The sequence below is a fragment of the Oncorhynchus mykiss genome, chromosome 11 (assembly GCF_013265735.2).
Source record: "Oncorhynchus mykiss isolate Arlee chromosome 11, USDA_OmykA_1.1, whole genome shotgun sequence".
Classification (NCBI taxonomy): domain Eukaryota; kingdom Metazoa; phylum Chordata; class Actinopteri; order Salmoniformes; family Salmonidae; genus Oncorhynchus; species Oncorhynchus mykiss.
In genome coordinates, this window is record NC_048575.1 from 41,411,888 (window position 1) to 41,556,066 (window position 144,179).

Consider the following 144,179-nt stretch of genomic DNA (forward strand, 5'->3'; position numbering starts at 1 on the left):
GTGGAGAGCCAAACTCTCTGACCGCGACAATATCTAGGACTCTTAGTTCTACGCTTATTAGCAGCCCTCACAGTCTGCGTCCTATAACGGCAAAGTGCAGACCTGACCCTCTTCCAGGTGCGCTCGCAACGTTGGACAAAAGCCTGAGCGGAGGGGACGCTGGACTCGGCGAACTGAGATGAGAACAGCGGAGGCTGGTACCCGAGGCTACTCTGAAAAGGAGATAGCCCGGTCGCAGACGAAGGAAGCGAGTTGTGGGCGTATTCTGCCCAGGGGAGCTGTTCTGACCAAGACGCAGGGTTACGAAAAGAAAGACTGCGTAAGATGCGACCAATAGTCTGATTGGCCCGTTCTGCTTGACCGTTAGACTGGGGGTGAAAGCCGGAAGAGAGACTGACGGAAGCCCCAATCAAACGGCAAAACTCCCTCCAAAATTGAGACGTGAATTGCGGACCTCTGTCCGAAACGACGTCTGACGGAAGGCCATGAATTCTGAAAACATTCTCGATGATGATTTGTGCCGTCTCTTTAGCAGAAGGAAGCTTAGCAAGGGGAATGAAATGAGCCGCCTTAGAGAACCTATCGACAACCGTAAGAATAACAGTCTTCCCCGCTGACGAAGGCAGTCCGGTGACAAAATCTAAGGCGTTGTGAGACCACGGTCGAGAGGGAATAGGAAGCGGCCTGAGACGGCCGGCAGGAGGAGAGTTACCGGACTTAGTCTGCGCGCAGACCGAACAAGCAGCCACGAAACGACGCGTGTCATGCTCCCGGGTGGGCCACCAAAAACGCTGGCGAATGGAAGCAAGCGTACCCCGAACGCCAGGGTGGCCGGCTAACTTGGCAGAGTGAGCCCACTGAAGAACGGCCAGACGAGTAGGAACGGGAACGAAAAGAAGGTTCCTAGGACAAGCGCGCGGCGACGGAGTGTGAGTGAGCGCTTGTTTTACCTGCCTCTCAATTCCCCAGACAGTCAACCCGACAACACGCCCCTCAGGGAGAATCCCCTCGGGGTCAGTGGAGGCTACTGAAGAACTGAAGAGACGAGACAAAGCATCAGGCTTGGTGTTCTTAGAGCCCGGACGATAAGAAATCACGAACTCGAAACGAGCGAAAAACAGCGCCCAACGCGCCTGACGCGCATTAAGTCGTTTGGCAGAACGGATGTACTCAAGGTTCCTATGGTCAGTCCAAACGACAAAAGGAACGGTCGCCCCCTCCAACCACTGTCGCCATTCGCCTAGGGCTAACCGGATGGCGAGCAGTTCGCGGTTACCCACATCATAGTTACGTTCCGACGGCGACAGGCGATGAGACAAATACGCGCATGGGTGGACCTTGTCGTCAGAAAGGGAGCGCTGAGAAAGGATGGCTCCCACGCCCACCTCTGACGCGTCAACCTCGACAACGAACTGTCTAGAGACGTCAGGTGTAACAAGGATAGGAGCGGATGTAAAACGATTCTTGAGGAGATCAAAAGCTCCCTGGGCGGAAACGGACCACTTAAAGCACGTCTTGACAGAAGTAAGGGCTGTGAGAGGAGCTGCCACCTGACCGAAATTACGGATGAAACGACGATAGAAGTTCGCGAAGCCGAGAAAGCGCTGCAGCTCGACGCGTGACTTAGGGACGGGCCAATCAATGACAGCTTGGACCTTAGCGGGATCCATCTTAATGCCTTCAGCGGAAATAACAGAACCGAGAAATGTGACGGAGGAGGCATGAAAGGTGCACTTCTCAGCCTTCACAAAAAGACAATTCTCTAAAAGGCGCTGGAGGACACGTCGAACGTGCTGAACATGAATCTGGAGTGACGGTGAAAAAATCAGGATATCGTCAAGGTAAACGAAAACAAAGATGTTCAGCATGTCTCTCAGGACATCATTGACTAATGCCTGAAAGACAGCTGGAGCGTTAGCGAGGCCGAAAGGAAGAACCCGGTATTCAAAGTGCCCTAACGGAGTGTTAAACGCCGTCTTCCACTCGTCCCCCTCCCTGATGCGCACGAGATGGTAAGCGTTACGAAGGTCCAACTTAGTGAAAAACCTGGCTCCCTGCAGGATCTCGAAGGCTGAAGACATAAGAGGAAGCGGATAACGATTCTTCACTGTTATGTCATTCAGCCCTCGATAATCTATGCAGGGGTGCAGAGACCCGTCCTTCTTCTTGACAAAAAAAAACCCCGCTCCGGCGGGAGAGGAGGAGGGGACTATGGTACCGGCGTCAAGAGCTACAGACAAATAATCTTCGAGAGCCTTACGTTCGGGAGCCGACAGAGAGTATAGTCTACCCCGGGGGGGGGTGGTTCCCGGAAGGAGATCAATACTACAATCATACGACCGGTGTGGAGGAAGAGAGGTGGCCCTGGACCGACTGAACACCGTGCGCAGATCGTGATATTCCTCCGGCACCCCTGTCAAATCACCAGGCTCCTCCTGTGAAGAAGAGACAGAGGAAACAGGAGGGATAGCAGACATTAAACATTTCACATGACAAGAGACGTTCCAGGAGAGGATAGAATTACTAGACCAATTAATGGAAGGATTATGACAAACTAGCCAGGGATGGCCCAAAACAACAGGTGTAAAAGGTGAACGAAAAATTAAAAAAGAAATGGTTTCACTATGATTACCAGAAACAGTGAGGGTTAAAGGTAGCGTCTCACGCTGAATCCTGGGGAGAGGACTACCATCCAGGGCGAACAAGGCCGTGGGCTCCTTTAACTGTCTGAGAGGAATGTCATGTTCCCGAGCCCAGGTCTCGTCCATAAAACAGCCCTCCGCCCCAGAGTCTATTAAGGCACTGCAGGAAGCTGACGAACCGGTCCAGCGTAGATGGACCGACAAGGTAGTGCAGGATCTTGAAGGAGAGACAGGAGTAGTAGCGCTCACCAGTAGCCCTCCGCTTACTGACGAGCTCTGGCCTTTTACTGGACATGAAGTGACAAAATGACCAGCGGAACCGCAATAGAGACAGAGGCGGTTGGTGATTCTCCGTTCCCTCTCCTTAGTCGAGATGCGGATACCTCCCAGCTGCATGGGCTCAGCACCCGAGCCGGCAGAGGAAGATGGTAGTGATGCGGAGAGGGAGGCGACGGAGAGCGCGAGCTCCTTTCCACGAGCTCGGTGACGAAGATCAACCCGTCGCTCAATGCGAATAGCGAGTTCAATCAAGGAATCCACGCTGGAAGGAACCTCCCGGGAGAGAATCTCATCCTTTACCTCTGCGCGGAAACCCTCCAGAAGACGAGCGAGCAAGGCCGGCTCGTTCCAGCCACTGGAGACAGCAAGAGTGCGAAACTCAATAGAGTAGTCTGTTATGGATCGATTGCCTTGACATAGGGAAGACAGGGCCCTGGAAGCCTCCTCCCCAAAAACAGATCGATCAAAAACCCGTATCATCTCCTCCTTAAAGTCCTGATACTGGTTAGTACACTCAGCCCTTGCCTCCCAGATTGCCGTGCCCCACTCACGAGCCCGTCCAATAAGGAGAGATATGACGTAGGCGACACGAGCAGTGCTCCTGGAGTAAGTGTTGGGCTGGAGAGAAAACACAATATCACACTGGGTGAGGAACGAGCGGCATTCAGTGGGCTCCCCAGAGTAACACGGCGGGTTATTGATTCTGGGCTCCGGAGATTCGAAAGCCCTGGAAGTGGCCGGTGGATCGAGGCGGAGATGGTGAACCTGTTCTGTGAGGTTGGAGACTTGGGTGGCCAGGGTCTCAACGGCATGTCGAGCAGCAGACACTTCCTGCTCGTGTCTGCCTAGCATCGCTCCCTGGATCCCGACGGCTGAGTGGAGAGGATCCGAAGTCGCTGGGTCCATTCTTGGTCGGATTCTTCTGTTATGGTGAGTGAATGAGGACCCAAAAGCGAACTAACTTAAACAGAGCTTCTTTAATAACCAAACATAGGTAGGCTCAGATAGACCGGCAGATTCCGACAGGACAGGACAAGGTTACAGCAAACATGACGATAGTCTGGCTCAGGCATGAAACACAACAAACAAGAATCCGACAAGGACAGGAACAGAAACAGAGAGAGATATAGGGACCTAATCAGAGGGAAAAAGGGAACAGGTGGGAAACGGGGTGAATGGGTAGTCAGAGGAGACAAGGAACAGCTGGGGGAAAGCGGGGGAGAAAAGGTAACCTAACAACGACCAGCAGAGGGAGACAGGGTGAAGGGAAAGGACAGAGACAAGACACAACATGACAGTACATGACAGATATGTACATTTAGTTAGGGGGAAAGTGACTAAGCAACAGGATAGATAATAAACAGTAGCAGCAGAATGTGTTGGAGTGTCAGTGTAAGTACTGTATGTGTGAGTGTGTGTGCAGAGTCCAGTGCGTGTGCATACTGTCTGAGTTATTGCAAAAAGGGTAAACTATTTAGCAGTTTTATGACTTGGGCGAAGAAGCTGTTCAGGAGCCTTTTTGTCCTAGACTTAGCGATCTGGTACCGCTTGCTGTGCGGTAGCAGAGAGAACAGTCTGTGACTTGGGTGACTGCAGTCTGACAATTTTTAGGGCCTTACTATGACACTGCCTGGTATAGAGGTCCTGGATGGCAGGGAGTTCGGTCCCCGTGATGTACAGGACTGTACGCACTACCCTGTGCAGTGCCTTGCCGAGCAGTTGCCATACCAAGCAGTGATGCAGCCAGTTAAGATGTCAATGGTGCAGCTGTAGAACTTTCTGAGGATCTGAGGGCCCATCTTTTCAGCCTCCTGAGGGGGAAGTGGCATTGTTGTGCCCTCGTCATGACTGTGTTGGTGTGTATGGACCATGATAGGACAATGATCTGCAAACTTGATGATGGTGTTGGAGTCGTGCGCAGTCACTCAGTCGTGTGTGAACAGGGAGTACAGGAGGGGACTAAGCACACACCCATGAAAGGCCCCCGTGTTGAGGGTCAGTGTGGCGGATGTGTTGTTGCCTACCCTCACCACTTGGGGTCATCCCTTCAGGAAATCCAGGATCCAGTTGCAGGGAGGTGTTCAGTCCCAGGAACCTTAGTTTGGTGATGGGCTTGGAGGGCATTATGGTGTTGTAAGCTGAGCTGTAGTTTACGAACAGCATTCTCACGCAGGTGTTCCTTTTGTCCAGGTGGGAAATAGAGATTGCGTTATCTGTGGATCTGTTTGGGCGGTATGTGAATTGGACTGGGTCCAGGGTTTCTGGGATGATGGTGTTGATATGAACCATGACCAGCCTTTCAAAGCATTTCATGGCTACAGATGTGAGTGCCAGGGGCAATATTCATTTAAACAGGTTACCTTGGTGTTCTTCAACACAGGGACTATGGTGGTCTGTTTAAAACGTGTAGGTATTACAGACTGCGTCAGGGAAAGTTTGAAAATGTCAGTGAAGAAAGACACTTGCCAGCTGGTCAGGGCATGATCTGAGTACGCATCATTTTAATCAGTCTGGCGCTGCGGTCTTGTGGATGTTAAAACCTGTTAAGGATATGGCAGACATACGCCCCCTTTGGAGAGATTGGGTACCCCTAGTAAACTGGAAAAAAAATCTGTCAAAAATTGCTTATTGGATAGAAAACACTCTAAAGATTCTAAAACCGTTGGAATTATGTCTGTAAGTATAGCAGAACTCACAGGGCAGGCATTCTTCCAAACTAGTTTTTGTGGCCATGAAAGTTGGAGCAACTTTGACGTCATGGCCCCCACCCTTCCCAACGAGCTATGATTCTGGGGACACTTTCTTTCTCTTCCGCTAGATGTCCTCTTTCATTAGAGCTTCAAATCGTTCAAATCCCGCGAGAATTGACCCTATGGGAAAATTAGTGTGAAATTAGTGCGTGCCACGAGAGAATAGGCTGTGCGTATGGGCGCGAATTGGTCCCAGCCATTTCTTTGTTTCCAGCACTCAAGAGAAGGGCAGACGATGGCCGATTGAATTGAAGTTTGTTTTGCACGTCTAAAACATCATAAAGCTTGCTTCTGCACTTAGTTTGACCTGTTTAGTCGACATATAATGTGTAATTTTGAAGTTTTGATGCGCAACTTATCCGGACCAGAGGACGTTTTGGGTGCATTTCAGCTGATGTTATTAGCAGTAGCTAATACAAAGACGCAAGACTTGAAACCAAACGATGTATTGGGTAAGTATGAAGCCTTCCAGAACATTCTGAACGAAGACCATCGAAGGTAAGGGAATATTTATGCTTAAATCTGTGTTTCTGTTGACTCCAACATTACGTGGAAATGTAGCTTGGAACTGAGCGCTGTCTCAGCATATGGAATAGTGTGCGATTTCTGTAACGTTAAAAATAAATCTAACACAGCGGTTGCATAAAGAAGCAGTGTATCTTTCTAACTATATGTAGAACATGTATATTTAGTCAAAGTTTATGATGTCTATTTACGTTATCTTGCCGCGCTACATAGATTTCCTGCGGGCATTTTTGAGTAATTTCTGAAGGTGAACTCACTGTAAATGGACATTTATGGATATAAATGGCATATTATTGAAAAAAAAATATATGTACTGTGTAATATGTCATATTACTGTCATCTGATGAAGATTTTCAAAAGGTTAGTGAGCGATTTATTTTTTAATCCTGCGTTTGTTGATTGCATGTTTTGGCTATTGAAATGAGCTGTGTCTGGTGGTGGTTTTACATATATATGTGCTATGTTTTCGCCGTAAAACATTTTAGAAATCTGACTTGCTGGCTAGATGAACAAGGTGTTTATCTTTCATTTGAGCTATTGGACTTGTTAATGTGTGGAGGTTAAATATTTTTAAGAATATTTTTGCGTTCCATGCGCCACCGTTTCAGCTGAACGTGGGAGGGTTGATCCCCAATTGGGAACCAGTATCGTAGACAGGTTAACCTGTTTAAAGATCTTACTCACATCGGCTACAGAGAGCGTGATCAGACAGTCGTCCAGAACAGCTGGTGCTCTCACATATGGTTCAGTGTTGCTTCCCTCGACGAGAGTATAGAAAGCATTTCCCTCGTCTGCTAAGCTCGCCTCACTGAGCATCTTTCAGCTTGTTTTCTCTTTGTAATCTGTGATGGTTTGCAAGTTCTGCCACATCCGACGAGCATCAGAGACGGTATAATAGGATTCAATCTTATTCTTGTAGTGACACTTTGCCTGTTTGATCATTAGTCGGAGGGCGTAGCAGGATTTAATGTTAATTGTTTACTCCATGTGTAACTCTGTGTTGTCTGTTCACACTGCTATGCCTTATCTTGGCCAGGTCGCAGTTGCAAATGAGAACTTGTTCTCAACTAGCCTACCTGGTTAAATAAAGGTGAAATAAAAAAATAAAAAAAATAAAAAAATGTTTTTACAAGTGCCTGAAATCCATGACTTCTGGTTGGGATGTGTACATACTGTCACTGTAGGGACCATGTCGTCAATGCACTTATTAATGAAGCTGGTGACTGATGTGGTAAACTCCTCAATGCCATTGGATGAATCCCAGAACATATTCCAGTCTGTGCTAGCGAAACAATCCTGTACCTTAGCATCAGCTTCATCGGACCACTTCCGAATTGGGGCGTCACTTGTACTTCCTGTTTGAGTTTTTACTTGCAAGCAGGAATCTGGATGATAAGAGTTATAGTCAGATTTGCCAAATGTGGGGTGAGTGAGAGCTTTGTATGCATCTCTGTGTGTGTAGTAAAGATGATCTACAGCCCCCGCCCCCTCTAGTTGCACAGGTGACATGCTGGTAGAAATGAGGTAAAACACTTTTTTTTCCTGCATTAAAATCACTGGCCACTGGAAGCGCCGCCTGTGGAAAAGCATTTTCTTGTTCACTTATGGCCCCATACAGCTCGTTGAGTGCGGTCTTAGTACCAGCATCGGTTTGTGGTGGTAAATAGACATCTACGAAAAATATAGATAGACTCTCTTGGTAAACAGCATGGTCTAACCCAGGTGAGCAAAACCTTGAGACTTCCTTAATATTAGAGATTGTGCACCAGTCTTTGTTGACAATGAGACACACCCCACCCCACCCCCACGGATCTTCCCGGACGCTACTGTTCTGTCCTGCCAATGCATGACAAACCCTGTGTATTATCCATGTCCTTGTTCAGCCATGACTATGAAAAGCACAGTTTATTATAGTTCTTAATGTCTCGTTGATAGGATAGTCGTGCAGCTTGTTCTCCAGTGATTGCACATTCGCCAATAGAACAAAATGGTAGGGGCAGTTTATTCACTCACCACCGTAGTCTTGTCAATGTGCCTGTCCGGAGACCTCGATAACAACGTGTTTTCCTCTTCCGAGTGTCGGGATTAGGGTCTGCTCTGAGGTGAGCGCAGTATGTCCTGTGCCGAAGACTTGAAGACTCATTTATTTAACCTTTATTCAACTAGGCAAATCAGTTAAGAACAAATTCTTATTTACAATGACAGCCTACCCCGGCCATACCAGGACGACGCTGGGCCAACTGTGCGCCACCCTATGGGACTCCCAATCACGGCCGGATGTGATTCAGCCTGGATTCAAACCAGGGACTGCCTCTTGCACTTAAATGCAGTGCCTTAGACCGCTGCGCCACTCATTGAAGTAGAAGTCTTCGTCCAGATTGAGGTGAGTGATTGCTGTTGTGATGTCCAGAATCTTTTTTCAGTCATAGGAAATGGCAGAAACCTTATGAACAAAAAATGTTAAGATCAGCGCAAACTAAATAACAAAATTGGTTAGGAGCCCGATAATTGTGGCTATGGATCCAAGCGCCATCTTTATACAGAAAGCACATTTTCGTTTTCATGAAGTTTTACAATATAGCCCTTTTTTGACTTTGGTCCGTCGAGCAGAAACCGCTCATTTCTGCCTCCAGGGCAAGACTCATGACAATAAATGACAAACTGAACTAAATGATTCCTTCTTCGTGTGATTTTAAAATAATAAATTCAAGGACATACATTTGTTGTATTAGAAGCAACTTTTGGTAACATGATTGTCTTTCAAACATTTATTTTATTTACACAAAGATTGACCACAAAGATCACCTTTTTTTATTCACTATAATAGGGGATCTTGTTTTGTTCTAAAGATGCCTGCAGTACCTACGGTTGGCCTTGAACCTCCGTGGTTTCAATGAGAGGGCAGTCGCTCTCCCCTGACACAGACACGACACACATTTTACTATCCTAGTGAGGACCAAACAACTGATTCACATTCCAAATCCTATTTTCCCTAATCCCTAACCATAATCCTAATCCTAGCTCCTAAACCTAATTCTAACCCTAACTCCTAAGCCTAAAATAGCCTGTTTCCTGGTGGGTACCGGTGAAATGTTCCCACTTGTCACACACACACACACACACACACACACACACACACACACACACACACACACACACACACACACACACACACACACACACACACACACACACACACACACACACACAGAGTTTCTAAAACATTTCTGTGCACAAGAAGCATCATGGAGAATTGATATAGAACAATAGGCTCAAAAGACAAAAGGACAAATAGATAATATTTATTAGGGTTTAATTAAAAGCTAGGTGAAACATTAAAATACTGAAACGGCAAAAAAAGTATATTTTGTTTCCTTTTTTTTTTTTTTTACAAATCAGTGGTTAAAAAATATTACAAAGGATTATTCAAAACATTTTTGCAAAAGCAGCAAAACATTCTGATTGTTGTCTTTTAAAAAAGCCCTTAATATGGTGTGTACGTGGTGTGTCGTGTGTGTCTGTGTGCTTTTTCTGTTTCAGAAACATATTAACACAAGCAGTTAATACCAATATTCATTTGAAATGAGAAGAGGGAAACAGAAGTGCATATCAATACTATGTATAGTACTATGTAGAGTGCTCTGTGACACTGAAAATGTCACAGAGCAGAGATACACCTACAACCTACCAAGGCTTCTGTCCCTCCCAGCTCTCTCCGTCCTGGGCGAATGACGCATTCATGTGCTAATTGGAACTATTAAAACTCAAAAAAATGTGTGACTTGCTAACTGCTGGTGGTTATACACGTGCCCTGTTCAGCAAGTTAGCAAGTCGGAAATTTCGGAGTATCCGAGTTCCTGACTAGCGAGTGAACACGGCGTAACACACAGTTTTGGGTCAAACAAGTGGAGATGAGGTTTACAAAATTAACTGGAGAGTATCGTTAAAGCAGACGAGCAGTTGTGCCATTTTGTGTAAAAAAAAAAATGGTAGACACTGTAGTGGCTCAACTTCACATTTTGTGGTTCTGTCTCCCTTCTTTATTGGTGGGACTCCCCGCCCATACACCGTGGGACGGTTCACTACATCTCTAATGAATAGCCCAGTTCTACACTAGTGCCATCTCTACCACAAGGAGAGAGAGAGAGAGAGAGAGAGAGAGAGAGAGCGAGAGAGCAGGAGCCCGAGTTGGGTTGAAGCCATTTGTGACTGCCGAGGCAAGCTGGTAAAACTGGGTTTAATAATCCATTACTACACACATGGTGTAAACTTAAGGCTACATAATAGACAGAAAGGGCATGCCTTGACAGACTGCCAAGTGCAAAAGATCAGTTTGTTCATGAATCTGAAATCTGTTTGTTCTCAATGTCTTCTCAACAATTTAGTATCTACAGCCTAGCTTGGTTTGGACGATGTGACGACAAGGTTTGAGTGACATATTTGTAAAGCTCCAAGTCAGGGGCCTTATGCACTGTGTACCCCACAGTTACTGTAGACTACTGTAGGCCTCAACAACATAGCCCCTTTGGTACACAGCATAGGATGGCGGAATCATTGGTCAATCCACAGGCACTAAGAGACAAGGAGGAAACTTGCCTGGTCAAATGTGTGTGCACATGTGTTTTTAGCCTGCATGGTGGGTGCCAACCTGAACCCAGAAGGCATTGGTTTAGAGGCCCCTCCTCATATGTACAGTAAGCCTATAGAGTACCATGGTACGAGTCATAATCGTTTTTCCACCATTCATTTTTACCATAGGAGATTTTAGAAACACCTCAAATAAGGGCTGTGTTTCGTGTAAATCTCTCTAGGACAAGGTGACTTTTATCAAAATATTTGCCTGTATTTACCCCCCCCCCCAAAAAAAAAAGAAATGCTAATTAGAGGCTAATGTGGCTATCATAAAGAACTACAAATGCTTTGATGATCTCGGCGAGACTGCCGAATCGAGGCAAAGGTAAGAATCTCTGAATTAACTATCTAATGTTAGCTAAATGTAGTTATGAAAAGCGTCAACATTTATATAAATTGACAATTATGTAAACTGTCTTGTGCATGTTTTAAATTGACACAAAACCAGTTAGCAAAGGTGTTACAGATGACGTGCAGGAGCTTGCAGGGATTTGTAGTCTTTCATGATGTCTACTTTGATGCTAATTGGAATGTTCAAATCTGAAAGTAAATAGAGCTAAATATAGAGATACAATTTATTTTAAGTGTTTCTAAAGTTCCCTAACAGAAAAATTAATGGTGGAAAAAACGATCGGAACCATTTCCCTGTTTGACCGCTAGAGGCTCGACAAGAGGGCGCCAGCATGAGGTCATCTCAAAAGGCACAGGAGACGCCAGACCAGGGGCAAACTACAACAACAAGGGGTTCTCTGTCAATAAGCGGCATGATCGAAAATATTCTTCGAATTCTCAGTAATACTCATGTTTTCTTTGGACAATACTACACTCTTGAGCTGATGCAAATTAAGGTGATGTGAAAGTGACATCAAAAGAGTATGGACTTAATGTGACGTTTCAAATGACAGGTACAAAAATGGGCCAATAGGGGGCAATGTGGGTCAACTATTGACGGGGGTTCAAAGCCAAAGATCCACTTCGTAATTTGTTTCCCTGTGTATACATGCATTTCAGCCCAATCAAAGCATTCCTCTCACTGTAGCTCCCAAGGCTGCCCGATGTATAAATAGGACATTCCCAAGGCTGCCCGATGTATAAATAGGACATTCCCAAGGCTGCCCGATGTATAAATAGGACATTCCCAAGGCTGCCCGATGTATAAATAGGACATTCCCAAGGCTGCCCGATGTATAAATAGGACATTCCCAAGGTGTATGAATTCATAAATCTTTAGAACGTGAACACAACCTACGTACTGTACCAGCACCCGAGATGTCAAATCCTGGGGAAACCATGGTCCCACACCTGGTAAAATACTGCTTTTAACACTGTACAAGAAGCAACACATCTTGCTAACGTCAATAACCATTGTCATTAGTTACTGACATGTACACACATTCCTGTGTACCCTCAATGTCACGATGAGATCCCCAATGACGTTACATTTAGGCTGTACTCAAGCCAACTGAACGTATGAGGATAATATTATATACAATTACAATAGTATGACTGACTTGAGAGGCTTCACACATAATGGACAGAGGCTTTCATTTCAGTCACTAATACTACGATACTACAGCTGAGCCCGGGTTGCCTTTGTATGTGAGCATGACGAGATAGATACACACTCAGTCAAAGCCCTAGAAAGCCACATGGACAGTTGAAGGGAGAAAGGAAGATCCCATGCTACAAAAGATCACATTTTTAAAACAACCTTGTTAAAGAATTGTCCATGCCAAGCACAAAAAAGTCAGAGCTAAAAAGACCACAAAAGGAAGGAAAGTGCAACCCGATACTGAAAGACGGAGAAAAGTGCATTTACAAAACCAAAATTAGGCCATGATGCAAAAATAATAACCACATCCCACAAGTGTTGAACAGCATTCACACAAGGCAACCAGTATTCTCATAGTAAGCGTTCGCATCCCCTAGATCACAGGTGTCTAAACCTTGGTCTCTAGGGCATTACAGAGGGTAATCGGCTAGTTTGTAGTGGCAGACTAAATCAGTTTCCCAAACCGAAACAGACTAAGAGAACTTACAATACTAACAGCCCCTTCGCCTACTAACTTAAGGCCTGTGTTTCCACTGACCACCCGAAGACCCAGAAACTCTCCGGGAGTAGCGCTGGGGTCTGCAGCCCCAGAGGGAGACTCAGACGTGGGAGGAAGGCGAGGGAGAGGCCTGCCTCTCTGGCCTGGTTGAGTGGGTGAGACTGGGTGTGAGTCATTAACCAGAGACTGAATCAATCAGCTCTACTATTATCCTTTGTAGAACCTGTCTGCAACTGTATACCACTACCTTACACTGTACATTTTGAGTATACTCCGATTCCTAATAGTGGATGTGCACTTCCATGAGGGAAGGCTTTGTAGGGCATGTCTACCATTAGTAAGACAACTTTAATAGCTCATCCTTGGGGCACTGAAAGGGGACATGGAAGTCAAATAGCTCTATGTTCCTATGTCAACCCCAGATTAATGTTCCAATATCCTAGTCCGAAATAGGGGCGCAAGGACTATTTCAGTGTTCCAATTCCAAATATGTAGGTTTGCAGTTTTTTGGGGGGTAAAAATCAGCCCAATTCTCACTTGGGTCTCATGAGATCCTATCGCATAGCTATTTCAGTAGCTGTTGATGACTAGAACACGCATCCGGTGAAGAAAAGCTAAAAAAAACACACAAAAAAAAACACATTTCACGCCATCCATCTATCTCCCACAGTCACCTGGGTAAAGGCGGGGGTGGAAATCTCAAACCCACAAATAGAACGAAGGTGGTAAAGAGAAACATGTTACAAAGTCTTCTTTTTTCCCACATAACTACCCCTTTTGAGCAAAAAGAAGGCAATTAAAATACAGTAATAATGCTTTGTTAGTTATTGTTTTCCTTCTTCTTCCAACTTGCCTGTTGTAACACAATGTCTTGGATACATTAAGATCTTGACGGTGCCGTGGGTTATTAACATGTTCTCAGCAGCCCATAATCCAACTCCATAGCACTCAACTAAAAGACAGTAATACACATTCCCTTTGTTCACAAATTGATTGACGCAGCACACTCCCTCACAACGAAAACAGAACTGCACTCTGCAGCGCAATACATTTTTAAAAAAGCAAGTTAAATATTTGGTCTAGCGCGGCATTGAAAACGACAGAATGTCGTTAAATAAATGGACAGATTCAACTTCAAAGCATAGCTCTGCTCATACTGAAAAGACCAACATTGAAATTCATAATACTATGAATATATTCACTAACTTTAATGTCTATCAGACACCTTTTAATAAGAAAAAAATAACCCTAGTGCAGCACATCTGAATGTAACACTATATGGGTAGATTGAAAGGTTTTCGTATATTAACACTGATGAAGGGCTGAGCAGACATAAACCCCTCAAAATCGTGGACCGAAAAGACAGGTACAAGTGTAAATGTGAGTGTGTATGTGTGTCATAAACGTACTGTCTTTTTAGTGGACATCCTGAGCGCCATTTTCAATTCCAGCTAAAGGAGTGGAAGTCCTGCAGTGGCACCTGGGTTTTACCTGACATTGCAGCTTTATAAAAACATACTGAGGGGGGGGGGGGGGGGTCAAAAAGTTTATCTTCCTCTATTCCCTTCCTCCCCACATTTGCCATGTTATGTAGGAGGCAAGGAGAGGAAGGCAAGGAGACAGGAGGGAGGGAACATGTCACAGCCTCATTTTTTGGTATAATACATGTGCTTTCAACACTCAGTGAGGACAAAAGACTACAGGTGACTTTCAAATACAGCTGTAATAAAATAAAGTTAAAAGACACTAGAATTAAGGATATATGCAGGCAGGGGAGAAAACTCCTGTTTGCTCCCGGTGAGGGTTGATGATGGAACCCTGAGCAGTGCTGCCCCCTGTGGTACGGGGGAGTTAAGGCAGGCTGGCTGAGGGGCACCCTAGTGGTCAATTAAGACAGAGCAAGAAGAAATCTGTTCAGTTCGGCTTCTTACTCCCTCCCATGGCAGTGGTATAAAATAGCCCTCTGATCCAGAAATGCTATCAAGTGTTCACTTTGAATGTCATTGAGGGGGATTTGTTCAGCACTGTTGGCCTCTCCTCTTGGTGTTATGTGGGGGATCACGATGGGTGCTTGAATCACAAACCACCACCTTTGCTTGAGCAGGTACCTCAACCCAGACTAACCACCTCTACTGCCCCTCCCTTGCACAGCTGATTCTAGAAAAGAACCCCCAACACGGAGGTACACTGGGATGAAACCCGGGAGAAACAAAATGGTGTCAAACCTGTCCAAAGTGGATGACAAAGTCTGTGGAAGAGAAGTCAGACAGGCATAGGTGGTGGCCAGAGACTCTGAGGCAAAACACCCAACTCTGGGATGGGCTCTACTCTAATTTCAAATCCCTAAGCGAAATAAAAACCAAACAAAGCATCTTTCCATGAGTGTTGAAGCAGAGCTGGCGCCCCCTGGCTTCTGGTCTTGTCCAGTGTGCTAACAGTCTAATAGACGTGAAGGCAGAGGTAACCTCCCCATAGGGGAGTCTTAGCAGTGGTCTGTGGAATGGTCTTTAGCTTCTGTGTGACTGAGGGGCAGAGAGAGAGAGCCCTTTTGTTCCCAGTCTCGTCACCCCCAGGCTGGTGGGTGGATCTCAGGGGGAGGAGGCAGGACTGGACTGGTCACTGAGGCCCAGCTAGGTGAGACCATCTTGGGCACAGAGAACTGGACTGGTCACTGAGCCCCCCCCCCCCCCCATACACCCACACACAATCGTACAGAAGAGAGACTTGGCTCTCCCGTCATGGAGAGGTCAGAAGCAGGAGGGGTCATGGAGGGGTGACAGCCTCAGGAGACGTGGGGCGAGGAGGACGGGTGTCTCGAGAAGCACCAGCCTCTCTTGGTGCGCAGCTTGCGTAGGATCTCCTCCTCGCGCTCGCGCTCCTTCTGAGAGCGCAGGTAGCGGTCCTCCTCCTTCAGGAACCACACCGGAGGCCACCGCTGCTTCTCAAAGTGCCTCTGGTTCTCTACAAGCAGAGAGAGAGATGGGGGAGAGAACACAAGAGATGCATAAACAGACATAGAAAGAGAAAGAAAGCGTGAATACAAGGGACCAAAAAGTAATGTGAGAAACAAGTGAGAGATGGGGAGCGAAGTTGGGGATCGGAGGTACAAAAGAGATGAAAAATGTAGAACAGAGCAGACGAGGAGACACACACACAGACGTAGAGAAGAGAGAGGGAATGCGGTCTGTACCTGGAGACATGACCTTCATGTCTTTAGGGAACTTGCGACAGACGCTGTTGTAGTTGGTGCAGATGTGATGGAGACACCAGGCAGACAGCTGCTTGGCATTGTGGAACTGCAAGGGATGAATGAATAGGTGATCAGTCCATCAAAAAGGTCCAATGGAAAAAAAAGACCTCAAACTTTCTTACTTTACAAATAAGAAAGATGAACTTGAATGGGAAGTGGACAAATGACTTTTAAATATGAATGTCACCAGCCATTGTAGAACAAAGTTTTCTATAGTTGGGTATCTGATATAGGCCTGAGCTATAGGGTGGTCCGATCCTTCTTGGATATCAATTAGAATGTTCTCTCCAGTGAAATAGTATTTTCCTAACAACAGAATGTAGTATGTGTATTATGTGTATTGCAGTAACAGTGTCATCAGTACAACTGTCATTCAGAGTATACGGTACATGTAAAGACTCACCTGAGCCAACTCCAGGTAAGCCAGCACCTGTCCGTCGATGTCCACTCCCTTCATCGCCCACTGGAGCAGCTCATTCACAGCATGCTGCTCTGTGAGGGCAACAAGGCGTGGCAGACACAGCCGGTTGGATAGGACGATAAGCTCAATAGGCTCCAGGTCAGGACAGGGCGAAAGCAGCCCACAGTACATGAACTCCAACACTGCACGCATACAGGAGCTACTGGTGTCAGGGATGGACACCTGGAAGGAGGGGGAGAGGGGGAGGGAGGGGAGAGAAAGTTGGATAGAGAGATTCAAATTTTGTGAATTAGAAAATAATAATACAATGTCTTCTAAACTCAGCAAAAAAAGAAACGTCCTCTCACCGTCAACTGCGTTTACTTTCAGCAAACTTAACATGTGTAAATATTTGTATGAACATAACAAGATTCAACAATTGAGACATAAACTGAACAAGTTCCACAGACATGTGACTAACAGAAATGTAATAATGTGTCCCTGAACAAAGGGGGGGGGGGGGTAAAAATCAAAAGTAACAGTCAGTATCTGGTGTGGCCACCAGCTGCATTAAGTACTGTAGTGCATCTCCTCCTCATGGACTGCACCATATTTGCTAGTTCTTGCTGCGAGATGTTACCACACTCTTCCACCAAGGCACCTGCAAGTTCCCTGACATTTCTGGGGGGAATGGCCCTAGTCCTCACCCTCCGATCCAAATGGTCCCAGACGTGCTTAATGGGATTGAGATCGGGGCTCTTCGCTGGCCATGGCAGATCACTGACATTCCTGACCAGCAGTATGGCTGGTGGCATTGTCATGCTGGAGGGTCATGTCAGGATGAGTCTGCAGGAAGGGTACCACATGAGGGAGGTTGCCTGCAATGACAACAAGCTCAGTCCGGTGATGCTGACACACACCGCCCTAGACCATGAAGAACCCTCCACCTCCAATTCACCCCTGGTGAGACAAAACCGCGACTCGTCAGTGAAGAGCACTTTTTGCCAGTTCTGTCTGGTCCAGCGACGGTGGGTTTGTGCGGATGAGATAGCAAAAGCTCAGGTTGCCCAGCCCGGCGGTGATACAATCTTCGGCAAAATCATTCGCAAGGAGATTCCTGCAAAAATATTATTTATTATTGACAACGCCCAAAGGCGACGTTGTTGCTGGTGATGTCTGGTGAGGACCTGCCTTACAACAGGCCTACAAGCCAAGCCCTCAGTCCAGCCTCTCTCCGTCTACTGTGGATAGTCTTGAGCACTGATGGAGGGATTGTACGTTCCTGGTGTAACTCGGGCAGTTGTTGTTGCCATCCTGTAGCTGTACCGCAGGTGTGCTGTTCGGATGCACCGATCCTATGCAGGAGGTGTTACACGTGGTCTGCCACTGCGAGGACGATCAGCTGTCCTTCCTGTCTCCCTGTAGCGCTATCTTAGGCATCTCACAGTACGGACATTGAAATGTATTGACCTGGCCACATCTGCAGTCCTCATACCTCCTTGCAGCATGCCTAAGGCATGTTCATGCAGATGAGCAGGGACCCTGGGCATCTTTCATTTGGTGTTTTTCAGTGTCAGTAGAAAGGCCTCTTTAGTGTCCTAAGATTTCATAACTGTGACCTTAATTGCCTACTGTCTGTAAGCTGTTAGTGTCTTAATGAGCGTTCCACTGGTGCATGTTCATTAATTGTTTATGGTTCATTGAACAAGCATGGGAAACAGTATTTACAAATTATCTTTGAAAGAAAGGATCCTGAAAAAGGGCAGTTTATTGCTGAGTTGAGTAGTTATTTAAGTGATAATGCCAGAGAAGCCGGTGTTTGTCGGATATATTGGCACGGGTGTTGTTAGGCCCGAGACTAAGTTTTGAGTACAAATTTGTTTACATCCCTTTTATTGTGCATTTCTCCTTCGCCAAGATAATCCATCCAGTTGACAGGTGTGACATATCAAGAAGCTGATTAAACAGCATGATCATTACAAAGGTGCACCTTGTGCTGGGGACAATAAAAGGTCACTCTAAAATGTGCAGTTTTGTCACACAACAATACCACAGATGCCTCAAGTTCTGGTGGACATTCCTGCTCACTGAAGGAATGTCCACCAGAACTGTTGCCAGAGAATTGAATGTTAATTTCTCTACCATAATGTTTTTTAAAAATAGAATTTGGCAGTATGTCCAATTGGCTTCACAACCGCAGACCACATGTAATTACACCAGCCCAGGACCTCCACATCTAGCTTCTTTACCTGCGGGATCATCTGAGACCAGCCACCCGGACAGTTGATGAAACTGAAGAGTATTTCTGTCTGGAATAAAGCCCTTTTGTAAGGAAAAACTCCTTCTGATTGGCTCATGTGAAATCCATAGATTAGGGCCTATTAAATGTATTTTGTTGTATTTTCAATGCAGTATTAGCCTTATATTTAGCTAATTCATGATTGGTTATGAATAATAAGCTTCTAACGTATAACCTCTGTCTCTTGCACAATACACAAGCACCTGTGCTCTGCTGACCTCTTCCTTAAAAAAACGCTCCTTAGCTCTTGGAGTCCCCTGCAGGGAAAGCTAGACTAGAATAGCTTGTGGGACATCATTTTTTTGGCATTTCTCATACCAAGACTAATCCAAGGGACGCAAGCGCTTTTTTTGCTGAATGTTAAATAGAGTAGCCCAATAGAACTCATGGATAGTTTGAAAGAAGAACAAACGCACGATGGCAGTAGGCTATAGCAGTTATTTATTCAGACCCATAACCATTCAATCTTCGTGAAGACTTCTGCATCTAATTCAAGTACTATATTATAAGAATGTCATTAGAATGGTGAAAACAAAGGACACCAAAACATATTCCATTTAACTGTTGAAAGCGAGGAAGGAAAGAAGCAACAAGAGGGAGAAAGAGGAGGTAGGCTAATAGCATTAGGGGAAACATAAAGGTACATATGCGTCAACCTGCTAATTAAACAAATAGGCCCTATTATGTTTCAAAATTAAAATCAAATTCAATAGCCTATACTTGTGACTTGTGACTTTGTAGGCTGCATGTGCTGAACCAGAATCGCATGTTTTCTTCTGCCTTATCATGGTTTGAACAACGTGCGAAATTTCAGTCCATACAATACAGTATAATACAGTTCACACAAGTTATGTATTTACCCAGGAGAGATAGCCTCATCTATGGGATTTTATGTTTTTCTGTTGTGCGTAATATGCAGTAGCCTACATCATCTACAGTGCATTCGGAAAGTATTCAGTCCCCTTCACTTTTTCCACATTTTGTTACTGTTACAGCCTTATTCTAGAAGGGATTACATTTTTGTCCCACCTCAAATCTACACATATTACCCCATAATGACAAAACAAAGTTATTTTTTTTGCAGATGTAATAAACTGAAAAAATGATAATTACAGATGTCCATCACTGGGATGGTGCCAGATTTCCTCCAGACGTCACACTTGGCATTCAGGCCAAAGAGTTCAACCTTGCTTTCACCAGACCAGAGAATCTTGTTTCTTATGATCTGAGAGTCTTTAGGTGCCTTTTGACAAACTCCAAGCAGGCTGTAATGTGCCTTTTACTGAAGAGTGGATTCCATCTGGCCACTCTACCATAAAGGCCTGATTGGTGGAGTGCTGCAGAGATGGGGTTGTCCTTCTGGAAGGTTCTCCCTTCTCCGCAGAGAAATCTGCGGCTCTGTCAGAGTGACCATCGGGTTATTGGCCACCACTCTCACCAAGGCCCTTCTCCCCCGATTGCTCATGGTGGTTCCAAACTTCTTCCATAAGAATGAGGGAGGCCACGGTGTTCTTGGGAACCTTCAATGCTGCAGAAATGTTTTGATACCTTTCTCCAGATCTCTGCCGTGACACAATCTATGGACAATTCCTTCGACCTCATGGCTTGGTTTTTGCTCTGACATGCACTGTCAACTGTGGGTCCGTATATAGACAGGTGTGTGCCTTTCCTAATCATGTCCAGTCAATTGAATTTACCACAGGTGGACTCCAATCAAGTCGTAGAAACATCTCATGGATGATCAACGGAAACAGGATGCACCTGAACTCAATTTTAAGTCTCATAGCAAAGGGTCTGATTACTTATGTAAATAAGATATGTTTAAACATTTTAATACATTTGCAAAAATGTCTACAAACCTGTTTTTGGTTATGGGGAATTATGTGTAGGCTCTGTACTGCATTTGGAATTTTTTGGGCTTGGGCTCATTAAAGGTCATTAATGTAGGGCTCATAAAATGTATTTAATATATGTCTCATCAGGCACAGGTAGCATCAGGTTAGATTTGTTTTATGCTCTAATCAAATCCAGACATATTTACATGCTTTAATGCTTTTGAATGACACTTCCTGTTTTGGCGGGAAATACCGGGTTCCCTGGGAGAAAAGTGATTTATTCTCCGGATGGAACATTTGTAAAATACCGGGAAAATATTAAACTCTAACACCAACCTTCAATGTAAGGTGGGTGGATCACGTAAGTAAAGTGATGTCAGAGTGATGTCACAGGAAGTAGCGTGGGGGAATGGGGTTGTGCAAGGTGAAGGGCAGTCCGTCTCCAGTCGAGTAGAACCTTTTGATCCTGCCAGAGATGAAAGCTCCGGGCCCGCCAGGGAGGCGTTGACGCTAGCTAGCACTGTGGCTAAGGGTAACAGCCTCAAAGCACCCCAGAATAACCCCACTCGGCCAGTCGCTGCACGTGTCATAGAAGGCTTGGATGTCATTGTGGGACAGAGCTTGAAGCAGAGCTGTGGGATGGACCGAGGAGAAAACACCTCTGACTGGACCATTTACGTAAGCACATCCAAAACGGAGCAGTACACACAAAAAGAAAAGCTAATGCGTCCCCATATACGGATTAAACAAGTACAAAAGTACAGCTACAGAAAATAAGGTAATATTCGCTCACTGTTTTCTTCTCACTGTGTCCTGCTCCAATAAGATTGTCTGTTGTTGGAGCAGTAGCACACAGGCTGACCAGAGCTACCCATACAGGCAGAATGGGCGTGCAATAGACATGTGGCTGTGTGGTTCTTTGAAGAGTTCGGTTCAGGAAAACAGTTAACCTCTCAGGAACACTGGATCAGTGTTAATTTTGTCAACAATAACCATGGTGAAAAATACTTGTCAACAACCTATTTTTCCTGACTAAAACTATGGCGATAATCAGTCGAAGTGCCCTGCAAAAAAACGATTACAAATCCCTTCTCATTTTAGTTGACGAACATCTAACGAGACGAGAATTCCATGTGAGATCAATGGACCTATAATTTGCCATGAAGCTGCTTTTCAACAGTTATGTCCAATCCTAAACATGCATGCAGAATATCATCTCATTGGCAGAATTGACATCTTTCAGTTGCACGGTCAGATTGAGCTGATCTGCCCAGCCCTCCTACACACAGCCCCCAGGTGGTCACTTCAGTCACTCGTCAATCTTTTGAACTGATGCAAAGCCAGGTGATTTGACTTGTAACTAACCCCAACTATACTTAAAAATATAAACGCAACATGTAAAGTGTTGGTCCCATGTTTCATGAGCTGAAAATTTTGTGGACAAATTTATTTACATCCCTGTTAGTGAGCATTTCTGGTTTGCCAAGATAATCAATCAGTCATTGACATTGATGCATGTTGCGTTTATATTTTTGTTCAGTATAGAAGCGATGTTAAACCTCTCTCTTACTTTCACGTAGGCTATTTTTGCTTTTATCACATCTGAAGTTCTACTTTTCCATGTGCGTTTCTATTCACTAATCTGTGTTTCCTGCTCTCGTGCCGCGGTCCTCGAATGCGAGTTGCGTTTGCCTTATTCTACTGGGGAAATGAATGCTATTTGTTGAATATTAGGAGGACAGTAATAGTTTTTGGGATTTTTGGAAAGCTCAAATTGTACCCTTTAGGAAACCAACTTATTTACCCCCTTGTTGGTTATGACGGGGAGAAAATCAGAGCTGTTAATTGTACAACCTGTAGCCAAGGCTTTAAGCCTATATGGTTAATTATGGCTGGCATTAGTTACAATCAGCTACAATATCAATGTTGCCAGCCAATCTATACGAGGGGAAAGTAGGCCTAATTGGACAAGGCCATTTGCCTAAATATTCATTATTTAATAGAAAAAAAATACACAGACTATTATGTGACTAAAATGGTTGTGACTAAAACTAGCCAAACATTGCCAAGAGTTTTAGTCGACTGATAATGACTAAAACTAACAAAGGATGAAATGACTAAAATGTGACTAAGACTAAAAAGGTATTTTAAGACTAAAACTAAATCTAAAATAGCTGCCAAAATGATTACTGCCCCACTGAAGAAAATTGACGGAGGAGAAGTTCTGTTAAGAAAAAGAAAATACCAGATTCATGAAGACTACTCTATCCTTAGTGCAGTGTATGAGTTGACGGTAGGCCAAGAACCCCCCCCATCTTGAAACTTGTTCAGAACATGGAGAGAATCCAAGTGTGTTTCTCTCCTGAGAGGAGAGCAAACAAAGGCACACTTATTCCCACAGCCACAGTGACGGCCAAGGAGTTTTACAGGGGGCGATTTTGGGAGGGATAGAAACAAAACTGCTGAGACTGCAGATTGCACCATCGGACCATGGTAACCCCCTTCTCTTCATCTTCTCCCACCCGCCCTCACACACATGCGCACACACAGAGTATACATTTCTAAAAACAGGGAAAATGTATGGAGTAAAAAGTACATTATTTTCTTTAGGAATGTAGTGGAGTAAAAGTAAAAGTTGTCAAAAATATAAATAGTAAAGTACAGATATAAAAAAAAAAACGACATGAGTATTTTTAATGTTTTATTTAATTTAACTAGGCAAGTCAGTTAAGAACAAATTCTTATTTACAATGACGGCCTACCCCGGCCAAACCTGGAAGACGCTGGGCCAAATGTGCGCCGCCCTATGGGACTCCCAATCACAGCTGGATGTGATGCAGCCTGGATTCGAACCAGGGAAACAGTGACGCCTCATGCGCGGAGATACAGTGCCTTAGACCGCTGCGTCACTCATGAGTTTACTTTAAAGTACTTACAACCTCTGATACCAACAACCCCTCGAAGTGCCTTATTGCTATTAAAAACTGGTTATCAACGAATTAGAGCAGCAAAAATAAATGTTTATATTACATTATAACTGTGCTTAGCGTCAGGTAAGTTCTGACCAAGGTAGTGATTCAATTACATTTTTTGTTTTACATGTCATCCTTTCAGCCCAATATGTTGGTCAAACAGTTGTATTAAAAGAACATGACATTTAAAAAAAGTCTCAGAGCAGTCTCAACACCACTATTGAGCAATGCCATGTGGTCTAGCCAGGAGAGGGTTAGAGGTGGGTAGAGCTATGGGAACCACAGGGGTCCTTCCTCAGTCCCAGGGGTGCCCCTCACTTGCCTGTCTCTGTGCCAATTAGGAGAATGTCAGCATGGCAGTGACCCTTTATTATGGAGGAAAGATCAAGGTAGAGACACAGGTAGACGCTCCTGTTCAAAGTTCTCTCGCCCAGACAGAGGAGCGGGGGAATGTATGGACACAGCGCTAGGTCACCAGAGACAGGGAGACATAGGGAACATTATGGGGGCCCAGGGCAATTTAGGGATTTTCCTGTCATTCAGCATCTTTTCCCAACTCACCCTCGTTGGTTTAGGAAGTGATTGGTTGACAGAAAAAAAGGAAATGGAGACAAGTAACTTTAGAGAACACGACAGAGAAAAGGGTGTCAAAAAAGCGGTGTCAAAATGTCAAACGGCATGTCGTCAGAAACCAAACCGCCGTTACCACCATGAGAAAGATTTTGAAAGAAAGAGAGCAAGAGGAGCTGGAGAGTGGTGGCAGTAACACCTCCTACCATTATACTTCTGTTGCAAACGTACACTGTCCCTCCCTTCACCCCTTCCATCGTGTCTCCTGTCACTGTTAGTCTTGTGTGAGAGGAATGTGACAGGCTTTCACACTCAACTAGTCAGAGATAAGCCACTGGGGCACACACACTCACATGGAAAACCACAGCGGTTATTATAGTTTTGGGATTTTTCTATTAGCTTTCATTTCTATTCGTTTTTTTGATTTTTTATATTAAATTCTGTTGAGTTTCAGTTAGTTTTCAAACTTGATTCACTCATTTTTATTTAGTTTGAGTTTAATAAAATAATTTATATTTTGTTTTGATATTTTTAGTGTTATGGACAGAAAGTAGCCTTACGTGTGGGAGGCTAGGAGTCATTTATGTGTCGTAGACTTATAGTTTGTGTTTTTTGGGATGTCACTTCTTGCCACTGGGTGATGGGTCAAGTCATACGTTTGGTTAGTAAAATATACTAAGAGCTGATCCGGGAGGACCATGAACAATGAGCAGTAGGTACCAGTGTATATGGTTCCACTGCCACAGGTCTGTCCAGCAAGAACAAGTCCAGATGTCGTTAGAAAAGGTTTATTACAGATAATGGTTCTTTAATGGATGACTCATCCTTATTCTGACTGGACATTCTGTAGTGGTTGCTACCAGTCTTAAGCCAGCAACTAAGGTTTCTTATTCCATTTATGGCCCTTCGACTCTCTACAACCTACCCCTATTTTCCAGTTAGGTTTAAATTATAAATCAATCTTAACGTGACTTGGATTTAAAAGGATAATCGTCATTGTCCAACTCAGATTCAGACATTTCTTCCGCGCCGTTCAAAGCTATGGCCAGCTCTGGAGGTTGAGCAACGCATGCTGTGCCTTGTTGGAGAAGGGGTGATAGAAGCAGACTGATATGCCCATAAGCGAAACAGTCAGTCCTTTCTTGATCCATCGGTCTACACACAGGATTATTTTTCATGGCTCTTTCAAGAATCTCATTAACTTCCTGAGTTGCTGTATCCATTTGCAAAACAATCAACTCGTTTACTCTAGCAGTGACAGGACTTTTACATTTGGGATCAAGTGTTTGGTAGAATCTTCTGAAGGCTGGCTAGTCTTGTGGACTTGCCAGACTGGAAGAATAAATTAACCAGTGCTTCTTCTCTTTTTTAAACTCATTTGAATTAGGTTGTCATGTTTCTGCTCTTTTAATGCAAACTGCTAACGTTGGTTGTCCTGACATGCAGCTACTAATAGCTGTTGGCTGTCTTACCAAGTCTTTATCCTGAAATTGTTTGTATGATTCTTTGTGAGTGCTGTTCAGATGAACTTTGATGAACTCCTTACTCATCATCAGAAGGGCATTCAAACCAAACTATCCAATCAGGGAGGGGCTTATTGAGTTTATTGTTGGCAGGACCAGAATAGCAGTGTTTTCACAGCACCGCATGAACACGAAGAGTGAGTCTAAAAATATGTGTGAAGGAAGTGAGAATGGAGTGTGGCGAGTCAACTCAAAGGGAAAGGTGTTAAAGAAGGCACTGTGCTGGCTGATGGCAGACAGATAGAAATCCAGTCTCGCTCAAACGGAGGACAATTTTTTTGTTGTTGCTTTGCTTAGCAGCAAGGCCGTGGAACGACCGTTTTTTCAGGCTCCGCTCTATTCAGGAGGAAAATAACTCGGAGAGGTGGTCAGGGTTGAAAAGAAGAAAGAAGAAGTGAAACTCGACACACTTTGAAACAGAGGCGCAAGATGAGTCACGGTACAGTACACGGTTTGGTCAGAGACTCCAAAGACGCACGCTTCTTCACGCGCACCCATCGCTCTGACAAGTGCTCTCGCCTCCCACGCCCTTTTTCAGAAGTCTCTTTTCAACCTTTCTCTCGTTTTGTTTTCCTTTCACTAGTCGAGTTTCACTTTTTCTTTCTTCTTTTCAACCCTGACCACCTCTCCGAGTTATTTTCCTCCTGAATAGAGAGGAGCCTGAAAAACGGTCATTCCAGGGCCTTGCTGCTAAGCAAAGCAACAACAAAGAATTGAACTCCGTTTAAGCGTCTGTGTTAAGTGCTACATCAAGTGTCTTGCCTCTGCTCCATTGAGGCTGGCTCAGAAAATAGCCAGACATTCACCAGGCAGATTTTTATTTTTTATTTCACCTTTATTTAACCAGGTAGGCTAGTTGAGAACAAGTTCTCATTTACAACTGTGACCTGGCCAAGATAAAGCAAAGCAGTGTGACACAAACAACAACACAGAGTTACACATGGAATAAACAAACATACAGTAGAAAAATAATATCTATACAGTGTGTGCAAATGAGGTAAGATTAGAGAGGTAAGACAATAAATAGGCCATGGTGGCGAAGTAATTACAATTTAGCAATTCAACACTGGAGTGAAAGACGTGCAGGAGATGAAGTAGAGATACTGGGGTGCAAAGGAGCAAAAAAAACAAAAACAATATGGGAATGAGGTAGTTGGATGAGCTATTTAGAGGTGCAATGATCTGAGCTACTCTGACAGCTGATGCTGAAAGTTAGTGAGGGAGATATGAGTCTCCAGCTTCAGTGATTTTTGCAATTCGTTCCAGTAATTGGCAGCCGAGAACTGGAAGGAAATGAGGCCAAAGGACAAATTGGCTTTGGGGGTAACCAGTGAAATATACCTGTTTGAGCGCGTGCTATGGGTGCGTGCTGCTATGGTGACCAGTGAGCTGAGATATGGAGCCAGTGGAGCCAGTGGGTTTGGCAACGAATTTGAAGCGAGGGCAAGCCAACGAGAGCATACATGTCGCAGTGGTGGGTAGTATATGGGGCTTTGGTGACAAAACGGATGGCACTGTGATAGACTAAATCCAATTTGCTGAGTAGAGTGTTGAGGGTATTTTGTAAATGACATCGCCGACGTCAAGAATCGGTAGGATAGTCAGTTTTACGAGGGTGTTTGGCAGCATGAGTGCACGATGCTTTGTTGCGAAATAGGAGCCAATTCTAGATTTCATTTTGGTTTGGATTGGAGATGCTTAATGTGAGTCTGGAAGGAGAGATTACAGTCTAACCAGACACCTAGGTATTTGTAGTTGTCAACATATTCTAAGTCAGAACCGTACAGAGTAGTAATGCTGGACGAGCAGACAGGTACGGGCAGAGATCGGTTGAAGAGCATGCATTTAGTTTTACTTGCATTTAAGAGCAGTTGGAGGCCACAGAAGGAGAGTTTTAAGGCATTGAAGCTTGTCTGGAGGTTAGTTAACACAGTGTCCAAAGAAGGGCCAGAAGTATACCGAATGGTGTCGTCTGCGTAGAGATGGATCAGCAGCAAGGACAACATTATTGATGTATACAGAGAAAAGAGTCGGCCCGAGAATTGAACCCTGTGGCACCCCCATAGAGACTGCCAGAGGTCCGGACAACAGGCCCTCCGATTTGACACACTGGACTCTATCAGAGAAGTAGTTGGTGAACTAGGCGAGGCAGTCTTGGTTTGAGAAACCAAGGCTGTTGAGTCTGCCGATAAGAATGTGGTGATTGACAGAGTCGAAAGCTTTGGCCAGGTCGATGAATACGGCTGCACAGTATTGTCTCTTATCAATGGCGGTTATGATATCGTTTAGGACCTTGAGAGTGGCTGAGGTGCACCTATGACCAGCTCGGAAACCAGATTGCATAGCGGCGAAGGTACGGTGAAATTCAAAATGGTTGGTGATCTGTTTGTTAACTAGGCTTTCAAAAGACCTTAGAAAGGCAGGGTAGGATATAATTAGGTCTGTAACAGTTTGGGTCTAGAGTGTCTCCATCTTTGAAGAGGGGGATGACCACGGCAGCTTTCCAATCTTTGGGGATCTCAGACGATACGAAAGAGAGGTTGAACAGGCTAGTAATAGGGGTTGCAACAATTATAGCGGATAATTTTAGAAAGAGGGTCCAGATTGTCTAGCCCAGCTGATTTCACAACTTTCAGAACATCAGCTATCTGGATTTGGGTGAAGGAGAAATGGGGAGGCTTGGGCAAGTTGCTGTGGGGCGCGCAGGGCTGTTGACCGGGGTAGGGGTAGCCAGGTGGAAAGCATGGCCAGCCGTAGAAAAATGCTTATTGAAATTATCAATTATCATTGATTTATCAGTGGTGACAGTGTTTCCTAGCCTCAGTGCAGTGGGCAGCTGGGAGGAGGTGCTCTTATTCTCCATGGACTTTACAGTGTCCCAGAACTTTTTGGAGTTAGTGCTACAGGATGCAAATTTCTGTTTGAAAAATCTAGCCTTTGCTTTCCTAACTGCCTGTGTATATTGGTTCCTAACTTCCCTGAAAAGTTGCATATTGCGGGGGCTATTCGATGCTAATGCAGTACGCCACAGGGTGTTTTTGTGCTGTTCAAGGACAGTCTTATCTGGAGTGAACCAAGAGCTATATCTGTGCCTGGTTCTACATTTTTTGAATGGGGCACCCTTACTTAAGATGGTGAGGAAAGCACTTTTAATGAATAACCATGCATCCTCTACTGACGGAATGAGGTCAATACTAGAGGTCGACCAATTAATCGGAATGGCCGATTAATTGAATGCTGTTGTCGATGTGTTCCTGGTTCGAGCCCAGGTAGGGGCAAGGAGAGGGACGGAAGCTATACTGTTACACTGGCAATACTAAATTGCCTATAAGAACATCCAATAGTCAAAAGGTATATGAAATACAAATGGTATAGAGAGAAATAGTCATATAAATACTATATTAACTACAACCTAAAACCTCTTACCTTGGAATATTGAAGTCTCATGTTAAAAGGAACCACCAACTTCCATATGTTCTCATGTTCTGAGCAAGGAACATAAACGTTAGCTTTCTTACATGGCACATATTGCAATTTTACTCTCTTCTCCAACACTTTGTTTTTGCATTATTTAAACCAAATTTAACATGTTTCATGATTTATTTGAGGCTAAATTGATTTTTATTGATGTATTATATTAAGTTAAAATAAGTGTTAATTCAATATTGTTGTAATTGTCATTATTTCAAATAAATAAATAAAAATCGTCAGATTAATCGGTATCGGCTTTTTTTGGGGTCCTCCAATAATCGGTATCGTGTTGAAAAATCATAATCGGTCGACCTCTAGTCAACACCCTTCCAGGATACCGGGCCAGGTCGATAAGAAAGGCCTGTTCGCTGAAGTGTTTTAGGGAGTGTTTGACAGTGATGAGGGGCGGTTGTTTGACCGCTGACCCATTACGGACGCAGGCAATGAGGCAGAGGTGTATTTAGAGGGTTATTTCGAGGGTTCTACCTGGTAGGTTCATTGATCATTTGTGTGAGATTGAGGGCATCTAGCTTAGATTGTAGGACGGCCGGGGTGTTATGCATGTCCCAGTTTAGGTCACCAAACAGTACGAGCTCTGAAGATAGATGGGGGGCAATCAATTCCCATATGGTGTTCAGTGCACAGCTGGGGCAGAAGGTGGTCGAGAACAAGCGGCAATGGTGAGAGACTTGTTTCTGGAAAGGTGGATTTTTAGAAGTAGAAGCTCAAATTGTTTGGGCACAGACCTGGATAGTATGACAGAACTCTGCCGGCTATCTCTGCGGTAGATTGCAACTCCACCCCCTTTGGCAGGTCTACCTTGTCGGAAAAGGTTATAGTTAGGGATGGACATTTCTGGATTTTTTTGTGGCCTTCCGAAGCCAGGATTCAGACACGGCTAGGACACCCGGGTTGGCAGAGTGTGCTAAAACACTGAATAAAACAAACTTAGGGAGGAGGCTTCTAATTTTAACATGCATGAAACCAAGGCTTTTACGGTTACAGAAGTCAGCAAATGAGAGCGCCTGGGGAATGGGAGTGGAGCTAGGCGCTGCAGGGCCTGGATTAACCTCTACATCACCAGAGAAGGAGTAGGGCTAAAGGCTATAAGAACGGGTCGTCTAGTGCGTTCGGAAGAGAGAGTAAAAGGAGCAGGTTTCTGGGTGCGGAAGAATAGATTCAAGGCATAATGTACAGACAAGACTATGATAGGATGTGAATACAGTGGAGGTAAACCTAGGCATTGAGTGACGATCAGAGAGGTTTTGTCTCTAGGGACACCCTTTAAACCAGATGAGGTCACCGCATGTGTGGGAGGTGGAACAAAAGGGCTAGCTAAGGCATATTGAGCAGGGCTGAAGGCTCTATAGTGAAATAAGACAATAATCACAAACCAAAACAGCAATGGACAAGGCATACTGACATTAGGGAGAGGCATGCGTAACCGAGTGATCATAGGGACCAGTGAGTAGCTAGGCGAGCTGGAGACACGGCGATTCAGACAGCTAGCATGCCGGGGCTAGCAGAAGGGCCTTAGGGGGACGTCGCGTCGGAAGAGTCTGTTGTAGCCCCCTCGGACGGTTACGTCGGCAGACCAGTCGTGATGGATCGGCAGGGCTCCGTGTAGGCAGTAAAAGGGTCCAGGCCAATTGACAAAATAGGTATTTTAGCCCAAGAAATTAACTGATGGACCTCTTCAGCTAACAGTCCGATATACTCTAGACAGCTAGCGGGCCGTGGCTAGCAGGCTAGCGGATGGGCCTTCAGGGGATGTTGCGACGGAGGAGCCTGTTGAAACCCCCTCGGGCGGATTACGTAGGTAGACCAGTCATGATGGATCGACGAGGCTCATGGTCAGCAGTAAAAGGGATACAGGCCAATTGTCAAAATAGGCATTGTAGCCTAAGGAGTATCAGATGGACCTCTTCAGATAGCCGGGAGATGGGCCTAGCACGAGGCTAGTTCCAGGCTAACTGGTGCTTGCTTCGGGAGATGTGTCTCAGACAGCACGTGGAAATGCATTAGTGACAAGGGGACCCATCTGCCTGCATCAGGCAAAATGGCACTGCTCACAACCACAGCCACATTGGTGCCACTCCAACAGAGGCTTTGTCCATGCACCGCAGGGCCTGCCAGCTAAGCAGTGAAAAAGAGGGATGTGTGAGGGTTTTTGTGCCCGAGATTTCAAACTGAGGTGAGTGTGCAACCGTAAGCATCTAGGACTCTATCCCACTATCCTGGCTGCTTCACTATATAAATCTCATATGCACACACAATGACGGCTTCACATTGTCCAGTTTCTCAGTCTTTGTTAGATGTGCACCTGGCCACTGCACTGTGCCAGCGAAACGCCATAAAGAGTGCCACAATTGGACAAACATGAAGCTTTCAGGGTTACCATGGATACTGGCAAGCATCCCGGTAGCCTCCACTGTCGACCCCCTTCCTCACTGCTTTTAGTGTTTTACAAATGTCCTTATAGACAAAATGACCCCCACCCTGCACCATGACCCTGTCCACTCCACCTTAACCCCCAACCCTCCCTCCCTGTAGATGCTGGCTGTAAGAGCATCTATCGGACCATGCCAGCGTCCTGGGGCTGCCGGCTTCCTGGAAGGGCTGTAACCCAAAGCCTGTAACCATACCTGGGGGATCTAGTTCATCAGAAGGACACAGGCAGCAGACACCCACAGCCCCCAGAGACAGGCGTTCCTCTCCCGGGGTGGGTTGGCCCGGTCCGTAGCCCTGTCCTGGAGGAGTAGTGTTTCTAGAAACCAAGCCGTCAGAGAGAAACTGGGGGTAACCGGACACCCCGTACAGGGAATACTGACCTGGATATGGGGCTCGGAGAATCCGGAACCATCCGGGCCACAGTTCCTGATAAGAGAATTCTGTTCTCCTGTTCATTACCCAATTCAATTATATTACTCTCAGTCTGTTATATCAGGATTTGTAAGATACGGATGGAAATGAAAACAGACAGAGGTCCAGCTAAATGGTCAAAAAGGTTTATTCACGGAACGTTCTAAAGTCAAGAATACAAAACAATTCATTTTATACTGACTTCTCACACCCACACATACACACAAACATGCACACCCACATACACACAAACATACGCACACACATGTCCTGCTACGCACACACTGTCTGTCTCACTACCCAGCCGACAGAGTTAGTGACCTTGTCCTTGAGACGTACTCCCAGTTCTCTCCCAAATCTCTAGTCAGGTCGGCACCAAGCTCAGACAGTCTGTGTGTAAAATACCATAAAGACGTATTGTTTTACCCTAATTCTGACTAGGACTACACATTTATTGATTATGATTTTATACATTCTAATCAATTCCATACAATTATATGTTTCAGGGCGGAATATTCAAATCATTCAATTAACAGACAATTCTCACCTATCAGTTCCACAATATCCTGTGTCATGACGTTGGCCTGGGGGTAGGTTTATGACAGTCATAAATACCTCTTCCCCCCTTTTTTCCTCTCTCTACCCTACTGATGTTACATTTGCAAACACCTTGGTTAACATAGAGATTCTGGGAACATCAGAAGGTGGGGGGAAATGAACTATATTCTGGTAATCCGACCAATTGAACATATGCGGTGGTACTTAATGAATATAATGTCAGTTCGGTTGTCATCTGAGACATTCTCATCAATGATAAGATGACATAAACTCTACAGTGGAAAGTCTACACATCAGAGTTATCGGATTCACATGGAATTGTTGTTCAATTTAAATGTTTGAATATGAAATTATTCGTGATGGGATGAAATGTGATTTTTGCTTCTAAAATGTGAGATTTGGGTTTTCATAAGGTCTGCTCAATCAGTGGCCCGCCCCTGTGAAGGGACATGGGCTATAAAACTTGTCAAACACGCCCTCCTCTCCCTTCCTATATTGTTATAGGCGAGGATGTGAGGACGACGGTCCGATGTCAGAATGGTTCAGATAAGAACTACAGAATGAAGCCAACATCAGCGTGAGCTTTGGTTGCGAATGGTATGAACGTTGAACTCTTATTCACTACAGAAGTGATACCTCCTAGTTAGCAACAGCAGCTGCAAACGCAGGTTAGGAAGGAACAGACAGAGTATTCCGTCTACCACACAACGACGTTACTACAACGTATATAATTTACCAGCAGAGACATTCTTTAAAGGACTCAGTTGGGAAACACGGCCTTCCATCTACCACCAACCTACCGAAGCGCAGCTCAGAGTAAATATTTATTGCATTTTCCTTTTCCAAATGGGCGGTAATTTAGAATGCATAAGATTCTGTATTTACGATAGCACAGCTTCACCCTTTCAGATGAGACTGAATTAAGATGACGATTAATATTGACTGCTATTGATGTAAAATATTACTAGGTCTTTAAGAGTTTATTCGGAAGATAACAGCTCTATAAATATTATTTTGTGGTGCCCCGACTCTCTAGTTAATTACATTTACATTATTAGCTCAATCAGGTAATATTAATTACGGAGAAATTACTTTATAGAATAGCATGTCATATCACTTAATCCGGCATAGCCAAAGACACGACACCTGTGTTCTAGCTGTTTTAGTGTTCTACTATATATAGCCTGTTGTGTGTTCCTGGATTGTTTCTCATGTACTGCTCATGGGTAGCTCTATAAAGTGAATGCATGTCATGTTACATCGTTGTCTTGGGGGCAAATGTCAAAGGAAAAAGAGCTCCCTTTGCGATACATACTGTCTGCTACTCTACCATCTCTCTCAGCCTCCCTCAATAGCCTCTTCTTGATCAGATGAGGCTGTAAAATGACAGTATGTTGATACCAGGCAGGAATGCAGGCGGTATGTGTGGTTAGTGCTGTGATATGATATTCTCACGATTCCTCTTGTCCAGCAAGTATGTGTAGACAGGAAATGAAACAGGAAGTCCCGAGGTGAGTCTGCTCAGACGCGGAACCCTGTCTGCCTGCTGCTTTAAGCCACTCATCTGGCTGTACTCCAGGCCAGTACTCAATGTATTGTCAGTTAGCGTGGCAGCTAACTCTGTGAGCCCTTAGAGGTGAAATAGGTTAATAGATCGGAGTGCAGAATAAGGCTGTTACGGTGACCGTATTACCGCCATAACGTTTAGTTACGGTAATTAGGCTTCTCCAAGCTCTGATGCTGCTGATGGTCATTAGTAGCCTACCAAACTGCCTGGAACTCCGCACTCTATTGTCCCTCTAATCACTGTGACATCAATGCAAATTTAATCAAACACTTCTATAGGCTATGTAATTGTGTGAGAAAACAGAGTTTTGATGGCCTCTATTAAAAAGGGGGGGTTCCCATCAGCTTTCTATAGGCTAGGTTTACAAAATATTATTCATCAACTTTTCTAATATTAAGCACATTGATTCGCTATAACACAGGAACACAGCGTACCTGGCTGGCATGAAAACGAACCATGGGAAAAGTGTCCTCTATTCGCTATTTAAGTGCATAGATGACATGTATTTTTTTCTCATGCCCCTGTTCCGAGACAGATGCATGATAATGGTTCATTCTAAATCAAAACAAATTTCACACATATTATTGTGAATTAAATTTAATTAAGAACAGTTTGATGGGTGACAATATTAGCCTATCACTTGTGAATGATGCCCAGCTTGCGCATTATTAAGGCACGAAACAGTGCAACAATTTTTTTTGCAACTTTTTCAAATCATACTCGCCCATAGGCCTATATGTTTTATATCACAACTAAATGGCCAAAAAACGTCTTAAAATTAAGCACATTAATCCGCTTTATAACCAGTGTAAAGCTTAACTGGCTGTGCATAAGTTTCAAATTTGGAGAAGATAATTTTCACCATAAAAATGCACCTTTATAATAAAGCATTACATGCATAATGGCATTTGCAATCACTTTCAGAACAGTGTTTTCCTGGTAAAATTGGGTGCAAAATTATTCAGCCCCCTTAAGTTAATACTTTGTAGCGCCACCTTTTGCTGCGATTACAGCTGTAAGTCGCTTGGGGTATGTCTCTATCAGTTTTGCACATCGAGAGACTGACATTTTTTCCCATTCCTCCTTGCAAAACAGCTCGAGCTCAGTGAGGTTGGATGGAGAGCATTTGTGAACAGCAGTTTTCAGTTCTTTCCACAGATTCTCGATTGGATTCAGGTCTGGACTTTGACTTAGCCATTCTAACACCTGGATATGTTTATTTTTACATGCGCACACACAGAGTATACAGTGCCTTGCGAAAGTATTCGGCCCCCTTGAACTTTGCGACCTTTTGCCATATTTCAGGCTTCAAACATAAAGATATAAAACTGTATTTTTTTGTGAAGAATCAACAACAAGTGGGACACAATCATGAAGTGGAACGACATTTATTGGATATTTCAAACTTTTTTAACAAATCAAAAACTGAAAAATTGGGGGTGCAAAATTATTCAGCCCCCTTAAGTTAATACTTTGTAGCACCACCTTTTGCTGCGATTACAGCTGTAAGTCGCTTGGGGTATGTCTCTATCAGTTTTGCACATCGAGAGACTGAAATTTTTTCCCATTCCTCCTTGCAAAACAGCTCGAGCTCAGTGAGGTTGGATGGAGAGCATTTGTGAACAGCAGTTTTCAGTTCTTTCCACAGATTCTCGATTGGATTCAGGTCTGGACTTTGACTTGGCCATTCTAACACCTGGATATGTTTATTTTTGGACCATTCAATTGTAGATTTTGCTTTATGTTTTGCATCATTGTCTTGTTGGAAGACAAATCTCCGTCCCAGTCTCAGGTCTTTTGCAGACTCCATCAGGTTTTCTTCCAGAATGGTCCTGTATTTGGCTCCATCCATCTTCCCATCAATTTTAACCATCTTCCCTGTCCCTGCTGAAGAAAAGCAGGCCCAAACCATGATGCTGCCACCACCATGTTTGACAGTGGGGATGGTGTGTTGCTTTTAGGCCAAACATAACGTTTTGCATATTTGCCAAAAAGTTCAATTTTGGTTTCATCTGACCAGAGCACCTTCTTCCACATGTTTGGTGTGTCTCCCAGGTGGCATGTGGCAAACTTTAAACGACACTTTTTATGGATATCTTTAAGAAATGGCTTTCTTCTTGCCACTCTTCCATAAAGGCCAGATTTGTGCAATATACGACTGATTGTTGTCCTATGGACAGAGTCTCCCACCTCAGCTGTAGATCTCTGCAGTTCATCCAGAGTGACCATGGGCCTCTTGGCTGCATCTCTGATCAGTCTTCTCCTTGTATGAGCTGAAAGTTTAGAGGGACGGCCAGGTCTTGGTAGATTTGCAGTGGTCTGATACTCCTTCCATTTCAATATTATCGCTTGCACAGTGCTCCTTGGGATGTTTAAAGCTTGGGAAATATTTTTGTATCCAAATCCGGCTTTAAACTTCTTCACAACAGTATCTCGGACCTGCCTGGTGTGTTCCTTGTTCTTCATGATGCTCTCTGCGCTTTTAACGGACCTCTGAGACTATCACAGTGCAGGTGCATTTATACGGAGACTTGATTACACACAGGTGGATTGTATTTATCATCATTAGTCATTTAGGTCAACATTGGATCATTCAGAGATCCTCACTGAACTTCTGGAGAGAGTTTGCTGCACTGAAAGTAAAGGGGCTGAATAATTTTGCACGCCCAATTTTTCAGTTTTTGATTTGTTAAAAAAGTTTGAAATATCCAATAAATGTCGTTCCACTTCATGATTGTGTCCCACTTGTTGTTGATTCTTCACAAAAAAATACAGTTTTATATCTTTATGTTTGAAGCCTGAAATGTGGCAAAAGGTCGCAAAGTTCAAGGGGGCCGAATACTTTCGCAAGGCACTGTATTTCTTGCACAGAAGTTGACCAGTAGAAAAATAAGCAAATAATGGCACGGAATTCTAAGCAAATCTTGTCTGCTAAATGAAACAGTGTAGCCCACAGCCAGATGGCATCACCAGATGAGGACCTAACATAAGGACAACTCATAGTATGCGATTCTGTTCTTCTGAAATAGACTACATTTTCTTCATGCCATGTTTCTTTAGACCTGCCTAAAATAAATAAGGGATTTATTGTGATGGTGTAGGCTATATCAAATGGATTTATTCTACGTTTTAAAATGTAGATGTTCCAAAGGTCTGGATCAGTAGCTTGTAGGCTATGTGTGGAAGCCAGGAGATGCTAAACATGTTTAAGCTAATTAACAGGTCAATTACCGTGAGACCGGCAGTTATTTGCTTGACAATCACCAGCTCATGTGTCCAACACAATAATAAGTTCCCCACACATTTAGCTTTAGCTAACACTTTGATATTTCTCCTACTGCTAGGTTCAACTGGGAAATGTGTGTCTGGTTTGACATTGTAACCCCAGCATATCTCTCTCTTAAGGGCAAAAAATCTAATTGTGATTTCATTTAACCAAATATTGCGATTGGACTTGAACTGTGTTGCTCGAGTGACAGGGGGCGAGGCTTGGTGTGTGTGGGAAGCAGCCGCAAGAGGAGAGAGGGAGACGTCGAAAAGAGCAAACCATAAAAATGGACGTTACACATGGCTGAGTGGCGTTTGAAAATATTGCCTGCAATATGGATCTCTTGCGATATGGATATTGCGTATATCAAGATTGCAATTTCGATGTGCATTTCCATTATTTGTGCAGTCTGACTCCTGACTCACCTCCTCGATGTAGCTCTCCATGAAGGATCCCCGGAACATGGCCGCCATCCAGTCGCAGCTGGAGATGAGCAGGGGCTTGTGGGCCGGCAGGTATCCATCGTCCAGGTGGAACACCACATCTAAAACCAGGGGGAGGGAAAAGACTGAGCACTCATCTCGGAGTGAGCCACAGAGTCGAGGCTACAGAAAGACGGGAAGACAGATGGACAGACACAAACACAGACAAACGCAGACAGACAGATGCACACAGAGACATAGAGAGAGGTAGACAGAGCATGACAGAAATCGACAAATGGGAGGGATAGGGTGGCACACAGTGACAAGCAGAGTTTAGATACTAAGTTTGAAACCTATATATACACACACTTGAAGGGCTTGAACTGTCCCTTTATTCTGTTGGAGGCCGAAAGATGTCCTTCTAAAGAAGAAGCATTCTATAAAAAAATCTAGACCAATCCCTAGGGCAGACCTATAGGCCTCACCAATCTTCATAGGGCATAGAAACCACTAGAGCGTGTAAATAATTTATATTCAGGAGGTACACTACATGACCAAATGTATGTGGACACCTGCTCGTCGAACTCATCTCATCCAAAATCATGGGTATTAAATATGGAGTTGGTCCCCCATTTCCTTCTATAAACAGCCTCCACTCTTCTGGGAAGGTTTTCTACTAGATGTTGGAACATTGCTTTGGGATTTGCTTCCATTCAGCCACAAGAGCATTAGTGAGGTCGGACACTGATGTTGGTCGATTAGGCCTGGCTCGCGGTCAGTGTTCCAATTAATCCCAAAAGTGTTTTATGGGATTTTTATGAATAATGACTAAATGATGTATACATTTAACATAGAACTATAACTAAACAGAATACTACTCTGTCACTGTATGAATGTATGAATCTTATTATAATCATAACACTGAATATAATGTGTGTAGTTTTAGTCAAGAATTAGAACAAGGACTTTCTGTTCCTTGTTAGAAACGAATGGAGCTATCGTCAGACCGGCTGGAATACTGTGTTCCTTACAGGACATTCTGTCCCCACCCAGGGAGGGGAGAGACCTTGGGCTTGTAGTAGATTGTTTAACAGGTGGCAGACAATGTGAGAAGGCTTGTGAACTATATTGCAATTGTATCTGAGAGTAGGAGGGACATTTATGATGAAATGTGAGGTATATAAACCAATGTACATGCTATTATGAGCAGAGCTCTCGAGAATAAACGCTATTGGCTAATTTTGGTGGCTGGTATGTCCATTTTATGCAAATAAGAACCTTACAAATTCTTAGAAACGGACAGAGTGTTTAAATTGAATTGGTTAATGAACGCATAAGAACTAAATTCATCTAACAGTGTTCGATGGGGTTGAGGTTAGGGATCTGTGCAGGCCTGTCAAGTTCTTCCACACCGATCTTTACAAACCATTTCTGTATGGATCTCGCTTTGTGCACGGGGGCATTGTCATGCTGAAACAGGAAAGGGCCTTCCCCAAACTGTTGCCACAAAGTTGTAAACACAGAATCGTCTAGAATGTCATTGTATGCTGTAGTATTAACATTTCCCTTCACTGGAACTAAGCGGCCTAGCCAGGACCATGAAAAACAGCCACAGACCATTATCCCTCCTCAACCAAACTTTACAGTTCCAGATCCAACAATAATATCAAGTGCCTAGAAATCCTGGGCTTAAAAACAAAAAGTGTCATTGCACACTGATAATTCATGTTCTTTTAAATCTACCATTTGGATCCCTCTGTAGCCTCATAGAGCATCTAGACAATTTTTCAAACCTCTCTGGATTACAATAAAATTATGATAAGTGTACTATATTTAAGCAATAAGCCCCGAGGGGGTGTGGCATATGGCCAATATACCACGGCTAAGGGCTGTTCTTATGCAAGACACAACGCGAAGTGTTTGGATACAGACCGTAGCAGCAGTATATTGGCCATATACCACACCTCCTCGTGCCTTATTGCATAAATATACGACAGCTGTCAGCCAATCAGCATTCTGGGCTTGAACCACCCAGTTTATAATATGCATTGGATCACAAAACAATACAACTTTCACATTAGCTTGTAGTTTACCAATAAAATGGTCTGATGGTGAAGTGGAAATACTCATTCAATCATATCCCGAAAGAAAAAAATGATCTCAATACAATACATTTGAATAGAAAGTTAGCAAAAATAGTTAAGGTCTTGCTACAGTCGAAAGGAAAATACATTTTTTTGGAAAACTCACCCTGATTAACTCTTAGTCATATCCCAGTTTACCCATTTGCTTATGGCCTTGCATGCACCTAGAAACTTGTTTTTGAAATTATATGAGCAAAAAAGTTTCAATTTGACTTGGAACGGCATGCCAGACACCTTGGCAACGATTACAGCATCGAGCCTTGGGAAGGACGCTACAAGCTTGGCACACCTGTATTTGGGGAGTTTCTCCCATTCTTCTCTGCAGATGCTCACAAGCTCTGTCAGGCTTGATAGGGAGCTTTGTTGCACAGCTATTTCCAGGTCTCTCCAGAGATGTTAGATTGGGTTCAAGTCAGGGGTCTGGCTGGGCCAATCAAGGACATTGAGACTTGTCCCGAAGCCACTCCTGCGTTGTATTGGCTGTGTGCTTAGGGTCGTGGTCCTGTTGGAAGGTGAACCTTCGCATCAGTCTGAAGTCCTGAGCACTCTGGATCAGGTTCTCATCAATGATCTCTCTGTACTTTGCTCCATTCATCTTTCCCTTGATCCTGACCAGTTTCCCAGTCCCTGCCTCTGAAAATCATCCCCACAGAATGATGCTGCGACCACCATGCTTCACCGTAGGGGTGGTGCCAGGTTTCCTCCAGACGTGACACTTGGCATTCAGAACAAAGAGTTCAATCTTGGTTTCATCAGACCAGAGAATCTTGCTTCTCATGGTCTGAGAGTCCTTCAGGTGCCTTTTGGTAAACTCCAAGTGGGATGTCATGTGCCTTTTACTGAAGAGTGGCTTCCGTCTCGCAACTCTACCATAAAGGACTGATTGCTGGAGTGTTGCAGAGAGGGTTGTCCTTCTGGAAGGTTCTCCCATCTCCACAAAGGAATTCTAGAGCTCTGTCAGAATGACCATCGGGTTCTTGGTCACCTCCCTGACCAAGGCCCTTCTCCCCCGACTGCTCAGTTTGGCCGGGCAGCCAGTTCTAGGAAGAGTCTTGATGGTTCCAAACTTCTTCCATTTAAAAATGATAGAGGCCACTGTGTTCTTGGTGACCTTGAATTCTGCAGAAATGTTTTCGTACCCTTCCCCAGATCTGTGTCTCGACACAATCCTGTCTCGGAGCTATAGAGACAATTTCTTCGACATCATGGCTTGGTTTTGGCTCTGACATGGACTGTCAACTGTGGGACCTTATATAGACAGGTGTGTGCCTTTCCAAATCATGTCCAATCAAATTAATTTATCACAGGTGGAGTGGACTCCAATCAAGTTGTAGAAACATCTCAAGAATGATCAATGGAAACAGGACGCACTTGAGCTCAATGTTGAGTCTCATAGCAAAGGGTCTGAATACTTATGTAAATAAGGTATGTTTTTATTTTATACATTTGCAAACAATTTCTAATAAGCTGTTTTCGCTTTGTTATTATGGTGTATTGTGTGTGGATTGCTGAGGATATTTTAATTATTTAATCCATTTTAGAATAAGGTTGTAACGTAACAACATGTGGAAAAGGTCAAGGGGTCTGAATACTTACCGAAGGCACTGTATATTTTGAATATGAACTCAGAGGGTAGAAACAATGAAATAGTAAAGCATTATCCCTTTCATTAAAGGCTTCAGTCATCCAAAAGTTATAATTAAATCCGACCTGGTTCTTTAGCAGACTACAAAGAATGTCTCACCCCATGTTCAAGAATGCCCTTTATTCAGATTACAACCTCTCACTTTTGGTTATTTGAAAATGTAATTAGCTCCAAAATATTGCTATTTTTAAAACAAGCCATAGAAAGTTGGTTGCAATTTCAGTTTAATCCACCAGAAATGACAGAACATTTATTACAACAAATATTATGGTTAAACTAAAATATACTAAATGAAGCTGGTTGAGAGAATGCCAAAGTGTGCAAAGATGTCATCAAGGTGGCGACTTATTATATATATATATATATTTTGATTTATTTAACAATGTTTTGGATACTACATGATTCTATGTGTGTTATTTCATAGTTTCAATGTCTTCACTATTTTTCTACAATGTAGAAAATAGTAAAATAAAGAAAAACCCTGGAATGAGAAGGTGTGTCCACACTGGTACTGTATGTACAGTTGAAGTCTGGGGTTTACATACACCTGAGCCAAATACATTTAAACTCAGTTTTTCACAATTCCTGACATTAATCCTAGTAAAAATTCCCTGTATTAGGTCAGTTAGGATCAGCACTTTATTTTAAGAATGTGAAATGTCAGAATAATAGTAGAGAGAATGATTTCTTTTAGATTTTATTTCTTTCATCACATTCCCAGTGGGGCAGAAATGTACATACACCCAATTAGTATTTGGTAGCATTACCTTTAAATTGTTAAACTTGGGTCAAACGTTTCGGGTAGCCTTCCACAAGCTTCCCACAATACGTTGGGTGAATTTTGGCCCATTCCTCCTGACAGAGCTGGTGTAACTGAGTCAGGTTTGTAGGCCTTCTTGATCGCACACGCCTTTTCAGTTCTGCCCACAAATTTTCTATAGGATTGAGGTCAGGGCTTTGTGATGGTCACCTCAATACCTTGACTTTGTTGTTCTTAAGCCATTTTGCCACAACGTTGGAAGTATGCGTAGGGTCATTGTCCATTTGGAAGACCCATTTGCAACCAAGCTTTAACTTCCTGACTGATGTCTTGAGATGTTGCTTCAATATATCCACATAATTTTCATGCCTCATGATGCCATCCATTTAGTGAAGTGCACCAGTCCCTCATGCAGCAAAGCACCCCCACAACATGTTGCTGCCACCCCCGTGCTTCACGGTTGGGATGGTGTTCTCCGGCTTGCAAGCCTCCCCCCTTTTCCTCCAAACATAATGATGGTCATTATGGCCAAACAGTTCTATTTTTGTTTCATCAGACCAGAGGACGTTTTCCCAAAAAGTACGATCTTTGTCCCCATGTGCAGTTGCAAACCGTAGTCTGTCTTTTTTATGACGGCTTTGGAGCAGTGGCTTCTTCCTTGCTGAGCGGCCTTTCAGGTTATGTTGATATAGGACTCGTTTTACTGTGGATATTGATACCTTTGTACCTGTTTCCTCAGGCACCTTCACAAGGTCCTTTGCTGCTGTTCTGGGATTGATTTGCACTTTTCACACCAAAGTACGTGCATCTCTAGGAGACAGAACGTGTCTCCTTCCTGAGTGGTATGACAGCTGTATGATCCCATGGTGTTTATACTTGCGTACTATTGTTTGTACAGATGAACATGGTACCTTCAGGAGTTTGGAAATTGCTCCCAAGGATGAACCAGACTTGTGGAGGTCTACAATTTTTTTGGGGGGGCTGATTTCTTTTCATTGTCCCATGATGTCAAGCAAAGAGGCACTGAGTTTGAAGGTAGGCCTTGAAATACATCCACATGTACACCTCCAATTGACTCAAATGAGGTCAATTAGCCTATCAAAAGCTTCGAAAGCCATGATATCATTTTCTGGAATTTTCCAAACTGTTTAAAGGCACAGTCAACTTAGTGTATGTAAACTTCTGACCCACTGGAATTGTGATACAGGGAATTACAAGTGAAATAATATGTCTGTAAACAATTGTTGGAAAAATGACTTGTGTCATGCACAAAGTAGATGTCCTAACTGACTTGCCAAAACAAAAGTTTGTTAACAAGAAATTTGTGGAGATATATATATAAAAAAAAAAGAGTTTTAATGACTCTAACCTAAGTGTATGTAAACTTCCGACTTCAACTGGATTTGATATAAACTCAACGAAAAAAGAAAAGTCCTCTCACTGTCAACTGCGTTTATTTTCAGCAAACTTAACGTGTAAATAGTTGTATGATCATAACAAGATTCAACAACTGAGACATGAAATTAACAAGTTCCACAAACATGTGACTAACATAAATTGAATAATGTGTCTTTGAACAAGGGGGGGTTAAAATCAAAGTAACAGTCAGTATCTGGTGTGGCCACCAGCTGCATTAAGTACTGTAGTGCATCGCCTCCTCATGGACTGCACCAGATTTGCCAGTTCTTGCTGTGAGACGTAACCCCACTCATCCACCATGGCACCTGCAAGTTCCTGGACATTTCTGGGGGGAATGGCCCTAGCCCTTACTCTCTGATCCAACAGGTCCCAGACGTGCTAAATGGGATTGAGATCCAGGCTCTTCACTGGCCATGGCAGAACACTGACATTCCTGTCTTGCAGGAAATCACACACAGAACGAGCTGTATGGCTGGTGGCATTGTCATGCTGGAGGGTCATGTCAGAATGAGCCTGCAGGAAGGGTACCACATGAAGGAAGAGGATGTCTTCCCTGTAACGCATACCGTTGAGATTGCCTGCAATGACAACAAGCTCAGTCCGATGATGCTGTGACACACCGCCCCAGACCATGAAGGATCCTCCACCTCCAAATCGATCCCGCTCCAGGGTACAGGCCTCGGTGTAACGCTTATTCCTTAAGCAATAAACGAGAATCCCACCATCACCCCTGGTGACACAAAACCGCGACTAGTCAGTGAAGAGCACTTTTTGCCAGTCCTGTCTGGTCCAGCGATGGTGGGTTTGTGTCCATAGGCAACGCTGTTGCCGGTGAGGTCTGGTGAGGACCTGCCTTACAACAGGCCTACAAGCCCTCAGTCCAGCCTCTCTCAGCCTATTGTGGACAGTCTGAGCACTGATGGAGGGATTGTCCATTCCTGGTGTAACTCGTGCAGTTGTTGTTGCCATCCTGTACCTGTCCCGCAGGTGTGATGTTCGGATCTACCGATCCTGTGCATGTGTTGTTACACGTGGTCTGCCACTGCGAGGACGATCAGCTGTCCGTCCTGTCTCCCTGTTGCGCGGTCTTAGGCGTCTCACAGTACAAACATTGCAATTTATTGCCCTGACCACATCTGCAGTCCTCATTCCTCATTGAAGCATGCCTAAGGCACGTTCACACAGATGAGCAGGGACCCTGGGCATCTTTCTTTTTGTGTTTTTCAGAGTTAGTAGAAAGGGCTCTTTAGTGTCCTAAGTTTCCATAACTGTGACCTTAATTGCTTAAGCTGTTAGTGTCTTAACGACCGTTCCACAGGTGCAAGTTCATTAATTGTTTATGGTTCGTTGAACAAGCATGGGAAACCGTGTTTAAACCTTTTACAACGAAGATCTGTTTAGTTATTTGGATTGTTACGAATTATCTTTGAAAGACAGGATCCTAAAAAGGGACGTTTCTTTTTTTGCTGAGTTTATATATTTACAAAGCAAACATATGGGGGATTGAAAATGAAGCAGACAATTACATTGATGAAAGCCACAATCTATTTGCTACAATGATCTGCTCCCTAAAAATACAAAAATCAACTTTACAATTGGCACTATGAATTGGGGCAGGTAGCATTCTCCTGGCATCCGCCAAACCCAGGTTTGTCTGCCAAACTGCCAGATGGCGAAGTGGGATTCAGCACTCCAGAGAACAGTTTCCACTGCTCCAGAGTCCAATGGCAGTGAGCTTTACATCACTCCAGCTGACGCTTGGCATTGCGCATGCTGATCTTAGGCGTGTGTGTGGCTGCTCGGCCATGTAAACCCATTTCATGAAGCTCCCGGTGCACAGTGCTAACGTTTGGAACTGAGGACAAACGATTTTTACTCGCTATGCGCTTCAGCACTCAGAGGTCCCGTTCTGTGAGCTTGTGCGTCCTACCACCTCGCGGCTGAGCCGTTGAAGCTCCTAGATGTTTCCACTTCATAATAACAGCATTTACAGTTGACCGGTGCAGCTCTAGCAGGGCAGAAATTTGACTTACTGACTTGTTGGAAAGGAGGCATACTATGACGGTGCCACGTTGAAAGTCACTGAGCTCTTTGGTAAGGCCATTCTGCTGCCAATGTTTGTCTATGGAGATTGCATGGCTGCGTGCATTTTTTTTACACCTGTCAGCAACAGGTGTGGCTGAAATAGCCGAATCCACTAAATTCAAGGGGTGTCCACAGACTTCTGTGCATATTGAAAAAGAAAAACCCACGGAAACAGACACAATGACTATAAAATAAGGATTGTGATATGCCAGCTGATGGTAGAAAAGTCAACAGTTACTTTAGAGATGGTATAGGACTCTCACCTTGAGGTAAACGCTATAGCCAACATGCACACACACGAACCAGAAATAAGTGGCGTAAAGAAACATGGGCATGGCACACATACGGAGAAAGCAGCGAAGCTCAGCGACACATATTTAGATCGATGACACCAAATGAAGGACAGGACACAAACAAAAGATTGAAGATAGGAAAAGCAATATCTTGGCCACAGATCCAGATGTCTGAATTCATGGGAAAATATTGGAATAAAGTGGGAATGCTAAACGTGCTGTTCACACACACACACACAAACGCACGCAAACGCATGCACACTAGCTCTGAGAACGCAGTATGTCAAGGCAAGTGGGGGCAGTGTGTTTACCGGCGAAGGTACCCTTGCTGAGGCACTCTTTGATGCGGTTGGCTCGGCGGACATGGAAGGCCTTGGTGATCTCCTGGTTCATGAAGCTTTCACGGTTCAGCACGTTGGCCACCATCATCCTCAGGTCAAACACCTCCAGCAGCTCGGCGATGGTGGCCACCTGCATCAGGCCCCCTTGGCTCTCGTCCAGACTGCCTGTGTACAGGTACTGCAGCACCGCCTGGAACCACAGCAAAGTTGAAAAAATAATCAACACCCTCTCGGAATTGAGTATTAAGCCAAGCAGTGGTATAAATTAAGTTAATAAACACCATTTGATGTGTTTGGATTAACTTCACTTTAATGACCTTTAATTCTCCTTTAAAATGTCTTTGTTGCCCTAAAATGTGTTATGGTTGGAATGACCAGTGGGGGACATTCTTCACAGTGAACTAAAATGATTATACAACCCTGGAACAGTGATGGGAATGGGAACCTCACGGTGTAGCTGGTTTTGCATGATTTAATATAGTGATTTAGCAGACGCTATTATCCAAAGCATCTTGCAAGAATTGTTTTGTTGGTATCTGATCTTACCTGGAAGGGTTCTTCCTGTATGAGGCCGTCCATGGAGACCACAGTCATGAGGCGAAGTCGCCCCGTCTCAGGATCAGCTATGTGCTCCAGGTACACACTCAGGAAGCCCCTCCCCCATCCCGAGAGGCCACGGCCGGCTCCCAGGGGCCCCAGAGGGCACTGGCTCCTGGCGGGGAGGGCGTTATCACTTTTGGAAGTCCTCAGGGAGCCCTGCTGGAGCATGGGTGGCCGTTTGAGTCCCCTGGCGCCCCCCTCCCCCTCCTTATCGATGTCCAAGCTCTTCGTGCGCCCCGCCTGCTCTTTGGCCCCTCTCCTGCTCTGCTCGTCCTCCTCCCCGCTCTCAGCTCGCTCCTCTCCCTCCCAATCTGACTCAGTAGCCAGCAGGTCCAGGGTGAAGAGGTCATAGAACTTGGAGCAGGATGTGGCCAGGTAGACTTTGTGTGCGAAGACGCGCGTGGCACCGCCCTGGAGAAGGAAGAGGACGTCGGCGCACAGCGACTGGCAGAAGAGGGAATCAGGGGCCTCTCCATCGATGGGAGGGGGGTCGGGGATGCCAACCACAGGGCGAGGGGGACGGGGAGGCAGGAACGGTGCCTGGAGGAGGGGCCGCTGGACTCTCTTCAGGTGGGACTTCCAGAACTGGAGGTGGCGGCGGGAGATAAGGGCAGAACGGATAGCATTGTCGAACACATCCTTTACCCCAAACTGGGCCACGATGCTGGTCTCAAAGTAGGGAATGCCCAGCTCCTTTGCCACCTCGTGGCCTCTCTCTGGAGGTAGGATATCTGTTGGCTTGATGGGTCTGAGGACAAAGGGAGAGGGTTAGAGAATTAGCAGAGAGATAGATATCTAATGAAATGATTGTGCTATAACTGTGCTATCGTGGGCTGTAACTGAGTCAAGAATGTATTAGACAATAACAAGGAAAGAAACTATGGACAGACAGAAGGCTGGACAGGTATGTTTGCGATTCAATCAAATGCCAAACATCCAGCCAATGGATGTGATGGGACTGCTGCGGTCAAGGTGGTCCAGACCTGGGTTCAAAAACTATTTTAAGTATTTCAATTACTTTCAAAGAGTCAAATATTGCCATGTATTTGAAAATACTGAAATACACAGACAAGTGTATTTTCAAACACAAATATTTAAATACTGCATTTGTTCCCTGGTCTGTTTTGTCCTAGGGGATACTTGAGATATATTTGGAAACAAATATTGTTGGCTATTTGAAAATAGTTTCAAATAGTAGGTCTATTTCTAGGAAATGATTTGAAAATACTTTCAAATACTTCAAATAAAAGTAGTTGGATTCGGGCACATTACTTGAAAATCAAAACATAAAATAAGAAAGTAAATATGCTTATAATGGCGCCGGAGGGGATGGGTGACGATTTACCAACTGTGCTATTGTGTGTGTTTTTTCGTACATAATGTCGCTGCTACCATCGCTTATGACCAAAAACAGCTTCTGGATATCAGATCAGCGATCACTCACCTTGAACTTCACCAACAAGCTATCATGTTCAAACACACCAAGACAGTCGTGAAGAGGGCATGACAAAACCTTTTACCCCCCCCCTAGGAGACTGAAAAGATTTGACATGGGTCCCCAGATCCTCTAGAAGTTCTACAGCTGCACCATCGAGAGGATCCTGACCAGTTGAATCACCGTCTGGCATCCGACCGTAAGGCGCTAGAGGGTAGTGCATACTGCCCCCCCGTGATTTTACACTGCTGCTACTCGTTGTTTATTATCTATGCAGGCACTTCACCCCTACCTACATGTACAAATGACCTCGACTAACCTGTACCCCCGCACATAGCCTCGGTACTGTTATTTTCTTGTGTTACTTTTTATTTTTTACTTTAGTTTATTTAGTAAATATTTTCTTAACTCTATTTCTTGAACTGCATTGTTGGTTAAGAGCTTGTAAGTAAGCATTTCACGATAAGGTAACCTGTTGTATTCAGCGCATGTGACAAATACGATTTGATTTTAAACCCAGGTCTGACATGGACCCGTCTCAGGAAGACCAGGGTGATTGTGGTCTTACTTGGCTAGGGGTCTGCGGGCGCGGTTGACAGCCTCCAGGTCGGCATAGCGCAGGTCCAGCTGGCAGCCCACCAGGATGATAGGGGTGCGGGGGCAGAAGTGCTTAATCTCAGGGTACCACATGGTGCGGACGTGGCGCAGGGAGTTGGGGTTGGCCAGGGAGAAACACAGCACCACCACGTCAGACCTGTGCCACACACAAATAAGAGAGGAGGGCGAGATAGTTGGGGAAAGGAGGGAGGGGGTAAGAGAGAGAGAGAGAGAGATGGAAGTGCATTCCTGGAGGTCAAAAACATGTCTGAAAAGAGTCTGCACTAGTGCTGCTAGGCACAGTGAATATGGATGGCGACACTGAGCGGGCTGGGGTGTGAGGTCATAGGGTTGTGTGTGTGTGTGTGTCATGTCTACAGGCCTCTGAGGCTGGTGGGCTATGAAGCCCCTTTCTATCTCTTATGTAAGCCCACTAAGGCTGTAAGGCTGCCAATGCCACAGAAAGTGGCTAATAATAGAGCAACACACACACACACACACACACAAACAATAGCTACAGTGCAGCATCAGCTACTTACTTCCTCAGCCAGTCAGTGCGATGGGCCAGGCGGACAACAGGACTTAAGGCTGTTCTCAACCACTAGTGTCTCTGAGGCACGGCTCTGACGGGCATGTGAGTGTAGCTTCCCATATGTGAATGAATATGCCAGCTACCACATAACCAGCACAGCACAGCACTAAGGGAGCCTCTCCACTCTTCCCTGATTTCAGACTAAACAGAGCACTCCGTTATAGTGCCAATGGAAATGGACTTCAGTAAAGATAAATAGGCTAATTGTTATATTTTATTGGGATTTATCCGGGGTCAAAACATGGAATTCACTAAATATATTATTATAATTTGAATCAATAAGTAGGGCTGTGACGGTCATAGAATTTTGGATGACAGTAATTGGTATAATGGCATAATTGGGTGGACCATTGCGAGTGTATCTATAGGAGCGAAGAGGGAATTAAAAGCAGGAAGTCAAAGAAGGAAGTGTATCCATCAATATGTACTGATAATATTGTTGATTCAACTCAGACATTACAAAAAATACATTCCATTGCATGAGCCTCATAAGTCAACATAATTAGAATTAACATTCTACATTTCAGCACGGAGCAACAAAGTGTTAGTACGTTGTTAAGATTCCATGTTACCGCAGAAATGGACTCAACTGCAGGAATGTCCCGCTGACCCGTCTTCAGTCAGCTGTTCGTTCCATAATCATTGGTTACACAGTTATACAGTAATTATGCCAGCCCTAAGGCCAACAACCATGGTCAGATTAATGTTTTTCAAAAGGGTTATTAACCCATAAGTGTCAAAATCCTGTCTAAGCTGGCAGGGGAGTGTGTGTATGTGTGTGTGTGTGTGTGTGTAGGGGGGGGGGGGGGTTCTACTAAGCTATATGGCAGCCTTTCTTAAAGTATGGGTTGCGACATGTCAGAGTAAATGTATAATTATTTCATGAAATGATATGGCCAAGTGCAACTGCACTCTCTGTTCAGTGCGCTCTGATTAGCAGCGTTTTCTCTACTCAGTTTGGCAGCTGCGTCAGTGGACGGGAGATCCCAATGTGCTTCGAGGTTTACCTGATGTTTTTTTCTGCAGTTTTTTTGAAGATCACTCCGCAGTACTGTCATACAGCAGCAGATGATGGTGCGCCATCAGCCACTTGCCGTGTTCAAGACAACTGGGTACTCGGAAAAATACGAGGTCAAATCATGATTTCAGTGATCTTCAGGTTGGAAAGTTGTAGCTATAGAAAGAGGCCGAGTTGGATGACCGTTCAAATTGATTTGACCCAGTTGGAACTTGTTTTTTTCCCCTCAGAGTTCCCAGTTATATTTGAACACACTGAAGCTGAATGTGGGAGATTTCCGAGTTCCTGGTTGTTTTGAAGCGGCAACTGAATTGTCATTCCCACTCGCCTTCCCTCACCGCTGTCATCAAATGGACTCAAGCTAGCAACAAGTTCTGACTGAGCCCAACTGTCATGAAACGCAAATACAGCGATGAGTTTCTCTCTCTTGGTTTAATACACACATTGAGAAATAACGAGGAGCGCCCAATGTGTTTTGTGCGGGTTAGTGCTGAATGAGTCTCTCAAAATGGAACAAATTAAAACGACACGTCCCGACCAAACATCCACAGCATGACGGTCAACCCAGGGAGTTCTTTCAGGACAGGGCAGAATGCTTCAGGAAACAGTGCTTCGACAGTGGATGACTAAATCAGGTGATGGTAAGCAGAAATAAGGGAGTACTATCTCTCATAGTAGTCGATGTGAGTTTCTCTTTCAAACAATCTCCTTGTACACAGCTAATAGCTAGCTGGCTAACGTTAGCCAAAGCAAGCTAGCTAGCTATTGATAGTGAAATCATAAGTAACAGTACATATGAAGATGAAACATGATCAGGCCTACTGTATAAATTATTGTTGAAAACAAGTCTAGGTTGGAACTGTTGCTGTTTAAATACAAGTCATATTTTTGATTCTGAACTGCTATAAACTGCAAGGTGGTTTTTGAGGCTAACACACACACAGTTCTGGGTTGCTGATCTACAGCAGGAAGCGGTCTCCTGCCTGGCTGAGAAAGCAGTAGATGTTCTGACCTAGTTTGGCACCACATACTTATGTGAGACAGGGTTCTGGATTCTGGCATACTTAAAAAAAACAGCACAGAAACAGATCCAATGCTGAGCATTACCTCAGGGTTGCACTGTCAAAAACTAAGCCCAGAATAGACACGCTTGTTGAAAACTTCAACCAGTCGCACACCTCTCATTAGGACTGTGTGCGCGTGTGTGTTTTCCAGTTTCTGAAAGAAAATGATTTCTTTGTTTTTAATAGCAACAGTTCCAACCTAGACAGATATGTAAGAGTGTTTTTTAATGGGGAAAAACAAACATGAATAGTTAATTAAATGGGTATTTCATTTCATTGTTATTTGTCTATATTGCATTTGTTTTAGGCAATGAAATATACCAATATTTGCATATAGTTGCATGTTTTCATAAGCTTGCGTCCCAGGAAAAACACAGACTTTCTCATTTGGTTCTCAGGCTGAACAAGTTTAAGAACCCCTGGTATATGTAATTGTTTAAGTATGTCATACCAAGGATCATTTAGCTATTTTATTTTGAATTTGAAAACCCCTTGAAGTATCAAACAAAAAAAAGAAAGTTTTTGTGAGAACACCGATTTTCTGGATGTCTCATGGTCTGACAAACACAGCTCTAGCTCTGTCACTTTTCACCGCAGATGCGGTGACATAGGCGTATCCAATGCAAAAAAAAAAAAGAGGTATCTCTAGCTTAAACTGACATATTTATGGGGATTTTTGTATTATGCTAATTCGATTTCGGTGGGGCGCGGACATCAACCTTAGGGGTTAAGACGATAATGGAAGATGAAACATTCGGGGATGAGCTCAAGTTCTACTGAAACGTAACCGGTCAACAGAGTCAACTAGGTTTAAACAACTAGGTAATGCACAGCCAACATGATAAAAGCTAGAAGCTAGATAGAGTCGTCGGCAAAATAGGCAAAAGAATAACACCTGTTCCATAGACCACATCTTAACTTCCACCAATATGTAACCTATGGAAAATTACACCTTCTCTAAATGTTCGACGTAATCCTGTGCTAAACCATGACATCATAGGGCTAGTATTGACACAGTACGCACAAGTACACACACAAACAGGAATTCCCATTAGCATCCTGTCAATGTGTCATTTCCATGGCTCAGACTGCTTTAATCTATGTTAGTGTGTTTGTGCTTTTGCCCTTGTGGTAAGGGTTGTGACTCTCCCTGCATCTGTCTGATGAATCTGTCCATGTGAATGTTCATACGTCCATGTATGAGTCAGAGAGGAGAAGACAAAACACGCTGACACACATTGGGAGTCTATATAGCTCACTGAAACCGTTGGCCAATCATTTACCAACTACACGTGAATAAGAACTATTAGGAGGATTTTTGTTGAAGTTTCGTCTGGGTACAGATCTAGGATCAGCTTCCCCTCCCCCAAACCTAACCTTAACTATTAGTGGGGGGAAATCCAAAACTGACCCAAGTTCAGCATCTAGGGGCAACTTCACCCTACTCTGTCATTGTCAAGTCAATCTACAAAGGTCAGCAGGGCTGCTAGCTAACATTATGTAACCAAAGCTTGGTGTTAAATGTTTTAACAGGATATAGAGTGAGGCTGAGCTCAAACTCCTGACTGACTGGCTGACTGCTTGGTGTATACACAACCCAGCAGAGATCCCTAGATACAGACACACACTTCCCACTGTTATTAGAGATTTTGCAAGCACTATGTCACTCCATAATGGTGACAGAAGTGTTAATAACTCACCTATTTAGTCATTGGAGTGACATACTGTGGGCATTAAATCAATAATAGGCTAACTTCTTGATAACGTCTTGATACAAATAAATAAGTAATAAATAAATTAGTAATTGAGACTATAATATATACATACATACACATATTACCACTCCAAAGTTTGGGGTCACTTAGAAATGTCCTTATTTTTGAAAGAAAAGCACATTTTTTGTCCATTAAAATATCATATTGATCAGAAATACAGTGCAGACATGGTTAATGTTGTAAATGACTATTGTAGCTGGAAAGGGCAGATTTTTGTATGGAATATCTACATAGGCATACAGAGGCCCATTATCGGCAACCATCACTCCTGTGTTCCAATTGCACATTGTGTTAGCGAATCCAAGTTTATCATTTTACATGGCTAATTGATCATTAGAAAAACCTTTTGCAATTATGTTAGCATGGCTTAAAACTGTCTCACTGTCAACAGTGAAGAGGAGACTCGGGGATGCTGGCCTTCTAGGCAGAGTTCCTCTGTCCAGTGTATGTGTCCTTTTGCCCATCTTAATCTTTTATTTTTATTAGCCAGTTTGAGATATGGCTTTTTCTTTTCAACTCTGCATTGAAGGCCTGCATCACAGAGGTGCCTCTTCACTGTTGACGTTGAGACTGGTGTTTTGCGGGTACTATTTAATGAAGCTGCCAGTTGAGGATTTGTGAGGCATCTGTTTTTCAAACTAATGTATTGTCCTCTTGTGCACCGGGGCCTCCAACTCCTCTTTCTATTCTGGTTAGGCTATTTAAAAAATATATATAATTATTATTATTTTTAAAATTTTACCCCGTTTTCTCCCCAATTTCATGGTATCCAATTGTTTTAGTAGCTACTATCTTGTCTCATCGCTACAACTCCCGTACGGGCTCGGGAGAGACGAAGGTTGAAAGTCATGCGTCCTCTGATACACAACCGCACTGCTTCTTAACACAGCGCGCATCCAACCCGGAAGCCAGCCGCACCAATGTGTCGGAGGAAACACCGTGCACCTGGCAACCTTGGTTAGCGCGCACTGCGCCCGGCCCACCACAGGGCCCGCCACAGGAGTCGCTGGTGTGCGATGAGACAAGGACATCCCTACCGGCCAACCCCTCCCTAACCCGGGCCGTCGCCCGGGCCAATTGTGCGTTGTCCCACGGACCTCCCGGTCGCGGGCGGTTACGACAGAGCCTGGGCGCGAACCCAGAGTCTCTGATGGCACAGCTGGCGTACAGCACCCTTAACCACTGCGCCACCCGGGAGGCCTGGTTTGCGTTGTTCTGTGAAGGGAGTAGTACACAGCGTTGTACAAGATCTTCAGTTTCTTGGCAATTTCTCGAAAGGAATAAACTTAATTTCTCAGAACAAGAATAGACTGACGAGTTTCAGAAGAAAGGTATTTGTTTCTGACCATTTTGAGCCTGTAATCGAGCCCACAAACGCTGATGCTCCTGATTCTCAACTGGTCTGAAGAAGGCCAGTTTTATTGCTTCTTTAACCAGTTAGAGCTCTAGGGGCGCTATTTCATTTTTGGATAAAAAACGTTCCCGTTTTAAGCGCGATATTTTGTCACGAAAAGATGCTCGACTATGCATATTCTTGACAGTTTTGGAAAGAAAACACTCTGAAGTTTCAGAATCTGCAAAGATTTTGTCTGTAAGTGCCCCAGAACTCATTCTACAGGCGAAACCAAGATGATGCATCACCCAGGAATTAGCAGAATTTCTGAAGCTCTGTTTTCCATTCTCTCCTTATATGGCTGTGATTGCGCAATGAATGAGCCTACACTTTCTGTCGTTCGCCCAAGGTCTTAGCAGCATTGTGACGTATTTGTAGGCATATCATTGGAAGATTGACCATAAGAGACTACATTTTCCAAGTGTCCGCCTGGTGTCCTGCGTCGAATTCGGTGCGCAATTGCCAGCTGCTTCTACTTTACCATTTGATTCAGGGGAGAAAGCATGTGTCCAAGAACGATGTATCAATGAAGAGATATGTGAAAAACACCTTGATGATTGATTCTAAACAACGTTTGCCATGTTTTCAGTCGATATTATGGAGTTAATTTGGAAAAAAGTTCGCGTTTTGAGGACTGAATTTTCAGATTTTTTTTGGTAGCCAAATGTGATGTATAAAACGGAGCTATTTCTAATACACAAGGAATCTTTTTGGAAAAACTGAGCATCTGCTATCTAACTGAGAGTATCCTCATTGAAAACATCAGAAGTTCTTCAAAGGTAAATTATTTTATTTGAAGGCTTTTATGTTTTTGTTAATGTTGCATGCTGGATGCTAACGCTAATGCTAACGCTAGCTAGCTACTTTTACACAAATTATTGTTTTCCTATGGTTGAGAAGCATATTTTGAAAATCTGAGATGACAGTGTTGTTTACAAAAGGCTAAGCTTGAGAGATGGCATATTTATTTCATTTCATTTGCGATTTTCATAAATAGTTAACGTTGTGTTATGCTAATGAGCTTGCTGATAGATTTACACAATCCTGGATACAGGGGTTTTTTCATAGCTAAACGTGACGCAGAAAACGGAGCGATTTGTCCTAAACAAATAATCTTTCAGGAAAAACTGAACATTTGCTATCTGAGAGTCTCCTCATTGAAAACATCTGAAGTTCTTCAAAGGTAAATTATTTTATTTGAATGCTTTTCTGTTTTTTTGTGTAAATGTTGCCAGCTGAATGCTAATGCTAAATGCTACGTTAGCCATCAATACTGTTACACAAATGCTTGTTTTGCAATGGTTGAGAAGCATATTTTGAAAATCTGAGATGACAGTGTTGTTAACAAAAGGCTAAGCTTGAGAGCTAGCATATTTATTTCATTTCATTTGCGATTTTCATGAATAGTTAACGTTGCGTTATGGTAATGAGCTTGAGTCTGTATTCACGATCCCGGATCCGGGATGGGGAGATCAGAAAGGTTAAGGACAACAGTTTTCATCTGTTCTAACATAATTGCAAAAGCGTTTGCTATTGATCAATTAGCCTTTTAAAACGATAAACTTGGATTAGCGAACACAAAGTGCCATTGGAATATAGGACTGATGGATGCTGATAATGGGCCTCTGAACACCTATGTAGATATCCCCCCCCCCCCCCAAAAAAAAAAATCTGCCGTTTCCAGCTCCAATAGTCATTTACAACATTAACAATGTCTACACTGTATTTCGGGTCTATTTGATGTTATTTTAAATAGACAAAAAATGTACCTTTCTTTCAAAAACAAGGTCATTTCTAAGTGACCACAAACTTTTGAACGGTGTGTAAATATATATACACCCTATGATCAAATAACAAACCCTATGAAATACTCTTGTACAGAGAGAGGACAGTGTGAGCATACTTATAAGTAGTTGATTGGGGGAAGTTAGGAACCAATATACACAGGCAGTTAGGAAAGCAAAGGCTAGCTTTTTCAAACATAAATTTGCATCCTGTAGCACTAACTCCAAAAAGTTCTGGGACACTAAAGTCCATGGAGTAAGAGCACCTCCTCCCAGCTGCCCACTGCACTGAGGCTAGGAAACACTGTCACCACCGATAAATCCACGATAACTGAGAATTTCAATAGGCATTTTTCTACAGGTGGCCATGCTTTCCACCTGGCTACCCATACCCCGGTCAACAGCCCTGCACCCCCCACAGCAACTTGCCCAAGCCTCCCCATTTCTCCTTCACCCAAATCCAGATAGCTGATGTTCTGAAAGAGCTGCAAAATCTGGACCCCTACAAATCAGCCGGGCTAGACAATCTGGACCCTCTCTTTCTCTACAAGCACATTCATCTTCTGCACATCTATCACTCCTGTGTTTGATTGCTAAATTGTAATTATTTTGCCACTATGTCCTATTTATTGCCTTACCACCCGTATCCTACCTCATTTGAACACACTGTATATAGACTTTTCTATTGTGTTATTGACTGTATGTTTGTTTATTGCATTTGTAACTCTGTGTTGATGTTTGTGTCGCACTGCTTTGCTTTATCTTGGCCAGGTTGCAGTTGTAAATGAGAACGTTTTCTCAACTAGCCTACCTGGTTAAAAAAGGTGAAATAAATAATACTAAAATAAAATAAGGGTGCTTGCATGGGGTGGCATGGCGATCTGAGGGTGGGTTTAGGGCAAGATGTTGAGCCCCACAGCGCCCAAACAGACGGGCAGAGAACAGCTGAGCTGGCACTGTGCTATCAGCTGACTGCAGGCTGGCTGAGCACACACAGACAATGAGTCACTGACAATTTGAAAAGGAGCAGAGCCACACACACACACAGCCGCGCACGCATGCACACTCTCTGTCACTCAAAACATCCTGCTCTCATTGTGTGCGTGCGTGTGTGTGTGTTTGCGTGCGTGCGTGTGTTTGCGTGCGTGCGTGCGTGTGTTTGCGTGCGTGCGTGTGTGTGGATTAAGTCCTGCTAGCTGGCTGGGTGAGGATCAGTGCTATGTCTGAAAGGTCTGGGTGAGAGGGATAGAGATGATCCCGTTATGTCTGTCTGATGGAGGAGAGTAAATATACATGTACGTCTTCCTTGGAATATAAAAATACCCAGCACTGGAATGAGTAGGTGTGTCCAAACTTGTGACTGGTGACTTGTGACTGGTACTGTATGTATGTATGTATGTATGTATGTACAGTTGATGTCGGAAGTTTACATACACTTAAGTTGGAGTCATTAAAACTCGTTTTTCAACCACTCCACAAATTTCTTGTTGACAAACTATAGTTTTGGCAAGTTGGTTAGGACATCTACTTTATGCATGACAATACTTTTTTCCAACAATTGTTTACAGACAGATAATTTCACTTATAATTTACTGTATCACATTTTCAGTGGGTCAGAAGTTTACATGCACAAAGTTGACTGTGCCTTTAAACAGCTTGGAAAATTCCAGAAAATGATGTCATGGATTTAGAAGCTTCTGATAGGCTAATTGACATCATTTGAGTCAATTGGAGGTGTACCTGTGGATGTATTTCAATTACTACCTTCTAACTCAGTGCCTCTTTACTTGACATCATGGGAAAATCAAAAGAAATCAGCGAAGACCTCAGAAAAAAAATGTAGACCTCCACACGTCTGATTCATCCTTAGGAGCAATTTCATCCTTAGGAGCAATGTAAACTTCTGACCCACTGGTAATGTGATGAAAGAAACAAAATCTGAAATATTCGCATTCTTAAAATAAAGTGGTGATCCTAATTGACCTAAGACAGGGAATTTTTACTAGGATTATATGTCAGGAATTGTGAAACTGAGTTTAAATGTATTTGGCTAAGGTGCATGTAAACTTCCGACTTCAACTATATGACATTTAATCCTTGTTAAAATTCCCTGTATTAGGTCAGTTAGGATCACAATTTTATTTTAAGAATGTGAAATGTCAGAATAATAGTAGAGAAAATTATTTATTTCAGCTTTTATTTCTTTCATCACATTCCCAGTGGGTCAGAAGTTTACATACACTCAATTAGAATTTGTAAGCAATGCCTTTAAATTGTTAAACTTGGGTCAAACGTTTCGGGTAGCCTTCCACAAGCTTCCCACAATACATTTGGTGAATTTTGGCCCATTCCTCCTGACAGAGCTGGTGTAACTGAGTCAGGTTTGTAGGCCTCCTTGCTTGCACACGCCTTCTCAGTTCTGCCCATAGATTTTCTATAGGATTGAGGTCAGGGCTTTGTGATGGTCACTCCAATACCTTGACTTTGTTGTCCTTAAGGCATTTTTACACAAGTTTGGAAGTATGCTTGGGGTCATTGTCCATTTGGAAGACCCATTTGCGACCAAGCTTCAACTTACTGACTGATGTCTTGAGATGTTGCTTCAATATATCCACATAATTTTCATGCCTCATGATGCCATCCATTTAGTGAAGTGCACCAGTCCCTCCTACAGCAAAGCACCCCCACAACATGATGCTGCCACCACTGTGCTTCACAGTTGGGATGGTGTTCTTCAGCTTGCAAGCCTCCCCCTTTTTCCTCCAAACATAACAATGGTCATTATGGTCAAACAGTTCTATTTTTGTTTCATCAGACCAGAGGACATTTCTCCAAAAAGTACAATCTTGTCCCCATATGCAGTTGCAAACCATAGTATGTCTTTTTTATAGCGGTTTTGGAGCAGTGGCTTCTTCCTTGCTTAGCGGCCTTTCAGGTTATGTCGATATAGGACTCGTTTCATTGTGGATATAGATACTTTGTACCTGTTTCCTCCAGCATCTTCACAAGGTCCTTTAATGTTGTTCTGGGATTGATTTGCACTTTTCGCACCAAAGCAAGTTAATCTCTAGGAGACAGAACGCGTCTCCTTCCTGAGCGGGATAATGGCTGCATGGTCTCATGGTGTTTATACTTGCATACTACTGTTTGTACAAATGAACGTGGTACCTTCATGCATTTGGAAATTGCTCCCAAGGATGAACCAGACTTGTGGATGTCCACAATTTGTTTTCTGTCTTGGCTGATTTCTTTTGATTTTCCCATGATGTCAAGCAAAGAGGCACTGAGTTTGAAGGTAGGCCTTAAAATACATCCACAGGTACACCTCCAATTGACTCAAATGATGTCAATTAGCCTATCAGAAGCTTCTAAAGCCATGGCATCATTTTCTGGAATTTTCCAAGCTGTTTAAAGGCACAGTCAACACAGTTAACTTCTGACCCACTGGAATTGTGATACAGTGAATTATAAGTGAAATAATCTGGCTGTAAACAATTGTTTGAAAAAGTACTTGTGTCATGCACAAAGTAGATGTCTTAACCAACTTGCCAAAACTATAGTTTGTTAATTAACAAGAAATTTGTGGAGTGGTTGAAAAAGCGAGTTTTAATAACTCCAACCTAAGTGTATGTAAAAATCCGACTTCAACTGTATATATATCAAGAAATAAAGTTATACATGTTTTAATGAATATCGCTAGCAACAACAGAGTAAACTCATTTTGAATTACCTACCTACAGTAGAAAATAGTAGAATATCTCCTTTCTAATGATCTCAACTTTATTTATCAACCCCTAGTATTGAGCAAATTACAGTCATTGGAGCCAATAGGCTTTGAAAAGCACCCAGAAATAGGCGGCCAGTGCGGAAAGCTTTCTTAACTTGGGCATACATTTTCCCCTTCACATGGCTAACCTTTGTTTAACCAGCTAAACAGCTGCCCTTAGCTAAAATGTATTTGTAGTTACCTTCCTAGTAGCCTTAACGCGAACCAGTCTTCCCTAATGTGACAACGACGTGGTTTTGGAGGTATGGCAACGTGAGACTTTTGTAGCTATTAGGCTATACTCATACTTATGGTATGAGGTTGGCCAGCCTCCCCAAACCACAGCCCTAACCTTAACCATTTTGAATTAATGCCTAAACTGCTAACCTTTGAGTTGCTTCTGTTTTAACCCTGTAGCCACACGGAAATAACTCTGTAACCACACAGAATTACTGCGTCACAAATAGAAGTTCCTCCATAATACGTTGCATTTCAAAGGGAAATTATGAGATCTTGTTGATACTGTATCTAGCTTTCAGTACGCACATATCAGCCACAATGACCACGTGTGACAGTGCGTGTGTATATGTAATAGTGTGTGTGTGCTTAAGCCCAAAAGCCACATCAGTCTCCTGAGGTGAACGGTGGGGAATTTGGGTAGATTTTAGCCAAATTAAATATTGTCAATCCTTTACAATGCCATGGCCTTAGACACTGGAGCGGGGGTGTTGCATTGTAGGGGGTTGCATTATAGCCAGGCAGGTTGAGTTATTATGTCAGTTACCAGAATCTGTCTGGACAACAAGTACCCTGACCCGAAAGTAGCCACGGCCTCTCAGTGAGTGTGTGTGTGCATGTTTGTGTGCCTCCTCACCTGCCGTACGCGAAGCGTCTGTCTTTGTGATGGTCACCGAAGGTGTCCCATAGTCTCAGGGACACACTGACCTCATCCACAACATCCCGTGATCTCTCCAACACCTAGACGGTCAGGCACACACCACACCACAGCATGAGCCAATTATTTTCAGGCTGTGCATGTTTGTGTGCGTGTGTGTGTGCGTGTGTGTGTGTGTGTGTGTGTGTGTGTGTGTGTGTGTGTGTGTGTGTGTGTCGCGTGGGTCCATGCCCACCTCCTGGCACACGCGGTACTGGTCAATGGCCCAGACAGTTGGCACGTGGGTGGCGAGCAGCTGGTACTGTGTGAGGGTTGCATTGCAGGCGCGGGCACAGATGAGCCTAGTCTTGCCCACCGCGTTGTCCCCTACCACAACACATTTAATGGTTTCCACGTTGGGCCGCTCATAGTCTGTGTCTATATCCATGGAGAGGGCCCTGGGAGAGAGAGGGAGAAGGAGAGAGCGGGGGTTAGAAAGTAACTCTGTTCATAGAATATAGAACGGCACATTGACACATCCATACCAAAGCGGAATGTTTAAAAAAAAGACTTACTAGTCACCAAAGTTCCAGAGCATGTCTTTGAGTAAAGTATTCAGGTACAAACGGAACAATACTGAACGGCTTTTGGCCAAGACAACAGCCAGGGTAGCTCCTAAATCAATCACCAACAGAAAAGCTTGGCCAAGGCTAGAAGCCCGAGTCCGCACTGACCAGTAACGAGCAGCTCCAGCCAAACTCCTCCAGAGTGAACACATGGTACGGGGGCAGAGAAATAAAAAACTGAGTGGCTATTTATGTCATAACAGAAGGAGAGAGCGAGAGAGAGAGAACAAGAGGCAACTATATAAACCAGAGCACAGCCCCAGTGGCAGATTTTTATTTTTGGAGGAGTGAATGATGATCCCATCTGCTGAGGGGCACTCATGAAAGACACCACTCCCCCTCCCCCTCTGCCAGGTGATATATTGATACAGCTGATATGGGCAGACCAAACCTGCAATCCTGTCCTATCACTCTGAACAAACCGTGGTCCCATAAATGGGCCGTTTTGAAAGATTCATAGGCTTATTATTATTCCATTGACATAGATGCGGCGGTGTGGCACTTCGTCCCTGCAGTGACACACAGTAGTGGCCCAAAAAAATGGCACCCATTCATCGGACACAAGAGACAATGGACAGCGGCAATCCCGCTTGCCCCCCCCCCCCCCGCCCACACCTCCACTCATTCCCACCAACACCTGCTCCTCTCATACATTTTATGTCCCATTTGCTACAGATCGAGACAATATTGTTTACAGGCCTAAAAAAAACAATGTCAGGTCTTGCTTAATAAAAGCTACAAAAAAACATCATGTTCCCTTTTGGAATATTCCACGTCCATTGAAGTCCTAGAGCTTCCAAAGCCACTGAGCAGCAGGTGTTCAGGTGCGGGGCCAAAACAAATGGTACTGTACAGCCTACCTTAGCCTATGTGAGTAGGGAAGAGAGTGAGCAAACCCTGAGAGATTCCGAGGGAACAGAGGGAGTTCCTGTCTACTCTAGGATTAATCTGTGCTCCATCCCTAGTTCTCGTCTCCTCTGTCTAAGACACATAGTGAGGCATGTGGGTTTACATCAGTATCGCAATAGAGGAAGTCGTAAAAGTTCCTACATCTTATCCTTATGTAACAGTTCTTCACGTAATGGCCAAAGAAGGTGCAAGAGGAGTGGACCAATAACAGCTCTCTCTGAGAGTTGTACGTGGACAAATAGGAGGGAAAGGAGGAGCGGGAGAGAGATCGCAATATTAAATCAAATGGTATCACAGTGAAATGCTTACTTACAAGCCCTGACCCAACAATGCAGTTAAGAAAAAATAAGTATTAAGTAAAAAATACAAAATAAAAGTAACAAATAATTAAAGAGCAGCAGTAAAATAACAATAGCGATATATACAGGGGGGGGGGGGGGGGGGGTGACGGTACAGAGTCAATTTGCGGGGGCACCGGTTAGTCGAGGTAATTGAGGTAACATGTAAGTTAAAGTGACTATGCATAGACAATAAACAGAGTAGCAGCAGCGTAAAAGAGGGGACAACGCAAATAGTCTGGGTTGCCATTTGATTATCTGTTCAGGAGTCTTATGGCTTGGGGTAGAAGCTGTTAAGAAGCCTTTTGGACCTAGACTTGGCAATCCAGTACCGCTTGCCATGCGGTAGCAGAGAGAACAGTCTATGACTAGGTTGGCTGGAGTCTTTGACCATTTTTAAGGCCTTCCTCTGACACCACCTGGTATAGAGGTCCTGGTTGGCAGGAAGCTTGGCCCCAGTGATGTACTGGGCCGTACGCACTACCCTCTGTAATAGAGGTTGACCGATTAATCGGAATGGCCGATTAATTGGGGACGATTTCAAGTTTTCATAACAATCGAAAAACTGTATTTTCGGGCGCCAATTTGCCGATTTAATTTTTTACATTTTTATTCCTTTATTTAACTAGGCAAGTCAGTTAAGAACACATTCTTATTTCAATGACGCCCTAGGAATGGTGGGTTAACTGCCTCGTTCAGGGGCAGAACGACAGATTTTCACCGTGTCAGCTCGGGGAATACAATCTTGCAACCTTATACAGTTAACTAGTCCAACGCAATAACGACCTGCCTCTCTCTCGTTGCACTCCACAAGGAGACTGCCTGGTACGCGAATGCAGTTAGCCAAGGTAAGTTGCTAGCTAGCATTAGACTTATCTTATAAAAAAACAATCAATCATAATCACTAGTTAACTACACATAGTTGATGATATTACTATATATTATCTAGCGTGTCCTGCGTTGCATATAATCTGACTGAGCGGTGGTAGGCAGAAGCAGGCGGGTAAACATTCATTCAAACAGCACTTTCGTGCGTTTTGCCAGCAGCCCTTCGTTGTGCATCAAGCATTGCGCTGTTTATGACTTCAAGCCCATCAACTCCCGAGATGAGGCTGGTGTAACCGAAGTGAAATGGCTAGCTAGTTAGCGCACGCTAATAGCGTTTCAAACATCACTCGCTCTGAGCCTTCTAGTAGTTGTTCCCCTTGCTCTGCATGGGTAACGCTGCTTCGATGGTGGCTGTTGTCGTTGTGTTCCTGGTTCGAGCGAGGAGAGGGACGGAAGCAATACTGTTACACTGGCAATACTAAAGTGCCATAAGAACATCTAATAGTCAAAGGTTAAGGAAATACAAATGGCATAGAGGGAAATAGTCCTATAATTCCTATAATAACTACAACCTAAAACTTCTTACCTGGGAATATTGAAGACTCATGTTAAAAGGAACCACCAGCTTTCATATGTTCTCATGTTCTGAGCAAGGAACTGAAACGTTAGCTTTCTTACATAGCACATATTGCACTTTTACTTTCTTCTCCAACACTTTGTTTTTGCATTATTTAAACCAAATTGATAATTTTTCATTATTTACTTGAAGCAAAATTGATTTTATTGATGTATTATATTAAGTTAAAATAAGTGTTCATTCAGTATTGTTGTAATTGTCATTATTACAAATACATTTGTAAAAAATTGGCCGATTAATCGGTGTCAGCTTTTTTGGTCCTCCAATAATCGGTATCGGCGTTGAAAAATCATAAATCGGTCGACCTCTACTCTGTAGTGCTTTGCGGTCGGAGGCCGAGCAGTTGCCATACCAGGCAGTGATGCAACCAGACAGGATGCTCTCGATGGTGCAGCTGTAGAACCTTTTGAGGATCTGGGGACCCATGCCAGATCTTTTCAGTCTCCTGAGGGGAAATAGGCTTTGTTGTTCCCTCTTCACGACTGTCTTGGTGTGCTTGGACCATGTTAGTTTGTTGGTGATGTGGACACCAAGGAACGTGAAGCTCTCAACCTGCTCCACTACAGCCCCGTCGATGAGAATGGGGGTGTGCTCGGTCCTTCTTTTCCTGCAGTCCACAGTCATCTCCTTTGTCTTGATCACGTTCAGGGAGAGGTTGTTGTGCTGGCACCACACGTCCAGGTCTCTGACCTCCTCCCTATAGGCTGTCTCATCATTGTCGTTGATCAAGCCTACCACTATTGTGATCAAGCCTACCACTATTGTCATCGGCAAACTCGATGATGGTGTTGGAGTCGTGCCTGGCCATGCAGTCATGGGTGAACAGGGAGTGTAGGAGGGGACTGAGCACGCACCACTGAGGGGCCCCCGTGTTGACGATCAGTGTGGCGGATGTGTTGTTACCTACCCTTACCACCTGGGGGAGACCCGTCAGGAAGTCCAGGATCCAGTTGCAGAGGGAGGTGTTTAGTCCCAGGGTCCTTAGCTTAGTGATGAGATTTGAGGGCACTATGGTGTTGAACGCTGAACTCTAGTCAATGAACAGCATTCTCACAAAGATGTTCCTTTTGTCAAGGTGGGTAGAGCAATAAAGATACGTGTCGGACAGTCATTCCTATGGGATCAACACCACCACAGAGTTTTTAGTATGAGGTTAACGGTTAATTGTTATTGGACCGGTCATGCTTATCGGTCTGTAGGTTCATTTGTAGAATTTTGTGGAATTAAATTGCTGCGTGTTAAGTCACAATGCATTTTATTTATCATATGCACACTGCATAGAGAGGTTGAGGAGTGGAATAGCCTATCACCTGTTAGACAGTGTGCGAGTAGCTCTTCAAAAAGCCTGTAGGCTACTGGAGTGAAGCCTGCTTTTGTAAGCGCAACAAATAACAATTCGAAATGCAATCGTGTGTTAAAACTTGGAGGCCTCCTCCAGATTGGCACAGTCACTACAGACCCGGGTGCGATCCCAGGCTGTCACCAGGAGACCCATGAGGCAGCGCACAATTGGCCCTGCGTCGTCCGGGTTAGGAGAGGGTTTGGCCAGCCGGGAATTCCTTGTCCCATCGTGCTCTAGCGACACCTTGTGGCAGGACGGGCGTCTGCAAGTGGACTTCGGTCGCCAGCTGGACGGTGTTCCCTCCGACACATTGGTGCGGCTGGCTTCCAGGTTAAGCAAGCAGTGCGGCAAGAAGCTGTGCGGCTTGGCACGGTTGTGTTTCGGAGGATGCATGGCTCTCGACCTTTGCCTCTCCCGAGTCCATAGGGGAGTGGCAGCGATGGGACAAGACTAACTGCCAATTGGATATCACAAAATTGGGGAGAAAAAGGGATAAAAATATATAAACAAAAAAAACATTTCCAAAAATAAATAAAAATGGTGGCCACGATTAAAAAAAATAAGCTATTTTTATCTCAATCTCAACTCATAATTCGCCATCCAGATGTATAGGGTATAGCCTGCTTACACTTTGCAACACACCACTTTGCAATGTGAGACTGAGGAAGTATAATTGTTTGAAACCTGAATGTTTTACTTTACAAACAATGAAGCATGCCTTACCTTGGTTCAAAGTATCCACGTGAAAGTCTATCCATAGAAACGTGGAGGCAATTGTCTCTCCTGTTCTATTGGATTTTATATAAACTTTCTTTCGTTGTCCAGAAGCCGTAGGCACAATCCTAGTCACAACAGCAACCCCATACTTGTTGCCATTTAGATTCCCCCTCTTTATAAGTTTCTAACAGAGATTTTCACCTCTTTCGCATATGTAACTGCTCGCAATAGGTTCACTGTGTTTTTTTTTGCAAATTGCATTTGGGCAAATGTTTAAAAATGACGTTATATTATTTGCTTCATTACAGGAGTTGCATATTCAATAATAGGCTATAGCATTTGACTATAAGATTGTTGTATGTTTCCATTAATATAAATCATTCAATTTCTATAATTCCAACAGTTCACCCAAGTGTTCTGGTATATATCGCAAGTCAAATCGCAACTACAATATTTGAAAAAAAATATGACACTATTCGCCCATGTCCTGCAGACCTTGTGTGTGTGTGTGTGTGGGGGGGGGGGGGGGGGGGGGGGGGTCGTGGGTCTGGCATTTTAATAGGCTTAGGTAGGCTGTGAGGCATGGGGAGATGTGAGCTGTGATGTAACTGGGAGCAGTGGAAAGTTTCTCAGGGGGATCAGACAGAAGTCCTGGAGCACTACACCATCACCCTGACTATGCAGAGGTCTCTCACACGCACGCACCTGCCTCTCACAGCCAAGCCGTAACTAGACACTGTGAGAGCAGTGTAGAGTTTCATTCACAGCCAGTGACCACTACTATACATATCACGTGTAAAGCAGCAGTCTAGACATCATCTGTTAGGCTGTCACCTGTATTACAAGGATTGAAAATTAAATAGTGGAAAGCAGACACACTGAGGAAGGTGCAGGCGAATACTTTGGGTGTGCTACTGGGACATGTTGCTGTGGAAAAGAGCATACACAAATCCAAATATATAATATATCTCTATATCAGTGCTGGCCTTATTTCAACCTTTATATTAACAGATTGTTCAAACTTCGTCTGATAATGGAAAAAGCGAGTAATGAAAGGTGGTATTAGATGGGTATGGCTCCATGTGAATGAGAATCCAGTTGTTTCTCTGGTTTGATCAGCTTCCCTTCCCCCAATCCTTACCTTCACTATTAGCGGGGAAAATTCTAAATTGACCCAAGAGCAATTTCTAGGGGAAACTTCACCTTTACACACCCTAGATGCCTGTGACTGGGGTGTGGCGCAGCGGTCTAAGGCACTGCATCTCAGCGCTAAAGGCGTCACTACAGACCCTGGTTCGATTCCAGGCTGTATCACAACTGGCCGTGATTGGGAGTCCCATAGGGCGGCACACAATTGGCCCAGCGTCGTCCGGGTCAGAGTTTGGCCGGGGTAGGCCGCCTAGTTAAATAAAGGTTCAATAATTATTGACAGACGTCAGACTGCAGTGAGAGGATCACTGTGACACTGCCTGCTGCCCCCTTCATCCACATATTTAAACAAACCTTCTGCTACACTCCGTCTGGCCAAGGAGCAAACACACACACACACACCACACACTAGGCTTGGGTGATATACCGTTTATACCGTATACCAGAGTATTTAGAAATACCGACTATATTTCAATAACGATTATCAATAATGTGGGATGCGTGCTACGCCACTGCTTATAAGTTAAGTATAACTAAAATAAATCTATGATGTGTTGAATAAATTATATTCAGCTCAGGGCTCCAGCTATGCATTTGATTTGCTGACTTGCTAGCTAAGTGGCTAGATGTCAAGAGCAAGCTTCTTGGTTACAGCAGAGACATTCAATCCCCTCCTGGATCAAGATCCATGTTGCCCCAATAATGTGTGCGTAAAAAAAAATCTGTTGAGGTGCACTTTGAAGATGCTAGAACGATCCATATTTACTTTTCCTCTGCAAACGAGGAATGAAGAGAAATCTGACAACCCCATATTAAAATGGTTTATGTATGTACCTAGTCGGCTTGTTGTTGTGTGTTCTATGCGAGATAAATGTTCCTCTCTCGAGGCGCAATCAAGTTACGATAGGGAGGGAAACCTGCATTCTGACAAGCAGTTAATGCACAACAATTCTTGCAATCGCGGGGAAAACTGTAGTTTTAATGGCTTTGTTAAAAAGGGGGTGATCTCAGCTTTCCATTCCTACTTTATTTATTTATCAACTCATAAATATGCGGGAACTGCACCATTTTAAACCCCAAGTTTAAAATGGTGACGCACTTTACAATTCACCTTGAGTGCATAGGGGAGAGTGGGGCTAAATCTAACATGTGCCAATTGTAGGGTCACTTGGGGTAAAATGCCACCCTACCTCAATCTTTTTTGGTGGAGGAGTGACTTAAATTGTGATGAGAAAGATTTGATTTATAGTTGAGCAAGAGTAGCGGCAACCAGGGAAGGTGTTTAAGGAAAAAAATGTGATGTGGTTTCCGTGAGAAGTACAGGCAGAGGTGCCACACCACAAGTTACCCTAACATGTAGGCTTAAATTATATTCATTGCGTTTACGCATGTTTTTGGGGAGATACTAATTAAAATATCTGAGGGGACCCCCAAAACAAAGGGGGGAGGGAACTCCCCTTCAATGCAATCCCCCCCCCCCCCCCATCATCCCCTAACCACTGGTCTGTAGTGCTACTGTCACTGTGCAGGTGGTCTGTGCAGATAAATAACAGACAAAGACAGCCTCATGCATATTTGAGAGGAGTGTCTCAGTACAGGTTTGGGTCAGTGCAGTGCAGTGGGGGCTTTCATAGAGAAAGACTGAACAACTCAGCTCCCCACCTCCTCAACTCTCCCTTTCTCCATCCACTACTCTTTTCTCTTTTACTGTTTCCATTGCTCACCATCCTTATTGCCTTTTTCTCTCACTAGGCTCTAATTTTACTCTCTGTCCTTTCGACACCCACCATCTCAGATTGTTCTGAAACTGTTCTGTAGTTAGAAACAGATAAGATTAGCATTCCTGAAACACAGTGAATATAATTTAGGCATACCTGTTATGGTAACTTGAGGTAAACCGCCACCTGGGGTAATGCCCCCTGCCTGTACTTCCAACAGAAACCACTTCATGTCATAATTTCCCCCCCAAACAAGTTCCCTGGTTGACACTACTCTTTAACAACTAAAAATCTAATCTGTCTCATCAAAAAATGTTCAGTCACTCCCCCCAAAAAAGATTGAGGTAGGGTGGCATTTTACCCCAAGTTACCCTACAAATGACCAGTGTTAGCCTTTGCCCCACTCTCCCCTATGCACTCATGGTGAATTGTGACCCGATTCAGGAGACTAGGCGTATGTCGCAAGTCACAACTTTACAGGAGAGCCTTTGAAAAAACATTTTGTGTTTTTTAATCAAAATGTGTTTTTTGGCAGAAATGCCTTCTCGAACATGTGAACTTTCATGTGCCTTAATAACAAACTTGAATGCCATCTGTAAATACGAATACAATTGTTAAAATTACGAGCCTTGTTGGTTAAGCCACAGAAAGAGTTAGCAACCTTCCCACTCTAGCCATGATTGGCTGAGATAATGAGTGGGCTGGACATGCCAAGAGAGGATTTCAGATTGGTCTGCCACATTGAAGGTGTCTGTCTATTTGAGCTCATCAGTCTGTGTTGGTAATCCTGTCAAACGTGGCTTTAAAAAAAAAGTATTGTGTAGTGGAGCTGCATAAGTGTTGCTCTCCATTTTCTGGAGGATCAAGTTTTTGAAATGAGTGGAATTGGAATATGATAGCTAAAGAGATGGAGAAAACACTTGTCTCCGGATTACATTTTCAAACTAAGGGCAACCGTGGTATGGCATTCCCGACAGAGAGACACGTCCATGAGGCATGTTGATGTATGCAGGGAAGATAGCTAGATACATTTTCATATTTTACACGTTTCAAATTTGGACAGAAAGTGGTTTAATTTCAATCTAGTGTTCTGTTAGCTAGCTAGGTTCATTGTTTACCTACAGTAGAAGTCGTAAGTTTACATACACTTAGGTTGGAGTCATTAAAACTTGTTTTTCAACCACTCCACACATTTCTTGTTAACAAACTACAGTTTTGTCAAGTCGGTTAGGACATCCCCTTTGTGCATGACACAAGTCATTTTTACAACAATTGTTTACAGACAGATTATTTCACTTATAATTCACTGTATCACAATTCCAGTGGATCAGAAGTTTACATACACTAAGTTGACTGTGCCTTTAAACAGCTTGGAAAATTCCAGAAAATGTCATGGCTTTAGAAGCTTCTGATAGGCTAATTGACATAATTTGAGTCAATTGGAGGTGTACCTGTGAATGTATTTCAAGGCATACCTTCAAACTCAATGCCTCTTTGCTTGACATCATGGGAAAATCAAAAGAAATCAGCCAAGAACTCATTAAAAAACTATTGTAGACGGGTTCATCCTTGGGAGTAATTTCCAAATGCCTGAAGGTACCACGTTCATCTGTACAAACAATAGTACGCATGTATAAACACCATGGGACCACGTAGCTGTCATACAGCTCAGGAAGGAGACGCGTTCTCTCTCCTAGAGAGGAACGTACTTTGGTGTGAAAAGTGCAAATTAATCCCAGAAAAACAGCAAGGGACCTTGTGAAGATGCTGGAGGAAACAGGTACAAAAGTATCTATATCCACAGTAAAACAAGTATTTTATTGAGATAACCTGAAAGGCCACTCAGCAAGAAAGAAGCCACTGCTCCAAAACCCCCATAAAAAAGCCAGACTACGGTTTGCAACTGCACAAAGAGCGTACTTTTTGGAGAAACGTCCTCTGGTCTGATGAAACAAAAATAGAACTGTTTGGCCATAAGGACCATCGTTATGTTTGGAGGTTTTCTCTAAAGTGAGTTTTTCAAGTTGATCAACTTTCAAAGCAGAATTGCTTACCCATTGTTCCACAAATGCAGTGTATGATATGCCATTTTGTAGCTCTGTCTCTACTTTTATCCAATGTAAAAAAACACCATTTCACATTTTGCTACATAAGACCGAATCCAGGTGGTGAGTCATAATTGTAAAGTGCTTCACCACGATGCTGCTAAAAAAAAGTGCAGTTCACATATTTAGGAGTTGATACCATCACTAGATTCACAGGGAATACATTACAAAGGTTGAAGAAGCAATACTCCAAGCAGCAGCTCCATATTGTCAGACATAGAAAACTGATACTGTATACTGGTTGTTGGGGTGGGATTGGCTTTGGGGGTCTGTGGGTGGCTATTGATAATTTTATTGGATTCTTCAGGTATTACTAATTGTCAAGAAGAATTATGGTCCTAATCGGATGTTGGGTACAATATTTATTTTATATTATATGAATACTGTACATTAAAAATGGCCAATTTGGGTGCAAACAATTAGCTTAATTTCTCAGAGATCAAATGATATATTAAAAAATGTCACAGGAATGCTAATCTTATCTTTTTCTAGATACAGAAACCATTTCAGAGCAATCATGCAAAGGTGGGTGACATGACTTGCTGAAATTACATGGAATGACCCATTTCTCTTTCCCCTCTGTTTCTCTCTCTCTGTCTCTCTCTCTCTGTTAGGGCCATGCGATGAGCAGCAGGCAGACGCGTCTCTCTCCACTCCCTCATCTCTCTCCCTTTGAGTTATGTAACCGTTCCAGTGGTAGCAGCCGTTCGACCCCAGCGCTCCATAAACCCGATCTCTCATCCTGCTCTTCCTCCCCCACCACCTCCTCTTCCTCAGGGCTAGAGTTCACCCTAACACCATGACACAGCTGGCTGCCTGTAACACCCCTCTGAGGATGACCACACACACACACACCACACACACACAACAATCCCAAGTATGAAAAGACAGATGTGTTATTATAAATGTATGACATTTGCAGAAACTTGGGACGTTTTAAACTGACTGTTAAGTCGCCTCCCTTCATGGAAAATTACTAATCGCTGATAGGTAGGGCGCTCACACCTTCGCAAAATGTGAACCATAGGCTATGTATTGATGCAGTTCTGCATACAGAAGAGCAGGTATGTGTGTGTGCTGTGTCTGTGGATCTGTGCATCTCTGTGTGTGTGTGTGTGTGTGTGTGTCTGAGAGAACACAGAGAGGGATCTGTGGCGACAGCGGCTGCCACAGGCGAGGGGGGCACAGACTGGTTATATAAGGCAGTCTGGTCTAGTCTGCTGTTTTTGCCTGGCTGTATACAGGTCCAGGGGAGAGGCAGGGGCACCCAGCTACATCGTCCTGTACTATTAAACTGTCCTGGGTTTTTGGCACACACACACAAATGCATGTACACAATACACACATCAATACACACATTCACACTTCAATATGCATGCAGCGCTTCATAAGCGCCATGTACACGTCACCAAAACATCACCTGGGAATACCACTAACTGCTTAGGCACATGTAGGCACAACACCAAATGCACTTAAAAACACACAAACTGTAACTGTCATTGCCATCTCAAAAGAGGCGACTTATCATTAGAAAGAACCTCCCTCGCAACATTCATACTGTTGTCCGCGTTTTACGTGAAAGCATTGCACTCACAAATGTACCAGGAAACCAGCTGCCCACACGAACACCGTGTTACCTTGGACTGCAGGATATTTGTCACTCCTGTGTCACTCCACTCAGCTCAGGCCTTCAGCTTGGGTGCCTCTGCTCTGTCATGGTTGGCAGTCTCAGCCTCTGGCATTGGGCATGACTCTGCCTGTCTGCCCCAGTCACCCTCAACAGCCTCTCTCTCCCTCGCTCTCTGTCACTGCGGTAGCCACTCAAGACATACACTGCTGGCTGCCTCTTCCATGTGGGTCAATGCAGCATGTTATCTCCTAACTGTTGACACAGACAGAACAGGCCCTGGTCACTATAGTGCCTTGCTTTGTCCTGTATCCTCTAGAATGAATACATATGATAAGGTATAGAATATGAACTAAAGGCAGGCATTCAATGACAGGAGCAGCAGACCATTTTTTTTAGCACAATGTTAAATTCTACTTCCTGAGCACAGGGCCTAAGCGGATGGAATGCTATGTGTTTATAACAACATGTTTGGGGAGTACACTACCTCTCATGTCCTCCCTAAGAAAATGTCACCTTTCCGCACATCACATTGGGTTTGGCCAACATATAACCAAAGCACGTTTCTAACATGGGATTTGGAGTACTGACTGGCAGTCTCCTTAGCTGTGACACTGCTACAGCCACATAGTGTAATCTAACCCTCTGAATGACCTGGATCACTATTAAGAGCAGATTGTGTGTTATGTTGATCATAAAGCAACAATCCATTTGAACTGCTATTTAGATTTTCTATGAAATAGTGCATGGTAAAACATTGAGGGAAACAAGAAACATCAATGGAGGGTGTTTTGACTGATTGTCTGTGCAGCCATTCATAACCAAGCATCTGGCTCATTTGTATTTTTTCTACTGTATGAGACCCAGTCTTGTAGGAAACTGATAGACTACTTCATTGCATTTCCAGTGCTGACAAGAATTATCCCCAAAATATACAGGAAACTACTGGAAGTCCAACGTCAATCGAGTTAGAATTGATAGACCAAAGCATGTTAACGTAGCGGGTAAATGGGATACAACCCAAAATAGATGCATTGACACTCTTGCGTAACGGACCCAGCCTATTGCTGCACCACAACGAAATGCAAGCAGCTTTCAAGCAGCAGGACACCTGCGCACAACAACAACAAAAACTACCGTCATTATTCGTGTTACATTGGAGCCTACAAGTCTCCCGGAGCGAAGAGGCTAATTGTAGCCTATTGTTGACAGTTCCAATTTTTCGGAACCAGTGAGATTATTTCATAATAGAGAGATTATTTCATAATCTCCTAAAGCAAACCGAAACACAAAGTGAACACGTGACCATGTGGATGCAAAACTGTTGTACTGACGTTTCCCCCCTACCTTCCGACTGTTCCGGTATTGACCCACATGCCACTCCGCGCCAAGTTCGACCGAGCACAGGAGACGAGCGGAGGCAAGAAGAGTTGTCAACTAACTCAAAAGCCTTGAGAGAACCAACGTTACTGTGAATGTTGCCCAAAAACTGTCACAAAGATAGCATCTTCCTTCTTCTCGCTGTTCTCTTACAGTGATTCCAGGCTGCTCACTAACTCCTTTGCATCTAGCTAAAGCACTAACTCTGAACTTTTACCTAAAACTGGGGTTATTTGGTGAAATATTAACCATCGCTAGTTCTAACTATGTCACCTATGAGGCACCCGTCGGTGTTTTTGTTTCTCCAGCTGATTTGTTCTAAAGCACACCCCCATGGGTCTGCGTCATGAGATCGGGATGGATGGGAGCCAATGGTAAGGAGCTGTGCTCTTCCTGTTACCGCCCCGAAGCAGGTTTCCCCGCCCCGTTTAACTCAAAACACGCCACTTCTGTCTTTGGTCTTTCTGCTTTATTTATTAACAGCAATGCCACAAATTCAACTCGTGTCTTTTGACGCACACTGTAGATGTAAACATTCAGGTTGAATATCTATAATTTTTAAATACTTGACACAGCCTATTACACAGTTATTGATGTCGCATTACTTGATCTAATATTGCAAGCTAACCAAATGACTATAGGGTACTTCACTCACCAAAAACAACACACAAACATTTTCAAATTCAGCTAAATGTTTGCCAAACATCACTGTGAGGCTCTCTGGCTAGTTAAGTAAGTTCAATGGTATGGCAACTACATACCACACACAGTGACACCAACAGTCATGTGCTCAGCCACTGCTGTAAATATAGGAGCACATACTGTAGATGGCACTGTAGATGAGAAAGGTAAGCCTCCCCACCTGTATAATGAATTAGCCATTCTTTGTCATGGACGGAATGTCTGGGAATTCAATGCCTGGAATGTTAAGCTTACCCACAGGGGAATAAAAGCCCCAAATAAAAAATTATCTAATGGAATGCATTACTTTGTATTTTCATTATAAGGGCATAGATTTAACACTTAATACCCATACACTGTGACCAGACAATGTGTCCTGTAGGATGTTAATTTTGGCATCACAGGTCATAAGGTCATTACTATGGTTACAATAATAAAAGTGACCTTTAGCCTTCGGCCTATTCATGACAGTGCTGAGGTTGGCCCACTATTGACAATGTGCACATCCGATTCATAGTAAATCAAGGAAGAACAGGTGCCATTATATCTGAGTAGTCTCGAACCTACATGTCCAATGTTTGATCAAACACTATAACCTTGTTCAACATTCAAATTAAAATACCTATGGTCATACACACTTATATAGGCATAGTCCAAAATGTAGGTGCCTGACTAATGATACATACATGATGCTAATGATACATACAAGAACAGAAAGGCCCTCACACTGTATGCTATTAATTACCTTCTTTAATGAAATCAAACAGGACCTGAGGAAGATGACCTCTGACCTCTTGATGAAAATGTTGTCATTAAAGGTGGGAATTAGGACCAACATTTAAATGAGTTACCCAAAAAGCCTTCTCTACTGCAGTGTTTCCCAACCCTGGTCCTCAAGTACCCCCCGGCAGGACACCGTTTTGTTGGCTTGATGATTAGTTGACAAGTTGAATCAGGTCTGCTTGTCCAGGGTTACAATAAAAATGTGTACTGTTGGGGGTACTCGAGGACCAGGGTTGGGATACACTGCTCTACTATGTATAAGGAAAAGGCTGACATCCCCTGGTGGATCTAGGTACTGCATTTTCCAAAAGAAAGGCTTGAGGAGTGTAGCCTGTTATTGCTAGGGAACAGCTTAGTTTACGCCCCCTGTTCCCACAGTCTTGTCAATGCATTCACTCAGCCCTGTCCGTCAGCCGACACACACACACACACACACACACACACACACACACACAAAGCCCTCACCATACAGGGGTGGGAGCAGTAGAGGTGCAGGGGTAAAATCACAGTGGAAGCCATGCCAAGCCAGTAAAGAAAAGCCATATTACAACCTATGTTGTGATAATTGCGTTGTTTTTTCTATAACCCGTTCGTTCATACGCCACCGTGATATATAATAAGGCTGTGACAACAGAAAGACAACAGTCACACAGTGGCAGAATAAACTACACATACGTCACAAAACTGGAGAGCAACATCTGTTCGGTGAAGTCCACAAAGCAAATATTGCATGTATGACCTGCAGCATGGTCAAGCAAGTTAATGTTTTCGACAGTTTTACTAAATAACTACTGATTTAGAACCCCCAACTAAGCACAAAGACAACAGGAGCACTGCCTGGCAAAACGGTCTATGGCTCTGTCATACAATACGCTTTCAGTTTTTATTATCATAGTCTACCGAGCTAAAATACTTGCCAGCCTAACTTCCTCACTTGGGCATCAAGGAAGCAGCTAAGTTAGCTAACTAGTTAACTTGTGCCTACTAGGCTACATCTAGGCTACATATTGAACTTCAATCGTCTCAGGCCAGCGGCCTAACATATTAAATGATCCGAATCGGAAGAGACAGAGGGGCGCTGTTTCCCTCGCTGGGATGATTTCTCCGGTGAGATTCAGCCACTTGCTAATTGACTGAAAATTATGAAAACGCAGAGCTACATAAAAAAAAAAAAATTTTTATTGGTCAAATATTTGGAGAAGCCTGGCTTCCCTTGGCATCCATGAATACATGCCACTGACTGGGAGTGTCTATAGCAGTGCCCACAGCAGCCAGTCCTGAGAAAGTGATGCCCCCTGGCCCCTCTGGCATGGCTCAAATGGAACGCCATGAATGATGGGGTTGGAATGTTGTATAAAACGGGGGGTCTTGGTTTTGCAATCGGGGTCATAGAATTTGGAAAGGCAGCGCTTGTTAAGGAGAGACCTTGTGAGCGAACTTTCAAATGCATGCTGTGGTTGTGGCTGCCCTATTTCAGTTGCAAGAAGCACAAGGCTTGTATCAGTGTTTTATGACTATGTTATTAAAATTGCAGGCCTCCGTAACATTATCGTTAAATGTGTGTGGAAATGTCTCCTTGCTGGTGTACTGTAATGAACGGTGGGTTGAGAATGAGATGAGGCCATAGATCAAGGAAGGGAGTTATATTATCGAAACAAAGTCAATTCTTAAAAAAAAAACACGCAAGTGTTCTTAAGGAGACTCTGCCATATTTGTTGATTTAGCTCTCTTCAGTGCGCGCGCACACACACACACACACACACACACACACACACACACACTACATCAAGGTTGGAAAACTGAGCCGGTCTCTGTATGTTCTAGTAATGTCTGTCCGCCTGTCTGTATCTCTTTCTCTCTGTGCCCCGAGAGCCCCTGACCCTGAGACATACGCCCCAGAGCTCACCAAAAGGAGGCACATTCTTTCACACACAGACACTACTCTCAAAAGCCCGGCAGCTCACCCCAATGCCCTATGCCCAATGCCCATACTGGAGCTTACATCTAGCTGTCAAAACACCAAGCATCTTCCACCACACCCACAGAGAGCTTCACTCAGTCAGACACTATGCGATAGCCAGCGGCATCGGCCTCCACACTCTGACACAAGTAGGTCCGTGCCAAAGTGGGCCATCCAACAGTCTCCCAACGCTTGAGGATATTTCAAAGTCAGTAGGGAGGGAGCTTGTTTTTTTCTTGCACAGGGAAGTGGAGTTTGCTGCTTGCTTGTCCTCAGGGAAACTTAGAGGTCAAGGGTGAAGGGTGACGATGGTGTTATTGGAGGGGCAGGCAACCTTGTGGAAAAGAGTGAAGTTGGCATTCCTAAACATGCACGCATGCACGCACGCTCGCACACACACGTCGCACTGGGTCTGAACCCCCCCCCGTGCAACTGGGTCTTGGACTTACTGATAGGCCAACCCAAATGGTGAAGGTAGGCAACAACACCTCCACCATGCTGATCCTCAACACAGGGGCCCCACAGGGGTGCGTGCTCATCCCCCTCCTATACTCCCTGTTCACCCATGACTGCGTGGCCACGAACGTCCCCAACTCAATCATCAAGTTTGCTGACAACACAACAGTGGTTGGTCTGATTACCAACAACAATGAGACAGCCTACAGAGAGGAGGTGAGGGCCCTGGCGTAGGGTGGTGCCAGGACCATAACGTTCCGCTTTAAATTACTTTTGGCTCATAAAGTCTTCATAATGCCTTCATAAACACAACATAATTGTTACAAAGCATCTATAACTGTATGCCATGCTTTATAAAGGGTTCATAAATATGGCATAACTGTGGAACATAATCATCAATATCAAATGTGACATCAAATCAAACTTTTTGTCACATGTGTCGAATACAACAAGTGTAGACCTTACCGTGAAATGCTTACATACAAGCCCTTAACCAACAGCGCATTTCAAAAAGAGTTAAGAAAATATTTACCAAATATACTAAAGTAAAAAATAATAAAAAGTAACACAATCAAATAACAAGGCTATATACAGGGGGTACCGGTACAGAGTCCGTGTGCGGACGTACATTTTAGCTGAGGTAATTTGTACATGTAGGTAAGGGTGAAGTGACTATGCATAGATAATAAACCGTGAGTAGCAGCAGTGTACAAAACAAATGGGGGGAGGTGGTGTCAATTTAAATAGTCCGGTGGCCATTTTAATTTTTATTAATTGTTCAGCAGTCTTATGGTTTGGGGGTAGAAGCTGTTAAGGAGCCTTTTGGTCCTAGACTTGGCGCTCCTGTACCGCTTGCCATGTGGTAGCAGAGAAAAAAACGCTATGACAATTTTATAGGCTTTCCTCTGACTCTGTCTATTATATAGGTCCTGGATGGCAGGAAGCTTGGCTCCATTGATGTACAGGGCGGTACTCCCTACCCTCTGCAGCGCCTTACGGTCAGATGCCAAGGAGTTGTCATACCAGGCGGTGATGCAGCCGGTCAGGATGCTCTCGATGGTGCAGTTGTAGAACTATTGAGGATCTGGGGGCCCACGCCAAATCTTTTCAGTCTCCTGAGGGGGAAAAGGTTTTGTCGTGCCCTCTTCACAACTGTCTTGGTGTGCTTGGACCATGATAGTTCATTGGTGATGTGGACACTAAGTAACTTGAAACTCTCGACCCACTCCACTATACCCCATCGATGTTCAGCCTGCCTTTTCCTGTAGTCCACGATCAGCTGCTTTGTCTTGCTCACATTGAGGGAGAGGTTGTTGTCCTGGCACCACACAGCCAGTTATTTGACCTGCTCCGTATAGGCTGTCTCATCGTTGTCGGTGATCAGGCCTACCACTGTTGTGTCGTCAGCAAACTTAATGATGGTGTTAAAGTCTTGTTTGGCCACGCAGTTGTGGGTGAACAAGGAATACAGGAGGGGACTAAGTAACCACCCATGTGGGGCCCCAGTGTTGAGGATCAGCGTGGCAGACGTGTTGTTGCCTACCCTTACCACCTGGGAGAGGCCTGTAAGGAAGTCCAAGATCCAGTTGCAGAGGGAGGCGTTTAGTCCCAGGGTCCTTAGCTTAGTGAGGAGCTTCGTGGGCAATATGGTGTTGAACGCTGAGCTGTAGTCAATGAACAGCATTCTCACATAGGTATTCCTTTTGTCCAGGTGGGAAAGGGCAGTGTGGAGTGCGATTAAGATTGCGTCATCTGTGGATATGTTGGGGCGGTATGCGAATTGGAGTGGGTGTAGGGTATCCGGGAGGATGCTGTTGATGTGAGCCATGACCAGCCTTTCAAATCACTTCATTGCTGCCGACATGAGTGCTACGGGGCAGTAATAGTTTAGGCAGGTTACCTTCACTTCCTTGGGCACTGGGACTATGGTGGTCTGCTTGAAACATATACACTACCATTCAAAAGTTTGGGGTCACTTAGAAACGTCCTTGTTTTTGAAAGAAAAGCACCATTTTTTTCCATTAAAATAACCTGAAATTGATCAGAAATACAGTGTAGACATTATTAATGTTGTAAATGAATACTGTAGCTGGAAACGGAAGATTTTTTATGAATATCTAGAAATGCGTACAGAGGTCCATTATCAGCAACCATCACTCCTGTGTTCCAATGGCACGTTTTGTTAGCTAATCCAAGTTTATAATTTTAAAAGGCTAAATGATCATTAGAAAACCCTTTTGCAATTACGTTAGCACAGCTGAAAACTGTTGTTCTGATTTAAAGAAGCAATAAAACTGCCCTTCTTCAAACTAGTTGAGTATCTGGAGCATCAGCATTTGTGGGTTCGATAACGGGCTCAAAATGGCCAGAAACAAAGGCTTTCTTCTGAAACTCATCAGTCTATACTTGTACTGAGAAATGAAGGCTATTCCATGCGAGAAATTGCCAAGAAACTGAAGATCTTGTACAACGCTGTGTACTACTCCCTTCACAGAACAGCACAATCTGGCCCTAACCAGGATGTAAAGTGGGCGCCAGTGTACAACTGAGCAAGAGGACAATACATGAGAGTGTCTAGTTTGAAAAACAGACGCCTCACAAGTCCTCAACTGGCAGCTTCATTAAATAGTACCCGCAAAACACCAGTCTCAACGTTAACAGTGAAGAGGCGAGCTCTCTAGGCAGAGTTGCAAAGAAAAAGCATATCTCAGACTGGCCAATAAAAAATACAAAATTAAGATGGGCAAAAGAACACAGACACTGGACAGAGGAACTAGAAGTCCAGCATCCCGGAGTTGCCTCTTCACTGTTGACGTTGAGACTGGTGTTTTGCGGGTACTATTTAATGAAGCTGCCAGTTAGGACTAGTTAGGTGTCCTTTTTATCAAACTAGACACTCTAATGTACTTGTCCTCTTAATCAGTTGTGCACCGTGGCCTTCCACTCCTCTTTCTATTCTGATTAGAGCCATAATCTCTGGTCAATTTGATGTTATTTAATGGACAAAAAGTGTGCTTTTCTTTCAAAAACAAGGACATTTCTAAGTGACCCCAAACTTTTGATCAGTAGGTTAGGTATTACAGACTCGGTCAGGGAGAGGTTGAAAATGTCAGTGAAGACACTTGCCAGTTGGTCCGCACATGCTTTGAGTACACATCCTGGTAATTTATCTGGTCCCGCGGCTTTGTGAATGATGACCTGTTTAAAGGTCTTTCTCCTATCGGCTACCTAGATCGTTATCACACAGTCGTCCAGAACAGCTGGTGCTCTTGTGCATGCTTCAGTGTTGCTTGCCTCGAAGCGAGCATAAAAGGCATTTAGCTCATCTGGGTCGTCTGAGGGCATAACGCGATTTCTTATAAGCGTCTGGATTAGTGTCCCACTCCTTGAAAGCCGCAGCTCTAGCCTTTAGCTCGATGCGGATGTTGCCTGTAATCCATGGCTCCTGGTTGGGATATGTATGTACGGTCACTGTGGGGACGACGTCGTCGATGCACTTATTGATGAATCCGGTGACTGAGGTGTTACACTCCTCAATGCTATTGGATGAATCCCAGAACATATTCCAGTCTGTGCTAGAAAACAGTCCTTTAGCATAGCATCCGTGTCATCTGACCACTTCCTTATTGAGCGAGTCACTGGTACTTCCTGCTTTAGTGTTTGCTTGTAAGCAGGAATCAGGAGGATAGAATTATGGTCAAATTTGCCAAATGGTAGGTTGGGGAGAGCTTTGTACGCATTTCTGTATGTGGAGTAAAGGTGGTCTAGAGTTCTGCCGGTGCATCTAAGGTGGTCTATCTGTTCTAAGGTGGTCTATCTGTTCTGCCGGTGCATTGAAAATCCCACCAGCTCTATATTATCCGTGTCGTCGTTATGCCATGAGTAGGTGAAACAATAGATATTACCGTTTTTAATGTCCAGTTGGTAGGATAATCGTAGGTCATCAATTTTATTTTCCAATGATTGCACTTTAGCCAGTAGAACGGATGGCAGTTGGAGTTTACTCGCTCGCCTACGTATTCTCAGAAGGCATCCCGACCTGCGGCCCCCTTTTCCTCTGTCATTTCTTCACACAAATGACGGAGATTTGGGCCTGTTCCCGGGAAAGCAGTATATCCTTCTCATCGGACTCGTTAAAGGAAAGATCTTCTTCCAGTAGAGGTGAGTAGTCACTGTTCTGATGTCCAGAAGTTATTTTCAGTCATAAGAGTCGGTAGCAGCAACATTATGTACAAAATAAGTTTAAAAAACAAGTTACAAACAATGCAAAAAAAACAAACAATTAGCACAGTTGGTTAGGAGCAAGTAAAACGTCAGCCATGCTCTTAGGCGCCATCTTAACATACCAACTATGTTGAATATGATATAAACATGTACTCTATGAAGGGTGACATGTTGAGCTGAAGGACAGCATATACTCTAAAGTGAAGTTACAGTGCCTTGCGAAAGTATTCTGCCCCCTTGAACTTTGCGACCTTTTGCCACATTTCAGGCTTCAAACATAAAGATATAAAACTGTATTTTTTTGTGAAGAATCAACAACAAGTGGGACACAATCATGAAGTGGAACGACATTTATTGGATATTTCAAACTTTTTTAACAAATCAAAAACTGAAAAATTGGGCGTGCAAAATTATTCAGCCCCCTTAAGTTAATACTTTGTAGCGCCACCTTTTGCTGCGATTACAGCTGTAAGTCACTTGGGGTATGTCTATCAGTTTTGCACATCGAGAGACTGACATTTTTTCCCATTCCTCCTTGCAAAACAGCTCGAGCTCAGTGAGGTTGGATGGAGAGCATTTGTGAACAGCAGTTTTCAGTTCTTTCCACAGATTCTCGATTGGATTCAGGTCTGGACTTTGACTTAGCCATTCTAACACCTGGATATGTTTATTTTTGAATCATTCCATTGTAGATTTTGCTTTATGTTTTGGATCATTGTCTTGTTGGAAGTCAAATCTCCGTCCCAGTCTCAGGTCTTTTGCAGACTCCATCAGGTTTTCTTCCAGAATGGTCCTGTATTTGGCTCCATCCATCTTCCCATCAATTTTAACCATCTTCCCTGTCCCTGCTGAAGAAAAGCAGGCCCAAACCATGATGCTGCCACCACCATGTTTGACAGTGGGGATGGTGTGTTCAGCTGTGTTGCTTTTACGCCAAACATAACGTTTTGCATTGTTGCCAAAAACTTCAATTTTGGTTTCATCTGACCAGAGCACCTTCTTCCACATGTTTGGTGTGTCTCCCAGGTGGCTTGTGGCAAACTTTAAACAACACTTTTTATGGATATCTTTAAGAAATGGCTTTCTTCTTGCCACTCTTCCATAAAGGCCAGATTTGTGCAATATACGACTGATTGTTGTCCTATGGACAGAGTCTCCCACCTCAGCTGTAGATCTCTGCAGTTCATCCAGAGTGACCATGGGCCTCTTGGCTGCATCTCTGATCAGTCTTCTCCTTGTATGAGCTGAAAGTTTAGAGGGACGGCCAGGTCTTGGTAGATTTGCAGTGGTCTGATACTCCTTCCATTTCAATATTATCGCTTGCACAGTGCTCCTTGGGATGTTTAAAGCTTGGGAAATCTTTTTGTATCCAAATCCGGCTTTAAACTTCTTCACAACAGTATCTCGGACCTGCCTGGTGTGTTCCTTGTTCTTCATGATGCTCTCTGCGCTTTTGACGGACCTCTGAGACTATCACAGTGCAGGTGCATTTATACGGAGACTTGATTACACACAGGTGGATTGTATTTATCATCATTAGTCATTTAGGTCAACATTGGATCATTCAGAGATCCTCACTGAACTTCTGGAGAGAGTTTGCTGCACTGAAAGTAAAGGGGCTGAATAATTTTGCACGCCCAATTTTTCAGTTTTTGATTTGTTAAAAGTTTGAAATATCCAATAAATGTCGTTCCACTTCATGATTGTGTCCCACTTGTTGTTGATTCTTCACAAAAAAATACAGTTTTATATCTTTATGTTTGAAGCCTGAAATGTGGCAAAAGGTCGCAAAGTTCAAGGGGGCCGAATACTTTCGCAAGGCACTGTATGTAAGTCACATTACACCTAATCTCATTCAGTTAGTGCTATCTGAGATTCTTGGGACGTCCCTCTCCTAAACCCTAACCCCTACCCTAATCTTAACCATGACCCTTACCTAATCCATTAACCATTTTAGATTTCACTTTCAATGGGGTAGGGACATCCCAAGGATCCCCGAATGGCAGAGAAACAATCTCATTCCCAGACACTTCCACCCCAAATGTGCGGAAAGGTCTGTTAGACCAACACGTCAAACTTGGCCTTTTTAACCAATGCAGAGTGCCCAGTTGAATCTCCCGGCGCATTACTCTTTGGCTTAATCTACCAACCAATCATCTCCCACAACACCTTCCACCGTGTGTCTTGTGCATCATATCGGTGCGACATCTTGGCAACAAAGAGATTGTGTTTGTAACTCTTATTGGTATGGTTTTCCCCACAAGTGTGACACACATCGAGCACAGATTTTAAGGGTGTAATCTTTCTTCTTCTCGGTGGAGCCATTAGCTAGCTAGCTATGTCCTTTGCTAATAAGATAGCTGGAAGGTAGGACCTGGACCTGTTTTTTTTTTTTATCCCTTGAGGCCAGGGGGAATGGCTTCCACTAGATAGCACAGCCACAAAGTCAAAATTGGCTAATATCGTAAAGATTTATGAAAACAAAAAATGAGCTTTTTGGTCTTAATTTAAGGTTAGGCATAAGGTTGTCACTGTTTTTAAGGTTAAGGTTAGGTTTAAAACAACATTTTAAGAAGATACGTTTTGGAAATGGGCGGGGTTTAGCCATAATTACGGCTTTGTGGCTGTGTTAATTAGTGACGACCAGGGGAAAATGTTTTTTGCTAGCCTGATGACAAATGCTTTACCTAGTAAGGTCACTCCAATAGAACAATATGGTCACTCCCACTAATGCCAACTTTGACTGGTTGATATCCCAGGCGTATACAGTGCATTCGGAAAGTATTCCGACCTCTTGACTTTTTCCACATGTTGTTGCGTTACAGTCTTATTCTAAAATATATTAAATTGTTCTTTCCTCATCAACCTATACACAATACCCCATAATTACAAAGCAAAAACTGAAATATCAGATTTACATGAGTATTCAGACCCTTTACTCAGTACTTTGTTGAAGCACCTTGGGCAGCGATTACAGCCTTTGGTCTTCTTGGGTATGACACTACAAGCTTTGCACACCTGTATTTAGGGAGTTTCTCCCATTCTTCTCCGCAGCTCCTCTCAAGCTCTGTCAGGTTGGAAGGGGAGCATCGCTGCACAGCTATTTTCAGGTCTCTCCAGAGATGTTCGATTGGGTTCAAGGACATTCAGAGACTTGTCCCATAGCCACTCTTGTGTTGTCTTGGCTGTGTGCTTATCCTGTTGGAAGGTGAACCTTCACCCCATTCTGAGGTCTTGAGCGCTCTGGAGCAGGTTTTCATCAAGGATCACTCTGTACTTTGCTCCGTTCCTTTCCCTCTATCCTGACTAGACTCCCAGTCCTTGCTGCTGAAAAACATTCCCACAGCATGATGCTGCCACCACCATGCTTCACCATTGGGATGGTGCCATGTTTCCCCCAGACTTGATGCTCGGTATTCAGGCCAAAGAGTTCAATCTTGGTTTCGTCAGACCAGAGAATCTTGTTTCTCATTGTCTGAGAGTCCTATTGGTGCCTTTTGGCAAACTCCATGCATGTGCTTTTTACTGAGGAGAGGTAGTTCTATCTGCTGCAGAGATGGTTGTCCTCCTGGAATGTTCTCCCATCTCCACAGAGGAACTCTGGAGCTCTGTCAGAGTGACCATCGGGTTCTTGGTCACGTCCCTGACCAAGGCCCTCCTCCCCCGATTGCTCAGTTTGGCCAGGCGGACAGCTCTAGGAAGAGTCTTGGTGGATCCAAACTTCTTCCATTTAAGAATGATGGAGGCCACTGTGTTCTTGGGGACCTTCAATGCTGCAGATATGTTTTGGTACCCTTCTCCAGATCTGTGCCTGGACACAATCCTGTCGCTGTGGTGTACGGAGAATTCACTCAACCTCATGGCTTGGTTTTTGTTCTAACATGCACTGTCAACTGTGGGACCTAATATAGTGCCTGTCCAAATCATGTCCAATCAAGATAGTTTACCACCGGGGGACTCCAAACAAGATGTAGAAACATCTCAAGGATGCTCAATGGAAACATGATGCACCTGAGCTCAATTTTGAGTCTCATAGTAAAGGGTCTGAATCCTTATGTAAACAAGCTTTTTCAGTTTTTTTACATACATTTGCAAAAATGTGTAAAACCCTGTTTTCGCTTTGTCATTATGGGTATTGTATGATGAGGGGAGAAATGCATTCAATCCATTTTAGAATAAGGCTGTAACATAGCAAAATGTGGAAAAAGTCATGGGGTCTGAATACATTTGCGCAGTCTTACACAACTTCCCCCACCCCTGGCACATTTTATGGCTGGCACTCGCATTGCCTTCATTGTTGGCTTCCTTAAAAAGAATAACTTTGGACGTGTGCTGTCATGAATCTCCTGTGACGATCTGAAGGATCCGGTTACAGTCGATCCCCTCTACAGCGCCCTCACTCTCCCGTTTCTGGCCATTTTGAGACTGTAATCGAACCCACAAAACAATTTCAGCTGTGCTAACATAATTGCAAAAGGCTTTTCTAATGATCAATTAGCCTTTTAAAATTATAAACTTGGATTAGCTAACACAACGTGCCATTGGAACATAGGACTGATGGTTGCTCATAATTGACCTCTGTACGCCTATGTAGACATTCCATTAAAAATCAGCCGTTTCCAGCTACAATAATCATTTACAACATTATCAATGTCTACACTGTATTTCGGATCAATTTGATGTTATTTTAATGGACAGAACAATAGTTTTTCTTTCAAAAAATGTCTAAGTGACCCCAAACTTTTGAATGGTACTGTATGTATGGAGCATAATGTATTTACAATTTTATTCACGTTTTCATGTACTGTGGACAATTCATGCATGCCAATTTATTGCATAGATTGTAATGGACACCTATGATGTGTGTAAAATACTTTTTTGAAGGTTGTACTGATTATGATAAGCTAATTTTATTTTTATTTATTTTTATTTCACCTTTATTTATCAGTTGTCCTGGTCCCTTTGCAGAAAAACAGCCCCAAAGCATGATGTTTCCACCCCCATGCTTCACAGTAGGTATGGTGTTCTTTGGATGCAACTCAGCATTCTTTGTCCTCCAAACACGATGAGTTGAGTTTTTACCAAAAAGTTCTACTTTGGTTTTATCTAACCATTTGACATTCTCCCAATCTTCTTCTGGATCATCCAAATGCTCTCTAGCAAACTTCAGATGGGCCTGGACATGTACTGGCTTAAGCAGGGGGACACGTCTGGCACTGCAGGATTTGAGTCCCTGGCGGCGTAGTGTGTTACTGATGGTAAGCTTTGTTACTTTGGTCCCAGCTCTCTGCAGGTCATTCACTAGGTCCCCCCGTGTGGTTCTGGGATTTTTGCTCACCGTTCTTGCGATCATTTTGACCCCACGGGGTGAGATCTGCGTGGAGCCCCAGATCGAGGGATATTATCAGTGGTCTTGTATGTCTTCCATTTCCTAATAATTGCTCCCACAGTTGATTTCTTCAAACCAAGCTGCTTACCTATTGCAGATTCAGTCTTCCCAGCCTGGTGCAGGTCTACAATTTTGTTTCTGGTGTCCTTTGACAGCTCTTTGGTCTTGGCCATAGTGGAGTTTGGAGTGTGACTGTTTGAGGTTGTGGACAGGTGTCTTTTATACTGATAACAAGTTCAAACAGGTGCCATTAATACAGGTAACAAGTGGAGGACAGAGGAGCCTCGTAAAGAAGAAGTTACAGGTCTGTGAGAGCCAGAAATCTTGCTTGTTTGTAGGTGACCAAATACTACATTTGCAAATAAATAAAATAAAAATCCTACAGTGTGATTTTCTGGATTGTTTTTCTCATTTTGTCTGTCATAGTTGAAGTGTACCTAAGATGAACAGTCCTCTCTCATATTTTTAAGTGGGAGAACTTGCACAATTGGTGGCTGACTAAATACTTTTTTGCCCCACTGTATATGTGTTCTTAGTTCTGCATTTTTTGAACGGAGCATGCTTATCTAAGATGGTGAGGAAGTTACTTTTAAAGAATGACCAGGCATCCTCAACTGACGGGATGAGGTCAATATCCTTCCAGGATACCCGGGCAAGGTCGATTAGAAAGGCCTGCTCACAGAAGGGTTTTAGGGAGCGTTTGACAGTGATTAGGGGTGGTCGTTTGACTGCGGACCAGTAGCGGATACAGGCAATGAGGCAGTGAACGCTGAGATCCTGATGGAAGACAGCGGAGGTGTATTTGGAGGGCCAGTTGGTCAGGATAACGTCTATGAGGGTGCCCTTGTTTACAGATTTAGGGTTGTACCTGGTGGGTTCCTTGATGATTTGTGTGAGATTGAGGGCATCTAGCTTAGATTGTAGGACTTCCGGGGTGTTAAGCATATCCCAGTTTAGGTCACCTAGCAGAACAAACTCTGAAGCTAGATGGGGGGGCGATCAATTCACAAATGGTGTCTAGGGCACGGCTGGGAGCTGAAGGGGGTCGGTAGCAGGCGGCAACAGTGAGAGACTTATTTCTAGAGAGATTAATTTTTAAAATTAGAGGTTCGAACTGTTTGGGTATGGACCTGGAAAGTATGGCATTACTTTGCAGGCTATCTCTGCAGTAGACTGCAACTCCTATCTTGACAGAAAATGTTATAGTTGAGTATGGAAATCTCTGAATTTTTGGTGGCTTTCCTAAGCCAGGATTCAGACACAGCAAGGACATCAGGGTTGGCAGAGTGTGCTAAAGCAGTGAGCAAAACAAACTTAGGGAGGAGGCTTCTGATGTTGACATGCATGAAACCAAGGCTTTTTCGATCACAGAAGTCAACAAATGAGGGTGCCTGGGGACATGCAGGGCCTGGGTTTACCTCCACATCACCCGCGGAACAGAGTAGGAGGAGGATGAGGGTGCGGCTAAAGGCTATCAAAACTGGTCGCCTAGAGCGTTGGGGACAGAGAATAAAAGGAGCAGATTTCTGGGCGTTGTAGAATATATTCAGGGCATAATGTGCAGACGGGTATGGTGGGGTGTGGGTACAGCGGAGGTAAGCCCAGGCACTGGGTGATGATAAAAGAGGTTGTATCTCTGGACATGCTGGTTGTAATGGGTGAGGTCACCGCATGTGTGGGAGGTGGGACAAAGGAGGTATCAGAGGTATGAAGAGTGGAACTAGGGGCTCCATTGTAAACTAAAACAATGATAACTAACCTGAACAACAGTATACAAGGCATATTGACATTTGAGAGAGACATACAGTGAGGCATAAAGTAATCGCAGGTGTTGATTGGGAGGGCTAGCTAAAACAACAGGTGAGACAACAACAGCTAATCAGCTAACACAACAACAACAGGTAAAATGGCGATGACTAGGCAGAGAGGGTCGGATTAACTACACACAATACACTTGAGTTCGCGGCTGGGGCCAACAGATCAAATAAATAAACAGAATGGAGTACCGTGATTAATGGACAGTCCAGCAGGCATCAGCTATGTAACCAGGTGATCATAGTGTCTAGGGGGCAACAGTAGATGGAACAGGGAAGCCGCCACAACGCTAGCGACACCGCATTTAAAGTTAGTAGCCCTGGACTAGTAGGAGCGTCTGCTCCAACGGAGGCCGAATGAAGGCACAGCGGATGGAGTATTCGTCAGCAGACCAGTCGTGGTTGTGCGGTGGGGCGCCATGTCGACAGAGAATCCAAGCCAGATGGCGAAAGAGGTATTGTGGAATTTAGTTTGCTAGCCGGGAGATGTGCCTGGCTCACGGCTAACTGGTGCTAGCTTCGTGGCAGTGGCGTTAGCCAATATATCCAATCGGTAGCAGCGGTGATCCGGTGCCAAGGTCCAGAGTTTATAGCAAGGATCCGGTGGAGTATTGGGCTCTAGCCGTGTATGAGTGTGGTTCCGGTGAACAGCTGAGTAGGCCGGGAGGTGGGCCACAGGGATAGCTTCGGTACTGGGTCACCACGGTGAGTGCAAGCTAGCTGTGAGCTAGCTAGCTGGAAGCTGTGAGCTAGCTAGCTGCAAGCTAGCTGTGAAGATCAGAAGTAGTGGTCCAGGGATTACGGCAGGAATCCGGCGTTGTTGTGGAGAGACAGTCCGATACTGGTAGACTAGCGAGTAATTATCCAGGCAAAAAACAGGGCTGGTATCTGTGCAGAAGGTAAAAGCTGCTAGCAGTGGCTAACAATGACTAAATAGCTTGTAGCAAATTAGCTAAAATTTCAAATAATAGCGATTCCATATCACATTGGGTGAGGCAGGTTACCGGAAGGTATAATTGAATTAAAAATCAATTGAGATTGAAAATAAATTGAAATATGTATACAAAAAAATACGAAAAATACTGAATAATGCTAAGCTATTTGCCAGCTATGTGTGATGCCATGTTTGTTGACATTATACACTGCATTTAGGGTGTCACATAAACTGTCAGACCAAAGATGTTATAAGAAAATGAGGTGAAGGAATGGTTCACTCATCTTTCGAGCAAACTTCTGGAATTGAATGAAAGGAAGTGAATGATCGTAGACGGCACTCCCCCTTCAACATGCTGCAAACAGACCAAACTCATCTTGTCTCCTCTTCTTATCTTTGGTTGACGTGAAAAAACAAACATTGTGGCACGCATAAACTACCCATCGTCTTTTTTTTACCCCCTCGCCCCTCCACATGTTGAGGGTCAGTGTGCCGGAGGTGTTGTTGCCTGCCCTTACCAACTGGGGTCGGACCGTCAGGAAGTCCAGGATCCAGTTGCAGAGAGAGGGGTTCAGTCCCAGGGCCCGTAGCTTGGTGATGAGCTTGGAGGGGATTAGGGTGTTATGAACAGCATTCTCACATAGTTATGTCCCCTCTTATCCAGGTGGGAGAGGGCCGTGTGAAGTGCAATTGAGATTGCGTCATCTGTGGATCTGTTGGGGTGGTATGCGACATGGAGTGGGTCTACGGTGTCTGGGATGAAGGTGTTGATGTTTGTCATGACCAGCCTTTCAAAGCACTCCATTACAGATGTGAGTGCTACAGGGTGATAGTTATTTAGGCAGGATACCTTGGAGCTCTTTGGAACAGTGACAATGGTGGTCATCTGGAAACTTGTTGGGATTACAGACTGGGACAAGTATAGATTGAACATGTCTGTGAAGACACTTGCCAGCTGGTTTGGGAATGCTTTGAGAATGCTTGTTAACCTGTTTAAACGTTTTTCTCACATCGGCCATGGAGAGCGAGATCACAGTCAACCGGAAAAGCAGGGGCTTTCATGCAAGGCACAGTGTTAAATTCCTCTAAGCGAGCATAAAAGGCATTTAGCTCGCTTGGGAGTTCCACATTGCTGGGCAACTCATGACTAGGTTTAATTTTGTAATCCGTTATCGTCTTCAAGCCCTGCCACATACGACGAGTGTCGGAGACAGTGCAATTGGATTCCACCTTCCTCCTATATTGTCCTATTGTATGTTTGATGTCTTGTCAGAGGTCGTAGAGGGCTTTTTTGTATCTGTCGATGTCCGTGTCTAGTTCCTTATAAGCGGTAACTCTAGCCTTTAGCCCAGTGCGGATATTGCCTGTAATCCATGGTTTTTGGTTTGTACATGTTCTTATAGTCACTGTGGGGATGACATTGTCTATGCACTTATTGATGAAGCCCACGACTGTTGTGGTAAACCCCTCAATGCTATCGGATGAATCCTGGAACATATCTCAGTTTGTACTAGCAAAACAGTATTGTAGCCTTGCGTCTGCTTCATATGACCACTTCCGTATTGAGCGCATCACTGGTACTTCCTGTTTGAGCTTTTGTCTGTAAACAGGAAGCAGGAGAGTGGAGTCATGTCAGATTTGCCAAAGACGGGGGAGGGGGTTGTATGCGTTTCTGTGGGTAGAATACAAGTGGTCTCGAGTTTTAGCACCCCTAGTGGGGCAGGAGACGTGTTGGTAGGTGAAGTAGGACAGTTTTAAGTCTCCCCGCGTTAAAGACTCCACCCAGCAGAAAATCTGCCTCTGGGTGAGCTGTTTCTTGCTTGTTTATGGCCCCATATACACACACAGAGGGTGTCTGAGACATGTTGGCAGAGCAGACATGCTGGGACTTGAGTGTTTTGCTGATTGGTGAAGAACATGTGAGCATCGTGTGAAAACAACACAGAGTTTGATAAGGCCAGAGAGAGGGCGAAAGAGAGGGCAAATGGGAGGAAAGAAAGAGCGAAAAAGATGGAGAGAGATGGTGATGACATGGATAGGGAGGTGGGGGGGAAGATGTGGAGAGATATAGAGAAAGGAAGAGTAAGCGAGTGATAGAAAGTGAGCTAAATAAAAAACGTGAAACATTGTTTAATTGGTGCTTTATCTCATGCAGATTGCATTATCGACAGTCAATGTCAAACTCTCTGTGTGTGTGTGTGTGTGTGTGTGTGTGTGTGTGTTAGCAACCGGTGGGTAGGACAGCTGTCAGGAAACAGTGTGTCTCACTGTGTTTTAATGGAGACTTATCAGTCACTGCACACAACACATATCCTTTATGATTACACTATATATACAAAAGTATGTGGACACCCCATAAAATTAGTGGATTCGGCAATTTCAGCCTTACCCATTGCTGACAGGTGTATAAAATCGAGCACACAGCCACGCAATCTCCATAGACAACCATTGGCAGTAGAATGGCCTCACTGAAGAAGTCAGTGACTTTCAACGTGGCACCATCATAGGATTCCACCTTTCTAACAAGTCAGTTTGTCAAATTTCTGCTATGCTAGAGCTTCCCGGACAACTGTAAGTGCTGTTATTGTGAAGTGGAAATCTCTAGGAGCAACAACGTCTCAGCCGCGAAGTAGCATGCCACACAAGCTCACAAAACGGGACCGTCGAGTGCTGAAGCACGAAGCACGAAGGGGTTGCAACACTCACTACCGAGTTCCACAATGCCTCTGGAAGTAACGTCAGTACAAGAACTGTTCGTCGGGAGCTTCATGAAATGGGTTTCCATGGCCAAGCAGCCTCACACAAGCCTAAGATCACCACGCGCAATGTCAAGCGCTGGCTAGAGTGGTGTAAAACATGCCGCAATTGGACTCTGGAGCAGTGGAAACGCGTTCTCTGGAGTGATGAATCCCGCTTCACCACCTGGCAGTCCGACGGACGAATCTGGGTTTGGTAGATGCCAGGAGAACGCTACCTGCCCGAATGCACAGCGCCAACTGTAAAGTTTGGTGGAGGAGAAACAACAGTCTGGAGAAATGTCCTCTGGTCTGATGAAACAAAAATAGAACTGTTTGGCCATAATGACTATCGTTACGTTTGGAGGAAAAAGGGGGAGGCTTGCAAGCCGAAGAACACCATCCCAACCGTGAAGCACAGGGGTGGCAGCATCATGTTGTGGGGGTTCTTGGAAGCAGGAGGGACTGGTGCACTTCACAAAATAGATGGCATCATGAGGCAGGAAAATTATGTGGATATATTGAAGCAACATCTCAAGACATCAGTCAGGAAGTTAAAGCTTGGTCGCAAATGGGTCTTCCAAATGGACAATGACTCCACGCATACTTCCAAAGTTGTGGCAAAATGGCTTAAGGACAACACAGTCAAGGTATTGGAGTGGTCATCACAAAGCCCTGACCTCAATCCAATAGAAAATGTGTGGGCAGAATTGAAAAAGCGTGTGCGAGCAAGAAGGCCTACAAACCTGACTCAGTTACACCAGCTCTGTCAGGAAGAATGGGCCAAAATTCACCCAACTTATTGTGGGAACCTTGTGGAAGGCTACCCAAAACGTTTGACCCAAGTTAAACAATTTAAAGGCAATGCTGCCAAATACTAATTGAGTGTATGTAAACTTCTGACCCACTGGGAATGTGATGAAAGAAATAAAAGCTGAAATAAATCGTTCTCTCTACTATTATTCTGACATTTCACATTCTTAAAATAAAGTGGTGATCCTAACTGACCTAAGACAGGGAATTTTTACTAGGATTAAATGTCAGGAATTGTGAAAAACTGAGTTTAAATGTAGTTGACTAATGTGTATGTAAACTTCCGAATCAACTGTATGTGTAATGCAGTGGGTAACTAGTGCAGTGAATCAGGCGCAGGAGAGCAGAAATGAGTGTACAAGGTATTTACTTCCACAACAGCACCAGTATACAGACAATACTCAAGGTGCGGAGAAATACCGGTTACTCGAAAATAACGGGCGTAAATACATAACCCGGCAAACATAACCAGCCAACAAGTACCAACATGAACAATCAATAAACACGCACATTAACATGTGGGAAACAGAGGGTTAAATAATGAACATGTAATTGGGGAATAGAAACCAGGTGTGTAGAAAACAAAGACAAAACAAATGGAAAATGAGAAGTGGATCGGCGATGGCTAGAAGACCGGTGACATCGACCGCCGAACGCCGCCCGAAGGAGAGGGACTGACTTCGGCGGAAGTCATGACAGTATATGTACGCCTGTTGCTCAGTAACTTTTTGGTATGCACTGACAAAAGGCCTCTCTGGATAAGATTTTGGCCCATATTCACAAAGCATCTCAGAGTAGGAATTCTGGTCTAGGATCAGTTTTGGATACGGCCCTGCGTTACACTGATAGATGACTATAATCCACATGTCCAGGTGTGATAAGAGGTTGTGATAGGGAGCTATGCAGGGAATGTGAAGTGACATTAGAGGGAGGGGGTCGTGTTGTGTTTAAATACCTTGTGTCTCAGTGCATTAAAACAGGCCTCAGATGATGATGCCAGCGGTGAGTTTTATCAGAGGTATCATCCATGCCAAGCAGAGCTGGGTGCACAACCCCCCGGCATGCCATAGAGCAGAGCAGGCAGTCCTTTCACACCAGGGGCACTGCCCATTTATGTGGCATCTCTGCTCTCTTACCCTCATCCTTTACCTCTAGATAAAAGGAGGAGGAGAGGGGGAACATGGGAGGAACTCAACTGTGAAACTCCTCACAGTGCTCAAGTATAAACACTTCAGCCAGAGACTCCAACCATTCTTTGCTAGCTAAATAGTTTCTGTTTTGCTTCAGCCTTTGAAATGCCACGGCCCTGAGCGCAAAACAGTTTATAACAAGGAATGGGATAGGGGAGGTAGAGGCGGAGGGGGTTTGAAGTGGATGCTCTGAATTCTTGAGAGGCACAAAGCTGCTTTGATAGAGACAAACTGCACGGAACGATGTCTGTGGATGGCCTGCCGTTTGTCCGTATCGACCCCCAACTCACTTACACACAGACACATACCCCACCCTATACCTACTGCCTCGAGGGGAACGAGGTTGGTCAGGCAGGTCTTATAGGGACAAACACACACACACACATCATCCACTCAGCGGGGAAAGGGACACACAGGTCAGCAGAGGTGCTCCTTATTGCATGGCCCGGTCAAGTGGCAGGTCTAATCTGATTAAGGATCCACTCAGCCTCTGTTCTAGGGGCTTAATTACGTGATGGGGCTGGGTCCCGGCCAAACACACACACACACACACACACACACACACACACACACACACACACACACACACGCACACACACGCACACAGGCACGCACATGAAAACACACACACGTTTTGTTTTACTGTCCTTGTGGGGACCAAACAATTTATTCCTATTCAAAATCCTATTTTCCCTAACCGTTAACCGTTAACCTTAACCATAACATTACCCCTTACTCTTAACCCTAACCATAAACCTAACCCCTAGTTTAAAATAGCCTTTTTCCCTTGTTAGGGCCAGTGAAATGTCCCCACTTGTTCAAATGTTCTTTGTTTAACTATCCTTGTAAGGGCTTCTGGTCCACACAAGGAAAATAAAACCAAAAACACACACACATGCAACCATACACACACACTCACACTCTCACACACACACACACACACACACACACACACACACTCGCAGAGCCCCACAATCTGCTTCTGCACTGGACACACACACACAAAATGCTCATTGGGTACCTCACCCAGGTAGGCCCAATGTATGATACAAGCCAGCCAGGGACACACCCACAACTCTCAGGTTTAGTGATCAAACATCTACTTCCAAAGATGAGTGTTTAACAAGTACAATCCATTGAACATATTACTTCTATCGGCCTGCATAAAAATCACACACTAACCACTCGATCCATGCGTCCAGTGATCAGTCCTGAAATTGAGATAATCTGCTAGAATTGTTCCCTATCAACCTCATTTAGTGCATCCTTTAGTTGCCCCGTCACCGTGGAGCCACTTGACATGGGCTGCCGTGTCATCTGCATACTGAGAGGATCCTGACACAAGCAACCCTGCTTCTGGGCCTTTAATCTTTCCACAGGCCTGGCTCAACATGCACTTACTAAGCATTTGCAGGCCTGTGCTACTTGTGGTATTGTTGGAATGTTCTTAACCAGTGTGAACTTCGGACAAATCCAAGCCGCTCATCACACTTTGGCGAGGACGTGTCACAGTAGACCTTGGGCTGGGCTTGAGAACTTTAGATGATACAACAGAGGCAGAGATAGTGAATCTAGCACTGATGTTGCTTTCCCTCAACCGGACCATCCAGGATGAGGAAGAGAATGATACGATGCTGCTGGACTGGGACACGGTTGATGATAAATGGTCCCTTATGGCATAGTAATGACATGATGATAGATCTATTGATGTGTTTAGGAGGGGGAGTTGCACGCTACCTCTGTAAAAGTGAGTGAGAAGATTAACGGCTGAACAAGTACTACCGAGCAAGATCTGAGAGAAGGAGAGAGAGAAAGAGAGAGAGATGGGGGGAGATGGCGAGGGAAAGAAAGAAAGAGAAAAAGAAGGTGAATGAGGGAGAGAGAAAAAGACAGAGAAACATACTGATGAAGAAAGGGAGTAAGTGTGATATTAATTGAAGAAATAAAATGTGCTAGAGAGTCGGCGATAGATAGAGGCCTTGGAGAGTGGGGCTAAAACACCTCTGCACTTCAGCCTGGTGGTCCCACTGATCAGGCTGTACACACTCACAGGCCTTCTTCACACAGTACAGCTCTTTATTCACACTAACACACACAGGCCTTAACACACTGTAATGTTTCAGAGAAAGTCTACAGAAGGAAAGAGAGAGAAAAATAGAGAGAGATGGGGGAGAGGAAGAGACAGGGGAAAGAGAGAGAGAGAGAGAGATAGAGATGGGAAAAGGAAGAGAGAGAAAGAGACAGACATAAATAGAAAACATACTGTATCACCAGACAGTCTAGTTCAGGAAGAGAGACCCCAGTCCCCCACTGCAAACAGGAAGGGCCTTTGTTGTGATTAGGCCAACTAGCTTGAGTGTTGTTTGTCTGATTCTGTTGCTCTGTTAGTGTGTGTTCCTCTACACACACACACACACACACAGGCACACACACACACACACACATATTAGACAAACACACACAGCTACATCTCATTCATTGACAGTCTGGTGCACTCGGCTACACAGTCAGAGTGAATGGTACGCTCTAGAAAGAGTAATGGAAAAATCTATACTGGAGTCCGGATATTTCTGGACCAAGCGGTCGCCTAGCGCTCATCATTGGCTACCGACGGTCACCACACACTGTGACCACATGTCAATGACCGCGACACTGAGTGCACTGGGGCAGAAAGAACCAGATTATTGTAGACCTACAGCAAGACCATTTGGCTATGGTTGCAGTAATAGTATTTCCCTATGATTTATGACACATTTGTATCTTACAGTTTGCATTTTGGATAACAATTGACTGTAGGTGTCTTATGCATGTACTCATGTAAAGCCTTTATTAAAGCCATATAACACATTATAATATTTGCCCGTAAACTGTCATAAGTAGTTTTAAATAGTTATGCGTCAAAGCATGAGATGCAACAAGACAGTTTATAACGGGTGTTGAAAATGACTGGTCATCCAGTCATATGGTCTAACGTCAACATGTTAATAACAACTGCTATTGTACAGTCTGCATGACAACATACGTCATATGTTATTACATGCTACATAAGAGTCCACATACCAGGGTGTTATGTCATTTACCAACCTGTGTCACATTATTACATTGAATGGAATGATGGGCACCATAACCATGTCATATGCCCTTATAGAGTGTGTACAGACACCTTAAGTAAAGTGCTATTCATTTGAGGTGCTGAGGTGAAACAGTGAATGTGCTTAGATCAATTCCTCAGTACACACAGTATGTCACCAGAACGCACCGTTAATCCCTGTCATTTCGGTAGATCGGTAGAAATGGTCAGATAAATTGTAAGCTTCCGCAAACTTGAAACTCACACGCCTATGGTTTTTACTATAACACCCTTTTTTGTGTGTGTGTGTGTGCACAAGGTCCTGTGAAAAAAACGGGCCCCTCGCCTAGGGAAATCAAATGCCCGTCCAACTGATTGGTTCTGGTGACGGCCCTAAATCCCACTCTTCTTCTTCCAATTTCAGCAATATGATTAGCTGAAACAAGAGCTCTCAATAACTTTACATCGGATCTGCAAATGGTCCATTTGTGTCAGCGAATCATATAGCTGAAATTTCATAAACAGTTTGGAGAACCATCGAAACGTTACAGAGCGTTTGTGCCAGCGAATCATATCGCTGAAATCGGAAGAAGGGTGAGATTAACATTAAATGGGAGAAGAGTTGTTGGCTCCTGTTGCAAACCTAGCTAGCTAGCTAGCTACTCAGCAAATAACATGGATAGCTAACAATAGCTTGAGTTAAATAACGTGTATTAACAGGAAACGGTCATTGCGTTTAAAGTGTTGGAGGATGTTAATGTGCTACAGAGGAGTACGTTTTTTAATTACACCTGTAGCTAGCTAGCCATCGGTAGGTTGATGTTGCAATTCTTAGGTACATCTGTGCTCCCATTTCCCCATGTTTCTCACTAGTGTGTGATGCAGCCCACAATTCCGTGCGTTCCTCCATGTAGGGATTCCTGCATGTGCAAAGCTGTCATCAAGGCAAAGGGTGGCTACTTTGAAGAATCTCAAATATAAAATAGATTTTGATTTGTTGAACACTTTTTCTGGTTACTAAATGATTCCATATATGTGTTATGTCATACTTTTGATGTCTTCAATATTATTCTACAGTGTAGAAAATATTGAAAGAAATAAATAGTAAAAAAACTCTGGACTGGTACTGTATATTTAATATACTCTATATACACATAGCAAATATTACTGCCCACGAAAGCTTCCCATCTCTTCCTTCTGTCATGGTGAAGACGATCTGCATGATGTTGTATAGGTACAGTTACACAAGCTGGTAGGAGTCACCATAGACCTGAATGACCAGAGAGCTGACGGAGTCTATTACCAGAGCTCTGAAGATTTATGAGCAGTCAAAATCTTTATTCACACAGAGGAAATGACTCACACCTATATATAGTGCTGTGTGACTTTTGTCACTACACCTGTGCTATACCCTAACCCATGGACACTGTTTTATTGTATCCAGGGGCCCTCCTTTACTTTTTCTCCTCCATGGTAATGCAGAGATTATAGTTGTTCCACAGTGACCTCCCACTAGTATCAGCCGGGCTGGGAGTCGGCCACAAAGGCTGACGGAGAGAGAATGTGGGAGTCTCTCCCACTGAAGAGACTCTCCCACTCAACCTGTGGTTTGGGTGTCTGACTCATTCACTATAGCCGTGATGTTACATCAGTCTTCCCAATTAAAACAAGTGCCCTCTTACACAAGCTTGATTAGGAAGGCCAATCTTCTGGTTTCTTGGATGGCTTGAGTTTGTGCATGCGTGGATGCATGCGTGCACGTGTGTCCTTTCAAAATCCTGTTTCGTTTTTTATATGTCTTGTCAATGCTGATTGGTGGTAATTGCCAACCTCCTGATTGTCAAACACTATTATGGCGCAATTCCACTGGATGAACGAAACCATGGTGGGCTGTGCCGGTACCAGAACAAACTAGCCTTGTTGGTTCTTGTTTGTTTTCCATTTGCAGTTGAACTGGAAACAGGACTAGGTTTATTTTTACGAAATTTTAAGACAGCGACCGATGACCGACCGCAATTCAACAGCGAAATTGTTGTGGTCCTCGGTGACTGCGATTTTTAAGTATGGAGGAGTTAGCCGGGCTATTTTGTGTCATCCTTTTAAATTTTATTAATGGGCAGCTATCTAGACTGAACGAGAGGAGACAGCTGAAAAGAGATGGAGAAATACACAATGTAAGTTGTTAACATGCAAGGAGAGAATCGCGTCAGCCGGTTGAAAGACCAGCTTACAAAACAAATGCTCCGTGAGAGGTAGAGAGTGTGCTTTTATCTGTTTAGCTAGGTGTTGTGTATCTGTCTTTGTGAATTCCTCAAAACTTATTTGGAATGAGGCCAGCCATTACAGTTTCTTGCAATAAGATGCAGTCCTGCAATACGGTATTACTCTTGCAGTATGCTGTGTGTGACAGGACCCTAGGAAGTATGCACAATGTATCTATCTAGCTGACTACATAATGTGTATCTGTCTTTGTGACAGATATACATTGTACATACCTAGGCCTACATATTGCAAGAGTAATAATGCAGGACTGCACCTTATTGCAAGTGTAATAGCTAGCTGTCCTCCTTCAATACTGCAAGAGTAATTTAGCACTCCTATGAGAAACACTTCCTGACCTAATCAGATGATAAGTAATCAACCCAATCAACTATTATTATCTCCAACTATGCTATGGTGAGTTGATGTCCCACTGACAAACAAACACAATGTTTAATGACAGATTTTCTTTTTTTTCCTTCTTTATGATTTTCTCAGACACCCAACTCCACCAACACCGTTTGGACAACAAAGCGCCTGGACCAAAACCAAACTATTAGCATGACAGACCAAGCCTGGCCACTTAGTTCAGTGGGTCTCTCCCTTTTTGGTTACTACACCCCCTATCACATGATTTTACCCTGATTAATAAAGTACTGATATACTCCCTTGTGTTCATTTTACCATTAGACATATGTTCTTATAAGTTTTGTTTCTTACTTCCTGTGAATAACCTACTACACAATTGTATCTTCTATGTTCGACCAATGTTTGTTGTTTAACAAAAGTGTGTAAATCATGTCTAATCTTTATTTCCGACATTTAAAATCAACACAAGCATGTTTAAGAAGTTTATTACTCCAACATGTATATTGTAATTGTTTAACCGTAGGCTAAATTCAATGAACAGTAATTGAAAGCCACATTCACAATGCGTTAGGGTGTAGAGCAAATTTAAGAAAATAAAAAAATAAGTATTTTACACAAGAACTTCAGCCAGTTTAGTCTAGTGACACGTAGAGCTTTTATGGCTTGGACAAACAGTCCAAATACAGCTATGTAGTTGTTATTAAACAAGGCGGTCTGGGCCATCTCAGCAGCCCTGGCTGTCCTGTCTGCTGCCTCATGTGTCTCCAGGTATGAGTCCTCAGTCTCACTCACAAAATGCAGGTATTCACTGGTTTTGCTTGCAGTGCGTTTTCTCTTCCCCTGGGAAAATATTTAGGCAGAAGTAATGCCATGTAAAAGGTCAGGAATGATAAAGTACACACTCCAAAGCAAACCTGAAAGCAGCAAGTGTGAGTTCAGTTTTGTTCTCCAGCCGTAACTGTCTCATCAAATGTATTAAATATTCTCTCTATAAAGGCCACTGTGGGATCCAAGTAGATCAACCAGATACACCAATGATGCAAATAAAGGTAAGGTATTGGGCCATAATTTGATTCATTGAATCAGTGTTAACAGTTTTATATATAAATTCCTAGATCCACACTCCTTGAATAATGTTTAGGATCATAATCCTGTCATGACAAAAGCCCTCTGTGGATGAGATTGCCCACCCCTGTTGAAGACTGCTAAGTTGTGCGATTAGGGCTAAACAATTGACAGTGAACTGTTTACCAACCAAGAATGGACCCTTGGTGCCTGGGAGTGCAGGGATCAGGAGTTGCAGGAGCATTGATTGTGTCGATGGACGCCGGGTGTCTGGGGGTGCAGAGCTCTGAGGTCGTGGGTTCACTATTCGAGCACGCAGCTTCCTCTGAGTCGGTAGGTTCAGGAATGTCCTCTATGTATGTTTGTATAATGTAAAGTCAGATACTCCGGCTAACGTCAAACATGTACTAAGTCCACAGCGTTGGCCTTCCATGGATATTTACATGACAAGTTGTCATCCCTAGTTCACGTCTCGCACAGTGCTCACTCTCACAAGCTACAGCTAGCTACGCTGAAGACATTGGTAGCTAGCTAGATAGTAATTTGGCTAAAAAACAGTGTATTGTCGTGCTGATCATCGCTGCTCGGCGTCATCATGGCTTCAAATATCACTGTCTGATCCACTGTTGCTGTTGTGGTCTTTTTATATTTTTATATTCTTGTTTGAGTTTCTGAATTTTTTCCCTGCACTGTTTTACTGACCGATGGAATCCCATCTCGGCTAATGTATCCAGTATATTTTTGAAGATCTTTTCATTCCTGGTGGGAGAATCCAGTTACCACTGGATTCTCCAACTGACCAATTTGCTGCTTCCATTATTTGTTTTTGGCTTGAGAGTTATTCACTAGTGTCGCTGTACCAAGTTCTATCTTTGGCTGTACCGTTCGTGGTCAGATTGACCGTCTCTTATAAAAATGCCGCCAGTGACTTGTACATGAGTGTTAACATACGCGAGCGACACTGCGATATAATTGCACAAGACCAATCATTGAGTACGGCCATTTGTAAACCCACCCACCAGCCTACTTGGTTCGAGGTCAGTACCAGATATCAAACAAGGCTGAATATCCTGCTTGGTTCCAGGAATCAAGCGGGCCATGGGCAAATGGAAATGAAATAGGAACTGTGATATTCACGGCCCAGCACAGTGCAGTGGAAAAGCATCACTAGTTACCTAACAGTGTGAGGGCAGGTGAAAGCACAGTAGGACAGAGTGTGAAGGGAACAAGAGTGAATGGCCCTCAATGTATAGTAAGGGCATTTGAGGACACTGCCCACCACTGCCCAATTGCAATAATATCTAGCACACTAGAACCTACAGGCATCAATATCCAACACATAAAGCAGATATTTTTCACCACTTCTTAGTGTTCACACTGTGAGAGCCTTACAAATGCAGAGGGATAATGTCATTAGGAATTGTGTAAGTGTATATGGTGTACATTTGAATTGCCAAAAGAGGAAGGTGAATGTCTTGAACACTCAATATGTCTTGGACACTGTCTTGGACACTCAAGTCCAAGGCAAGGTTAGGCCGCATGTAAGTATCATCAGGAATGGCTTTACCTGGTCTGGCTGATGTAACAATGCTACAAGCCAGTGTCGGAAGCCAAAATACCCATAGAAGAAACAAGACACACTTAGCTGTGCTGAACCTTTGGCCCAGAAGCGCTGAGCTCTTACCTCATAGTGTGTCAGTTGAGAGTTGAGCAACAGGCAGGCTTATCTGTTACGTCACCCTGGACCTGGGACCCAGACTGGACATCCACTCAGGCCCTGTCCCTAGCCCAACCTAGGGCTCTCAGAGCGGGGGAGAGGTCAGAGAGAGAGAGGCCCCCCTCTGGGAACACCAGCTGGGCTTATCTCTACTGCTGCCCCTCTCTTGTCCTGTGTGTGTGTGTGTGTGTGTGTGTGTGTGTGTGTGTGTGTGTGTGTGTGTGTGTGTGTGTGTGTGTGTGTGTGTGTCAGAGATTCTGACCACTATCGTGAGTTTTTGTGTATGCACTATACACAGACGGCTTGAATTTGTTTCTGTGTGCTTGTGAGCATACAGTTGAAGTCGGAAGTTTACATACACCTTAGCTAAATACATTTAAACTCAGTTTTTCACAATTCCTGACATTTAATCCTAGTAAAAATTCCCTGTCTTAGGTCAGTTAGTATCACCACTTTATTTTAAGAATGTGAAATGTCAGAATAATAGTAGAGAGAACGATTTATTTCAGCTTTTATTTCTTTCATCACATTCCCAGTGGGTCAGAAGTTTACATACACTCAATTAGTATTTGGTAGCATTGCCTCAAAATGGTTTAACTTGGGTCTAATGTTTCTCGTAGCCTTCCACAATCTTCCCACAATACGTTGGGTGAATTTTGGCCCATTCCTCCTGACAGAGCTGGTGTAACTGAGTTAGGTTTGTAGGCCTCCTTGCTCGCACACACTTTTTCAGTTCTGCCCACAAATGTTCTATGCGATTGAGGTCAGGGCTTTGTGATGACCACTCCAATACTTTGACTTTGTTGTCCTTAGGCGATTTTGAAACCACCCCTTTGGAAGTATGCTTGGGGTCATTGTCCATTTGGAAGACCCATTTGCGACCAAGTTTTAACTTCCTGACTGATGTCTTGAGATGTTGCTTCAATATATCCACATAATTTTCCTTCTTCATGATGCCATTTATTTAGTGACGTGCACCAGGTGGATATAGATACTTTTGTACCCGTTTCCTCCAGCATCGTCACAAGGTCCTTTGCTGTTGTTCTGGGATTGATTTGCACTTTTCGCACCAAAGTACGTTCATCTCTAGGAGACAGAACGTGTCTCCTTCCTGAGCGGTATGACGGCTGCGTGGTTGCATGGTGTTTATAGTTGCATTCTATTATTTGTACAGATGAACGTGATACCTTTGGAAATTGCTCCCAAGGATGAACTAGACTTTTCTGAGGTCTTGACTGATTTCTTTTGATTCTTCTTTTGAGGCCCTACGTTTTAAGAGGCTAATCCAAACTTCCACTGAAGTCTTCCTACGAATTTTCACTTAGTCATGCATTAATATCAATGGGAGACTGAGTGAAGATTCTACTTAAGTGAAGTTAGGATTCACCCCGAAGAGCAGAGGACGCTGGAAAGAACTAGAAAGCTAGAGGCTTACTACTGTAAGAGACATGGCAAGTAGATTACTCTAGTAGTCTCTGTCTGTCTGTCTGTCTGTCTGTCTGTCTGTATGTCTGTCTGTCTGTCTGTCTGTCTGTCTGTCTGTCTGTCTGTCTGTCTGTCTGTCTGTCTGTGTCTGTCTGTCTGTCTGTCTGTCTGTCTGTCTGTCTGTTATGCAGGGCATTGGATTCTCTATGTTTTTGCATAAGGTGTTGTAACTGACCTAGTGCCTGACTCCCAACTCACACAATATATTGTACTGGCAAAACAAAGGCTTTCCCAATATCTAGCCCTCTTGTCTCAGTGTCCGGTTGTGTGTTACTCTCTGTTCTCTGTTATTCCCCTGGCCATGTTACCCCAGAAACCCAAACATGTCCTTTCTCTCTTCCTTAGGATCTGTGCTCTTTCTTTCCTCTCTGGGCAAACACTATCCCGGCTCCAACTCTCCTCTCTGCCACCATACAAACACACACACACACACACACACACACACACACACACACACACACACACACACACACACACATACACACATACACACGCAGGCCGCGCACACATTCTTTGCACACGGACACCCTGTTTAAAAAACAAAACCGGGTGGCAGCCAAACAAAGAGAGAAAGAATAGAACAGAAACTGTATGACTGCCATCCCTTTCTCTCTCACAATCACCTGCTTCTCTTCCACCGCCTTCTCTCATTCTCTCCCTCTCCCTGAGACAACATTACTGCAGCAGAGTGACAAACATCATGTGGTTTAGAGAGAAGAACTTTGATCTGGCGTATCTTTGTGAGTCTCTCTGTGAGTGTTTGATTGCCAAGGTGACAAGGGGTATGAATGTGTGAGTGTCCACATGTGTGCACTATGCAGTCTTTGTGTGTGTCTTCCTTTGTCTTGCATGTAACTTTCCAAGACTGAATCAGACTGTTATGAAACATCCCTTGGTTTTGGCAGCTCTCTGTCCCTTGATAGAGAGTAGAATGCACACACACACACAGCCCTCCCTACGTCCTCCTGCCCCATGCATTGGCCGGGGTATGCAGAGTTGAAGAGAGTGGGGGGTTGGGGTCGGAGGGTGTGTGTGTGCATGCTATTGCTCAACACACAGACAAACAGCGTCTTATATGGTTCCCGTCTGCACGGAGCTGGCCCGCTAACCCTCCATTCAGCAGCCTGGAATGTTTGGTGATCAACTCCACTGGAAAGCCCCGTTTATCAATACACACTCCCAGCCCCCTCAGGAGACTAACATATTCCACAGAGCAGGAAAGGCCTCACCCAAGGAAGAGAGGTTCAAATTCCACAGCTGATACAAAAACAGAGCAGAGGAACTGATGTCAACACTATCTGAACATCCCACCATTCACATCTCATGAAGTGGAAAATCAGACAGGGAGACAGGGAGAGAGAGACAGGGAGAGAGACAGGGTGAGAGAGAGAGAGACAGGGTGTGAGAGAGAGAGAGAGAGAGAGAGAGGGTGAGAGAGAGAGAGATTTTGGTCACACACGCTCCTAAATATTTGACCAAGTGGTCAAAAATTTCAATTTCAAAAAAACTTTTTTTGATCCTTCTGAAACTTTAGGACTATGTCAAGCAACAAGTTGTTGACAAAAAAAAAACATCTGAAAAAAATAAATATGGAGCCATCCCAGATTTGCCAAGCCCCCCAGATCTGTTCAAAACACGAAAAACGTACACAAATGCATATGTTGAAATATCACATTTTACAATTATATTTGGGGGAATTTAAACCATTAAGGCCTACTTTCTGTCTCTTTGACAGAAAGTTTTTTATTTTTTTTTACCATCATTTACAATTGGGGGGGGGGGGGGGGGGGATGTTAAAGGACCCACATATCATAGATATTGTCATACAGTGGTGAATAATTATAAAGTAGGCCTCGCTAATTGGTACACAAAACAACATTTAAAAAAAGTTGCGTTTAATTATTCATGTAATAGCCTAAGGTAGGTTGCAAGTAACAGCAAAACATAGGTGTATTCAACATGCTTATACAGTTATGCAATCCAATGCAAGCGTGGTCAGTTACTTCTGTTACGTTTTTGCTGCATTGTTTATTCTTGTGATAAGACCTAGGCTAAATTCTGTAATTACGGCACTCAACCAGGTGCTTACCTTCAATGGTCATTCGCCTCTGGAATCTTTACTGTTCTGCGTGGTCCACTTCACAGTCCTCGCTTTCCCTGTATTTAAGTTATTTTGGACAGCGCTCGTCTATTTCTCTTTCCATTTAGCTGCAAGGCACAACACACAATAACTATTCAGTAAGCTACAATCCTGTATGATACGACATTTGTGAACACTTCATTTCTACTGGCAAGTTTTCCTTCTTGGTGAGACTTGACCCCTGTCTTTAGATGCCTTTTGGAGTGGTTTTGCTGAGACCACTTCGCTCTGATACACTCCAGACGCCAGAAGGAATCCAATTACATGGAGCCTATTGCATATTGCAAAAAAAGTGCAGACAAACTTGTATTTTCCGGATATAGTCTTAAAATTATGAAAGTGTCATCCAATAACAGTCGCTATCAGGGCTGTCAACTCTGGCGGTCTTTCGTCTGCCTCTCTGTCTGGGTGTTCACTGGTGCTGATGCGAGTTTTTCCACTTTCCTTTTGTTTCTTTCAAACCTAAACATGGGCTTTGTAGAAGCTTGCGCCCGACTTTCCTTGTCTAATTCATTATCTTGCCTCCACCAAGACAACGCTGTAGACCACATATAATTTTGCGGATATTTCTTATTCGCCTGTTATCTATTCTAACCAGTGACTGGTCTATTACTACTATCCAAATCGAACTACTGCCTACGCGCAAATGTGTTTGCAATTAAGCCGATGACGAAAACACACGTGGTATCCACAACATAAATAAAGGCTATACCAGTATTTATTTGTCAATGATGTAGGCAAATTTTGAGACAAAAAAATAAATTACATCTCAAGTCCTTGTTTCACCTCCAATCACACCCCATTCAACGCGATAGTGCATGCGTTGCAAGACTGCGGTGTATCCTCACCAAATTGGCCCGAAGTTCCTGGAGTCTCTGTGGTCTCGCCGTCCTGTCTCTCGCTCTCTGTTGCCACATGCTGTAGATGAACCCAGTTTCGCTCCAGCCCATCCAGCGACAAAAACGCCAGTGCCTATCAACGAGAGCCGTGACGGTGACGACAGCCCGGCGCCAGTTCGCGAACGATTGGTTCTTTTTGAACGACTCTTTCTACTGACTCGAGAGTCATGATTCGTTTTGCTGAGTGACTCGTTCGTTTTAGCGGTTTGTTCAATCTGCTGGCCGCAATGAATTATACAGCAGGGTTAATACTCGCCCATCCGTTGACTCTAGAGACGTGCTCCAACCGACAGCTGGCTGTCTGGTCCGGAGTTATGGGTCTGGCTCGCCCTACCGTACCGTGTTGCCCGTCGAAATTAAATATTTAAATATTTATCAGTTATTTGACCGAGACGCGCGCGGACAGAAAGACGCATACATCTCAGTTAAAGCGTCCGAGCGAGCGAAACAGCGCCTCTCTGTCTCGGTATATGTAGACTATGTATCTGATGCTGTCTGGACAAAAAGAGCAGCCTCTGGCATGCCATACTATTTCTGTCCAGGCAGCATCACATAGATGGGCTACATATAGTAAGACAGAGGTGCACTGTTTCGCTCGCTAGTTTCAGCAGAGAGGAAGAGGCGAAGCGAGCAGGCTCACTCTAGCCAAAATCTGTCCAGAATAAACCCAATGCGCTTCTATGGGCATAATATGCAGACCTAAACTTGTCGCCTGCATTCCCTCCTTTGGTACAACAACTCCCATTTTTAGGGATGGTAGTAATACAGTTGTATTTGTGGTTGGTTGTTGGAGAGAGAGGTGAATTAAACCTGATCTAAATGCTCAAGCTATAGCCTACCAACTATGTCTATTGCCGGACTTGATGACATCTTTATAGTGACTATGCTTAATCAAATTCACGCCATCTCTGTCATATTCTTTACCTCAGGATAAATATATTTGGCCTAGTATGCATCCTGAGTATTATTTATCTCTCTTCCTTGCTCAACCCATGTGTATGTGTGTGCTTGTGTTTGTGTGTGTGCAGTGAAGACATGCCCACGTTTTATCATGATTATTTCTAATTGGTGTCATTGGAAGGAACCCCCAGTAAGGGGTTCCTTCCAATGTGAACAGAGCAAAGAAATGCTGGGCAGATTGTTAGAAACTCAAGTGTGTGCAGTATCGTCAGTGGAGGAGGAAAAAGAGTGTATAGTGAAGCACAACGTTTGGTTTGATTTTAGATGCCGGTGATGTGCAGTCCTCACAGGATTTGTGTTAATAAATTCAGTTGATCAAGCTACAGTATGTAGTCTATTAATTCCTTTTTGATTAATAAATAAACCTACAGGTTTTGTTGTTTCTCTGTAACACTAGCCACCTAGCAATTTTATAGAGTTGGCATACACAGCAAATTTGAGATCAGAATTTTAACACCAACAGGGTTACGTTAAACACTTCCTTAGTGTGTATATGTGACCCACTGAAATAGTCTTAATTTAAGGAAAGAAATTCCACAAATGTACTTTTAAGAAGGCACACCTGTTAATTGAAATGCATTCCAGGTGACTACCACATGAAGCTGGTTGAGAGAATGCCAAGAGTGTGCAAAGCTGTCATCAAGGCAATGGATGGCTACTTTGATGAATCTTACATTTAAAATATATTTTGATTTGTTTAAACATTCTTTGGTTACTACATGATTCCATATGTGTTATTTCATAGTTTTGATGTCTTCACTATTATTCAACAATGTAGAGAAAAACCCTTGAATGAGTAGGTGTGTCCAAACTTTTGCATGGTACTGTATATTTTTTTACATAGAATTAGGCATAATGATTATGGCTATAGATTGCTGGAAAAATATGTTTCAGGTGTTTGGAAAATGCAAAATTCTCCAACCAGGACTTAGTGCCCCCTCTAAGTACTAAGTACTAATGCCCCCTCTAAAACAATGGGCATGTGACGCCCATGTGTGTGTGTGTGTGTGTGTGTTGTGCACGTGTGTGTGTTTGATCTCTGTGTAATCTATGTGCAAGCATGTGTATTTCAAACTAATGCAAAGCCCGATGTTGCTTTCGTTACACATACAGTGGCTTGCGAAAGTATTCACGCCCCTTTGAATTTTTCCTATTTTGTTGCCTTACAACCTTAAAATTGATTTTTTTGGGGGGGTTTGTATCATTTGATTTACACAACATGCCTACCACTTTGAAGATGAAACATATTTTTTCTTGTGAAACAAACAAGAAATAAGATGTTCATAACTATTCACCCCCCCCAAAGTCAATACTTAATATAATAATTGTAGAGGCACCTTTTGCAGCAATACAGCTGCAAGTCTCTTGGGGTATGTCTCTACAAGCTTGGCACATCTTGCCACTGGGATTTTTGCCCATTCATCAAGGCAAAACTGCTCCAGCTCCTTCAAGTTGGATGGGTTCCGCTGGTGTACAGCAATCTTTTAGTCATACCACAGATTGTCAATTGGATTGAGGTCTGGGCTTTGACTAGGCCATTCCAAGACATTTAAATGTTTACCCTTAAACCACTCGAGTGCTGCTTTAACAGTATGCTTAGGGTCATTGTCCTATTGAAGGTGAACCTCCGTCCCGGTCTTAAATCTCTGGAAGACAAACAACATGATGATGCCACCACCATGCTTCACTGTGGGGACGATGTTCTCGGGGTGATGTGAGGTGTTGGGTTTGTGCCAGATATAGCGTTTTCCTTGATAGCCAAAAAGCTATACTTTAGTCTCATCTGACCAGAGTACATTCTTCCATATGTTTGGGGACTCTCCCACATGCCTTTTGGCAAACACCAAACGTGTTTGCTTATTTTTGTCTTTACGCAATGGCTTATTTTCTGGACACTCTTCCTTAAAGCCCAGCTCTGTGGAGTGTATGGCTTAAAGTGGTCCTATGGTCCCTGCAGCTCCTTCAGGGTTATCTTTGGTCTCTTTGTTGCCTCTCTGATTAATGTCCTCCTTGCCTGGTCTGAGTTTTGGTGGGTGGCCCTCTCTTGGCAGGTTTGTTATGGTGCCATATTCTTTCCATTTAAAAAATGTTTTTTTAATGGTGCTCTGTGGGATGTTCTGAGTTTTGGATATGTTTTTATAACTCAACCCTGATCTGTACTTCTCCATAATTTTGTCCCTGACCTGTTTGGAGAGCTCCTTGGTCTTCATGGTGCCACTTGCTTGGTGGTGCCCCTTCCTAAGTGGTGTTGGAGACTCTGGGGCCTTATGTAACAGGTGTGTGTATATATACTGAGATCATGTGACACTTAGATTGCACACAAGTGGACTTTATTTAATTCATTATGTGACTTCTGAAGGTAATTGATTGCACCGGTACCACCGGTACCACTTTTTTTACTTTTTTTGACACAAGTAATTTTTTCATTTCACTTCACCAATTAGGAATATCAATTTAAATTACTGGTAGTAATGCAACAAAATAGGAAAAACATCAAGGGGGATGAATACTTTTGCAAGGCATGTCACGTTCTGACCATAGTTGTTATTTTATTATTTGTTTTAGTATGGTCAGGGCGTGAGTTGGGGTGGGCAGTCTATATTTGTTTTTCTATGTTGGTTTTTGTGTTCGGCCTAGTATGGTTCTCAATCAGAGGCAGGTGTCGTTGGTTGTCTCTGATTGAGAATCATACTTAGGTAGCCTGGGTTTCACTTTTGGTTGGTGACTGTTTGTTTCCGTGTGAGTGTTTGGGCCACACGGTACTGTTTCGGTTTTGTATATTTCACGTTTATTATTTTGTTCCAGTGTTCGGTTGTGGTTTTGAATAAATCAATATGGACACTTATCACGCTGCGTTTTGGTCTGATCCTTACTTCTCCTCAGACGAAGAGGAGGAAATCTGTTACAGAAACACCCACCACAAGAGGACCAAGCAGCGTGGTAACGGGCAGCAGCAGCAGCGGCCGAAAACACAAGACTCCTGGACTTGGGAGGAGATTTTGGACGGCAAGGGACCCTGGGCACAAGCAGGGGAACATCGCCGCCCTAAAGCAGAGCTGGAGGCAGCGAAAGCGGAGAGGCGCCGGTATGAGGAGGCAGCATGGCAGCGTGGCTGGAAGCCCGAGAGGAAGCCCCAAAAATGTATTGGAGGGGGCACACGGGGAGTGATTTAACTTTCCTCTTGAGAATTAGAATCAGAAGTACAGTAGTGTAGCTCATCGCAATACTTCACCTCTTCAGGCAAATAGTACCCTAGACTGTCCTGATCATGTAGTTGAGCATTCCAGATAATTCCTCCAACCCAGTAGAAATGTCTCATCCACATAGTAGGATGTTAGAGGTGCAGATAGTAAAATAGACTGGGCTCTGGTCTGTTACTATAGTCAAGTCTGTGGGTTATGTTTTTTTAACATAGATGTTAACATTTTACTAATGAACTGAGCTAGCTAGTAAAAGCAATTCATTTTTTGATGGGCGGACTGGAAACCCAGTGACAACACTCAGGTCTACAGCAGCCATTTTCCGGTAGGAAAGAGAAATGGCCCTGTATTTACCAGAAAAGGAATCTCCTCCACCATGGCAGAAGAGTAAGATCCAGACTGTTGATTGGGAAACAAGAACAAACAACGAGACATGTGGCTTGGGTGTGGAGGGACCACTTGTCAATGAATTTGTGGCTATATCTGCGTAATGTTTGTCATGTTTGTGTATGGTTCTCATGACATAAGATTGGGTGTTAATGACATGCATGTTGTTGGAAATGTGCTATGTAAATAAAGTTTGATTTAATTGATGACATTACAGCTGTAAAATATTTAATAAACTGACTTTTTCACATGAGGTCAATGCAGTTTTCCCATGAACTTTTAATTGATATCTTGGGATTTTATCACTTGACATATCAATCATATAGTGGGAAGGATCCTATAAATCAAGACTGGGTGAATGCATGTACCACTTCGAATAAATAAATACTGTGCCTTTGAAGATTTGTCTCTGGTCATGAACCTACAATACTGTATAGCGTGTCATTGTATAGTGTACCACCTTCACCTATGAAACTTTTCTTTGCTGCTTTTTCACACCCAAAGATTATGTAGTTGACAAAATTTAATTTTGTTTCTAAACAAAGTCAATTCTGAATATCAATAGTTTTTTTTTATTCATTCTCAATGACAACATTCTAGAACTGAGTTATAACTCATCTAAGTCTGGTAATCTGGTTAATGATTATATGAAATTAAGTGTCTTTTTCCTTGTAGAATGTTGACAGATGTATAGAACACATTGTTTTTGCTAAGGTGCTCAAACTTAATAGCTACACTCACCGGCACAGGATAAACTTTATCCGATATGCTGGCCCTGACCAAACCGGTAAGTTGCCTCTCACCAATGTTCCCTCAAATTGTTTTAGTCACTTAGAAAATGTTAGGTCTGCTGAGTGTAAACTTGAACATTGTGAAAATTCTGTACAACTTCCGGTGCGCGTTTACTGTGAACACTGAAGCTGTTTCTGCTTTAACCTGTCTTGGACTGGGGTTCCGCTCGCCAACAGCCAATGAAATTGCAAGGCGCCAAATACAAATCAACAGAAATCTCATAAATCAATTTTCTCAAACATACAAGTATTTGGCACCATTTTAAAGATACAATTCTCGTTAATCCAGCCACAGTGTCTGGATTACAAATGATTATGTGAGGTCAGACATTTTTACAGCCAAAGAGAGGAGTCACAAAAAGCACAAATAGAGAGAAAATTCATCACTAACTTTGATGATCTTCATCCGATGACACTCATAGGACTTCATGTTACACAATACATGTATGTTTTGTTCGGTAAAGGTCCTATTTATAACCAAAAATCTTATTTTACATTGGCATGTTATGTTCATTAGTTCCAAAACATGCAGTGATATTGCAGAGAGCCACATGAATTCACCGAAATACTCATAATAAATGTTGATGAAAATACAACTATTATACATGGAACTTTAGATACACTTCTCCTTAATGTCAGATTTTTTAAAAACTTTACGGAAAAAGCTACATCTGAGAACGGCGCTCAGAGCCCAAACCAGCCAGAGAAATATCCGCCATGTTGGGTAGTCAACATTATTCATAAATAGCATTATAAATATTCACTTACCTTTGATGATCTTCATCAAAATGCACTCCCAGGAATCGCAGTTCCACAATAAATGCTTGTTTTGTTCGATAATGTCCATAATTTAAGTCCATTTATGTCCAATAGCTTCTTTTGTTAGGGCGTTTGGTAAACAAATCCAAAAGCACGATCTGGTCCATTCGGACAAAACGTTCAAAAAGTTATATTACAGGTCGAAGAAACTTGTCAAACTAAGTATAGAATCGATCTTTAGGATGTTTTTACCATTAAAGTTCAATAATGTTCCAACTGGAGAATTCCATTGTCTGTAGAAAACCAATGAAACGAGAGCTACCTCTCAAGTGAAAGCGCATGACTGAGAACGAGGCTGTAGGCAGACCCCTTTGCCAAACAGCTCCCAACCGGCCCCCCTTCACATGAGCAGCTTGAAACAATGTTCTAAAGACGGTTGACATCTAGTGGAAGCCTTGGGAAGTGCAAAATAACCCATATTCCACTGTGTATTCGATAGGGGTGAGTTCAAAAACTACAAACCTCAGATTTCCCACTTCCTGTTTGGATTTTTTCTCAGGTTTTTGCCTGCCATATAAGTTCTGTTATACTCACAGACATCATTCAAACAGTTTTAGAAACTTCAGAGTGTTTTCAATCCAATACTACTAATAATATGCATATATTAGCATCTGGGACTGAGTAGGAGGCAGTTCACTCTGGGCACGCTATTCATCCAAAAGTGAAAATGATGCCCCCTATCCCAAACAAGTTTTAAGTTAGTTATTACAGTAGTCATGTTGGCTACTGTGGATATTTAATCATAATGTAGCCCTACCAGTGTGGCCTACCATCAATGGAGAACAATGCATCCCATAACATTTTAACATAGCTGTTCTATCGTTCAGCCTACAGTAGCAGCCAATATGTAGTGTTTAATGTAGACCTACATCAAATCCAATTTTATTAGTCACATGCGTCAAATACAACAGTGAAATGCTTACTTACAAGCCCTTAGCCAACAATGCAGTTAAGAAAACGTGTTAAGAACGTACTTAATAAAATAAACTGAAGTAAAAATGTCATAAATCAAATAAAAAATAAGAACATTTTTTAAATAATTAAGGAGCAACAATAAAATAACAGTAGCGAGGCTATATACAGGGGGTACTGGTACACAGTCAATGTGCGGTGGCACAGATTAGTCAAGGAAATTGAGGTAATATGTACATGTTCAGGGTAGAGGTAAAGTGACTCATATCGCATTGATTCAATCACAGTTCCCACAGTAAAGGGAAATGTTGATAGTGTTAACTAACACAGAGAATTCTAGAAAGTTGAGTGAAGTTCAATCTTGTGCTTTTCTGCGCGGGCTGATATTTCTCCTGCACTGCAGTCCTGGTTAGAAATTACATTGCCCCTCACTATAGCTGCACTTTTACATATGGCCAGACATAGTGGTCTTCTCCCCTTTTAATGCTTTTCTGCTCATCCTTGAAAGATGCCATAAAGTCTGAATTAGACACCAAAGTCGACATACTGTACAGGCTAAGTAATACAAAATTATTTGTTGATCTACTGCAATGCTAACTATCTAGCTAAAGTGTAGTCAGTGTGTAGCTAAGATAGAGAAAGGGGATGGAAGAGGATCAACACTTTGTTCAATTAATTTCAATACTGCACATTGATTCATCATGGACTGGGCACAGGTCTCCGATCGTGCTGGTGAACGGTAAATGACAGTGTCGGCTAGAGATGACGTGCAGGAGCTTCCTGCAGGGATTTGTCTCACTGAGGTCTTCGTGGTAAATTAGCATTTGAAATTTGAGAGTAAATTGAGGCAAATATACTGATCAAATTCACCTTGTCCGAGGTAAGCCAACACCAAACACATACTTAGTTTGAAGTGTTTGTAAAATTCGCAATGTGAAAAATTATTGGAACCATTTCCGTGTTTGACCGCTAGGTTCGATGGGTATTTCTCCAAGTCTAACCCCACTGTCTCCCTCTCCTGTGTGGAGGCAAACTGCTGATACCAGGGGTGTGAAAGGCCTACATCGGCTAAATCCAACAAAGCTGGGGTGGCTCATGCCACAATCATGAAATGGTGGTACTAATCCCACCCAGATTGATTTCACCCAGAAACTCTTTCTGTACCACAGAGCCCAACCCATTCTGTCTGCTGATCCCTCTGACAAAGCAACGTTACAGAAGTGCCAATTGAGCTTGAACAATCGCTTACAAAAGGGAGGCACTCACTCGGCCCACCCCACTGACCATACGTACCCTAGCACACTGGGTAGCAGCCAGCCAGCCAGCCAGCCCTGTGTGCTAGGTGGACTGGGTGCCCGTTGTTCACTGTTCAGCTGAATTAGATAATTTTGCCCATGTGTGTGACACACCAATTGATTGGAGATGAATAAGCTAGTAGGTCAGTGTGTAAGAGAGAGCTAGGACCTGAGTAACTACCATAAAACTGACTCACAGCTAGGTGAAAGGAACAAATACAATCTATTCTACAGGATCAAATGTGATCCTGGATGCAATCCAGAGCCTGAGGTCCCCCTTTGTGATTGAAAGCTCATAAGATTTGGGTCATAAGCTCTGTGACTAGACATAATACATTCTGTCTCTGTAGGGCAGTACGGAGAGCAGGTGTCACTCCCAGAGTCTGGAGCAGGATCAGAGTGAGAAAGAGATCAGGTCCACGCAGTGTTCCTTCGTACACCTGCCCACTGCCACACCACCGCCTGGGCCCTCGTCTGGGCTCCAGAGAGGGGGGTATCAACCACCCTCGTCAGGACCCAGCATCTGAGCCCAGTCCTGGCTCGGTGCAGAGTGCTATGAATAGCCACGCTCATGAGAGGAGACAGGTTTTGGCACGTGCGGCTCAATGCCGCTCAGCATAGCACTCCCAGTCGTGTCACTACTTCAACGGTACTTTGGGGTTGCCATGGAAACAGGGACCAGTACCGCTGCCACTGCCCTGACATCGTTGCATGAGCTGACTGAAGATTCCTATTTCACGTTGAGACTCTCACTCTCTCCCTATATTCTCTTTCTCCTTTATCTCCTCTCCCCCTCTCTCTCTCTCTCTCTCTCATCTCACCAAACTGGTGGGATTAAGACTTATGAAGCTCAGAGAGGAACTAGAGATTTGAAATGTTTTCTGGGGGTTATCTACTCAGTGTCTCTGTCACTATGTGTTTCTGGGTGCATAGCTGCAGTGGCATGTCATGTTCTTCCTGTGAAACTGAAAGGGGCACACCTGAGACTGCTCATGATGTGTGTATGAGTATGTGTTCAACAAGCCGTTGAACAGGAGCTTCTCAAACTCCACAGACACAAGGGGGACTGCGATGTTGCTCTCTTTCTCCCTCTTTCCCTGCTTGCTTGCTTCCTTCCTTCCACAGCCACACAGAGTATGAGGGATCCCCTTAATGGACGTCTCTGTGTGTTTGAAGCTTTGACCTTTTATTGATGTCTAGCAGTTCCCCTGTGTTCATTTGTTTTTCTATGGCTCTGAGGCCAGGCTGTGTGCTCAGTGCATGCATTGCTAAATTACCAGATTGAAATGTTATCACAATTGTACCCTGGCAGGCAGATGGGAATACAGGCAGGAAGGTATGCAGACAGATAGAGCAGTGGTGTCAAACATACAGCCCGGGAAGTCCAATCCGGACCAATGGATCTTCAGTGCATCCCTCTGGACCTCGGTGACAACCAAATGCTCCCCCTCCCCCATGGAAAATGAATTTGACACCCCTACTGTAGAGTCTGGTTCCACTCAAAGTTTTATACCGACCAAGTGGCATTTTCCTTTCCACCCTCACCTTGGCTAGTTCTTTTGATTGTTTAGTGGCTGCCCTCTAGGCACTCCGTGCCATTTCAATATTTGGTTGAGACGCTGATCAATGAGATTGCAACCTATAAAATCACCCACTCAAAATGACAGACAAAAGTTAGTTGAATTTCCAATGTGTTATCACTATGCGTTCAACCAATTAAAGACAATGTCTGATTTTCAGTTTAGTTGTCACCCAAATGTCTATCACTGTGCATTCATCCATTTAAAAGCACAGCCAAGTTCAAATTGAAATATGTCAGACATTTTCTTTATTTATACGAAACAGATTGTGTTACCACTGTGATTCATCCAATAATAGAACCAAATGATGTGTCACTGATGTGATCTTCCTGTCTGGGTTGGCGCCCTGCTCTTGGGTTGTGCCGTGGCAGAGATCTTTGTGGGCTATACTCGGCCTTGTCTCAGGATGGTAAGTTGGTGATTGAAGATATCCCTTTAGTGGTGTGGGGGCTGTGCTTTGGCAAAGTGGGTGGGGTTATATCCTTCCTGTTTGGCCCTGTCCGGGGGTATCATCGGATGGGGCCACAGTGTCTCCTGACCCCTCCTGTCTCAGCCTCCAGTATTTATGCTGCAGTAGTTTATGTGTCGGGGGGCTTGGGTCAGTTTGTTATATCTGGAGTACTTCTCCTGTCTCATCCGGTGTCCTGTGTGAATTTAAGTATGCTCTCTCTAATTCTCTCTTTCTCTCTTTCTTTCTCTCTCTCGGAGGACCTGAGCCCTAGGACCATGCCTCAGGACTACCTGGCATGAGGAATTCCTTGCTGTCTCCAGTCCACCGTGCTGCTGCTCCAGTTTCAACTGTTCAGCACCTGAGGTGCTGACTTGCTGCACCCTCGACAACTACTGTGATTATTATTGTTTGACCATGCTGGTCATTTATGAACATTTGAACATCTTGTGCCATGTTCTGTTATAATCTCCACCCGGCACAGCCAGAAGAGGACTGGCCACACCTCATAGCCTGGTTCCTCTCTAGGTTTCTTCCTAGGTTTTGGCCTTTCTAGGGAGTTTTTCCTAGCCACCGTGCTTCTACACCTGCATTGCTTGCTGTTTGAGATTTTAGGCTGGGTTTCTGTACAGCACTTTGAGATATCAGCTGATGTACGAAGGGCTATATAAATAATTTGATTTGATGATTATCTTCCAAGGGAATTCTCTTCGATTATAATCACAGCCGTATATATTCCCCCCCAAGCAGACACATCGATGGCCCTGAACTAACTTTATTGGACTATATGTAAACTGGAAAACACATATCCTGAGGCTACATTCATTGTAGCTGGGGATTTTAACAAGGCTTATCCGAAAACAAGACTCCCTAAATACTATCAGCATATCGATTGCGCAACCAGGGCTGGTAAAACCCTGGATCATTGTTATTCTAACTTCCACGACGCATATAAGGCCCTCCCCCGCCCTCCTTTCGGAAAAGCTGACCACGACTTCCAGCCTACAGACAGAGACTAAAACAAGAAGCTCCCGCGCTCAGGTCTGTTCAACGCTGGTCCGACCAATCTGATTCCACACTTCAAGACTGCTTCGATCACGTGAATTGGGATATGTTCCGCATTGCTTCCAACAACAACATTGACGAATACGCTGATTTGGTGAGCGAGTTCATTAGAAAGTGCATCAGCGATGTTATACCCACAGCAACAATTAAAACATTCCCAAACCAGAAACCGTGGATTGATGGCAGCATTCGTGCAAAACTGAAAGTGCGAACCACTGCTTTTAACCAGGGCAAGGTGACCGGAAATATGACCGAATACAAACAGTGTAGCTATTCCCTCCGCAAGGCAATCAAACAAGCTAAGCGTCAGTATAGAGACAAAGTGGAGTCGCAATTCAACGGCTCAGACACAAGAGGTATGTGGCAGGGTCTACAGTCAATCACGGATTACAAAAAGAAAACCAGCTCCGTCGCGGACCAGGATGTCTTGCTCCCAGACAGACTAAATAACCTTTTTGCTCGCTTTGAGGATAATACAGTGCCACTGACACGGCCCGCTACCTAAACCTGCGGACTCTCCTTCACTGCAGTCGACGAGAGTAAAACATTTAAACGTGTTAACTCTCGCAAGGCTGTAGGCCCAGACGGCATCCCCAGCCGCGTCCTCAGAGCATGCGCAGACCAGCTGGCTGGTGTATTTACGGACATATTCAATCAATCCTTATCCCAGTCTGCTGTTCACACATGCTTCAAGAGGGCCTCCATTGTTCCTGTTCCCAAGAAAGCTAAGGTAACTGAGCTAAACGACTACCGCCCCGTAGCACTCACTTCCGTCATCATGAAGTGCTTTGCGAGACTAGTCAAGGACCATATCACCTCCACCCTACCTGACACCCTAGACCCACTCCAATTTGCTTACCTCCCCAATAGGTACACAGGCGACGCAATCGCAACCACACTGCACACTGCCCTAACCCATCTGGACAAGAGGAATACCTATGTGAGAATGCTGTTCATCGACTATAGCTCAGTATTTAACACCATAGTACCCTCCAAACTCGTCATCAAGCTCGAGACCCTGGGTCTCGACCCCGCCCTGTGCAACTGGGTACTGGACTTCCTGACGGGCCACCCCCAGGTGAGGGTAGGTAACAACATCAAATCAAATCAAATCAAATTTATTGTTTTATTTTTTATTTATATATAGCCCTTCGTACATCATCTCCACCCCGCTGATCCTCAACACTGGGGCCCCACAAGGGTGCACTCTGTGCCCTCTCCTGTACTCCCTGTTCACCCACGACTGCGTGGCCATGTACGCCTCCAACTCAATCATCAAGTTTGCGGACGACACAACAGTGGTAGGCTTGATTACCAACAACAACGAGACAGCCTACAGGGAGGAGGTGAGGGCCCTCGGAGTGTGGTGTCAGGAAAATAACCTCACACTCAACATCAACAAAACAAAGGAGATGATTGTGGACTTCAGGAAACAGCAGAGGGAGCATCCCCCTATCCACATCGACAGGGACAGTGGTGGAGAGGGTAGTAAGTTTTAAGATCCTCGGCGTACACATCACGGACAAACTGAATTGGTCCACCCACACAGACATCGTTGTGAAGAAGGTGCAACCTCAGGAGGCTGAAGAAATTTGTCTTGTCACCAAAAGCACTCACAAACTTCTACAGATGCACAATCGAGAACATCCTGTCAGGCAGTATCACCGCCTGGTACGGCAACTGCTCCGCCCACAACCGTAAGGCTCTCCAGAGGGTAGTGAGGTCTGCACAACGCATCACCGGGGGCAAAATGCCTGCTCTCCAGGACACCTACACCACCCGATGTCACAGGAAGGCCATAAAAATCATCAAGGACAACAACCACCCGAGTCACTGCCTGTTCACCCCGCTATCATCTAGAAGGTGAGGTCAGTACAGGTGCATCAAAGCAGGGACCGAGAGACCGAAAAACAGCTTCTATCTCAAGGCCATCAGACTGTTAAAACAGCCACCACTAACATTGAGTGGCTGCTGCTGCCAACATACTGACTCAACTCAAGCCACTTTAATAATGGAAATTGATGTAAAAAAATTCATCACTAGGCACTTTAAACAATGCCACTTAATATAATGTTTACATACCCTACATTCCTCATCTCATATGTATATACAGTACTCTATATCATCTACTGCATCTTTATGTAATACATGTATCACTAGCCACTTTAAATTATGCCACCATCTACTGCATCTTGCCTATGCTGTTCTGTGCCATCACTCATTCATATATCTTTATGTACATATTATTTATCCCTTTACACTTGTGTGTATAAGGTAGTAGTTGTAGAATTGTTAGGTTAGATTACTCGTTGGCTATTACTGCATTGTTGGAACTAGAAGCACAAGCATTTCGCTCTCACATACATTGAATATAGTTGCGGAGATCTTAGGTTCAGATCATACAGGCAAGAAAAAAACATCACCCAGATAGGCCAGTCATGTGAGAAACTCGTCATTATGCAAGCGGTCAGACAAGTGAAAATGGTCAGTAAAGAAAACTTTAAGCTCGTCTCTCAATTAAAAAAACGTGTCAATAATTTTTCCCTTGATAACCAGCGCACTTCTGTATGTTGTAAAAGTGTTACATGGTCGCTGCTCATATCATTGCATAATGCAGAAAATACATGAGAGTTCAGGGACCTTGCTTTAACAAAGTTAACCATTTTCACGGTAGTGTCCAAAACACGGTAGTGTCTTTCAAGCTGTGAGTCGTTCCCTTGACAGCAAGAGCCTCTCGGTGGATGCTGCAGTGTATCCAAGTGGCGTTGGGAGCAACTGCTTGCACGAGCATTACATCTCCAGTATGGTCTCCCTGTCATGGCTTTTGCGCCATCAGTACAGATACCAGCACATCTTGACCACCAAAGTCCATGTCACAAAGATAGTACTAGTCTAGTACAAGTCTAGTACTTTAAAAAATATCCTCTTCTGTTGTCCTGGTTTCCAGTGGTTTGCAGAAGAGGATGTTTTCCTTAATTGGCCCCCCATAAAAATAATACCAGGACATATACCAGGAGCTATGCCAGGCCCGCCACATCTGTTGACTTATCCAGCTGTAACGTATAGAAATTCAAAACATCTCCTGTCATGTCACTGATGCGTCGTGAAAAAGTGTTGTTTGATGAAGGCATTGTCTGTATTGTTTTCTGGGCCTTTTCCCTCAGCCATATCTGTGGCAGCAGGAAGAATTAAGTCCTCCACAATAGTATGGGGCTTGTCTGTCCTAGCCACTCGGTAGCTCACCATATAAGACACTTCTAGCCCCTTCTTATTAATGGTATCTGTTACTTTTATACATGTCTTACTACTCAAAAGTAGTCTTGATTCTCGCTCAAAAAACTAATGTGGCTTATTTTTCAAATTGGCATGTTTTGTTTCTAAATGTCTGTGCAAGAGTGAAGGTTTCATCGAGTTGTGAGATAGTACTTTTGCACATATAAACACACTGTGGCTGAGCAAAGGCACTACTCCCAATATAAGTGAACCCCAAATCAATGTAGTTCTCATCATATTTGCGCCTCTTCGATGGGCCAACATCCCTGTAGGTTGCTCGGTGCTTTACGGGTTAAGGAGGCAGTAGCTCTTCGGCTACAACAAATGATGCTGATGCTAGCATTGGATGTGCTCGTGGAAGCAGAACAACTTGTGGTCGGCGACATGTGCAGGTGTAGTACTGCTGGTAGTAGCAGTACTACCAGTAGAGCTGGTATGTGTCTCTGTGGACACGGGTCTTACTTTTTTGAACCATTTATCCATTTTCGAGCAAACGGAATGAGCAGCAGCTATGTTTGTCTACATACGGACTGTTAGTGGAATTCCCGCAAGAGAGTAACGGTTAATGTGATTGGATGTTAATTATATGACATTAAGGCTACCTGTATTTGACATTGTTTTGTTATTTCACTTTTTGGCAGTGAAACAAGGCTACTCAGGCGAGAAAGAAAACATCACCCAAATGTATAGCCCCCGTTGGAAAATCTAAATGAACTGTTTGAAAATGTGAATCACATTTTTATTTGGCAGCATTGTGCGTACCCTTGTATCTCTAAAAGGTTATTAATGATGTAAGGTACAGCGGGAGTTTTTATAAGAGAGCTTTCTAAATGAAAAGAGATCAAAGCATCAACCTACATGACAGAGGGTCAGACTATTTTCTGGTAGAGAATGTACTGATGTGTACTAAACCTGTCTCCCATAATAAAGCGAACGGCACCACAGTAAACTGCTTTTAACGGCTTTAATTAAGTGGCAGCTGTATTCATAAACATGAATGAATGGTGCACTTCCTACTATTAAGCGAGAGGCTTGACCTATTTCTATAGAAGAAGCCCATTTTTACTCTCAGCTTCTTAACTTACTCATCAATATGCTTTTTAAAAAGACAGCTTCCCGTCTATCCAGATGCCTAGATATTTGTAAGCAGGGATACGATTGATGTGGGCACCATCCAAAGTACATATTGTATGCTTAAGCCATTGTCATGTGCTTTAAAAAACAACATTGCTTTACCCGCATTTAATACTATTTTAAAAAGGACAGAGTTTCCGTTTATGCCTTTCAGAGACTAGTGTGTAGTGTGCACGTACAAGCACACACACACATCTGCAGTGTGAGTGACAGAGCAGCTGGGACATGAGTTATGTAATACCCGAGGAGGGGCTCAATGCTGTCTGACTTGTGTGCTGCTGGATCCCAGGAACCTACAGTAATATGTGTAGGAGCCTCATATGAGACAGAGACTTATATGTGAGGAGAAACAAACTATTATTGAGTTCATGCAATGCCCAAGCAAGTGACCTTGAAATGAATAGTGTGAGCATACATCCCTAGCCATACAGGACCTTTCTCCTGCCTTTTGTCCGTACAGTGCCTTGTGAAAGTATTCACCCCCCTTGGATTTTTCCCCCCATTTTGTTGCCTTACAACCTGGAATTAAAATTGATTTATTTGGGGGGGGGTTGTATCATTTGATTTACACAACATGCTTACCACTTTGAAGATGAAAAATATTTTTTCTTGTGAAACAAACAAGAAATAAGACGTTCATAACTATTCACCCCCCCAAAGTCAAAACTTTGTAGAGCTACCTTTTGCAGCAATTACAGCTTCAAGTCTCTTGGGGTATGTTTCTATAAGTTTGGCACATCTAGCCATTGGGATTTTTGCTCATTCTTCAAGACAAAACTGCTCCAGCTCCTTCCAGTTGGATGGGTTCCGCTGGTGTACAACAATCTTTAAGTCATACCACAGATTCTCAATTGGATTGAGGTCTGAGCTTTGACTAGGCCATTCCAAGACATTTAAATGTTTACCCTTAAACCACTCCAGTGTTGCTTTAACAGTATGCTTAGGGTCATTGTCCTGCTGGAAGGTGAACCTCTGTACCAGTCTCAAATCTCTGGAAGACTGAAAACAGGTTTCCCTCAAGAATTTCCATGTATTTAGTGCCATCCATCATTCCTTCTATTCTGACCAGTTTCCCAGTCCCTGCCGATGAAAAACATCCCCACAGCATGATGCTGCCACCACCATGCTTCATGGTGTTCTCGGGTTGATGAGGGGTGTTGGGTTTGCACCAGACACAGCATTTTCCTTGATAGCCAAAAAGCTAAATTCGTCTCATCTGACCAGAGTATTTTCTTCCATATGTTTGGGGAGTCTCCCACATGCCTTTTGGCAAACACCAAACGTGTTTGCATATTTTTTCCATTTTTTAATAATGGATTTAATTGTGCTATGTGGGATGTTCAAAGTTTCAGATATATTTTTTATAACCCAACCCTGATCTGTACTTCTCCACAACTTGGTCTCTGACCTGTTTGGAGAGCTCCTTGGTCTTCATGGTGCTGCTTGCTTGGTGGTGCCCCTTGCTTAGTGGTGTTGCAGAATCTGGGGCCTTTCAGAACAGTTGTGTATATATACTGAGATCATATGATCATGTGACACTTAGATTGCACACAAGTGGACTTTACTATGTGACTTCTGAAGGTAATTGGTTGCACCAGATCTTATTTAGGGGCTTCATAGCAAATACATATCCAAGCACCACTTTTTAATATATTTTTTTGTTGAAACAAGTTATTTAAAAAAAAATTTGCTTCACCAATTTGTACTATTTTGTCTAAGTCTATTACATGAACATCAAATAAAAATCTATTTAAATTACAGGTTGTAATGCAGCAAAATAAGAAAAAACGCCAAGGGGGATGAATACTTTTGCAAGGCACTGTTGTCACGGTTTTCTGTATGGGAAAGAGAGTCGGACCAAAATGCAGCGTGGCTATTGCGATCCATGTTTAATGAAACTGAAGCAACACGAATCCAATACAAAAACTACAAAACAATAAACTTAATGAAAACCGAAACAGCCTCATAGTGGTGCACAAACACACGACAGAAAAAGGACAATCACCCACAAAACCCAACACCAAACAGGCTACCTAAATATGGTTCCCAATCAGAGACAATGACGAACACCTGCCTCTGATTGAGAACCATATCAGGCCAAACATAGAACTAGACAAACTAGACATGTAACATAGAATGCCCACCCAGCTCACACCCTGACCAACCAAAACATAGAAACAAACATACAAAGCAAACTATGGTCAGGGTGTGACAACTGTAGCTATCGTAAAGTGGATATCCATCTTTTTTGTATATTTTTTCCATCACTCACAAGAGAAGCATATGTACTGTTGTGTCCTAAATATTCTACCTTGTAGAATGTAGCAGGATTTAATCCAACAATGAGTAGGACATTATTTATTTTGAGACTGTTAGAAACATCTGACCGGCCAGATTGATAAGTGAAACCAATTCAAATTGCATGATCAATTCAGTCTCCATTCAGTTAAGGCATTTGGATAAAATGTTCCGCTGTTCTTACCTCGATAAATTAGCCATTTACGATTTGAGTTCAGCTCCTCTAGAAACGCCCCAGTGAATCATGCCCAGCAACTTGTATAAGAGTTTGACATCAGAGTCATTCCATATACAGATAGGGAATGCATTGGTTTGCTACAAACTGATATGTGTGGCCTGCCGTTACATGGATTGTGGCAAGTGACCCTGGACATAAATTATTAATGGAATAATGAAAAGGCCAAGCAGAACTTTTATCAATTACCCTTAACGTGAATGGAAATTAATACGGAATTACTGTACCTGCAATGGTTGAGACTCGGATACAATGGTTGGCAGCAATGCCTCACTGGTCCACCGAAGAGCGGGGCATGTGGCCGGAAGGTGCACTTGTGAACTTACCACGGAGCTGGCTGGCTTGGTGGAGAGAAAATGTTGTGAAAGCAGTTAGCTTGCTGGTCCGTGATATGACAGAAACGAGGGATATAAAGAGCCTGAAGACAGCAATTAAAACACAATTCTAAAGCATGAAAATGTCAAGAGCCAACTGATTTCAACTGCGTGGCTGAGAAACGAACAGAGTAGAGGTTATTGGATGAGGTGCGAAACGCAACAAAAGATTATAGTTAACTTGCTGAGTGGAGAACTCGCTCAGCTAAACTTGATAAGGCTCGTAACGCACAGTGCCGTGCAACACAATACACACTGCAGAACAGAAAGGAGGAATGTTAGTCTGGTCAAGTTTAAGCAGTGGTGGCAGAGGTGATAAAGTGGTGTTAGGACAGGTGTGGAGGCTGATTAGCAATGTAGCGTCTGGTGCTTGTTGAAGAGCTGCATTCAAGACAACTAGTTAGTGTCGCATTCAAGTCCTGGATTTTAGTTAGTTAACTCTGTCAATGGTGATGGATGCCAGGATATAGCTGTTGTTGTGGTTCTATTTGGGACTCGATGGTTCACACATCACACTTGGATCATACCAGGGAATGGAGGATACCTTTCTGAAACCCTTACACTTGGAAGGGACGGACACACGCGCCGCATAAGTTAGAGAGACGTGGCTCCTGTCTGGAGCCTTAGTCTGGAAAATGAATCCATCATTATGTGAGTGCTGCCATCACACACACACACACACAAAATCCTCAGAACACCCACGTCAGACCATCCAAACAGAACCCGGCCCTAGGCAACCATGTCATCCCAGCACAGATGGCATTGGCTGATCATGTTTATTTTCCTGCACTTAAGCACAGACGACTCCCCATGTCTGCGAATTGGCATAAGTAGGGGTACGTATTGGGGTGCCGCTGGTATATTAATGTGGAGCATCTGTAACGTGAAGGGGAGAGTCAAGGAAGCAGAAAATGGCACTGTGACATCCAACCGTATGAATTAAATCCTGACCTACCAAAATGAAGAAGTGTGTGTGTGTGTGTGTGTGTGTGTGTGTGTGTGTGTGTGTGTGTGTGTGTGTGTGTGTGTGTGTGTGTGTGTGCTATGGTTTGCAGATATGGCAGTCTGGTGGCGTGGCAAGCTTGTTCAAAATCAGTGTGGATCTGCATGCATTTCTAAGTTGTTTCCATGCTGTTTAAGGTGCTGAACATCGACTTTAAACGGTTAACTTTAAAAAAGGGACAAGGGTCATCTTTCACTTTATTTCCCAATAATCTTCCCTTCCTTGTCTCCATCCCCTCTCAATTGTAGTTAGGTGGGAGAACAGGATAGCTTTTTAGATTTCACCATATTTATTTCATGCATCAAGACTCTCAGACTTTGGTTAAGGTTGGAGACAAGTAGCTGATGCATATTGGAACAGTTGGTCCCAACCTCAGTGTTGGACTTTTCTCTTTCCTGTAACTCGAGTATCCCTGCACCTCCCTGCTTTCACTGATCTTCTCCAGCTGTTTTCCTCTGTGCTGTTTTCCAGCCATTTTCTCTTGCCCTTTCCTGTGGGTTGTAGTTCAGGAGCCATCTGGTGAGTCAGATGTGTGGGAGACAGCATTTCCCCTTAATGAGAATCCCAGGCAAGCTTTGGGTGTGTCTCATACAGAGGAGGCTGGTGGATGAGCTATAGGAGGACAGACTCATTGTAATGTCTGGAATGGAATTAATGGAACTGAGTCAAACACGTTTGACTCCATTCTATTTAATCCATTCCAATGAGCCAGCCCTCCTATAGCTCCTTCCACCAGCCTCCTCTGGTGTCATGTACAGCAATGCACAGCAACGTACCAAGTCTGCTAGGCTGGGTTGACTGAGGTTTGCCAACCATCCACCTGAGTCATAGGGCTTGGTCATTATGTTGAAAAAATGCTATTACCCTCAGTCTTTGAAGTTATAAAGGGCATTTTCTTAGTCACGTGTAGGAACCGATCCAATGAATCATGTTTATATAGGTTTCGATAGCAGTATATTTATTTATTATTATTTTTTTATTTCACCTTTATTTAACCAGGTAGGCTAGTTGAGAACAAGTTCTCATTTGCAACTGCGACCTGGCCAAGATAAAGCATAGCAGTATGAGCAGACAACACAGAGTTACACATGGAGTAAACAATTAACAAGTCAATAACACAGTAGAAAACAAAGGGGGAGTCTATATACAATGTGTGCAAAAGGCATGAGGTAGGCGAATAATTACAATTTTGCAGATTAACACTGGAGTGATAAATGATCAGATGGTCATGTACAGGTAGAGATATTGGTGTGCAAAAGAGCAGAAAAGTAAATAAATAAATAAAAACAGTATGGGGATGAGGTAGGTGAAAATGGGTGGGCTATTTACCAATAGACTATGTACAGCTGCAGCGATCGGTTAGCTGCTCAGATAGCTGATGTTTGAAGTTGGTGAGGGAGATAAAAGTCTCCAACTTCAGCGATTTTTGCAATTCGTTCCAGTCACAGGCAGCAGAGTACTGGAACGAAAGGCGGCCAAATGAGGTGTTGGCTTTAGGGATGATCAGTGAGATACACCTGCAGGAGCGCGTGCTACGGATGGGTGTTGCCATCGTGACCAGTGAGCTGAGATAAGGCGGAGCTTTACCTAGCATGGACTTGTAGATGACCTGGAGCCAGTGGGTCTGGCGACGAATATGTAGCGAGGGCCAGCCGACTAGAGCATACAAGTCGCAGTGGTGGGTGGTATAAGGTGCTTTAGTGACAAAACGGATGGCACTGTGATAGACTGCATCCAGTTTGCTGAGTAGAGTGTTGGAGGCCATTTTGTAGATGACATCGCCGAAGTCGAGGATCGGTAGGATAGTCAGTTTTACTAGGGTAAATTTGGCGGCGTGAGTGAAGGAGGCTTTGTTGCGGAATAGAAAGCCGACTCTTGATTTGATTTTCGATTGGAGATGTTTGATATGAGTCTGGAAGGGGAGTTTGCAGTCTAGCCAGACACCTAGGTACTTATAGATGTCCACATATTCTAGGTCGGAACCATCCAGGGTGGTGATGCTAGGCGGGCATGCGGGTGCAGGCAGCGATCGGTTGAAAAGCATGCATTTGGTTTTACTAGCGTTTAAGAGCAGTCGGAGGCCACGGAAGGAGTGTTGTATGGCATTGAAGCTTGTTTGGAGGTTAGATAGCACAGTGTCCAATGACGGGCCGAAAGTATATAGAATGGTGTCGTCTGCGTAGAGGTGGATCAGGGAATCGCCCGCAGCAAGAGCAACATCATTGATGTATACAGAGAAAAGAGTTGGCTTTATGTAAGGAACGGCCTTTTGGAGCTCACTTCAGACCGGTGCTTATGCATCTAATTTTGACTGTGACCTCTCCTTCTTGCTGACAATAAAGAGTGCTTCATTTAATATTGACTTTCAGTGTCCTGGGTAAAAATGTCCACAATCAAGTTTATACTATGCATTTCTCCATGTCATTGCCTGTTTTCTATCTATCACTCATCTCATTCTGAGGAAAGATTCAGTCAGATACACATCACAGGTGCACGCTTCAGAAAGACAGGACCCCCCACTTAAACAAACACTCCAATCTCCAGAATCTCCATATTTTTGTTAAACAGAAAACCCAGACATATGGCAGCAGATCCACAAGGTCTGCCATGAGAGGTGACTGTATAGTTCCCCTAAGGAAAAGCACCTTTAGTAAATCTGCATTCTCTGTGAGAGCTTCCCATGTCTGGAATACACTGCCATCAGACACACATAACTGCACCACATATCACACTTTCACAAAATGCTTGAAGACATGGCTAAAGGTCAATCAGATTTGTGAACATGGTCCCTAGCTGTGTGTTGCCGCTTTCCATGTTGTCTGTAGCTTGTGAGGTGTGGAAACACTTTGTTGCTTTTATGAATTTTGTCTTGCTGCCTTTTGTTTTATGTTGCTCTGTCTGTATGCTACGTCTTGCTTGTCCTATGTTGCTCTGTCTGTATGCTATGTCTTGCTTGTTCTATGCTGCTATTGTCTATATTGTAATTGTTTAATAACCTGCCCAGGGACTGCGGTTAAAATTAGCCGGCTGGCTAAAACCGGCACTTTTACTGAAACGTTGATTAATGTGCACTGTCCCTGTAAAAATAAAAAAATTAACTAAACTAAACTAAAACAAACCTAATGAATCATTGCCAGAGAATTGAATGAAAAACACGGTTCTCACTTGTGCTAAAACTCCACCAACCCCTTCTGTCTCCTTCCTCTCTCTCTTGTCTCTCACTCTCCCTCTCGGTGTGTTTTGATAGCAGTCTATTTGCACAGCGTGGCGTCTGTCTGTTTCTCCTTTTTCTGTGTGTTTGTTTGCCGTCCAGCTTGGAGGAGCTTTAGACTGTTCATCCCCTTGGTGTGCTTCTTTCCCCAACAGGCTTTGCTGTAGTAGCCCAGGCAGCTGCCAGTGGGCTGGATGATTTTAGATTTGATTGGGATCCCCATTAGACGACACCAATGGCGACAACTAGTCTTCCTGTTCTGGGACTGAAGAGACCCCTGGTGGCTTAAACACATCAAATATGGAAACCCACGTTTGACGCCATTCCATTTCGGCCATCACAATCAGCTCGCCCTCCTATAGCTCCTCCCACCCAATTTGGAAATGAACACTACTACTCTCACAAAAACAAGAATTGATGCAGTTAATCTCTCATCAACCCTCAACCAGGAAAGACTGGCATGGATGTTGTCGATGAGATGTTAATGCTGTACCTGGGCACATCCACATTTCACACCTGATTGATGTCTGAAGCCTTTTGGTTTATGTTGTGGCTGTGTCATAGGGCTTGGTCGATACCTCTGCAAAACAAGGGTCGGCTCCTAACACTCTTTTGATAGGATATTAAAAGGTGCCATTTTTCCAGTCACATGCCATTTCAAGCTGTTTGTAGGTTCCGTAATAACTCTAGTTCAAAGGGTGAATGACTCTCTCCTTTGCAGAACTGGTTCATTGTTTTTCCACATAAAGCGTTGGAGATATTTTGCTATTCTTGTCACTCATGAATAAAATATACCTGTGTCTGCTGGGTATAGTGAATGGGGTCATCACTTCTATCCCACCTCTACTGCATACAGCACACATGCACACACACATTAAATGCCTGTCTGTACATAACATCGCTAATATGTCCCACTTCTGGCAAACAAAACATTCCAAACCATGGTTGAGAGATGTAAGCTAGTCCCCATCTCCTCGCCCATAAGTACACTGTATTGACTGGTATATTGTATTATGCTAAAATGGATGGCAGTACACAGCCTGAGTGGGCCTGAGGCTACAGTATGTCAGGGGCCAGAATAACACAGAGCCTCACCCAGCTGAGCCTGTCACTGTGGCCCGGTGACGTTTTATGTTGCTTCTATACCAAAATTCCCTCATACCCTTTCTATCCTTATCGCTCACACTAGTGTCATACATGAATTTTCCTATGGGGTTGTTCCATCTCAAAAAGCACAAGGATTTTGAGAGGATTTAATCAGAACCTGGTAATATCTAGATGTAGGATGGGACATAAATAAACCTAAAAACTTGAATGACTAATTTATCTGAAAAGGGAAACATTTATTTTTTGTTTATTTTTTATTTTAATTTTTTTTTAATCGCCAAATTCACTGGGAATACATTACTTAGGATGAAGAAACCATACTCAGAGCAGCAGCACCATACTACTTGTCAGACATAGAGAACTGATTGGTGTGGAGGGTCCGTGGGTGGCTGTTGAACAGTTCTTTGGATTCCTCATGTGTTTCTCATTGTTAGAAAAAGGTTTAATCCAAATTGGATGTTGGAAACTATATTCATTGAATATTATATGAATCCTATGAATCAAAACGACCTAATTGGATGCAATCAAGTAGCTTACCTTCTCAGATTAATTTCTCAAAAAATATTTCAACAAAATAATGTTGCAGGAAAGCTAATTTGATCTGTTTCTAACAGAAACTATTTCAGAGCAATGTGAGATGGTGGGTGTCATGGTTTGCTGAAATGACATGGAACAACCCTATGCTCTTTAACCCCCCCCCCCCCCCCCCACACACACACACACACACACTCTCTCGGTCTCTCACATACCCTGTCCCCCATAACCTCTCTTGCTCCCCGCTGAGCTCTTTCTCTGCTCCAGTAGAGTTCTGTAATACTAATAGCACCCATGTGATTGGGGATCTCATCGACTCCACTGTTCCACTGTCCGACCAACCAGACTCCTCAGGCCATTCTAACAACCACCATCGATTTTCTGCTAGTCATTTGATCCCATCATCAATTATTAGTTAGCACACTGTGTCACTCAGTGGTTACCTGCCACAGTTAAGAGGTTTACATGACTTGGCTGTGGTGTGGAGGCTTATGACAACCCATCAGCTGACATTCCAAAAGCAGCATTGACAACAATGACGCGGGAACAGACCACTGGAACGTAATATTCCACACTGACCTACATGTTGTTATCTTGTCGTGATAAGGGATTGTAGCTGCCTGGGATCAACCTAGACTTGTTACAGCCACTGATATAGCAAGCAGATGATGACATTAGTTTGAAAGTTGGAACTCATCCTAAACCGCTCTGCAACACCCTGAGCACACTTGGTGAGAGAATAAACAATGTTAAGTGAACTCTAAGCCCTGCGAGTGCTTAACTTTCTTAACATTTACTCTATTCCACAAAAGGATCCAACTCATTCCCACTATGTTGGCCAAGAACTGATGCGGAGCATCATCTACTGGCATATTGGTGAACTGCAATTCACCACATACCATTACATTTACAGGTACTGCATCTCAACATGGCAGCTTCTATTCTCAGCTGTTCCATTGCAGATATTGGCAAATGTCAATTAAAATGAGAAAATGACATTTTCTGAAGAAAAGTAGTTTTATGGGGGGTAAAAAAAAATGTTATAGTAGTGGTAGTGACTGCAGTAGTTATGGACTGCAATAGTAGTGATTGCAATATTAAAGACTATGAGGCAGCAGTTTTGCCAACATCAGCCTGTGAGGCAGCAGTTTTGCCAACATCAGCCTGTGAGGCAGCAGTTTTGCCAACATCAGCCTGTGAGGCAGCAGTCACTTGTGCATTTCCTTTGACCAAGCACACACGTGTTGATTTTTAACAATATGTTTATTTTGAAGAAAACAAAGTATTTGTGCTCATCTTTAGGTATAGCTAGCTTCTGGCTCACACTCCATCCTGATTGAGTCATAACTCTAATCACAATAGCATCAACTTTGATTATTTGATCTCAAATTTGAATTTGCCTGTAGTATTGAGGCCCAAAATTGAAATCCACTATCCAAATGGACATTGTACACGCATCATTGCAGTTTCATCACCTTTGCTGCTATGTCTTTTTTTTCTCTTATTTTCTTTTACAGCCAGCACACAAAAAATACGAGATACAATAAATATTCAAGTTGATTCATAGTTACAGTACATTTATAAAGTGATGCTGTATAAGAATATTTAAGACTTAATAAGGAATGTTACCTTTTAAAACTGAATGCTGAAGGAAGTCAACATAAACAACATCTAATACAGATACACATAGTACATACTTAACAATGCTATGCTGAGACACCTGATTCATTGAGCTGCTTTCAACCACACCAAGTGTTTGCAGTATAGCCTTCTCCCTTTTACTTATCCATAAGACAGATTTATACACACTAATCCTGTAGTGTCATGGTCTGTTACTGCTTGCATTTGCACACACACACACACACACACACACACACACACACACACACACACACACACACACACACACACACACACACACACACACACACACACACACACACACACACACACACACACACACACCTCAACATATGCCAGTGTGTGATCAGTCAAAATATACAAGCTAAAATCGTACTAAAATTCCTCTTTCTCACTATATATCATCAGATGTTTCACTCTTTCTTTAGCACATTGATGACTACAAAGACATTATACACTGAACAAAAAATATAAACACAACATCAAAAGTGTGTGTCCCATGTGCTGAAATAAAAGATCCCAGAAATGTTCCATACTGTCTGTCACATTCTGACCTTTATTTCCTTTGTTTTGTCTTTATTTAGTATGGTCAGGGCATGAGTTGGGGTGGGTAGTCTATGTGTGTTTTTCTATGTTTTTCTATTTCTATGCGTGGCCTGATATGGTTCTCAATCAGAGGCAGCTGTTTATCGTTGTCCCTGATTCAGAACCATATTTAGGTAGCCTTGGTTTCACTGTTGGTTTGTGGGTGTTTGTTTCCTGTGTCAGTGTTTGTGCCACACGGGACTGTTTCATTTAATTTCACTTTGTTATTTTGTATTCTGTCGTGTTCAGTTTTTCTATTAAAACATGGACACTTACCACGCTGCGTTTTGGTCCGATCCTTGCTACACCTCTTCAGATGAAGAGGAGGAAATCTGTCGTTACACATACGCACAAAAAGCTTATTTCTCTCAAATGTTATGCACAAATTTGTTTATATCCCTCTTAATGAGCATTTCTCCTTTGCCAAGATAATCCATCCACCTGACAGGTGCGACATATCAAGAAGCTGATTAAATTGCATGATCATTACGCAGGTGTACCCTGTGCTGGGGACAATAAAAGGCCACTCTAAAATGTGCAGTTTTGTCCCACAATACAATGCCATAGATGTCTCAAGTTAAGGGAGCGTGCAATTTGCATGCTGACTGCAGGAATGTCCACCAGAGCTGTTACCAGATAATTTTAATTTCTCTACCATAAGCTGCCTTCAACGTCATTTTAGAGAATTTGGCAGTACGTCCAACCGGCCTCACAACCGCAGACCCGTGTATAGTCTCGTGTGGGTGAGCGGTTTGCTGATGTCAACGTTGTCAAGAGTGCCCCATGGTGGCAGTGGGATTATCGTATGGGCATGCATAAGCTACGGTCAATGAACACAATTGTATTTTATTGATGGCATTTTGAATGCAGAGAGATACCGTGACGAGATCCTGAGGCCCATTGCCGTGCCATTCGTTCACCTCCATCACCACGTTTCAGCATGATAATGCACGGCCCCATGTCACAAGGATCTGTGCACAATTCCCGGAAACTGAAAATGTCCCAGGTGTTCAATGGCCTGCCTACTCACCAGACATGTTCCTTATATGAACTGTAACTCAGAAAAATCTTTGACATTTCTTTGTTCAGTATATGTAGGAAACTACTTGATTATGACAATAGTCTTCTATCTGACCGCTGGACCAAAGTTCATGTCCATGGAAAAGAAGCTCTGGACATTAAATGCTTTTTGAGGTTGGTTTGGTTACGGTTCAATTGTTAAAATATTATCACAGTTTTAAATTTATATATATATTTTTTTATTTACATTAAAATGCATTATGAAATAACATTACAATTATTTTCGAGATTTTTAATGGAAATTCCAAAGCCAAAAATGATGAATATTCAATTGCAAAAATATAGAAAATATTCCTTTGTCTCCATCAGATCCACATTGGGTAGACATCAATAGAAAAATAGGAAATTACTATGAAATATTTCATTCAGTCATCTCATCTATTTAATTATTATTTTTTTTAAATCAAATTTGTAGTTCCCATCTTGTCTCATCGCTGCAACTCCACAATCGGCTCGGGAGAAGCAAAGGTCTTCATGCGTTCCTCCGAAACATGACACGCCGAGCGCGGTGATTCTTATCACACTGCTCGCTTAACCCAGAAGCCAGCCGCACCAGTGTCACTGGACTGACGAACACAGTCAGCTTGCAGATTTCCAGCCTGCCACAAGGAGTCGCTAGAGGGCGATGAGCCAAGGAAAGCCCCCCGGCTAAACACTCCCCTAACCCGGATGGCGCTGGGCCAATTGTGCGCTGCCCTATGGGGGCTCCCGGGCACGGCCGGCTGTGATACCCCAGGCTGTAGTGGCGCCTCAGCACTATGGTGCAGTGCTTTAGACCACCGCACCACTCAGAAGGCCATCATCTCATCTCAGCTCAGGCAGTAGCAGCTAGCCAGACAGAACATTGAATGTTCTCTGTGCTCCCCAAACTGTACATTTCTCTTTCATGCGGCCTATGCAGTCTGTGTATCTAACCTAACATAGCAGGCGTAAAAGTGTATCCATCTCTGTCTGAACCAGAAAGACATTTCTGCTCTGACCTAGGTAACTCCCTTAAGCCCAGCGTCCCACATAGTTTTTGACTTGATTTCTTTCGGGATTTATTTGATTTTGTTCAGCACATTGGGCTCACAAAAAAAACTAAATAGAATATCAAGCAATTGAACCCACATCTGTCAACAAACCACTCCCCCTCCCCCCCAAATATCGCTCAGCACTACTGGACATTGAGTACCATGTCCTCTAGAATAGTTAAGGCATACCTGTGGGACATTGGTAATAGCCGTAGTTTGATTCTGAGTTACCCGTCCTTCATAGGCTTTCTGTCTCTGTGGATCATTAGTTAAGTGGAATCAGAGAGGATGCATATCCTACCAGGCAGGTGTTTCCTGCTCTAGGCTTCCCTTGTGTCACACATTCACTGGTCCCACAGAGATACTGCTGGGTTTGTGTGCAGTGGTGAGGGTTGGAGGAGATGGAGTATTTGTATATGGGGTGGAAGTTACCTGTTGGCGTCTCAGGGGTGTGCAATGCCTGCCAGTACACAATTATGGATCCGTCCGACTCGTACATCTGGAACACAGACACACCTGTGAAGACCTGAGCAACGGGCAGAAACAGCAGTGGACGGCACTGTATAAGGCCACTGCCTCACATGCGCACACACACCTGCATGCATTTCTGAGAGGTGAGCACCAGGATATCACAAGAGAGGGGGACACCCCAGGCTGTCTGTAAGGAGCGACAGCAAGTTTCCCCTTCAACAAAAGATTGCATATGCATTCATGTCAATTTTAACATGGCCAATAATGAATAAAGTACACCCATAGCATGATCCAGCTCTTGGCCAGTGATAATAATCTACCTGCATGATGAGAGAGGAGCTGGTAGTAATGTTGGCCTCGTTGGAATGCAGCTGGCGATGGGATAAGTTGAGTCTATCCCAAAAATCACTGACCATATTGGCGTGTACCACTGTGAAATAGGTCATGCTCCACAGACACACAGTTTTTAATCTGGATGCTCTCCTCTTTGTGGTACATCTTTGAATTTTATCAATTCAAATAGGGAGTTGCAAATGACTCTCTCTTTACTGAAAGTAAGCATTCTCATCTAGATTAGCAAGCAACCTTTTATGTTTGTGTGGGTGCATTGTGTTGTGTCCACTTAGCCTAAGCCTGAGTGCTGTTCAATCACAACAGCTTCAAAGAGATTGTTCATTTCTTGATACAAAAGGTGGTTATTGGTATATCTAGCTTGCTAGCTATGTATGTGTCTCAAGACACGCTACCACAAAAACCCAACATGTGCATGAATTATGTCAACAATAAGCTCAACATAACAAATATTTTCCAAAATCTTAGATAATTAATTCGTACTCTGTAATAAAGTATAGCTTTTAAATGTTGGCATTATGTACTTTCGAGAAAAATAGAAATGTTTCTCGATTTATAACCTGAATTTTAAAAGGGTTTGCGTGAGGATAGCTTAGAAACTGACAAGGTAAATATGTGTCGTTCTGCCCCTGAACAAGGCACTTAACCCACCTTTCCTAGGCCGTCATTGTAAATAAGAATTTGTTCTTAACTGACTTGCCTAGTTAATAAAGGTTAAATAACAACAAATAAAATAAACTGCCTGATTGGTCGATAGCCTGCTGGACAGAGCTGTATAGTTTCTCCATTCATTTCCCCCTGGGATTCTTATCTCCTCCTTTGCTAATATCTCTGCAAAGACAGTGCAGTATGAAGATTGGCTAAAACTGCTTCTCCCAATAGAAATCCCCGATCCCACTTGTAGGCCATGTCATGGCGACGTTGGTTAGCTAAACTCCTGCGTAGAAACACATTAGATAACACTTTCCCTTCAATGTATAATTGTCCGTGGGCGAGGTGTTGTCCTAAGACTGGGGCAGGTGTTGTCTGATGATGTCTCTGGACTGGGGAGGGGTCTAACGGTCCTATCCCGCTGAAATGCAAATGTGCACGCCTTCAAATCAAAAGGCCCCCCTCCATATAAAGGTGTTTTTGACACAAATGAAAACGTGTTAGTTTGTCACTTTCGCGAGGTTGGAGTAATAACATGTTCAACTACTTAAGACATTGGCTCGAATCTAGGATGAGCTTTTAGATTTTGAGAAAACTAAACAACTAATGAAGAATTGTATATTTGTCAATCCCAGCCTGGGCTGTTTGGTCTGTTTCGCAAGTGGTTTTGCAAGTGTTCCCGGAAGTCCCGTGATATTAGTCCTCTGGCTTTAAAAACTCTGAATCAACCCGAAACTGCTCAAAGCAACGCATGTTGTGCTTTATGGGAGGAGTTACACAGAAACGAGCCAATGTTAAAGCTGTGTTGCCTGCCTGTAATGCGCTGACGTTTGACTGGCCCTGTCTACATGTGATAATTGAGCCGACAAAAACCAAAAGTTGTCATATGCACTAAATTAAAACTATTTCTTATTGATTGAACAACCAATTACGAAAAAAAAAATGAAATCAACAGTTGAGGAGCAGGTACGTTACCTGGTGTACTTTTTCGTGTTTGGCATGTGGGCAATGGCAGCTAGTGGCAACAGGTACATAGCTAGCTACCTGCACATACTTAGCCTAATACATCACTTTTATATCAATATTTGATATATAGTCTGAAACATAGCAATGCAAATCAAGTTTTCCTTACAAGCTGGAATGTTAAGCACGATTAAATGTCAACTTACTTTGCCGGGTGACTGTGTCTTTCAGTGTATGACATTTTGAGACAAAACATCGATAGTAAAGTATTGTTTACCCGACTTGTAGCCATATTCAGTGGTAAAGTAAAAATACTAACCTTAAATGATATTGTCAAAACTATACGATATATTTTCAAACAATATCCCAATAAGTAACTATCGACCGTTGACCATAGGATGATATGGAGTGGCATGGGACTTTCTCACTCCTGACACTTGTAGCAGTTCTGTGATTAAGTTACTCTCAAAGTTTGATCCTTTGTCAGAGTGTATCCACTGGGGAAACCCATAGACACAGAAGAACTGGTTCCATAACTTCTGGGCAACCACCTTTGCTGTCTGGTTTCGGGCAAGGAAACGCATGTGCCAGCTTTGTAAAATGATCTGTGATGATGAGTACATCAACGCTCTCTCCATCCCTTCCTTCTGCTGACCAGAAGTCTATGCACACCAGTTCCAATGCTGTGCTGGTCTGTATAGATTCCAACGGTGCCCTAGCCTCTGGCTCCACTGTCTTGCCAACCACACAGCGCTTACAGTAGGTGACATACTTCTTCATCTCCCCTTCCATACCAGTCCAGAAGAACCTTTGATGCCCCGCTCCTCCATGTCCTCCAACGTCTGCCTCAGTTTCTGGTAGTCGGATGGAGAGACCCACCTGTACGGCAGCCTGAAAGGCTTTTCATCTTTGAGTCAGATACGGTGGACGGCGTTCTTCGATTCTCCACAGTCAAGTCGGTCCCTGGAGAAGATGCCTTCATACTGAGCAATAAGGTCCACTAGTTTTCCTTTCCACATATCAGACACTTCACAGGACTCTATGTCAACTTCTGTTAAGCCCAACTCTTCCAACTTTTGTAGATACTCCTTTGTCCTTTTTCCACTAACTGAACAATCTTCCCCAGATTGGGTGACATTCTGAAGAGCAGACTGGATCTTACTGCGGTTCTCAGCATGGCTGGAATAGAGCTCTAGGTCTTCTAGGGCTAGGCATGGGTGAACATCAGCCAACTTGGAGTTACGGCGGAGAACAATAGGGTAGTCCAACATGTTGCTCACCTCTCAAAGGACATACAGTGCGTCCTATTAGAACATTTCTTGGTGCAGATCGTGCTGTAGTGACCTCTATGACTGCAGTACTACCAACTGATAGTGGCACCTTTTCTTTCAGTTTTCCCCAGACCAAATGTTCATATTGAGACATGAGAGTCACACTCTGCTTGAGCATTACGGTTCCCACTTTGTCTGGTATTTTGTCACCGTGCCAGCGGTTCACGTTGGCTGGCATGCTGAGTAAAAGTCTGTGTGAATCTCCTTTGGCAGGTTTGGAGAGAAGGTCCCAATACCACTATGTTTTCTTAACCTATTGCATTATGTGTTTTATGGCGTTTTGTTGCATTATGTGTTTTATGGCGATCCAACTGTCATACTGTCTGTCTGTCCAGGTACAACTAAAACAGACACTGCCATCTTGCAATCTAAAAGATCAATGTTCAAGTCATATTCATACTTAGGCTGTGCCTGGTTGCCCCACAGCCTATAAGAACTACTTGAGTAGTCTTTCTAGACTCAGGTTTTATCACATTACATCTCTGAAGTGTGTCTTCAACTGACTCACGTAACGTGCAGGTCATAGACCCATTATCTATCAGAGCTTGAAGTTCTACAATTTCTTGCACCATTACTGGATCATAGAAAAGACTGTCAATACTCTCTATTTTCATATAAATCGCCTCGGTTTTCATTGTGTTTCCAGTCCTTATATCCGTGATGTTCTGTGGGGGTGTAACATGTTCACCCACACTGCCCCCCTCTTGGCATGAGCATGTTAGTTTAAAGCGGGCCCAGGAGGAGCCTCGGCAGTTGCCTCTCAAACTTGTTTTCTTGCTGGACATTCAAAGCCTCTATGACCTGTCCTGTGACACTTGAAGCATAAGCCCTCCTTAAAGCAGTACAACTGAGTTGAATGGTCTGAGGCCTTACAAATTCTTCAGGGACCAGCAGCTGTATTCGTTTGTGGCGTTCTGGCTGAAGTTCTACTTTGATTCTGTTCCTGGGTTGACAGGAGCTTTTCCTGAAGAGAAATCACTTTGTTCAATGGAGCCTGATCACTGTTAATGGGTGTAGCTGAATTATCATGACCGACTGCTTGTTGTTGAGTCATACACCAAGCATCGGGCGTCATCACAACTTCTACCTTGGCAGTACATTGCGCCCTGTGTCTGGCTGACTTTTTGTCTCTGTGATGGCTGTCAATCATTGCCTGCAAATCTCCAGGCAATTTTCAATAGGCCTGCACCTAAGAGCGGCATATAATGCTGGATCAGGGCAGTGCTCTTTGCAAGCACTCATTGGCAAGGTCAATTGCTTTGTTCAGTCTAACCCAATAATCCAAGCAGCTCTCTGACTGTCTTGGTAAGGTTTCATAGAAGTATCCTAATGGAATCGTTGACGAGATTGCTTCTCCAAAGTGCTGCCTCAAGATTTTGTATATGGCTTCAGGGACTCTGCTTATGTCAACAAGAGGGTTTCCACGGAGCCCAATTCTGACTGTCTTTAGCCCGCCCCAAAGGTCTATCCTGTATCTCTTGCCCCTGTTCTGATATACTGCATCCCTTATTTTTCAAGTAAGCTTGCATAAGTTTATCATATTTATATAATATTTATAATATTATCACAGTTTTAAATTTATATATATATTTTTTTATTTACATTAAAATGCATTATGAAATAACATTACAATTATTTTCGAGATTTTTAATGGAAATTCCAAAGCCAAAAATGATGAATATTCAATTGCAAAAATATAGAAAATATTCCTTTGTCTCCATCAGATCCACATTGGGTAGACATCAATAGAAAAATAGGAAATTACTATGAAATATTTCATTCAGTCATCTCATCTATTTAATTATTATTTTTTTTAAATCAAATTTGTAGTTCCCATCTTGTCTCATCGCTGCAACTCCACAATCGGCTCGGGAGAAGCAAAGGTCTTCATGCGTTCCTCCGAAACATGACACGCCGAGCGCGGTGATTCTTATCACACTGCTCGCTTAACCCAGAAGCCAGCCGCACCAGTGTCACTGGACTGACGAACACAGTCAGCTTGCAGATTTCCAGCCTGCCACAAGGAGTCGCTAGAGGGCGATGAGCCAAGGAAAGCCCCCCGGCTAAACACTCCCCTAACCCGGATGGCGCTGGGCCAATTGTGCGCTGCCCTATGGGGGCTCCCGGGCACGGCCGGCTGTGATACCCCAGGCTGTAGTGGCGCCTCAGCACTATGGTGCAGTGCTTTAGACCACCGCACCACTCAGAAGGCCATCATCTCATCTCAGCTCAGGCAGTAGCAGCTAGCCAGACAGAACATTGAATGTTCTCTGTGCTCCCCAAACTGTACATTTCTCTTTCATGCGGCCTATGCAGTCTGTGTATCTAACCTAACATAGCAGGCGTAAAAGTGTATCCATCTCTGTCTGAACCAGAAAGACATTTCTGCTCTGACCTAGGTAACTCCCTTAAGCCCAGCGTCCCACATAGTTTTTGACTTGATTTCTTTCGGGATTTATTTGATTTCGTTCAGCACATTGGGCTCACAAAAAAAACTAAATAGAATATCAAGCAATTGAACCCACATCTGTCAACAAACCACTCCCCCTCCCCCCCAAATATCGCTCAGCACTACTGGACATTGAGTACCATGTCCTCTAGAATAGTTAAGGCATACCTGTGGGACATTGGTAATAGCCGTAGTTTG

At 43.7% G+C, this 144,179-nt stretch overlaps 1 protein-coding gene across 5 annotated transcripts; it reads right to left on the minus strand.

Moving 5' to 3' along the window:
• Positions 1 to 11,468: 11,468 nt before the first annotated feature.
• Positions 11,469 to 109,200, minus strand: LOC110535706 (rho-related BTB domain-containing protein 2). 5 transcript variants are annotated; one of them, XM_021620893.2, is made up of 11 exons: positions 108,688 to 109,200; positions 107,871 to 107,989; positions 61,718 to 61,919; positions 61,462 to 61,565; positions 49,167 to 49,352; positions 47,110 to 47,911; positions 46,534 to 46,753; positions 37,880 to 37,998; positions 16,533 to 16,772; positions 16,070 to 16,175; positions 15,662 to 15,840 (listed from the first exon to the last, which is right to left on the minus strand). In XM_021620893.2, the coding sequence occupies exons 3-11, from the start codon at positions 61,907 to 61,909 to the stop codon at positions 15,662 to 15,664; spliced, it is 2,148 nt and encodes a 715-aa protein (XP_021476568.2). In that variant the 5' UTR covers positions 61,910 to 61,919; positions 107,871 to 107,989; positions 108,688 to 109,200. The 5 variants fall into 5 exon arrangements, with proteins under 5 accessions (XP_021476566.2, XP_021476568.2, XP_021476567.2 ...); XM_021620892.2 differs by having other exon boundaries at positions 108,770 to 109,199; XM_021620895.2 differs by lacking the exons at positions 107,871 to 107,989; positions 108,688 to 109,200 and adding exons at positions 73,468 to 73,712; positions 74,805 to 75,155.
• Positions 109,201 to 144,179: the final 34,979 nt, after the last annotated feature.

Excerpts from the sequence above, each read along its gene's own strand:
- LOC110535706 (XM_021620891.2), bottom strand. The coding sequence starts at position 74,833 with ATGTGGGTCAATACCGGAACAGTCGGAAG. Across the intron at positions 49,353-61,461 it reads AGACGCTTCGCGTACGGCAG|GTCTGACGTGGTGGTGCTGT; the intron begins GTGAGGAGGCAC and ends TGTGTGGCACAG. Across the intron at positions 47,912-49,166 it reads GCCCGCAGACCCCTAGCCAA|ACCCATCAAGCCAACAGATA; the intron begins GTAAGACCACAA and ends CTTTGTCCTCAG.